The sequence below is a fragment of the Strongylocentrotus purpuratus genome, unplaced genomic scaffold, assembly GCF_000002235.5.
Source record: "Strongylocentrotus purpuratus isolate Spur 01 unplaced genomic scaffold, Spur_5.0 spur5_scaffold_11, whole genome shotgun sequence".
Taxonomy (NCBI): Eukaryota; Metazoa; Echinodermata; class Echinoidea; order Camarodonta; family Strongylocentrotidae; genus Strongylocentrotus; species Strongylocentrotus purpuratus.
This window is the reverse complement of record NW_022145596.1, coordinates 15,380,008-15,524,186: the sequence shown is the minus strand read 5'-3', so window position 1 is coordinate 15,524,186 and position 144,179 is coordinate 15,380,008. Positions and strand designations below refer to the sequence as shown.

Below are 144,179 nucleotides of genomic sequence, written 5' to 3'. Positions count from 1 at the left end.
AGCCTATGATTTTGGCCAAAATTTATGAATTTTCAAAAAGCCCCATTTTCATATCTTTTCATCTCTAGAAGGTGTCAATGATCCCTGTCTATTCAAAATATGAAATTGCAGATTATTTCATGAAATGTAGAAAAATGACACTTTTTGACAAAAATGGCAAGGGGTTAGCCTATGATTTTGGCCAAAATTCATGAATTTTCAAAAAGCCCCATTTTCATATCTTGAAGGTGTCCATGATCCCTGTCTATTCAAATTATGAAATTGCAGATTATTTCATGAAATGTAGAAAAATGACACTTTTTGACAAAAATGGCAAGGGGTTAGCCTATGATTTTGGCCAAAATTCATACATTTTCAAAAAGCCTTAATTTCATATCTTTTCATCTCTAGAAGGTGTCAATGATCCCTGTCTATTCAAAATATGAAATTGCAGATTATTTCATGAAATGTAGAAAAATGACACTTTTTGACAAAAATGGCAAGGGGTTAGCCTATGATTTTGGCCAAAATTCATGAATTTTCAAAAAGCCTTAATTTCATATCTTTTCATCTCTAGAAGGTGTCAATGATCCCTGTCTATTCAAAATATGAAATTGCAGATTATTTCATGAAATGTAGAAAAATGACACTTTTTGACAAAAATGGCAAGGGGTTAGCCTATGATTTTGGCCAAAATTCATGATTTTCAAAAAGCCTTAATTTCATATCTTTTCATCTCTAGAAGGTGTCAATGATCACTGTCTATTCAAAATATGAAATTGCAGATTATTTCATGAAATGTAGAAAAATGACACTTTTTGACAAAAATGGCAAGGGGTTAGCCTATGATTTTGGCCAAAATTTATGAATTTTCAAAAAGCCCCATTTTCATATCTTTTCATCTCTAGAAGGTGTCAATGATCTCTGTCTATTCAAAATATGAAATTGCAGATTATTTCATGAAATGTAGAAAAATGACACTTTTTGACAAAAATGGCAAGGGGTTAGCCTATGATTTTGGCCAAAATTCATGAATTTTCAAAAAGCCCATTTTCATCTCTAGAAGGTGTCCATGATCCCTGTCTATTCAAAATATGAAATTGCAGATTATTTCATGAAATGTAGAAAAATGACACTTTTTGACAAAAATGGCAAGGGGTTAGCCTATGATTTTGGCCAAAATTTATGAATTTTCAAAAAGCCTTAATTTCATATCTTTTCATCTCTAGAAGGTGTCAATGATCCCTGTCTATTCAAATTATGAAATTGCAGATTATTTCATGAAATGTAGAAAAATGACACTTTTTGACAAAAATGGCAAGGGTTAGCCTATGATTTTGGCCAAAATTTATGAATTTTCAAAAAGCCATTTTTTATCTCTAGAAGGTGTCATGATCATCCCTGTCTATTCAAAATATGAAATGTAGAAAAATGACACTTTTTGACAAAAATGGCAAGGGGTTAGCCTATGATTTTGGCCAAAATTTATGAATTTTCAAAAAGGCCATTTTCATATCTTTTCATCTCTAGAAGGTGTCAATGATCCTGTCTATTCAAAATATGAAATTGCAGATTATTTCATGAAATGTAGAAAAATGACACTTTTTGACAAAAATGGCAAGGGGTTAGCCTATGATTTTGGCCAAAATTTATGAATTTTCAAAAAGCCCCATTTTCATATCTTGAAGGTGTCCATGATCCTTGTCTATTCAAATTATGAAATTGCAGATTATTTCATGAAATGTAGAAAAATGACACTTTTTGACAAAAATGGCAAGGGGTTAGCCTATGATTTTGGCCAAAATTTATGAATTTTCAAAAAGCCCCATTTTCATATCTTTTCATCTCTAGAAGGTGTCAATGATCACTGTCTATTCAAAATATGAAATTGCAGATTATTTCATGAAATGTAGAAAAATGACACTTTTTGACAAAAATGGCAAGGGGTTAGCCTATGATTTTGGCCAAAATTCATGAATTTTCAAAAAGCCTTAATTTCATATCTTTTCATCTCTAGAAGGTGTCAATGATCACTGTCTATTCAAAATATGAAATTGCAGATTATTTCATGAAATGTAGAAAAATGACACTTTTTGACAAAAATGGCAAGGGGTTAGCCTATGATTTTGGCCAAAATTCATGAATTTTCAAAAAGCCCCATTTTCATCTCTAGAAGGTGTCCATGATCCCTGTCTATTCAAAATATGAAATTGCAGATTATTTCATGAAATGTAGAAAAATGACACTTTTTGACAAAAATGGCAAGGGGTTAGCCTATGATTTTGGCCAAAATTTATGAATTTTCAAAAAGCCCCATTTTCATATCTAGAAGGTGTCAATGATCCCTGTCTATTCAAAATATGAAATTGCAGATTATTTCATGAAATGTAGAAAAATGACACTTTTTGACAAAAATGGCAAGGGGTTAGCCTATGATTTTGGCCAAAATTCATGAATTTTCAAAAAGCCTTAATTTCATATCTTTTCATCTCTAGAAGGTGTCAATGATCCCTGTCTATTCAAAATATGAAATTGCAGATTATTTCATGAAATGTAGAAAAATGACACTTTTTGACAAAAATGGCAAGGGGTTAGCCTATGATTTTGGCCAAAATTCATGAATTTTCAAAAAGCCCCATTTTCATCTCTAGAAGGTGTCCATGATCCCTGTCTATTCAAAATATGAAATTGCAGATTATTTCATGAAATGTAGAAAAATGACACTTTTTGACAAAAATGGCAAGGGGTTAGCCTATGATTTTGGCCAAAATTTATGAATTTTCAAAAAGCCCCATTTTCATATCTTTTCATCTCTAGAAGGTGTCAATGATCCCTGTCTATTCAAAATATGAAATTGCAGATTATTTCATGAAATGTAGAAAAATGACACTTTTTGACAAAAATGGCAAGGGGTTAGCCTATGATTTTGGCCAAAATTCATGAATTTTCAAAAAGCCTTAATTTCATATCTTTTCATCTCTAGAAGGTGTCAATGATCCCTGTCTATTCAAAATATGAAATTGCAGATTATTTCATGAAATGTAGAAAAATGACACTTTTTGACAAAAATGGCAAGGGGTTAGCCTATGATTTTGGCCAAAATTCATACATTTTCAAAAAGCCTTAATTTCATATCTTTTCATCTCTAGAAGGTGTCAATGATCCCTGTCTATTCAAAATATGAAATTGCAGATTATTTCATGAAATGTAGAAAAATGACACTTTTTGACAAAAATGGCAAGGGGTTAGCCTATGATTTTGGCCAAAATTTATGAATTTTCAAAAAGCCCCATTTTCATATCTTTTCATCTCTAGAAGGTGTCAATGATCCCTGTCTATTCAAAATATGAAATTGCAGATTATTTCATGAAATGTAGAAAAATGACACTTTTTGACAAAAATGGCAAGGGGTTAGCCTATGATTTTGGCCAAAATTCATGAATTTTCAAAAAGCCCCATTTTCATATCTTGAAGGTGTCCATGATCCCTGTCTATTCAAATTATGAAATTGCAGATTATTTCATGAAATGTAGAAAAATGACACTTTTTGACAAAAATGGCAAGGGGTTAGCCTATGATTTTGGCCAAAATTCATACATTTTCAAAAAGCCTTAATTTCATATCTTTTCATCTCTAGAAGGTGTCAATGATCCCTGTCTATTCAAATATGAAATTGCAGATTATTTCATGAAATGTAGAAAAATGACACTTTTTGACAAAAATGGCAAGGGGTTAGCCTATGATTTTGGCCAAAATTCATGAATTTTCAAAAAGCCTTAATTTCATATCATTTCATCTCTAGAAGGTGTCAATGATCCCTGTCTATTCAAAATATGAAATTGCAGATTATTTCATGAAATGTAGAAAAATGACACTTTTTGACAAAAATGGCAAGGGGTTAGCCTATGATTTTGGCCAAAATTCATGAATTTTCAAAAAGCCTTAATTTCATATCTTTTCATCTCTAGAAGGTGTCAATGATCCCTGTCTATTCAAAATATGAAATTGCAGATTATTTCATGAAATGTAGAAAAATGACACTTTTTGACAAAAATGGCAAGGGGTTAGCCTATGATTTTGGCCAAAATTTATGAATTTTCAAAAAGCCCCATTTTCATATCTTTTCATCTCTAGAAGGTGTCAATGATCCCTGTCTATTCAAAATATGAAATTGCAGATTATTTCATGAAATGTAGAAAAATGACACTTTTTGACAAAAATGGCAAGGGGTTAGCCTATGATTTTGGCCAAAATTCATGAATTTTCAAAAAGCCCATTTTCATCTCTAGAAGGTGTCCATGATCCCTGTCTATTCAAAATATGAAATTGCAGATTATTTCATGAAATGTAGAAAAATGACACTTTTTGACAAAAATGGCAAGGGGTTAGCCTATGATTTTGGCCAAAATTTATGAATTTTCAAAAAGCCTTAATTTCATATCTTTTCATCTCTAGAAGGTGTCAATGATCCCTGTCTATTCAAATATGAAATTGCAGATTATTTCATGAAATGTAGAAAAATGACACTTTTTGACAAAAATGGCAAGGGTTAGCCTATGATTTTGGCCAAAATTTATGAATTTTCAAAAAGCCCATTTTTTATCTTTAGAAGGTGTCAATGATCATCCCTGTCTATTCAAAATATGAAATGTAGAAAAATGACACTTTTTGACAAAAATGGCAAGGGGTTAGCCTATGATTTTGGCCAAAATTTATGAATTTTCAAAAAGCCATTTTCATATCTTTTCATCTCTAGAAGGTGTCAATGATCCCTGTCTATTCAAAATATGAAATTGCAGATTATTTCATGAAATGTAGAAAAATGACACTTTTTGACAAAAATGGCAAGGGGTTAGCCTATGATTTTGGCCAAAATTTATGAATTTTCAAAAAGCCCCATTTTCATATCTAGAAGGTGTCCATGATCCCTGTCTATTCAAATTATGAAATTGCAGATTATTTCATGAAATGTAGAAAAATGACACTTTTTGACAAAAATGGCAAGGGGTTAGCCTATGATTTTGGCCAAAATTTATGAATTTTCAAAAAGCCCCATTTTCATATCTTTTCATCTCTAGAAGGTGTCAATGATCCCTGTCTATTCAAATATGAAATTGCAGATTATTTCATGAAATGTAGAAAAATGACACTTTTTGACAAAAATGGCAAGGGGTTAGCCTATGATTTTGGCCAAAATTCATGAATTTTCAAAAAGCCTTAATTTCATATCTTTTCATCTCTAGAAGGTGTCAATGATCACTGTCTATTCAAAATATGAAATTGCAGATTATTTCATGAAATGTAGAAAAATGACACTTTTTGACAAAAATGGCAAGGGGTTAGCCTATGATTTTGGCCAAAATTTATGAATTTTCAAAAAGCCCCATTTTCATCTCTAGAAGGTGTCCATGATCCCTGTCTATTCAAAATATGAAATTGCAGATTATTTCATGAAATGTAGAAAAATGACACTTTTTGACAAAAATGGCAAGGGGTTAGCCTATGATTTTGGCCAAAATTTATGAATTTTCAAAAAGCCCCATTTTCATATCTAGAAGGTGTCCATGATCCCTGTCTATTCAAATTATGAAATTGCAGATTATTTCATGAAATGTAGAAAAATGACACTTTTTGACAAAAATGGCAAGGGGTTAGCCTATGATTTTGGCCAAAATTCATGAATTTTCAAAAAGCCTTAATTTCATATCTTTTCATCTCTAGAAGGTGTCAATGATCCCTGTCTATTCAAAATATGAAATTGCAGATTATTTCATGAAATGTAGAAAAATGACACTTTTTGACAAAAATGGCAAGGGGTTAGCCTATGATTTTGGCCAAAATTCATGAATTTTCAAAAAGCCCCATTTTCATCTCTAGAAGGTGTCCATGATCCCTGTCTATTCAAAATATGAAATTGCAGATTATTTCATGAAATGTAGAAAAATGACACTTTTTGACAAAAATGGCAAGGGGTTAGCCTATGATTTTGGCCAAAATTTATGAATTTTCAAAAAGCCCCATTTTCATATCTTTTCATCTCTAGAAGGTGTCAATGATCCCTGTCTATTCAAAATATGAAATTGCAGATTATTTCATGAAATGTAGAAAAATGACACTTTTTGACAAAAATGGCAAGGGGTTAGCCTATGATTTTGGCCAAAATTCATGAATTTTCAAAAAGCCTTAATTTCATATCTTTTCATCTCTAGAAGGTGTCAATGATCCCTGTCTATTCAAAATATGAAATTGCAGATTATTTCATGAAATGTAGAAAAATGACACTTTTTGACAAAAATGGCAAGGGGTTAGCCTATGATTTTGGCCAAAATTCATAATTTTCAAAAAGCCTTAATTTCATATCTTTTCATCTCTAGAAGGTGTCAATGATCCCTGTCTATTCAAAATATGAAATTGCAGATTATTTCATGAAATGTAGAAAAATGACACTTTTTGACAAAAATGGCAAGGGGTTAGCCTATGATTTTGGCCAAAATTCATGAATTTTCAAAAAGCCCCATTTTCATCTCTAGAAGGTGTCCATGATCCCTGTCTATTCAAAATATGAAATTGCAGATTATTTCATGAAATGTAGAAAAATGACACTTTTTGACAAAAATGGCAAGGGGTTAGCCTATGATTTTGGCCAAAATTTATGAATTTTCAAAAAGCCCCATTTTCATATCTTTTCATCTCTAGAAGGTGTCAATGATCCCTGTCTATTCAAAATATGAAATTGCAGATTATTTCATGAAATGTAGAAAAATGACACTTTTTGACAAAAATGGCAAGGGGTTAGCCTATGATTTTGGCCAAAATTCATGAATTTTCAAAAAGCCTTAATTTCATATCTTTTCATCTCTAGAAGGTGTCAATGATCACTGTCTATTCAAAATATGAAATTGCAGATTATTTCATGAAATGTAGAAAAATGACACTTTTTGACAAAAATGGCAAGGGGTTAGCCTATGATTTTGGCCAAAATTCATGAATTTTCAAAAAGCCTTAATTTCATATCTTTTCATCTCTAGAAGGTGTCAATGATCCCTGTCTATTCAAAATATGAAATTGCAGATTATTTCATGAAATGTAGAAAAATGACACTTTTTGACAAAAATGGCAAGGGGTTAGCCTATGATTTTGGCCAAAATTTATGAATTTTCAAAAAGCCCCATTTTCATCTCTAGAAGGTGTCCATGATCTCTGTCTATTCGAAATATGAAATTGCAGATTATTTCATGAAATGTAGAAAAATGACACTTTTTGACAAAAATGGCAAGGGGTTAGCCCATCATTTTGGCCAAAATTTATGAATTTTCAAAAAGCCTTAATTTCATATCTTTTCATCTCTAGAAGGTGTCAATGATCACTGTCTATTCAAAATATGAAATTGCAGATTATTTCATGAAATGTAGAAAAATGACACTTTTTGACAAAAATGGCAAGGGGTTAGCCTATGATTTTGGCCAAAATTCATGAATTTTCAAAAAGCCTTAATTTCATATCTTTTCATCTCTAGAAGGTGTCAATGATCACTGTCTATTCAAAATATGAAATTGCAGATTATTTCATGAAATGTAGAAAAATGACACTTTTTGACAAAAATGGCAAGGGGTTAGCCTATGATTTTGGCCAAAATTCATAATTTTCAAAAAGCCTTAATTTCATATATTTTCATCTCTAGAAGGTGTCAATGATCTCTGTCTATTCGAAATATGAAATTGCAGATTATATCATGAAATGTAGAAAAATGACACTTTTTGACAAAAATGGCAAGGGGTTAGCCTATGATTTTGGCCAAAATTTATGAATTTTCAAAAAGCCCCATTTTCATCTCTAGAAGGTGTCCATGATCCCTGTCTATTCAAAATATGAAATTGCAGATTATTTCATGAAATGTAGAAAAATGACACTTTTTGACAAAAATGGCAAGGGGTTAGCCTATGATTTTGGCCAAAATTTATGAATTTTCAAAAAGCCCCATTTTCATATCTTGAAGGTGTCCATGATCCCTGTCTTTCAAATTATGAAATTGCAGATTATTTCATGAAATGTAGAAAAATGACACTTTTTGACAAAAATGGCAAGGGGTTAGCCTATGATTTTGGCCAAAATTCATAATTTTCAAAAAGCCTTAATTTCATATCTTTTCATCCCTAGAAGGTGTCAATGACCCCTGTCTATTCAAAATATGAAATTGCAGATTATTTCATGAAATGTAGAAAAATGACACTTTTTGACAAAAATGGCAAGGGGTTAGCCTATGATTTTGGCCAAAATTCATGAATTTTCAAAAAGCCCCATTTTCATCTCTAGAAGGTGTCCATGATCCCTGTCTATTCAAAATATGAAATTGCAGATTATTTCATGAAATGTAGAAAAATGACACTTTTTGACAAAAATGGCAAGGGGTTAGCCTATGATTTTGGCCAAAATTCATACATTTTCAAAAAGCCTTAATTTCGTATCTTTTCATCTCTAGAAGGTGTCAATGATCTCTGTCTATTCGAAATATGAAATTGCAGATTATATCATGAAATGTAGAAAAATGACACTTTTTGACAAAAATGGCAAGGGGTTAGCCTATGATTTTGGCCAAAATTCATACATTTTCAAAAAGCCTTAATTTCATATCTTTTCATCTCTAGAAGGTGTCAATGATCCCTGTCTATTCAAAATATGAAATTGCAATTATTTCATGAAATGTAGAAAAATGACACTTTTTGACAAAAATGGCAAGGGGTTAGCCTATGATTTTGGCCAAAATTCATGAATTTTCAAAAAGCCCCATTTTCATCTCTAGAAGGTGTCCATGATCCCTGTCTATTCAAAATATAAAATTGCAGATTATATCATTAAATGTAGAAAAATGACAATTTTTGACAAAAATGGCAATTTTTTTGAATTTTCAAAAAGCCCCATTTTCATATCTTGAAGGTGTCCATGATCCTTGTCCTTTCAAATTATGTTATTGCAGATTATTTCATGAAATGTAGAAAAATGACACTTTTTGACAAAAATGGCAAGGGGTTAGCCTATGATTGCAGATTATTTCATGAAATGTAGAAAAATGACACTTTTTGACAAAAATGGCAAGGGGTTAGCCTATGATTTTGGCCAAAATTTATTAATTTTCAAAAAGTTTTAATTTCATATCATTTCATCCCTAGAAGGTGTCAATGACCCCTGTCTATTCAAAATATGAAATTGCAAATTATTTTATGAAATGTAGAAAAATGACTTTTTTGACAAAAATGGCAAGGGGTTAGCCTATGATTTTGGCCAAAATTCATACATTTTCAAAAAGCCTTAATTTCATATCTTTTCATCTCTAGAAGGTGTCAATGATCTCTGTCTATTCGAAATATGAAATTGCAGATTATATCATTAAATGTAGAAAAATGACACTTTTTGACAAAAATGGCAAGGGGTTAGCCTATGATTTTGGCCAAAATTTATGAATTTTCAAAAAGCCTTAATTTCATATCTTTTCATCTCTAGAAGATGTCAATGATCACTGTCTATTCAAAATATGAATTGCAGATTATTTCATGAAATGTAGAAAAATGACACTTTTTGACAAAAATGGCAAGGGGTTAGCCTATGATTTTGGCCAAAATTCATGAATTTTCAAAAAGCCCCATTTTCATCTCTAGAAGGTGTCCATGATCCCTGTCTATTCAAAATATGAAATTGCAGATTATTTCATGAAATGTAGAAAAATGACACTTTTTGACAAAAATGGCAAGGGGTTAGCCTATCATTTTGGCCAAAATTTATGAATTTTCAAAAAGCCCCATTTTCATATCTTTTCATCTCTAGAAGGTGTCAATGATCCCTGTCTATTCAAAATATGAAATTGCAGATTATTTCATGAAATGTAGAAAAATGACACTTTTTGACAAAAATGGCAAGGGGTTAGCCTATGATTTTGGCCAAAATTCATGAATTTTCAAAAAGCCCCATTTTCATATCTTGAAGGTGTCCATGATCCTTGTCTATTCAAATATGAAATTGCAGATTATTTCATGAAATGTAGAAAAATGACACTTTTTGACAAAAATGGCAAGGGGTTAGCCTATGATTTTGGCCAAAATTCATACATTTTCAAAAAGCCTTAATTTCATATCTTTTCATCTCTAGAAGGTGTCAATGATCTCTGTCTATTCAAAATATGAAATTGCAGATTATTTCATGAAATGTAGAAAAATGACACTTTTTGACAAAAATGGCAAGGGGTTAGCCTATGATTTTGGCCAAAATTCATGAATTTTCAAAAAGCCTTAATTTCATATCTTTTCATCTCTAGAAGGTGTCAATGATCCCTGTCTATTCAAAATATGAAATTGCAGATTATTTCATGAAATGTAGAAAAATGACACTTTTTGACAAAAATGGCAAGGGGTTAGCCTATGATTTTGGCCAAAATTCATAATTTTCAAAAAGCCTTAATTTCATATCTTTTCATCTCTAGAAGGTGTCAATGATCACTGTCTATTCAAAATATGAAATTGCAGATTATTTCATGAAATGTAGAAAAATGACACTTTTTGACAAAAATGGCAAGGGGTTAGCCTATGATTTTGGCCAAAATTTATGAATTTTCAAAAAGCCCCATTTTCATATCTTTTCATCTCTAGAAGGTGTCAATGATCTCTGTCTATTCAAAATATGAAATTGCAGATTATTTCATGAAATGTAGAAAAATGACACTTTTTGACAAAAATGGCAAGGGGTTAGCCTATGATTTTGGCCAAAATTCATGAATTTTCAAAAAGCCCATTTTCATCTCTAGAAGGTGTCCATGATCCCTGTCTATTCAAAATATGAAATTGCAGATTATTTCATGAAATGTAGAAAAATGACACTTTTTGACAAAAATGGCAAGGGGTTAGCCTATCATTTTGGCCAAAATTTATGAATTTTCAAAAAGCCTTAATTTCATATCTTTTCATCTCTAGAAGGTGTCAATGATCCCTGTCTATTCAAATTATGAAATTGCAGATTATTTCATGAAATGTAGAAAAATGACACTTTTTGACAAAAATGGCAAGGGTTAGCCTATGATTTTGGCCAAAATTTATGAATTTTCAAAAAGCCATTTTTTATCTTTAGAAGGTGTCAGTGATCATCCCTGTCTATTCAAAATATGAAATGTAGAAAAATGACACTTTTTGACAAAAATGGCAAGGGGTTAGCCTATGATTTTGGCCAAAATTTATGAATTTTCAAAAAGGCCATTTTCATATCTTTTCATCTCTAGAAGGTGTCAATGATCACTGTCTATTCAAAATATGAAATTGCAGATTATTTCATGAAATGTAGAAAAATGACACTTTTTGACAAAAATGGCAAGGGGTTAGCCTATGATTTTGGCCAAAATTTATGAATTTTCAAAAAGCCCCATTTTCATATCTTGAAGGTGTCCATGATCCTTGTCTTTTCAAATTATGAAATTGCAGATTATTTCATGAAATGTAGAAAAATGACACTTTTTGACAAAAATGGCAAGGGGTTAGCCTATGATTTTGGCCAAAATTTATGAATTTTCAAAAAGCCCCATTTTCATATCTTTTCATCTCTAGAAGGTGTCAATGATCACTGTCTATTCAAATTATGAAATTGCAGATTATTTCATGAAATGTAGAAAAATGACACTTTTTGACAAAAATGGCAAGGGGTTAGCCTATGATTTTGGCCAAAATTCATGAATTTTCAAAAAGCCTTAATTTCATATCTTTTCATCTCTAGAAGGTGTCAATGATCACTGTCTATTCAAAATATGAAATTGCAGATTATTTCATGAAATGTAGAAAAATGACACTTTTTGACAAAAATGGCAAGGGGTTAGCCTATGATTTTGGCCAAAATTCATAATTTTCAAAAAGCCTTAATTTCATATATTTTCATCTCTAGAAGGTGTCAATGATCCCTGTCTATTCAAATATGAAATTGCAGATTATTTCATGAAATGTAGAAAAATGACACTTTTTGACAAAAATGGCAAGGGGTTAGCCCATCATTTTGGCCAAAATTTATGAATTTTCAAAAAGCCTTAATTTCATATCTTTTCATCTCTAGAAGGTGTCAATGATCACTGTCTATTCAAAATATGAAATTGCAGATTATTTCATGAAATGTAGAAAAATGACACTTTTTGACAAAAATGGCAAGGGGTTAGCCTATGATTTTGGCCAAAATTCATGAATTTTCAAAAAGCCTTAATTTCATATCTTTTCATCTCTAGAAGGTGTCAATGATCACTGTCTATTCAAAATATGAAATTGCAGATTATTTCATGAAATGTAGAAAAATGACACTTTTTGACAAAAATGGCAAGGGGTTAGCCTATGATTTTGGCCAAAATTCATAATTTTCAAAAAGCCTTAATTTCATATCTTTTCATCTCTAGAAGGTGTCAATGATCTCTGTCTATTCGAAATATGAAATTGCAGATTATATCATGAAATGTAGAAAAATGACACTTTTTGACAAAAATGGCAAGGGGTTAGCCTATGATTTTGGCCAAAATTTATGAATTTTCAAAAAGCCCCATTTTCATCTCTAGAAGGTGTCCATGATCCCTGTCTATTCAAAATATGAAATTGCAGATTATTTCATGAAATGTAGAAAAATGACACTTTTTGACAAAAATGGCAAGGGGTTAGCCTATGATTTTGGCCAAAATTTATGAATTTTCAAAAAGCCCCATTTTCATATCTTGAAGGTGTCCATGATCCCTGTCTTTCAAATTATGAAATTGCAGATTATTTCATGAAATGTAGAAAAATGACACTTTTTGACAAAAATGGCAAGGGGTTAGCCTATGATTTTGGCCAAAATTCATACATTTTCAAAAAGCCTTAATTTCATATCTTTTCATCTCTAGAAGGTGTCAATGACCCCTGTCTATTCAAAATATGAAATTGCAGATTATTTCATGAAATGTAGAAAAATGACACTTTTTGACAAAAATGGCAAGGGGTTAGCCTATGATTTTGGCCAAAATTCATGAATTTTCAAAAAGCCCCATTTTCATCTCTAGAAGGTGTCCATGATCCCTGTCTATTCAAAATATGAAATTGCAGATTATTTCATGAAATGTAGAAAAATGACACTTTTTGACAAAAATGGCAAGGGGTTAGCCTATGATTTTGGCCAAAATTCATACATTTTCAAAAAGCCTTAATTTCATATCTTTTCATCTCTAGAAGGTGTCAATGATCTCTGTCTATTCAAAATATGAAATTGCAGATTATTTCATGAAATGTAGAAAAATGACACTTTTTGACAAAAATGGCAAGGGGTTAGCCTATGATTTTGGCCAAAATTCATACATTTTCAAAAAGCCTTAATTTCATATCTTTTCATCTCTAGAAGGTGTCAATGATCCCTGTCTATTCAAAATATGAAATTGCAGATTATTTCATGAAATGTAGAAAAATGACACTTTTTGACAAAAATGGCAAGGGGTTAGCCTATGATTTTGGCCAAAATTCATGAATTTTCAAAAAGCCCCATTTTCATCTCTAGAAGGTGTCCATGATCCCTGTCTATTCAAAATATAAAATTGCAGATTATATCATTAAATGTAGAAAAATGACACTTTTTGACAAAAATGGCAATTTTTTTGAATTTTCAAAAAGCCCCATTTTCATATCTTGAAGGTGTCCATGATCCTTGTCCTTTCAAATTATGTTATTGCAGATTATTTCATGAAATGTAGAAAAATGACACTTTTTGACAAAAATGGCAAGGGGTTAGCCTATGATTGCAGATTATTTCATGAAATGTAGAAAAATGACACTTTTTGACAAAAATGGCAAGGGGTTAGCCTATGATTTTGGCCAAAATTTATTAATTTTCAAAAAGTTTTAATTTCATATCATTTCATCCCTAGAAGGTGTCAATGACCCCTGTCTATTCAAAATATGAAATTGCAAATTATTTCATGAAATGTAGAAAAATGACTTTTTTTGACAAAAATGGCAAGGGGTTAGCCTATGATTTTGGCCAAAATTCATACATTTTCAAAAAGCCTTAATTTCATATCTTTTCATCTCTAGAAGGTGTCAATGATCTCTGTCTATTCGAAATATGAAATTGCAGATTATTTCATTAAATGTAGAAAAATGACACTTTTTGACAAAAATGGCAAGGGGTTAGCCTATGATTTTGGCCAAAATTTATGAATTTTCAAAAAGCCTTAATTTCATATCTTTTCATCTCTAGAAGATGTCAATGATCACTGTCTATTCAAATTATGAATTGCAGATTATTTCATGAAATATAGAAAAATGACACTTTTTGACAAAAATGGCAAGGGGTTAGCCTATGATTTTGGCCAAAATTTATGAATTTTCAAAAAGCCCAATTTTCATCTCTAGAAGGTGTCCATGATCCCTGTCTATTCAAAATATGAAATTGCAGATTATTTCATGAAATGTAGAAAAATGACACTTTTTGACAAAAATGGCAAGGGGTTAGCCTATGATTTTGGCCAAAATTCATGAATTTTCAAAAAGCCTTAATTTCATATCTTTTCATCTCTAGAAGATGTCAATGATCACTGTCTATTCAAAATATGAAATTGCAGATTATTTCATGAAATGTAGAAAAATGACACTTTTTGACAAAAATGGCAAGGGGTTAGCCTATGATTTTGGCCAAAATTCATAATTTTCAAAAAGCCTTAATTTCATATCTTTTCATCTCTAGAAGGTGTCAATGATCCCTGTCTATTCAAAATATGAAATTGCAGATTATTTCATGAAATGTAGAAAAATGACACTTTTTGACAAAAATGGCAAGGGGTTAGCCTATGATTTTGGCCAAAATTTATGAATTTTCAAAAAGCCTTTATTTCATATCTTTTCATCTCTAGAAGGTGTCAATGATCCCTGTCTATTCAAAATATGAAATTGCAGATTATTTCATGAAATGTAGAAAAATGACACTTTTTGACAAAAATGGCAAGGGGTTAGCCTATGATTTTGGCCAAAATTCATGAATTTTCAAAAAGCCCCATTTTCATCTCTAGAAGGTGTCCATGATCCCTGTCTATTCAAAATATGAAATTGCAGATTATTTCATGAAATGTAGAAAAATGACACTTTTTGACAAAAATGGCAAGGGGTTAGCCTATGATTTTGGCCAAAATTTATGAATTTTCAAAAAGCCCCATTTTCATCTCTAGAAGGTGTCCATGATCCCTGTCTATTCAAAATATGAAATTGCAAATTATTTCATGAAATGTAGAAAAATGACACTTTTTGACAAAAATGGCAAGGGGTTAGCCTATGATTTTGGCCAAAATTTATGAATTTTCAAAAAGCCCCATTTTCATATCTTTTCATCTCTAGAAGGTGTCAATGATCCCTGTCTATTCAAAATATGAAATTGCAGATTATTTCATGAAATGTAGAAAAATGACACTTTTTGACAAAAATGGCAAGGGGTTAGCCTATGATTTTGGCCAAAATTCATACATTTTCAAAAAGCCTTAATTTCGTATCTTTTCATCTCTAGAAGGTGTCAATGATCTCTGTCTATTCAAAATATGAAATTGCAGATTATATCATGAAATGTAGAAAAATGACACTTTTTGACAAAAATGGCAAGGGGTTAGCCTATGATTTTGGCCAAAATTCATACATTTTCGAAAAGCCTTAATTTCATATCTTTTCATCCCTAGAAGGTGTCAATGACCCCTGTCTATTCAAAATATAAATTGCAGATTATATCATTAAATGTAGAAAAATGACAATTTTTGACAAAAATGGCAATTTTTTTGAATTTTCAAAAAGCCCCATTTTCATATCTTGAAGGTGTCCATGATCCTTGTCCTTTCAAATTATGTTATTGCAGATTATTTCATGAAATGTAGAAAAATGACACTTTTTGACAAAAATGGCAAGGGGTTAGCCTATGATTGCAGATTATTTCATGAAATGTAGAAAAATGACACTTTTTGACAAAAATGGCAAGGGGTTAGCCTATGATTTTGGCCAAAATTTATTAATTTTCAAAAAGTTTTAATTTCATATCATTTCATCCCTAGAAGGTGTCAATGACCCCTGTCTATTCAAAATATGAAATTGCAAATTATTTTATGAAATGTAGAAAAATGACTTTTTTTGACAAAAATGGCAAGGGGTTAGCCTATGATTTTGGCCAAAATTCATACATTTTCGAAAAGCCTTAATTTCATATCTTTTCATCTCTAGAAGGTGTCAATGATCTCTGTCTATTCGAAATATGAAATTGCAGATTATTTCATGAAATGTAGAAAAATGACACTTTTTGACAAAAATGGCAAGGGGTTAGCCTATGATTTTGGCCAAAATTTATGAATTTTCAAAAAGCCCAATTTTCATCTCTAGAAGGTGTCCATGATCCCTGTCTATTCAAAATATGAAATTGCAGATTATTTCATGAAATGTAGAAAAATGACACTTTTTGACAAAAATGGCAAGGGGTTAGCCTATGATTTTGGCCAAAATTTATGAATTTTCAAAAAGCCTTAATTTCATATCTTTTCATCTCTAGAAGGTGTCAATGATCTCTGTCTATTCGAAATATGAAATTGCAGATTATATCATGAAATGTAGAAAAATGACACTTTTTGACAAAAATGGCAAGGGGTTAGCCTATGATTTTGGCCAAAATTCATGAATTTTCAAAAAGCCTTAATTTCATATCTTTTCATCTCTAGAAGATGTCAATGATCACTGTCTATTCAAAATATGAAATTGCAGATTATTTCATGAAATGTAGAAAAATGACACTTTTTGACAAAAATGGCAAGGGGTTAGCCTATGATTTTGGCCAAAATTCATGAATTTTCAAAAAGCCCCATTTTCATCTCTAGAAGGTGTCCATGATCCCTGTCTATTCAAAATATGAAATTGCAGATTATTTCATGAAATGTAGAAAAATGACACTTTTTGACAAAAATGGCAAGGGGTTAGCCCATCATTTTGGCCAAAATTCATGAATTTTCAAAAAGCCCCATTTTCATATCTTTTCATCTCTAGAAGGTGTCAATGATCCCTGTCTATTCAAAATATGAAATTGCAGATTATTTCATGAAATGTAGAAAAATGACACTTTTTGACAAAAATGGCAAGGGGTTAGCCTATGATTTTGGCCAAAATTCATGAATTTTCAAAAAGCCCCATTTTCATCTCTAGAAGGTGTCCATGATCCCTGTCTATTCAAAATATGAAATTGCAGATTATTTCATGAAATGTAGAAAAATGACACTTTTTGACAAAAATGGCAAGGGGTTAGCCTATGATTTTGGCCAAAATTCATACATTTTCAAAAAGCCTTATTTTCATATCTTTTCATCTCTAGAAGGTGTCAATGATCTCTGTCTATTCGAAATATGAAATTGCAGATTATATCATTAAATGTAGAAAAATGACACTTTTTGACAAAAATGGCAAGGGGTTAGCCTATGATTTTGGCCAAAATTTATGAATTTTCAAAAAGCCTTTATTTCATATCATTTCATCCCTAGAAGGTGTCAATGACCCCTGTCTATTCAAAATATGAAATTGCAAATTATTTCATGAAATGTAGAAAAATGACACTTTTTGACAAAAATGGCAAGGGGTTAGCCTATGATTTTGGCCAAAATTCATGAATTTTCAAAAAGCCCCATTTTCATCTCTAGAAGGTGTCCATGATCCCTGTCTATTCAAAATATGAAATTGCAGATTATTTCATGAAATGTAGAAAAATGACACTTTTTGACAAAAATGGCAAGGGGTTAGCCTATGATTTTGGCCAAAATTTATGAATTTTCAAAAAGCCCCATTTTCATCTCTAGAAGGTGTCCATGATCCCTGTCTATTCAAAATATGAAATTGCAAATTATTTCATGAAATGTAGAAAAATGACACTTTTTGACAAAAATGGCAAGGGGTTAGCCTATGATTTTGGCCAAAATTTATGAATTTTCAAAAAGCCCCATTTTCATATCTTTTCATCTCTAGAAGGTGTCAATGATCCCTGTCTATTCAAAATATGAAATTGCAGATTATTTCATGAAATGTAGAAAAATGACACTTTTTGACAAAAATGGCAAGGGGTTAGCCTATGATTTTGGCCAAAATTCATGAATTTTCAAAAAGCCCCATTTTCATCTCTAGAAGGTGTCCATGATCCCTGTCTATTCAAAATATGAAATTGCAGATTATTTCATGAAATGTAGAAAAATGACACTTTTTGACAAAAATGGCAAGGGGTTAGCCTATGATTTTGGCCAAAATTCATACATTTTCAAAAAGCCTTAATTTCGTATCTTTTCATCTCTAGAAGGTGTCAATGATCTCTGTCTATTCGAAATATGAAATTGCAGATTATATCATTAAATGTAGAAAAATGACACTTTTTGACAAAAATGGCAAGGGGTTAGCCTATGATTTTGGCCAAAATTTATGAATTTTCAAAAAGCATTAATTTCATATCTTTTCATCTCTAGAAGATGTCAATGATCACTGTCTATTCAAAATATGAAATTGCAGATTATTTCATGAAATATAGAAAAATGACACTTTTTGACAAAAATGGCAAGGGGTTAGCCTATCATTTTGGCCAAAATTTATGACTTTTCAAAAAGCCTTAATTTTATATCTTTTCATCCCTAGAAGGTGTCAATGACCCCTGTCTATTCAAATTTTGTATTGCAGATTATTTCATGAAATGTAGAAAAATGACACTTTTTGACAAAAATGGCAAGGGGTTAGCCCATGATTTTGGCCAAAATTCATGAATTTTCAAAAAGCCTTAATTTCATATCTTTTCATCTCTAGAAGATGTCAATGATCACTGTCTATTCAAAATATGAAATTGCAGATTATTTCATGAAATATAGAAAAATGACACTTTTTGACAAAAATGGCAAGGGGTTAGCCTATGATTTTGGCCAAAATTCATGAATTTTCAAAAAGCCTTAATTTCATATCTTTTCATCTCTAGAAGATGTCAATGATCACTGTCTATTCAAAATATGAAATTGCAGATTATTTCATGAAATGTAGAAAAATGACACTTTTTGACAAAAATGGCAAGGGGTTAGCCTATGATTTTGGCCAAAATTCATACATTTTCAAAAAGCCTTAATTTCATATCTTTTCATCTCTAGAAGGTGTCAATGATCTCTGTCTATTCGAAATATGAAATTGCAGATTATATCATTAAATGTAGAAAAATGACACTTTTTGACAAAAATGGCAAGGGGTTAGCCTATGATTTTGGCCAAAATTCATGAATTTTCAAAAAGCCCCATTTTCATCTCTAGAAGGTGTCCATGATCCCTGTCTATTCAAAATATGAAATTGCAGATTATTTCATGAAATGTAGAAAAATGACACTTTTTGACAAAAATGGCAAGGGGTTAGCCTATGATTTTGGCCAAAATTCATGAATTTTCAAAAAGCCCCATTTTCATCTCTAGAAGGTGTCCATGATCCCTGTCTATTCAAAATATGAAATTGCAGATTATTTCATGAAATGTAGAAAAATGACACTTTTTGACAAAAATGGCAAGGGGTTAGCCTATGATTTTGGCCAAAATTCATACATTTTCAAAAAGCCTTAATTTCATATCTTTTCATCTCTAGAAGGTGTCAATGATCCCTGTCTATTCAAAATATGAAATTGCAGATTATTTCATGAAATGTAGAAAAATGACACTTTTTGACAAAAATGGCAAGGGGTTAGCCTATGATTTTGGCCAAAATTTATGAATTTTCAAAAAGCCTTAATTTCATATCTTTTCATCTCTAGAAGGTGTCAATGATCCCTGTCTATTCAAAATATGAAATTGCAGATTATTTCATGAAATGTAGAAAAATGACACTTTTTGACAAAAATGGCAAGGGGTTAGCCTATCATTTTGGCCAAAATTTATGAATTTTCAAAAAGCCTTAATTTTATATCTTTTCATCTCTAGAAGGTGTCAATGATCCCTGTCTATTCAAATTATGAATTGCAGATTATTTCATGAAATGTAGAAAAATGACACTTTTTGACAAAAATGGCAAGGGGTTAGCCTATGATTTTGGCCAAAATTCATGAATTTTCAAAAAGCCTTAATTTCATATCTTTTCATCTCTAGAAGGTGTCAATGATCCCTGTCTATTCAAAATATGAAATTGCAGATTATTTCATGAAATGTAGAAAAATGACACTTTTTGACAAAAATGGCAAGGGGTTAGCCTATGATTTTGGCCAAAATTCATGAATTTTCAAAAAGCCTTAATTTCATATCTTTTCATCTCTAGAAGGTGTCAATGATCCCTGTCTATTCAAAATATGAAATTGCAGATTATTTCATGAAATGTAGAAAAATGACACTTTTTGACAAAAATGGCAAGGGGTTAGCCTATGATTTTGGCCAAAATTCATAATTTTCAAAAAGCCTTAATTTCATATCTTTTCATCTCTAGAAGGTGTCAATGATCTCTGTCTATTCAAATATGAAATTGCAGATTATTTCATGAAATGTAGAAAAATGACACTTTTTGACAAAAATGGCAAGGGGTTAGCCTATGATTTTGGCCAAAATTCATGAATTTTCAAAAAGCCCCATTTTCATCTCTAGAAGGTGTCCATGATCCCTGTCTATTCAAAATATGAAATTGCAGATTATTTCATGAAATGTAGAAAAATGACACTTTTTGACAAAAATGGCAAGGGGTTAGCCTATGATTTTGGCCAAAATTTATGAATTTTCAAAAAGCCCCATTTTCATCTCTAGAAGGTGTCCATGATCCCTGTCTATTCAAAATATGAAATTGCAGATTATTTCATGAAATGTAGAAAAATGACACTTTTTGACAAAAATGGCAAGGGGTTAGCCTATGATTTTGGCCAAAATTTATGAATTTTCAAAAAGCCCCATTTTCATATCTTTTCATCTCTAGAAGGTGTCAATGATCCCTGTCTATTCAAAATATGAAATTGCAGATTATTTCATGAAATGTAGAAAAATGACACTTTTTGACAAAAATGGCAAGGGGTTAGCCTATGATTTTGGCCAAAATTCATGAATTTTCAAAAAGCCTTAATTTCATATCTTTTCATCTCTAGAAGGTGTCAATGATCTCTGTCTATTCAAAATATGAAATTGCAGATTATTTCATGAAATGTAGAAAAATGACACTTTTTGACAAAAATGGCAAGGGGTTAGCCTATGATTTTGGCCAAAATTCATAATTTTCAAAAAGCCTTAATTTCATATCTTTTCATCTCTAGAAGGTGTCAATGATCCCTGTCTATTCAAAATATGAAATTGCAGATTATATCATGAAATGTAGAAAAATGACACTTTTTGACAAAAATGGCAATTTTTTTGAATTTTCAAAAAGCCCCATTTTCATATCTTGAAGGTGTCCATGATCCTTGTCCTTTCAAATTATGTTATTGCAGATTATTTCATGAAATGTAGAAAAATGACACTTTTTGACAAAAATGGCAAGGGGTTAGCCTATGATTGCAGATTATTTCATGAAATGTAGAAAAATGACACTTTTTGACAAAAATGGCAAGGGGTTAGCCTATGATTTTGGCCAAAATTTATGAATTTTCAAAAAGTTTTAATTTCATATCATTTCATCCCTAGAAGGTGTCAATGACCCCTGTCTATTCAAAATATGAAATTGCAAATTATTTCATGAAATGTAGAAAAATGACTTTTTTGACAAAAATGGCAAGGGGTTAGCCTATGATTTTGGCCAAAATTTATGAATTTTCAAAAAGCCCCATTTTCATCTCTAGAAGGTGTCCATGATCCCTGTCTATTCAAAATATGAAATTGCAGATTATTTCATGAAATGTAGAAAAATGACACTTTTTGACAAAAATGGCAAGGGGTTAGCCTATGATTTTGGCCAAAATTTATGAATTTTCAAAAAGCCCCATTTTCATATCTTTTCATCTCTAGAAGGTGTCAATGATCCCTGTCTATTCAAAATATGAAATTGCAGATTATTTCATGAAATGTAGAAAAATGACACTTTTTGACAAAAATGGCAAGGGGTTAGCCTATGATTTTGGCCAAAATTCATGAATTTTCAAAAAGCCCCATTTTCATCTCTAGAAGGTGTCCATGATCCCTGTCTATTCAAAATATGAAATTGCAGATTATTTCATGAAATGTAGAAAAATGACACTTTTTGACAAAAATGGCAAGGGGTTAGCCTATGATTTTGGCCAAAATTCATGAATTTTCAAAAAGCCTTAATTTCATATCTTTTCATCTCTAGAAGGTGTCAATGATCCCTGTCTATTCAAAATATGAAATTGCAGATTATTTCATGAAATGTAGAAAAATGACACTTTTTGACAAAAATGGCAAGGGGTTAGCCTATGATTTTGGCCAAAATTTATGAATTTTCAAAAAGCCTTAATTTCATATCTTTTCATCTCTAGAAGGTGTCAATGATCCCTGTCTATTCAAAATATGAAATTGCAGATTATTTCATGAAATGTAGAAAAATGACACTTTTTGACAAAAATGGCAAGGGGTTAGCCTATGATTTTGGCCAAAATTTATGAATTTTCAAAAAGCCTTAATTTTATATCTTTTCATCTCTAGAAGGTGTCAATGATCCCTGTCTATTCAAATTATGAATTGCAGATTATTTCATGAAATGTAGAAAAATGACACTTTTTGACAAAAATGGCAAGGGGTTAGCCTATGATTTTGGCCAAAATTCATGAATTTTCAAAAAGCCTTAATTTCATATCTTTTCATCTCTAGAAGATGTCAATGATCACTGTCTATTCAAAATATGAAATTGCAGATTATTTCATGAAATGTAGAAAAATGACACTTTTTGACAAAAATGGCAAGGGGTTAGCCTATGATTTTGGCCAAAATTCATGAATTTTCAAAAAGCCTTAATTTCATATCTTTTCATCTCTAGAAGATGTCAATGATCACTGTCTATTCAAAATATGAAATTGCAGATTATTTCATGAAATGTAGAAAAATGACACTTTTTGACAAAAATGGCAAGGGGTTAGCCTATGATTTTGGCCAAAATTCATACATTTTCAAAAAGCCTTAATTTCATATCTTTTCATCTCTAGAAGGTGTCAATGATCTCTGTCTATTCGAAATATGAAATTGCAGATTATATCATTAAATGTAGAAAAATGACACTTTTTGACAAAAATGGCAAGGGGTTAGCCTATGATTTTGGCCAAAATTCATGAATTTTCAAAAAGCCCCATTTTCATCTCTAGAAGGTGTCCATGATCCCTGTCTATTCAAAATATGAAATTGCAGATTATTTCATGAAATGTAGAAAAATGACACTTTTTGACAAAAATGGCAAGGGGTTAGCCTATGATTTTGGCCAAAATTCATGAATTTTCAAAAAGCCCCATTTTCATCTCTAGAAGGTGTCCATGATCCCTGTCTATTCAAAATATGAAATTGCAGATTATTTCATGAAATGTAGAAAAATGACACTTTTTGACAAAAATGGCAAGGGGTTAGCCTATGATTTTGGCCAAAATTCATACATTTTCAAAAAGCCTTAATTTCATATCTTTTCATCTCTAGAAGGTGTCAATGATCTCTGTCTATTCGAAATATGAAATTGCAGATTATATCATTAAATGTAGAAAAATGACACTTTTTGACAAAAATGGCAAGGGGTTAGCCTATGATTTTGGCCAAAATTTATGAATTTTCAAAAAGCATTAATTTCATATCTTTTCATCTCTAGAAGATGTCAATGATCACTGTCTATTCAAAATATGAAATTGCAGATTATTTCATGAAATATAGAAAAATGACACTTTTTGACAAAAATGGCAAGGGGTTAGCCTATCATTTTGGCCAAAATTTATGAATTTTCAAAAAGCCTTAATTTTATATCTTTTCATCCTAGAAGGTGTCAATGACCCTGTCTATTCAAATTATGAATTGCAGATTATTTCATGAAATGTAGAAAAATGACACTTTTTGACAAAAATGGCAAGGGGTTAGCCTATCATTTTGGCCAAAATTCATGAATTTTCAAAAAGCCTTAATTTCATATCTTTTCATCTCTAGAAGATGTCAATGATCACTGTCTATTCAAAATATGAAATTGCAGATTATTTCATGAAATGTAGAAAAATGACACTTTTTGACAAAAATGGCAAGGGGTTAGCCTATGATTTTGGCCAAAATTCATGAATTTTCAAAAAGCCTTAATTTCATATCTTTTCATCTCTAGAAGGTGTCAATGATCACTGTCTATTCAAAATATGAAATTGCAGATTATTTCATGAAATGTAGAAAAATGACACTTTTTGACAAAAATGGCAAGGGGTTAGCCTATGATTTTGGCCAAAATTCATACATTTTCAAAAAGCCTTAATTTCATATCTTTTCATCTCTAGAAGGTGTCAATGATCTCTGTCTATTCGAAATATGAAATTGCAGATTATATCATTAAATGTAGAAAAATGACACTTTTTGACAAAAATGGCAAGGGGTTAGCCTATGATTTTGGCCAAAATTCATGAATTTTCAAAAAGCCCCATTTTCATCTCTAGAAGGTGTCCATGATCCCTGTCTATTCAAAATATGAAATTGCAGATTATTTCATGAAATGTAGAAAAATGACACTTTTTGACAAAAATGGCAAGGGGTTAGCCTATGATTTTGGCCAAAATTTATGAATTTTCAAAAAGCCCCATTTTCATCTCTAGAAGGTGTCCATGATCCCTGTCTATTCAAAATATGAAATTGCAGATTATTTCATGAAATGTAGAAAAATGACACTTTTTGACAAAAATGGCAAGGGGTTAGCCTATGATTTTGGCCAAAATTTATGAATTTTCAAAAAGCCCCATTTTCATATCTTTTCATCTCTAGAAGGTGTCAATGATCCCTGTCTATTCAAAATATGAAATTGCAGATTATTTCATGAAATGTAGAAAAATGACACTTTTTGACAAAAATGGCAAGGGGTTAGCCTATGATTTTGGCCAAAATTCATACATTTTCAAAAAGCCTTAATTTCGTATCTTTTCATCTCTAGAAGGTGTCAATGATCTCTGTCTATTCGAAATATGAAATTGCAGATTATATCATTAAATGTAGAAAAATGACACTTTTTGACAAAAATGGCAAGGGGTTAGCCTATGATTTTGGCCAAAATTCATACATTTTCGAAAAGCCTTAATTTCATATCTTTTCATCCCTAGAAGGTGTCAATGACCCCTGTCTATTCAAAATATAAATTGCAGATTATATCATTAAATGTAGAAAAATGACAATTTTTGACAAAAATGGCAATTTTTTTGAATTTTCAAAAAGCCCCATTTTCATATCTTGAAGGTGTCCATGATCCTTGTCCTTTCAAATTATGTTATTGCAGATTATTTCATGAAATGTAGAAAAATGACACTTTTTGACAAAAATGGCAAGGGGTTAGCCTATGATTGCAGATTATTTCATGAAATGTAGAAAAATGACACTTTTTGACAAAAATGGCAAGGGGTTAGCCTATGATTTTGGCCAAAATTTATTAATTTTCAAAAAGTTTTAATTTCATATCATTTCATCCCTAGAAGGTGTCAATGACCCTGTCTATTCAAAATATGAAATTGCAAATTATTTTATGAAATGTAGAAAAATGACTTTTTTTGACAAAAATGGCAAGGGGTTAGCCTATGATTTTGGCCAAAATTCATACATTTTCGAAAAGCCTTAATTTCATATCTTTTCATCTCTAGAAGGTGTCAATGATCTCTGTCTATTCGAAATATGAAATTGCAGATTACATCATTAAATGTAGAAAAATGACACTTTTTGACAAAAATGGCAAGGGGTTAGCCTATGATTTTGGCCAAAATTTATGAATTTTCAAAAAGCCCAATTTTCATCTCTAGAAGGTGTCCATGATCCCTGTCTATTCAAAATATGAAATTGCAGATTATTTCATGAAATGTAGAAAAATGACACTTTTTGACAAAAATGGCAAGGGGTTAGCCTATGATTTTGGCCAAAATTTATGAATTTTCAAAAAGCCTTAATTTCATATCTTTTCATCTCTAGAAGGTGTCAATGATCTCTGTCTATTCGAAATATGAAATTGCAGATTATATCATGAAATGTAGAAAAATGACACTTTTTGACAAAAATGGCAAGGGGTTAGCCTATGATTTTGGCCAAAATTCATGAATTTTCAAAAAGCCTTAATTTCATATCTTTTCATCTCTAGAAGATGTCAATGATCACTGTCTATTCAAAATATGAAATTGCAGATTATTTCATGAAATATAGAAAAATGACACTTTTTGACAAAAATGGCAAGGGGTTAGCCTATGATTTTGGCCAAAATTCATGAATTTTCAAAAAGCCCCATTTTCATCTCTAGAAGGTGTCCATGATCCCTGTCTATTCAAAATATGAAATTGCAGATTATTTCATGAAATGTAGAAAAATGACACTTTTTGACAAAAATGGCAAGGGGTTAGCCCATCATTTTGGCCAAAATTCATGAATTTTCAAAAAGCCCCATTTTCATATCTTTTCATCTCTAGAAGGTGTCAATGATCCCTGTCTATTCAAAATATGAAATTGCAGATTATTTCATGAAATGTAGAAAAATGACACTTTTTGACAAAAATGGCAAGGGGTTAGCCTATGATTTTGGCCAAAATTCATGAATTTTCAAAAAGCCCCATTTTCATCTCTAGAAGGTGTCCATGATCCCTGTCTATTCAAAATATGAAATTGCAGATTATTTCATGAAATGTAGAAAAATGACACTTTTTGACAAAAATGGCAAGGGGTTAGCCTATGATTTTGGCCAAAATTCATACATTTTCAAAAAGCCTTATTTTCATATCTTTTCATCTCTAGAAGGTGTCAATGATCTCTGTCTATTCGAAATATGAAATTGCAGATTATATCATTAAATGTAGAAAAATGACACTTTTTGACAAAAATGGCAAGGGGTTAGCCTATGATTTTGGCCAAAATTTATGAATTTTCAAAAAACCTTTATTTCATATCATTTCATCCCTAGAAGGTGTCAATGACCCCTGTCTATTCAAAATATGAAATTGCAAATTATTTCATGAAATGTAGAAAAATGACACTTTTTGACAAAAATGGCAAGGGGTTAGCCTATGATTTTGGCCAAAATTCATGAATTTTCAAAAAGCCCCATTTTCATCTCTAGAAGGTGTCCATGATCCCTGTCTATTCAAAATATGAAATTGCAGATTATTTCATGAAATGTAGAAAAATGACACTTTTTGACAAAAATGGCAAGGGGTTAGCCTATGATTTTGGCCAAAATTTATGAATTTTCAAAAAGCCCCATTTTCATCTCTAGAAGGTGTCCATGATCCCTGTCTATTCAAAATATGAAATTGCAAATTATTTCATGAAATGTAGAAAAATGACACTTTTTGACAAAAATGGCAAGGGGTTAGCCTATGATTTTGGCCAAAATTTATGAATTTTCAAAAAGCCCCATTTTCATATCTTTTCATCTCTAGAAGGTGTCAATGATCCCTGTCTATTCAAAATATGAAATTGCAGATTATTTCATGAAATGTAGAAAAATGACACTTTTTGACAAAAATGGCAAGGGGTTAGCCTATGATTTTGGCCAAAATTCATGAATTTTCAAAAAGCCCCATTTTCATCTCTAGAAGGTGTCCATGATCCCTGTCTATTCAAAATATGAAATTGCAGATTATTTCATGAAATGTAGAAAAATGACACTTTTTGACAAAAATGGCAAGGGGTTAGCCTATGATTTTGGCCAAAATTCATACATTTTCAAAAAGCCTTAATTTCGTATCTTTTCATCTCTAGAAGGTGTCAATGATCTCTGTCTATTCGAAATATGAAATTGCAGATTATATCATGAAATGTAGAAAAATGACACTTTTTGACAAAAATGGCAAGGGGTTAGCCTATGATTTTGGCCAAAATTTATGAATTTTCAAAAAGCATTAATTTCATATCTTTTCATCTCTAGAAGATGTCAATGATCACTGTCTATTCAAAATATGAAATTGCAGATTATTTCATGAAATGTAGAAAAATGACACTTTTTGACAAAAATGGCAAGGGGTTAGCCCATCATTTTGGCCAAAATTTATGACTTTTCAAAAAGCCTTAATTTTATATCTTTTCATCCCTAGAAGGTGTCAATGACCCCTGTCCATTCAAATTTTGTATTGCAGATTATTTCATGAAATGTAGAAAAATGACACTTTTTGACAAAAATGGCAAGGGGTTAGCCCATCATTTTGGCCAAAATTCATGAATTTTCAAAAAGCCTTAATTTCATATCTTTTCATCTCTAGAAGATGTCAATGATCACTGTCTATTCAAAATATGAAATTGCAGATTATTTCATGAAATATAGAAAAATGACACTTTTTGACAAAAATGGCAAGGGGTTAGCCTATGATTTTGGCCAAAATTCATGAATTTTCAAAAAGCCTTAATTTCATATCTTTTCATCTCTAGAAGATGTCAATGATCACTGTCTATTCAAAATATGAAATTGCAGATTATTTCATGAAATGTAGAAAAATGACACTTTTTGACAAAAATGGCAAGGGGTTAGCCTATGATTTTGGCCAAAATTCATACATTTTCAAAAAGCCTTAATTTCATATCTTTTCATCTCTAGAAGGTGTCAATGATCTCTGTCTATTCGAAATATGAAATTGCAGATTATATCATTAAATGTAGAAAAATGACACTTTTTGACAAAAATGGCAAGGGGTTAGCCTATGATTTTGGCCAAAATTTATGAATTTTCAAAAAGCCCCATTTTCATCTCTAGAAGGTGTCCATGATCCCTGTCTATTCAAAATATGAAATTGCAAATTATTTCATGAAATGTAGAAAAATGACACTTTTTGACAAAAATGGCAAGGGGTTAGCCTATGATTTTGGCCAAAATTTATGAATTTTCAAAAAGCCCCATTTTCATATCTTGAAGGTGTCCATGATCCCTGTCCTTTCAAATTATGTTATTGCAGATTATTTCATGAAATGTAGAAAAATGACACTTTTTGACAAAAATGGCAAGGGGTTAGCCTATGATTTTGGCCAAAATTCATACATTTTCGAAAAGCCTTAATTTCATATCTTTTCATCCCTAGAAGGTGTCAATGACCCCTGTCTATTCAAAATATGAAATTGCAAATTATTTCATGAAATGTAGAAAAATGACACTTTTTGACAAAAATGGCTAGGGGTTAGCCTATGATTTTGGCCAAAATTCATGAATTTTCAAAAAGCCCCATTTTCATCTCTAGAAGGTGTCCATGATCCCTGTCTATTCAAAATATGAAATTGCAATTATTTCATGAAATGTAGAAAAATGACACTTTTTGACAAAAATGGCAAGGGGTTAGCCCATCATTTTGGCCAAAATTTATGAATTTTCAAAAAGCCCCATTTTCATATCTTTTCATCTCTAGAAGGTGTCAATGATCCCTGTCTATTCAAAATATGAAATTGCAGATTATTTCATGAAATGTAGAAAAATGACACTTTTTGACAAAAATGGCAAGGGGTTAGCCTATGATTTTGGCCAAAATTCATGAATTTTCAAAAAAACCCATTTTCATCTCTAGAAGGTGTCCATGATCCCTGTCTATTCAAAATATGAAATTGCAGATTATTTCATGAAATGTAGAAAAATGACACTTTTTGACAAAAATGGCAAGGGGTTAGCCTATGATTTTGGCCAAAATTCATGAATTTTCAAAAAGCCCCATTTTCATCTCTAGAAGGTGTCCATGATCCCTGTCTATTCAAAATATGAAATTGCAGATTATTTCATGAAATGTAGAAAAATGACACTTTTTGACAAAAATGGCAAGGGGTTAGCCTATGATTTTGGCCAAAATTCATACATTTTCAAAAAGCCTTAATTTCATATCTTTTCATCTCTAGAAGGTGTCAATGATCTCTGTCTATTCGAAATATGAAATTGCAGATTATTTCATTAAATGTAGAAAAATGACACTTTTTGACAAAAATGGCAAGGGGTTAGCCTATGATTTTGGCCAAAATTTATGAATTTTCAAAAAGCATTAATTTCATATCTTTTCATCTCTAGAAGGTGTCAATGATCACTGTCTATTCAAAATATGAAATTGCAGATTATTTCATGAAATGTAGAAAAATGACACTTTTTGACAAAAATGGCAAGGGGTTAGCCTATGATTTTGGCCAAAATTCATGAATTTTCAAAAAGCCCCATTTTCATCTCTAGAAGGTGTCCATGATCCCTGTCTATTCAAAATATGAAATTGCAGATTATTTCATGAAATGTAGAAAAATGACACTTTTTGACAAAAATGGCAAGGGGTTAGCCTATGATTTTGGCCAAAATTCATGAATTTTCAAAAAGCCCCATTTTCATATCTTTTCATCTCTAGAAGGTGTCCATGATCCCTGTCTATTCAAAATATGAAATTGCAGATTATTTCATGAAATGTAGAAAAATGACACTTTTTGACAAAAATGGCAAGGGGTTAGCCCATCATTTTGGCCAAAATTTATGAATTTTCAAAAAGCCTTAATTTTATATCTTTTCATCCCTAGAAGGTGTCAATGACCCCTGTCTATTCAAATTTTGAATTGCAGATTATTTCATGAAATGTAGAAAAATGACACTTTTTGACAAAAATGGCAAGGGGTTAGCCTATGATTTTGGCCAAAATTCATGAATTTTCAAAAAGCCTTAATTTCATATCTTTTCATCTCTAGAAGATGTCAATGATCACTGTCTATTCAAAATATGAAATTGCAGATTATTTCATGAAATGTAGAAAAATGACACTTTTTGACAAAAATGGCAAGGGGTTAGCCTATGATTTTGGCCAAAATTCATGAATTTTCAAAAAGCCTTAATTTCATATCTTTTCATCTCTAGAAGATGTCAATGATCACTGTCTATTCAAAATATGAAATTGCAGATTATTTCATGAAATGTAGAAAAATGACACTTTTTGACAAAAATGGCAAGGGGTTAGCCTATGATTTTGGCCAAAATTCATACATTTTCAAAAAGCCTTAATTTCATATATTTTCATCTCTAGAAGGTGTCAATGATCTCTGTCTATTCGAAATATGAAATTGCAGATTATATCATGAAATGTAGAAAAATGACACTTTTTGACAAAAATGGCAAGGGGTTAGCCTATGATTTTGGCCAAAATTTATGAATTTTCAAAAAGCCCCATTTTCATCTCTAGAAGGTGTCCATGATCCCTGTCTATTCAAAATATGAAATTGCAAATTATTTCATGAAATGTAGAAAAATGACACTTTTTGACAAAAATGGCAAGGGGTTAGCCTATGATTTTGGCCAAAATTCATGAATTTTCAAAAAGCCCCATTTTCATATCTTGAAGGTGTCCATGATCCCTGTCTTTCAAATTATGTTATTGCAGATTATTTCATGAAATGTAGAAAAATGACACTTTTTGACAAAAATGGCAAGGGGTTAGCCTATGATTTTGGCCAAAATTCATACATTTTCAAAAAGCCTTAATTTCATATCTTTTCATCCCTAGAAGGTGTCAATGACCCCTGTCTATTCAAAATATGAAATTGCAAATTATTTCATGAAATGTAGAAAAATGACACTTTTTGACAAAAATGGCAAGGGGTTAGCCTATGATTTTGGCCAAAATTCATGAATTTTCAAAAAGCCCCATTTTCATCTCTAGAAGGTGTCCATGATCCCTGTCTATTCAAAATATGAAATTGCAATTTATTTCATGAAATGTAGAAAAATGACACTTTTTGACAAAAATGGCAAGGGGTTAGCCTATGATTTTGGCCAAAATTTATGAATTTTCAAAAAGCCCCATTTTCATATCTTTTCATCTCTAGAAGATGTCAATGATCACTGTCTATTCAAAATATGAAATTGCAGATTATTTCATGAAATGTAGAAAAATGACACTTTTTGACAAAAATGGCAAGGGGTTAGCCTATGATTTTGGCCAAAATTCATGAATTTTCAAAAAGCCTTAATTTCATATCTTTTCATCTCTAGAAGATGTCAATGATCACTGTCTATTCAAAATATGAAATTGCAAATTATTTCATGAAATGTAGAAAAATGACACTTTTTGACAAAAATGGCAAGGGGTTAGCCTATGATTTTGGCCAAAATTCATGAATTTTCAAAAAGCCCCATTTTCATCTCTAGAAGGTGTCCATGATCCCTGTCTATTCAAAATATGAAATTGCAATTATTTCATGAAATGTAGAAAAATGACACTTTTTGACAAAAATGGCAAGGGGTTAGCCCATCATTTTGGCCAAAATTTATGAATTTTCAAAAAGCCCCATTTTCATATCTTTTCATCTCTAGAAGATGTCAATGATCACTGTCTATTCAAAATATGAAATTGCAGATTATTTCATGAAATGTAGAAAAATGACACTTTTTGACAAAAATGGCAAGGGGTTAGCCTATGATTTTGGCCAAAATTCATGAATTTTCAAAAAGCCTTAATTTCATATCTTTTCATCTCTAGAAGATGTCAATGATCACTGTCTATTCAAAATATGAAATTGCAGATTATTTCATGAAATGTAGAAAAATGACACTTTTTGACAAAAATGGCAAGGGGTTAGCCTATGATTTTGGCCAAAATTCATACATTTTCAAAAAGCCTTAATTTCATATATTTTCATCTCTAGAAGGTGTCAATGATCTCTGTCTATTCGAAATATGAAATTGCAGATTATATCATTAAATGTAGAAAAATGACACTTTTTGACAAAAATGGCAAGGGGTTAGCCCATCATTTTGGCGAAAATTTATGAATTTTCAAAAAGCCTTAATTTCATATCTTTTCATCTATAGAAGATGTCAATGATCACTGTCTATTCAAAATATGAAATTGCAGATTATTTCATGAAATATAGAAAAATGACACTTTTTGACAAAAATGGCAAGGGGTTAGCCTATGATTTTGGCCAAAATTCATGAATTTTCAAAAAGCCTTAATTTCATATCTTTTCATCTCTAGAAGATGTCAATGATCACTGTCTATTCAAAATATGAAATTGCAGATTATTTCATGAAATGTAGAAAAATGACACTTTTTGACAAAAATGGCAAGGGGTTAGCCTATGATTTTGGCCAAAATTCATACATTTTCAAAAAGCCTTAATTTCATATATTTTCATCTCTAGAAGGTGTCAATGATCTCTGTCTATTCGAAATATGAAATTGCAGATTATATCATTAAATGTAGAAAAATGACACTTTTTGACAAAAATGGCAAGGGGTTAGCCTATGATTTTGGCCAAAATTTATGAATTTTCAAAAAGCCCCATTTTCATCTCTAGAAGGTGTCCATGATCCCTGTCTATTCAAAATATGAAATTGCAAATTATTTCATGAAATGTAGAAAAATGACACTTTTTGACAAAAATGGCAAGGGGTTAGCCTATGATTTTGGCCAAAATTTATGAATTTTCAAAAAGCCCCATTTTCATATCTTGAAGGTGTCCATGATCCCTGTCCTTTCAAATTATGTTATTGCAGATTATTTCATGAAATGTAGAAAAATGACACTTTTTGACAAAAATGGCAAGGGGTTAGCCTATGATTTTGGCCAAAATTCATACATTTTCGAAAAGCCTTAATTTCATATCTTTTCATCCCTAGAAGGTGTCAATGACCCCTGTCTATTCAAAATATGAAATTGCAAATTATTTCATGAAATGTAGAAAAATGACACTTTTTGACAAAAATGGCTAGGGGTTAACCTATGATTTTGGCCAAAATTCATGAATTTTCAAAAAGCCCCATTTTCATATCTAGAAGGTGTCTATGATCCCTGTCTATTCAAAATATGAAATTGCAGATTATTTCATGAAATGTAGAAAAATGACACTTTTTGACAAAAATGGCAAGGGGTTAGCCTATGATTTTGGCCAAAATTCATACATTTTCAAAAAGCCTTAATTTCGTATCTTTTCATCTCTAGAAGGTGTCAATGATCTCTGTCTATTCGAAATATGAAATTGCAGATTATATCATTAAATGTAGAAAAATGACAATTTTTGACAAAAATGGCAAGGGGTTAGCCTATGATTTTGGCCAAAATTCATACATTTTCGAAAAGCCTTAATTTCATATCTTTTCATCCCTAGAAGGTGTCAATGACCCCTGTCTATTCAAAATATGAAATTGCAAATTATTTTATGAAATGTAGAAAAATGACACTTTTTGACAAAAATGGCAAGGGGTTAGCCTATGATTTTGGCCAAAATTGATGAATTTTCAAAAATCCCCATTTTCATCTCTAGAAGGTGTCCATGATCCCTGTCTATTCAAAATATAAAATTGCAGATTATATCATTAAATGTAGAAAAATGACAATTTTTGACAAAAATGGCAATTTTTTTGAATTTTCAAAAAGCCCCATTTTCATATCTTGAAGGTGTCCATGATCCTTGTCCTTTCAAATTATGTTATTGCAGATTATTTCATGAAATGTAGAAAAATGACACTTTTTGACAAAAATGGCAAGGGGTTAGCCTATGATTGCAGATTATTTCATGAAATGTAGAAAAATGACACTTTTTGACAAAAATGGCAAGGGGTTAGCCTATGATTTTGGCCAAAATTTATTAATTTTCAAAAAGTTTTAATTTCATATCATTTCATCCCTAGAAGGTGTCAATGACCCCTGTCTATTCAAAATATGAAATTGCAAATTATTTTATGAAATGTAGAAAAATGACTTTTTTTGACAAAAATGGCAAGGGGTTAGCCTATGATTTTGGCCAAAATTCATACATTTTCGAAAAGCCTTAATTTCATATCTTTTCATCTCTAGAAGGTGTCAATGATCTCTGTCTATTCGAAATATGAAATTGCAGATTACATCATTAAATGTAGAAAAATGACACTTTTTGACAAAAATGGCAAGGGGTTAGCCTATGATTTTGGCCAAAATTTATGAATTTTCAAAAAGCCTTAATTTCATATCTTTTCATCTCTAGGAGATGTCAATGATCCCTGTCTATTCAAAATATGAAATTGCAGATTATTTCATGAAATGTAGAAAAATGACACTTTTTGACAAAAATGGCAAGGGGTTAGCCTATGATTTTGGCCAAAATTCATGAATTTTCAAAAAGCCCCATTTTCATATCTTGAAGGTGTCCATGATCCTTGTCCTTTCAAATTATGTTATTGCAGATTATTTCATGAAATGTAGAAAAATGACACTTTTTGACAAAAATGGCAAGGGGTTAGCCTATGATTTTGGCCAAAATTCATACATTTTCAAAAAGCCTTAATTTCATATCTTTTCATCTCTAGAAGGTGTCAATGATCTCTGTCTATTCGAAATATGAAATTGCAGATTATTTCATGAAATGTAGAAAAATGACACTTTTTGACAAAAATGGCAAGGGGTTAGCCTATGATTTTGGCCAAAATTAATGAATTTTCAAAAAGCTTTAATTTCATATCATTTCATCCCAAGAACTTGTCAATGACCCCTGTCTATTCAAAATATGAAATTGCAAATTATTTCATGAAATGTAGAAAAATGACACTTTTTGACAAAAATGGCAAGGGGTTAGCCTATGATTTTGGCCAAAATTCATACATTTTCAAAAAGCCTTAATTTCATATCTTTTCATCTCTAGAAGGTGTCAATGATCACTGTCTATTCAAAATATGAAATTGCAGATTATATCATTAAATGTAGAAAAATGACAATTTTTGACAAAAATGGCAAGGGGTTAGCCCATCATTTTGGCCAAAATTTATGAATTTTCAAAAAGCCCCATTTTCATATCTTTTCATCTCTTAAAGGTGTCAATGATCTCTGTCTATTCAAAATATGAAGTTGCAGATTATTTCATGAAATGTAGAAAAATGACACTTTTTGACAAAAATGGCAAGGGGTTAGCCTATGATTTTGGCCAAAATTCATGAATTTTCAAAAAGCCCATTTTCATCTCTAGAAGGTGTCCCTGATCCCTGTCTATTCAAAATATGAAATTGCAAATTATTTCATGAAATGTAGAAAAATGACACTTTTTGACAAAAATGGCAAGGGGTTAGCCCATCATTTTGGCCAAAATTTATGAATTTTCAAAAAGGCCATTTTTTATCTTTAGAAGGTGTCAGTGATCATCCCTGTCTATTCAAAATATGAAATGTAGAAAAATGACACTTTTTGACAAAATTGGCAAGGGCTGAGCCCATCATTTTGGCCAAAATTTATGAATTTTCAAAAAGGCCATTTTCATATCTTTTCATCTCTAGAAGGTGTCAATGATCACTGTCTATTCAAAATATGAAATTGCAGATTATTTCATGAAATGTAGAAAAATGACACTTTTTGACAAAAATGGCAAGGGGTTAGCCCATCATTTTGGCCAAAATTTATGAATTTTCAAAAAGCCCCATTTTCATATCTTGAAGGTGTCCATGATCCTTGTCCTTTCAAATTATGTTATTGCAGATTATTTTTCATGAAATGTAGAAAAATGACACTTTTTGACAAAATTGGCAAGGGTTGAGCCCATCATTTTGGCCAAAATTTATGAATTTTCAAAAAGGCCATTTTTTATCTTTAGAAGGTGTCAGTGATCATCCCTGTCTATTCAAAATATGAAATGTAGAAAAATGACACTTTTTGACAAAATTGGCAAGGGCTGAGCCCATCATTTTGGCCAAAATTTATGAATTTTCAAAAAGGCCATTTTCATATCTTTTCATCTCTAGAAGGTGTCAATGATCACTGTCTATTCAAAATATGAAATTGCAGATTATTTCATGAAATGTAGAAAAATGACACTTTTTGACAAAAATGGCAAGGGGTTAGCCCATCATTTTGGCCAAAATTTATGAATTTTCAAAAAGCCCCATTTTCATATCTTGAAGGTGTCCATGATCCTTGTCCTTTCAAATTATGTTATTGCAGATTATTTCATGAAATGTAGAAAAATGACACTTTTTGACAAAAATGGCAAGGGGTTAGCCCATCATTTTGGCCAAAATTTATCAATTTTCAAAAAGCCCCATTTTCATATCTTTTCATCTCTAGAAGGTGTCAATGATCACTGTCCATTCAAATTATGATATTGCAGATTATTTCATGAAATGTAGAAAAATGACACTTTTTGAAAAAAATGGCAAGGGGTTAGCCTATGATTTTGGCCAAAATTCATGAATTTTCAAAAAGCCTTAATTTCATATCTTTTCATCTCTAGAAGATGTCAATGATCACTGTCTATTCAAAATATGAAATTGCAGATTATTTCATGAAATGTAGAAAAATGACACTTTTTGACAAAAATGGCAAGGGGTTAGCCTATGATTTTGGCCAAAATTCATACATTTTCAAAAAGCCTTAATTTCATATATTTTCATCTCTAGAAGGTGTCAATGATCTCTGTCTATTCGAAATATGAAATTGCAGATTATATCATTAAATGTAGAAAAATGACACTTTTTGACAAAAATGGCAAGGGGTTAGCCCATCATTTTGGCGAAAATTTATGAATTTTCAAAAAGCCTTAATTTCATATCTTTTCATCTATAGAAGATGTCAATGATCACTGTCTATTCAAAATATGAAATTGCAGATTATTTCATGAAATATAGAAAAATGACACTTTTTGACAAAAATGGCAAGGGGTTAGCCTATGATTTTGGCCAAAATTCATGAATTTTCAAAAAGCCTTAATTTCATATCTTTTCATCTCTAGAAGATGTCAATGATCACTGTCTATTCAAAATATGAAATTGCAGATTATTTCATGAAATGTAGAAAAATGACACTTTTTGACAAAAATGGCAAGGGGTTAGCCTATGATTTTGGCCAAAATTCATACATTTTCAAAAAGCCTTAATTTCATATATTTTCATCTCTAGAAGGTGTCAATGATCTCTGTCTATTCGAAATATGAAATTGCAGATTATATCATTAAATGTAGAAAAATGACACTTTTTGACAAAAATGGCAAGGGGTTAGCCTATGATTTTGGCCAAAATTTATGAATTTTCAAAAAGCCCCATTTTCATCTCTAGAAGGTGTCCATGATCCCTGTCTATTCAAAATATGAAATTGCAAATTATTTCATGAAATGTAGAAAAATGACACTTTTTGACAAAAATGGCAAGGGGTTAGCCTATGATTTTGGCCAAAATTTATGAATTTTCAAAAAGCCCCATTTTCATATCTTGAAGGTGTCCATGATCCCTGTCCTTTCAAATTATGTTATTGCAGATTATTTCATGAAATGTAGAAAAATGACACTTTTTGACAAAAATGGCAAGGGGTTAGCCTATGATTTTGGCCAAAATTCATACATTTTCGAAAAGCCTTAATTTCATATCTTTTCATCCCTAGAAGGTGTCAATGACCCCTGTCTATTCAAAATATGAAATTGCAAATTATTTCATGAAATGTAGAAAAATGACACTTTTTGACAAAAATGGCTAGGGGTTAACCTATGATTTTGGCCAAAATTCATGAATTTTCAAAAAGCCCCATTTTCATCTCTAGAAGGTGTCCATGATCCCTGTCTATTCAAAATATGAAATTGCAGATTATTTCATGAAATGTAGAAAAATGACACTTTTTGACAAAAATGGCAAGGGGTTAGCCTATGATTTTGGCCAAAATTCATACATTTTCAAAAAGCCTTAATTTCGTATCTTTTCATCTCTAGAAGGTGTCAATGATCTCTGTCTATTCGAAATATGAAATTGCAGATTATATCATTAAATGTAGAAAAATGACAATTTTTGACAAAAATGGCAAGGGGTTAGCCTATGATTTTGGCCAAAATTCATACATTTTCGAAAAGCCTTAATTTCATATCTTTTCATCCCTAGAAGGTGTCAATGACCCCTGTCTATTCAAAATATGAAATTGCAAATTATTTTATGAAATGTAGAAAAATGACACTTTTTGACAAAAATGGCAAGGGGTTAGCCTATGATTTTGGCCAAAATTGATGAATTTTCAAAAATCCCCATTTTTATCTCTAGAAGGTGTCCATGATCCCTGTCTATTCAAAATATAAAATTGCAGATTATATCATTAAATGTAGAAAAATGACAATTTTTGACAAAAATGGCAATTTTTTTGAATTTTCAAAAAGCCCCATTTTCATATCTTGAAGGTGTCCATGATCCTTGTCCTTTCAAATTATGTTATTGCAGATTATTTCATGAAATGTAGAAAAATGACACTTTTTGACAAAAATGGCAAGGGGTTAGCCTATGATTGCAGATTATTTCATGAAATGTAGAAAAATGACACTTTTTGACAAAAATGGCAAGGGGTTAGCCTATGATTTTGGCCAAAATTTATTAATTTTCAAAAAGTTTTAATTTCATATCATTTCATCCCTAGAAGGTGTCAATGACCCCTGTCTATTCAAAATATGAAATTGCAAATTATTTTATGAAATGTAGAAAAATGACTTTTTTTGACAAAAATGGCAAGGGGTTAGCCTATGATTTTGGCCAAAATTCATACATTTTCGAAAAGCCTTAATTTCATATCTTTTCATCTCTAGAAGGTGTCAATGATCTCTGTCTATTCGAAATATGAAATTGCAGATTACATCATTAAATGTAGAAAAATGACACTTTTTGACAAAAATGGCAAGGGGTTAGCCTATGATTTTGGCCAAAATTTATGAATTTTCAAAAAGCCTTAATTTCATATCTTTTCATCTCTAGGAGATGTCAATGATCACTGTCTATTCAAAATATTAATTGCAGATTATTTCATGAAATATAGAAAAATGACACTTTTTGACAAAAATGGCTAGGGGTTAACCTATGATTTTGGCCAAAATTCCTGAATTTTCAAAAAGCCCCATTTTCATCTCTAGAAGGTGTCCATGATCCCTGTCTATTCAAAATATGAAATTGCAGATTATTTTATGAAATGTAGAAAAATGACACTTTTAGACAAAAATGGCAAGGGGTTAGCCTATGATTTTGGCCAAAATTCATACATTTTCAAAAAGCCTTAATTTCGTATCTTTTCATCTCTAGAAGGTGTCAATGATCTCTGTCTATTCGAAATATGAAATTGCAGATTATATCATTAAATGTAGAAAAATGACAATTTTTGACAAAAATGGCAAGGGGTTAGCCTATGATTTTGGCCAAAATTCATACATTTTCGAAAAGCCTTAATTTCATATCTTTTCATCCCTAGAAGGTGTCAATGACCCCTGTCTATTCAAAATATGAAATTGCAAATTATTTTATGAAATGTAGAAAAATGACACTTTTTGACAAAAATGGCAAGGGGTTAGCCTATGATTTTGGCCAAAATTGATGAATTTTCAAAAATCCCCATTTTTATCTCTAGAAGGTGTCCATGATCCCTGTCTATTCAAAATATAAAATTGCAGATTATATCATTAAATGTAGAAAAATGACAATTTTTGACAAAAATGGCAATTTTTTTGAATTTTCAAAAAGCCCCATTTTCATATCTTGAAGGTGTCCATGATCCTTGTCCTTTCAAATTATGTTATTGCAGATTATTTCATGAAATGTAGAAAAATGACACTTTTTGACAAAAATGGCAAGGGGTTAGCCTATGATTGCAGATTATTTCATGAAATGTAGAAAAATGACACTTTTTGACAAAAATGGCAAGGGGTTAGCCTATGATTTTGGCCAAAATTTATTAATTTTCAAAAAGTTTTAATTTCATATCATTTCATCCCTAGAAGGTGTCAATGACCCCTGTCTATTCAAAATATGAAATTGCAAATTATTTTATGAAATGTAGAAAAATGACTTTTTTTGACAAAAATGGCAAGGGGTTAGCCTATGATTTTGGCCAAAATTCATACATTTTCGAAAAGCCTTAATTTCATATCTTTTCATCTCTAGAAGGTGTCAATGATCTCTGTCTATTCGAAATATGAAATTGCAGATTACATCATTAAATGTAGAAAAATGACACTTTTTGACAAAAATGGCAAGGGGTTAGCCTATGATTTTGGCCAAAATTTATGAATTTTCAAAAAGCCTTAATTTCATATCTTTTCATCTCTAGGAGATGTCAATGATCACTGTCTATTCAAAATATTAATTGCAGATTATTTCATGAAATATAGAAAAATGACACTTTTTGACAAAAATGGCTAGGGGTTAACCTATGATTTTGGCCAAAATTCCTGAATTTTCAAAAAGCCCCATTTTCATCTCTAGAAGGTGTCCATGATCCCTGTCTATTCAAAATATGAAATTGCAAATTATTTCATGAAATGTAGAAAAATGACACTTTTTGACAAAAATGGCAAGGGGTTAGCCCATCATTTTGGCCAAAATTTATGAATTTTCAAAAAGCCCCATTTTCATATCTTTTCATCTCTAGAAGGTGTCAATGATCCCTGTCTATTCAAAATATGAAATTGCAGATTATTTTATGAAATGTAGAAAAATGACACTTTTAGACAAAAATGGCAAGGGGTTAGCCTATGATTTTGGCCAAAATTCATGAATTTTCAAAAAGCCCCATTTTCATATCTTGAAGGTGTCCATGATCCCTGTCCTTTCAAATTATGTTATTGCAGATTATTTCATGAAATGTAGAAAAATTACACTTTTTGACAAAAATGGCAAGGGGTTAGCCTATGATTTTGGCCAAAATTCATACATTTTCAAAAAGCCTTAATTTCATATCTTTTCATCTCTAGAAGGTGTCAATGATCTCTGTCTATTCGAAATATGTTATTGCAGATTATTTCATGAAATGTAGAAAAATGACACTTTTTGACAAAAATGGCAAGGGGTTAGCCTATGATTTTGGCCAAAATTAATGAATTTTCAAAAAGCTTTAATTTCATATCATTTCATCCCAAGAACTTGTCAATGACCCCTGTCTATTCAAAATATGAAATTGCAAATTATTTTATGAAATGTAGAAAAATGACTCTTTTTGACAAAAATGGCAAGGGGTTAGCCTATGAGTTTGGCCAAAATTCATACATTTTCAAAAAGCCTTAATTTCATATCTTTTCATCTCTAGAAGGTGTCAATGATCACTGTCTATTCAAAATATGAAATTGCAGATTATATCATTAAATGTAGAAAAATGACAATTTTTGACAAAAATGGCAAGGGGTTAGCCCATCATTTTGGCCAAAATTTATGAATTTTCAAAAAGCCCCATTTTCATATCTTTTCATCTCTTAAAGGTGTCAATGATCTCTGTCTATTCAAAATATGAAGTTGCAGATTATTTCATGAAATGTAGAAAAATGACACTTTTTGACAAAAATGGCAAGGGGTTAGCCTATGATTTTGGCCAAAATTCATGAATTTCCAAAAAGCCCATTTTCATCTCTAGAAGGTGTCCATGATCCCTGTCTATTCAAAATATGAAATTGCAAATTATTTCATGAAATGCAGAAAAATGACACTTTTTGACAAAAATGGCAAGGGGTTAGCCCATCATTTTGGCCAAAATTTATGAATTTTCAAAAAGTCTTAATTTCATATCTTTTCATCCCTAGAAGGTGTCAATGATCCCTGTTTTTTCAAATTATGTTATTGCAGATTATTTTTCATGAAATGTAGAAAAATGACACTTTTTGACAAAATTGGCAAGGGTTGAGCCCATCATTTTGGCCAAAATTTATGAATTTTCAAAAAGGCCATTTTTTATCTTTAGAAGGTGTCAGTGATCATCCCTGTCTATTCAAAATATGAAATGTAGAAAAATGACACTTTTTGACAAAATTGGCAAGGGCTGAGCCCATCATTTTGGCCAAAATTTATGAATTTTCAAAAAGGCCATTTTCATATCTTTTCATCTCTAGAAGGTGTCAATGATCACTGTCTATTCAAAATATGAAATTGCAGATTATTTCATGAAATGTAGAAAAATGACACTTTTTGACAAAAATGGCAAGGGGTTAGCCTATGATTTTGGCCAAAATTTATGAATTTTCAAAAAGCCCCATTTTCATCTCTAGAAGGTGTCCATGATCCCTGTCTATTCAAAATATGAAATTGCAAATTATTTCATGAAATGTAGAAAAATGACACTTTTTGACAAAAATGGCAAGGGGTTAGCCTATGATTTTGGCCAAAATTTATGAATTTTCAAAAAGCCCCATTTTCATATCTTGAAGGTGTCCATGATCCCTGTCCTTTCAAATTATGTTATTGCAGATTATTTCATGAAATGTAGAAAAATGACACTTTTTGACAAAAATGGCAAGGGGTTAGCCTATGATTTTGGCCAAAATTCATACATTTTCGAAAAGCCTTAATTTCATATCTTTTCATCCCTAGAAGGTGTCAATGACCCCTGTCTATTCAAAATATGAAATTGCAAATTATTTCATGAAATGTAGAAAAATGACACTTTTTGACAAAAATGGCTAGGGGTTAACCTATGATTTTGGCCAAAATTCATGAATTTTCAAAAAGCCCCATTTTCATCTCTAGAAGGTGTCCATGATCCCTGTCTATTCAAAATATGAAATTGCAGATTATTTCATGAAATGTAGAAAAATGACACTTTTTGACAAAAATGGCAAGGGGTTAGCCTATGATTTTGGCCAAAATTCATACATTTTCAAAAAGCCTTAATTTCGTATCTTTTCATCTCTAGAAGGTGTCAATGATCTCTGTCTATTCGAAATATGAAATTGCAGATTATATCATTAAATGTAGAAAAATGACAATTTTTGACAAAAATGGCAAGGGGTTAGCCTATGATTTTGGCCAAAATTCATACATTTTCGAAAAGCCTTAATTTCATATCTTTTCATCCCTAGAAGGTGTCAATGACCCCTGTCTATTCAAAATATGAAATTGCAAATTATTTTATGAAATGTAGAAAAATGACACTTTTTGACAAAAATGGCAAGGGGTTAGCCTATGATTTTGGCCAAAATTGATGAATTTTCAAAAATCCCCATTTTCATCTCTAGAAGGTGTCCATGATCCCTGTCTATTCAAAATATAAAATTGCAGATTATATCATTAAATGTAGAAAAATGACAATTTTTGACAAAAATGGCAATTTTTTTGAATTTTCAAAAAGCCCCATTTTCATATCTTGAAGGTGTCCATGATCCTTGTCCTTTCAAATTATGTTATTGCAGATTATTTCATGAAATGTAGAAAAATGACACTTTTTGACAAAAATGGCAAGGGGTTAGCCTATGATTGCAGATTATTTCATGAAATGTAGAAAAATGACACTTTTTGACAAAAATGGCAAGGGGTTAGCCTATGATTTTGGCCAAAATTTATTAATTTTCAAAAAGTTTTAATTTCATATCATTTCATCCCTAGAAGGTGTCAATGACCCCTGTCTATTCAAAATATGAAATTGCAAATTATTTTATGAAATGTAGAAAAATGACTTTTTTTGACAAAAATGGCAAGGGGTTAGCCTATGATTTTGGCCAAAATTCATACATTTTCGAAAAGCCTTAATTTCATATCTTTTCATCTCTAGAAGGTGTCAATGATCTCTGTCTATTCGAAATATGAAATTGCAGATTACATCATTAAATGTAGAAAAATGACACTTTTTGACAAAAATGGCAAGGGGTTAGCCTATGATTTTGGCCAAATTTTATGAATTTTCAAAAAGCCTTAATTTCATATCTTTTCATCTCTAGGAGATGTCAATGATCACTGTCTATTCAAAATATTAATTGCAGATTATTTCATGAAATATAGAAAAATGACACTTTTTGACAAAAATGGCTAGGGGTTAACCTATGATTTTGGCCAAAATTCCTGAATTTTCAAAAAGCCCCATTTTCATCTCTAGAAGGTGTCCATGATCCCTGTCTATTCAAAATATGAAATTGCAAATTATTTCATGAAATGTAGAAAAATGACACTTTTTGACAAAAATGGCAAGGGGTTAGCCCATCATTTTGGCCAAAATTTATGAATTTTCAAAAAGCCCCATTTTCATATCTTGAAGGTGTCCATGATCCCTGTCCTTTCAAATTATGTTATTGCAGATTATTTCATGAAATGTAGAAAAATTACACTTTTTGACAAAAATGGCAAGGGGTTAGCCTATGATTTTGGCCAAAATTCATACATTTTCAAAAAGCCTTAATTTCATATCTTTTCATCTCTAGAAGGTGTCAATGATCTCTGTCTATTCGAAATATGTTATTGCAGATTATTTCATGAAATGTAGAAAAATGACACTTTTTGACAAAAATGGCAAGGGGTTAGCCTATGATTTTGGCCAAAATTAATGAATTTTCAAAAAGCTTTAATTTCATATCATTTCATCCCAAGAACTTGTCAATGACCCCTGTCTATTCAAAATATGAAATTGCAAATTATTTTATGAAATGTAGAAAAATGACTCTTTTTGACAAAAATGGCAAGGGGTTAGCCTATGAGTTTGGCCAAAATTCATACATTTTCAAAAAGCCTTAATTTCATATCTTTTCATCTCTAGAAGGTGTCAATGATCACTGTCTATTCAAAATATGAAATTGCAGATTATATCATTAAATGTAGAAAAATGACAATTTTTGACAAAAATGGCAAGGGGTTAGCCCATCATTTTGGCCAAAATTTATGAATTTTCAAAAAGCCCCATTTTCATATCTTTTCATCTCTTAAAGGTGTCAATGATCTCTGTCTATTCAAAATATGAAGTTGCAGATTATTTCATGAAATGTAGAAAAATGACACTTTTTGACAAAAATGGCAAGGGGTTAGCCTATGATTTTGGCCAAAATTCATGAATTTCCAAAAAGCCCATTTTCATCTCTAGAAGGTGTCCATGATCCCTGTCTATTCAAAATATGAAATTGCAAATTATTTCATGAAATGCAGAAAAATGACACTTTTTGACAAAAATGGCAAGGGGTTAGCCCATCATTTTGGCCAAAATTTATGAATTTTCAAAAAGTCTTAATTTCATATCTTTTCATCCCTAGAAGGTGTCAATGATCCCTGTTTTTTCAAATTATGTTATTGCAGATTATTTTTCATGAAATGTAGAAAAATGACACTTTTTGACAAAATTGGCAAGGGTTGAGCCCATCATTTTGGCCAAAATTTATGAATTTTCAAAAAGGCCATTTTTTATCTTTAGAAGGTGTCAGTGATCATCCCTGTCTATTCAAAATATGAAATGTAGAAAAATGACACTTTTTGACAAAATTGGCAAGGGCTGAGCCCATCATTTTGGCCAAAATTTATGAATTTTCAAAAAGGCCATTTTCATATCTTTTCATCTCTAGAAGGTGTCAATGATCACTGTCTATTCAAAATATGAAATTGCAGATTATTTCATGAAATGTAGAAAAATGACACTTTTTGACAAAAATGGCAAGGGGTTAGCCCATCATTTTGGCCAAAATTTATGAATTTTCAAAAAGCCCCATTTTCATATCTTGAAGGTGTCCATGATCCTTGTCCTTTCAAATTATGTTATTGCAGATTATTTCATGAAATGTAGAAAAATGACACTTTTTGACAAAAATGGCAAGGGGTTAGCCCATCATTTTGGCCAAAATTTATCAATTTTCAAAAAGCCCCATTTTCATATCTTTTCATCTCTAGAAGGTGTCAATGATCACTGTCCATTCAAATTATGATATTGCAGATTATTTCATGAAATGTAGAAAAATGACACTTTTTGAAAAAAATGGCAAGGGGTTAGCCTATGATTTTGGCCAAAACTTATGAATTTTCAATAAGCCTTAATTTCATATCTTTTCATCTCTAAAAGGTGTCAATGATCACTGTCCATTCAAATTATGATATTGCAGATTATTTCATGAAATGTAGAAAAATGACACTTTTTGAAAAAAATGGCAAGGGGTTAGCCTATGATTTTGGCCAAAACTTATGAATTTTCAATAAGCCTTAATTTCATATCTTTTCATCTCTAGAAGGTGTCAATGATCACTGTCTATTCAAATTATGATATTGCAGATTATTTCATGAAATGTAGAAAAATGACACTTTTTGACAAAATTGGCCAAAATTTTTGAATTTTCAAAAAGGCCATTTTTTATCTTTAGAAGGTGTCAGTGATCATCCCTGTCTATTCAAAATATGAAATGTAGAAAAATGACACTTTTTGACAAAATTGGCAAGGGTTGAGCCCATCATTTTGGCCAAAATTTATGAATTTTCAAAAAGGCCATTTTTCATCTCCAGAAGGTGTCAATGACCCCTGTCTATTCAAATTATGTTATTTCATATCTTTTTATCTCTTCGCCAAAAAGTGGCATTGTTTGAATTTTTATTTAATTTGCCCCTATGCCCCGTTCGAAGCCAACTTGAAAGTAAAACCATGGAGAAATAAGACTAGAAAAGATAACAACAGAAACTCCACTGAATTTGTTTAAAGTTGCTTTCACGCCATGAAAGCGGTGTATATATTTTTCATCATCGGTTTTCAAATAGTTTCAACACATGGTATGAGGTTAAAAATTCTGATTGGTACACCATACACTAAGAAACTGTTCACACATCTCATCTGTTAATACTGTACATTGTGTTCTCACTACATAAACTATCATATTCAAAGGACAGACCGGAGAAATTAAAACTTGAAAATGCTTTCCATGGATCCTACGTCGTGGGTGAAAAGATGTGGGGGAGATAGCCGGTATAAAAAAAAGGGAGAAAACATCTATTTCAGTAAATGCACAATTGTACTGGTGAAAAACAAAACAGAAAAAGGTTTCCACTTTTCTTCCAATTTCGACAAATCAAAATGTACAAATAAATACGAAACATAAAATACAACGATAAAGAGTAAGTCATAATTCATCTTCGTACAACAAACTGCTGTCCACAAAAACTAGGCAAATTGCACACAACTCTTGATTTAACAAAATAAAAAAACTGAGCTAAATGAAAAGGAAAGGAAGAATTTGGTCTCCTTCAATACCAATACGATATGATTCTAGTGGTTACAAACTACAATCGCATCCCCTTTCAATTTTACATTCAAATCTTTAACTTGTGATGAGGAGACATTAAACCCCGGCATATTGCATTTTGGTGTTTCATAATGTAAACTTGGGGGAGATGTCAACACATAATTCTCTTGCACTTGATATTAATATCAGATTATGACTACTAGAGATCAATATATCAACAGAATTAATAATTATGATCTAAGCCACTCTAAAATAGCCCCTTGCATTTTCATCCCCATCCAAGTCACACACAAGGCAAAATTGCAATAAGTTATACTTTCTTACGTCAAATGGGCTAGGAATATTCAGTAATGGGTTCTCATGCATGCTCACACACAAATGTAATAAGATGCAATTAATAATTCAATATTCATGAAGTTGTAAAGGGTTGTACAGGTATATCTATCTATCTATCTATGTACTTGGTTATAAATTTCTAGTGATACAAAATTTAGCAACATATTTTTGGAATCTTAACCAGAGACAATACAAACACATGCTATGGGCGCACAAAGACAAATTTTACCTGCCCCTCCCCCCAAAAAAAAAAATCGCAAATGTAGGATGCGTAAATAAAATCTGTCGGCATATACGATGAAAAAAAATATTTTGGGCATGCATGACCTTCATATTGAATACATGTATTTCAATGTTCACCGTTCATCTGACACTTTGAAAGTTGATGAGACGGCCAAGAAAATGAAATGGGGTTAAAATCAGCTTAAGTAGGTATGACCTTAAAATTAGAATTGGTAGACTAATAATAAAATCATGCAATGAATAGTGTGCATGGACATGCCAAGGGTACTGGCCTATGAAGAGTTGCGATTGATCTGGATTAATCTCAAGCCCTCAAAGTAATCGCAAAATAACATAAAACTTCATCATTAGTAGAGAGTTGCCATTGGTATGAAGTTACGATCGATACGAATCAATCACAATCGTTTATTAAACTGAGCCCTGATCGTCAAATGTATTGAAAATCTTTGCTTGCTTCAAATTAAAACTCTAGTTGACATATCACCTTAAATAAATTTTACCTGACAAATCACCTTGTATAAGGTAGACTTGACATATCACTTTGTACAAGGTTTACCTGACATATCATCTAGCTAGGTAGGAATGAATATGACTAGGCACTCAGGGAAAAGATATATTCATCACTCTGAATACATTTGTCAGTCCTCTAAAACTATTTCAAAAATGAATATCTATGCAACTTTAAAAATACCATAGAATTGACATGCACAATCAATCCATAGTGTTGTGTGTGATATCTCTGATTGAAAATCCAAAATTAAACACCAAAGGAATTTTGAAATATAAAATTTGTAGATTGAATGCGCTCGTTATTAATCAGATGTATAACATTCAATTCAACTCATCTTCTCAAATGGGTACCGGCCTACTGGAAAGCATCAACTTAAGTTCATACACCCTTCAAAAATAAATTTCATATAGCGGTATTCCTAATGCATGTCTTTTGTTTTCTATAAAGAAGGTTGTTGTTTGTGAGATCGAACTAGCAAAATTTATGACTTTCTTTTCACTGTTAAACTGAAATATGATTGAAAATGAGGATTTTGGGGCATCCCAAGTTTCTCTTTGGTATTTCATGGTTTTCACATAATCTATATGACCATTTAATCAAGCTAGAAATACTGTTATTTATTGATGAAGAAAAATATATTACATTTCCAGAAGATACATGAGCGGAAATGACAAACTCAGAATGGAACTATGATGAAAAGGAGATTCCACACTTTGTATCTTCAATTCATACATCTCTTTAGGAAGATGGACAAACATGGCACCTTTCTTTTTCTTCAAAACCCTTGTAATAAATGAATTGTCAGTTCAACTTCATTAACAAGTACAATAATAAATTGTATTTCATTACTATTGTAGATTTACTTGATTATGATGTTTTATTACTGGGAAGAACTGAACCAGAAGTACTATCTAAACCTTCAAATTGAATCCAAAAGTCGAAAGGAACCAAATTTATTTGTATGGGAAATTCATTTTCAATCTAATTCTACATGGGAAGACTGGGAAACAGGGAGCACAGTAGAAACACATCAAGAATGGAACACTGTTAAAAATTGAATACTCTCTGCCCGATGGACCACAAGGTTCTCGTACAGTCAATGAATGCACTCATAAACACTGATTAACATAATACAATAGTACTAAAGCCCATGCATAATTTAGATAAGCAACCAAATCAACTTGTCAGAAATGTTAAAGGATTTGATGAAAAGCAAGATAGTTATAATTCCATAATGCCGCTAAGTAGCAAAAAGTAAGTAAGAAGCAACATCTCATCTCCCATCATATTCCTGCCATAACTGTTCCATTGGGATTTCTCACAAATGACTATTAGGGCTATTAGGGCTATGTTTATATTCAACACAGTATATTTCCTTATTATTGCAACTCTTTGTTTCTTTAAATGCCCAGGTTTCTTTCCAGTTCTATGTGTACCTTTTGTTAAGCATTCTTACTGGAACATATTAAATACTGACTGATGTAAGGGGGATAAATCAACACGCATTTGTGCAATCATTAATTTAATCAATCAATCAATAAAATAAATGGAAAAAATAAATATACTAGCAACAGACACCTCACACTCAGTTTTCTTTACAGTAAAATCTTGAACATGTTAAACTTTTGCCCCTAGTTGCATTTCAAATAGAATTACCGTTCTATTTAAATTTGAAGTTTAAAATATTGACGACACTAATATTTATGGAATTTTTTTACTTGGGGTCGAAAAAGATTTACATTGCAAATTTGTGGAGATTTGCGTAAAGAAAGCATAACAAAATACAAAAAGTATGGATTAAATAGTTGTATCACGATTTATCTAACACTGATATAAGAATTTTTAGGATCCTTGCATTACTTAGATAGTTTATACTAATTCTATGACACAAATATAAAACTAATAATTAGATCATCTCCTCTTCATATTTAAAATGAATAATGTTATTCAATACATAGCAAAAATTTATTAAATATAGCTTCAGAACCATCATGAAAAAATTACAGACATCACATTATTAAAGTTCATATCATTTGTCACAAAACTTATTTAATAGTACCCATAAAAGATATTCATTTGATATTTATTCTCCTCTGAAATTCTTTCCACATCTAATCATGAAAGATGCTAGCATCAATGCCATCCTGTCGAAAGTTATTTTTTGCACAGCAAACTTTGAAAAACGCAACCATTTGCATCAATGCTAGAAAAGAAGAGACATCACATCATTCTCAAATATATATATAATTTAAATATATATAAGCTTTCCATGAATAATTTCACGCTTCAAATAAGATCTACTACCTATCAGATAATACAATATAATCAGTCTGATCAATTAATATGTCAACATATCACAATTAGTCTTGAATCTTGGGTAAAGCCTGAATGTACTTTGGCAAGATTAAGTTACACTCTACGAGCAGTACTACCAACACTACATATAATCACACAAAGAGGGCGCTTTATCAAACAACCGAGTGACCGTCATCCACAGACTTCTGTTTCTCCTGGGCTGGGGTGGCTTCATCATCAATGTCGATGCTATGTTCGGGAGATCGTCCCATGGGGTTGAGTAACATGGGTGCCGATCTCCTGATCAGCTCGCTCTGGTTCATCTGGCGCTGCCCACCACCTCTCCCCGGCTTTCGCTCGCTTTCAAACGAGAGCTGCGTGTGGATCTGATGACGCTTCTTGCGCTGCTCGCCCAGCGAGAGCTTGATGAACTCGTCAAAGCTTTGGTCTAGAGTCCGCTTGTTCTCGTGGAGACCGGCTCCCGTTTCGGAGAAGCGGCTGTAGGATTCCTGACTGGTGATGGACGGTGAAGGGGCAGGAATGGCCCCCACGGATTGTGAATGTTTGATAGGGCTCCCTCCAGTGACGCGTCGCTGCTTCCCGATGGACGACACCGACGTGGAACTCGCCACATGCGACTCAGGCACACTGTCTAACTCGCGTACCGGTGGTATGAAGGTGGAATAACTAGCAAGCAACGATAAATCATGCGTTTGTTGCTCCACTTTGATGGGAGCGCGTAGGACGCGTATCCGTCCTGTTGTGGGACTTGTAATAACGGTGGACTGGCCTTCCTTGGAACGACTTGTGATTTCTGTCTGCAAGTTCTCAAACATTTTATTGACATCTCTTGTGACCTGTTCTTTAAGGGTGGGACTAATTTGATTGCGATCATCCTGTTCAACCGGTCGTGAGCCCTGCTCACTACTACTTGTCTCTTCACCTGATACTAAGCCAGACAGGTGCAGCGGACTCTCACTGCTCTCTGTCAGCATCGCTTCCATCTCATTCACACTGCCGTTCGACAATTTTTCCTTGACTTTGCTCTTTGCTTTGATGTCTATGGGCTCTTTTATTTGCAATAAAGGTGAGCTTTCCTTGTCCTCTTCCTCCTCATCCTCCTCTTCCTGTATCTGCCTCTCTATTTTATGCTTAGCTTTATCACCACCACTACTTAACAAAGATGTAGTCCTTGTCTCTAGTTTGCCATCCTCCGGTGTCAGAGTAGGTTCATCCTCTGAGATGTCTCCTCTGCTGTCTCTTCTTAGTGCTGTGATATCAGTACTACTCTCTGATGATGTACTGCTACTTGTATCTTTCTCTGCTCCTCCATCACTAGGTTTCTTTCCGTTGCTGTTTGGATGAACAGCAGCAACCGTCGTCAGCCCCGTGCTAGTCCCAACGCTAGCCGTTGATTTTGAGGTGGTCGTCACTGGGACAACCCGAGTGTTTTTAGCCGGTGTGGTTGTCACGGTGGTATTGTTCACACTAGCACCTACAATCTGCTGAGCACCATCCTGAATATTTTTATTGCTTTGTTCAATGCCACTATCCATGCTGACCAACATACCGGCGAGGCTCGTGGACGTGGAGTACTTGGGTTGCCCACTTGCGCGCTTCCTCGCTGGTGTGTTCTCACCACTGGACGTCTCTGGGTGAGAGGATTCGCTTCTTAGCGTGCCCAGGGACAGACGCGAGTTATGAATGGACGACCGTTGCGACGACATCTGCGAGTTCTTCCGCAGCTCTTCATAGCTCAGGTTGAGATAGTCGTTGGCCGGATCGACTGGCTCTTCCGGCTTCTCCTCTGGCTCCTCCTCTCCATCTACCAGAGGGTCGCTGCTGGCCTGACTGGGGCTGTGTGGGGTGGCGGCGGCGCTCATGGCCATACCCCTCATTTGCATCACCATGGACTTGAAGAGTTGCCAATCACCGAACGTCATGTCCAAGACTGTCTTGAGTTCGTCGAGCTCACACTGTAACAGGACGTGGCCATTGATGTGGTGTTCTGCTATGCGAGTCTGGTAACGGGGGATCGAATGTTTGTCGATGCCGTCCAGACTGAGTAATCTATCGCAAACGTCCTTGACAGTGAGAATCCCTGGTTGAGGGGTGGATGCAGGACTTTGGAGGATCTATGTGTCAAAAACACGTAAAGGGAATACATATTACTACCGGAAGAAAGTCACAATAAAATTATGTAAGTAAGAAGATTTTAAACCCATTCATAATTCTTGTATAAAGTACAATATAATGAACCATTGGTAAAATGATGATGACGTTCTTGATGATGAAGTTGATGATGATGACAATGCTGAAAATAATGAGCAATGAAGAGGATGCTACTAACACTAAGAGCAGGAAGGAACCAACACTGTTGCAGTATTTTTTAATGATTTGATGACAATAATGACTCACAACATTTATAAGGCACCATATTGCTGTTAAAAATATTTAAGGGCACAAGCTTCAATAACTTTTGAACTATCCTTTAAAGCCCCTCTGCAATAGTTTGGCCAGGAGGGATTAGACCTCCCACCATGGTCACTGACGGGTGGTTATCTCATAAAATCAGCTCTCAGTTAACATAAGAAAAAGGAGATCATGGGGGACCAACGGGTACCGCTTAGGCATTATTTGTTATATAGAGGGCTCAAGTAGCTATAAGTAGTGCAGTGGGGCTTTAAAACAAAGAAAAAAAATCATTAAAAAATCTCAGAAAGTCATCTTACCTTCTTCATGAAAGGGTTGGAAGCCATCATCTGGTAGTTAAGACGTGATGGGGTATCACTGATGGAGGAGTAGAGGGATGCTCTGGATGCGATGGGTTGGGCGGGGAAGCTATGGGCGAAGCTTTGTGGTCTGACCAGGCTGCTCATGTTGGGATGGCTACCTGCAGAATCCGTCGTCTCAATGGAGTCTGTCAAGCAATCAGACATGGAAACACATTTTAATGGTGGTGGTGGTGGTGGTTATTTTACCTGATTCCTAAAAAAGCATAAATGCTTGTAAGTAAGCAACCAGACGGCCGACGGCTTTAGGTCCTCTACGAGGGACCTGGTAATGAGGATTAATGCCTTACCAAAGGACACTAGCGCATCCACTTGGTTTCGAACCTGGGTCACCGGATTACGACACCACTGCTCTACCGACTGAACTATCACGCCTCCATCGTAGTGAGTGTTGGGTCAGTGATCAAGGAACCTTTTAACACTTTTCTACAAAAGAATTCTACTGTAGGCTCTTTTCAATGTGTAATTTCTCATACCACGGCTGTGTCTTATAAAGATTTGATATTTAACGCAACTTTGTACATAAGAGATAGGAGACTGTACACTTGCGATTGATTGGAGGACTTGCCATTGATTTGGATCAGTCGCAACTCTTTATAAGATGGGTATAAGCACTGGTCACAAAATCAATAGAAAATTTCATGAGTACCAGTAATGGAATTATTATTATTTTGCCTTTACGGTTATTAGCCCCTCACAAATTTGTAGACACACTTCAGCCCTTTTCCACTATATTTTTCTTCACAGTTCTCTTTCAACATTTTAAATACTTTTCCTTAAAAGCTCTCTCATTCATTATCTCTCTCCCTTCCTCTGTCCATGTACAGTATGAATTTATCATCTCTGATCTGTCTCCTAAGCTGTTTGCCCAAGTTACATGTGCAAAAGAGAAAGTTTGTCCGTCTAACTCCTCTCTAACCCCCACCACCTGGGCCCCATTTCACAAAACTTGTCATAAGCTAGTGAAATCCTTGCTCCTGATTGGATACCAGCAGAATTGTCACTGATTTTTGTAATTTGTCATTGAAAATGGCTTTGTGAAAAGAGTCCCAGTTCTTTCTTTTTAGGAGCATGACGTTTCTCACCTCTGATCTGTTTCCTAAGCTGTGGATCCAGGTTACAGGTACACGAGAGGAAGTTTCTGAGGTCACCGCAGGTAAGTTGAGGGGTATGCCTGGCAAGACAAACCATAAAGCTACGTCCATCTTGGTCCAAGTCGGCTAGGGGGTCCGACTCGTGGAGGGTCAGAAGGTCGTCGCTGATCCTACATCAAGACACAGGGTTTTTAAGAATATAATCATTGTTACATCAGTAAATTTATATACTTATTGTTTTTCATTTTGTGCAATAGTTTTTTTAAGGCAAAACTGCATGGAAACAGTAAAAAGTGGTCACTACAATCAGGCTTTGGCTTGTGCATTTTCAAGTCTGCAGGACTAATATCAGAGTTGGCGCAATGAAGGAACAAATTTCTTGGCTCCTGGCTCACAAAGAGTAGCAAGCGATTGAAATTGGTACCATCTACAACTATGTACATACAAGATTAGAAACTGTAGATATGATATGCAATTGATTCCCTGGGGCTCCTAGTGCCTGTCCTGTGACTGATACTTTAGACAAGATGGTGCGTCATTGTGATAGACACTAGTAGGGCACTAATGTCCTTTGGCAAGACATTGATCTAAATTTGCCACACTTAACCTAGGTGATGTAAATGGGTACCTGGCAGGAATTAATTCCTTGAAATGCTAAAGCCAGGGTAATAATCGGGAGCGCCAGGAGTGTCAAGTCTGACAGACATGAACTCACTATTATTATTATTACAGACAGACGAGAGACGCTTGAATGAAGACATACCTGTCAGTGACGACCTTAAGACTAACATCGTCCTCGATGTGCTCTTCGTTCTCCTGGTAGTAGACGATGAGACGAGAGATCCGGTACGGCCATCGCTCGGTCAGGTTGATCCAGTGCGCCAAGGTCTGCCACTTGAAGGAGATGTTGTTGGCACGCAGAAGACGACCTGAAGGAACCAAACGGGCGATTCATAATCAGATATCAAATGAGTTAAAATTCATGAATTGTACAGTTAAAGGTATAAACCAGTTTTGGTTGTGCGATTACATTGTGAAAGAAACGTTGTGGAATCGATCATAAAAGGTTGATCATCTAGCATATAAGTATTGGTGCATACTGCAAGGTTCTGGAATCATCAAAATGATAAGAAATTTAGCCCAGTCTTGGTAAAGTTACAAGCACTGTACACAGAAAGATGTAAATGGGACTACGCGATATCTATCCAGGCCGGACTGATATGACGATTTACCAAATATATCAATTAGTGGCAGTTTCCCAAATTTGTATCATGACGTATTAATCAAAACATATTCTTTCACATGATTGGTAATACAAGCTTCCATTTCATTTGTTGAGAGGGGGGGGGGGGCGTTTCCAAAACTGTTCTATACCTTTAACTGCTGCAAAACAATGTTAGATAATTAGAGAGTATACATGAAAAAATAGAGACGTAATGGAGGTCCTGTAAGTTTAACATTCTTGTAAATGTTTGTATTAAAAACTGGTCATCATTCATTTTATAGTCAAAATAAAACTTATGGGTCTGCGCTTGACTGTAAGCACCAGTTATTATACTCAGCCTATCAGTAAATTTCACTGGACTCTTGGTGATGCAACTATGACCACATTTGAAGAATCTTGCCTTTATTCAAGGTATGAAATAGTAAAGATGTGATTCTGAGTAGATCAAAACATATAGATAATATTGCTGGATAGTGCAAGTAATATAGGCAGAAAATGCCAAAAAGGAAATTATACCACAGTTAAGCTACTGAGCTAATATCATCCAGGTTCAGCAAGCATCTAATAGTGTATGGTGAACATAATTACACCAAGTGATGACTAGCACCTAGCACCCTAGCACCTAACCTAACACTTACACTAGGTGTTGACTTACCTGTGATTGAAACAATATTGAGCAACCTTCTCATACTACGAGGACTGAGGTCGCTGAACTGTTCATCTGAGGACAGCATCTGTGAGAGATCTTTGGTGGTAGACCGTTGCCTCTGGAGGAGCGGTGCGTTCATGGCATCAGGGCTGCCGTACCGTGGAGGGGAATCCCCTGGGATGGTCGTTACTATCGTCATCTCCGTCTGAACATGATACAGAGTAAATGAAATATAATTTGAAGTTATTGCGCTTCAATTCACCCCTCTTTGTTACACTCACGATTCTATTCTACCCTATTTGTTTATTACAGTGTCCAACTAAGACCTGACAAAACTTCAGTTCGACAATCAACGAATACACATTTTAACTGTTTAACCATTTTAGCGCTTAGAGACTTTGGTGGTAAGCACTTTATAAGCACTGTTTTTATCATTATTATTTTATAGAGTTGAACCCATTACCTATTGAATTCTCTCATTACCTTTGTCTTGATACAGGTATCTAGTTTCCATTTAAGTATTAAAAAATAGGTTTTTAAAAATCTCAGTGAGCATCCACTTTCTTATTTTTGTGGAGGCTTTTCAAATTATAAGCAAGATGCTATAAATCCTCAAACCAGGGCCGGTTGCATAAAACTTACCATTGATGGTAACTTTGCCATCAATGGCAACTACCATGGTAACAGGGCTCAACAGCCAATCAAAATCAAGGTTTCCATGGTACTTACCATTGATGGCAAAGTTACCATCAATGGTAAGTTTTGTGCAACAGGCCCAGAACAGTAAACATGCCGCAAGCATGTAGATCATCTATACATACAAAAGCCAGACTATATTAATACAAGGCCCTGAATTAAAATATCAAATGTATACATTTCCTTATATATATATATATATATATATAAACGTCAAGATAATTGTGATGTTTAAACAATTTACTTTTTAAGTAACTTTCGAAAAAACGTTGCAATTACTTTTAAATCATCACTTTTAAAAAACAACTCACATTATGTAAATAAAGTTGAACCACTGCAATCATTTAAGCACAAAACAAGTAATCAGAATAAAATTAAATCAAAAAAGTAGTAATTGACTAAAACACACCAAAGTAACTGTTTGATATTTTCTTTTAACCAACGATCCTACTTTGATAGATGATACACAACAAACAGATGAGAAAAACATAATGAGATATTCAGCCAATTAGAAATATCATCATTTTTTCTAAAATAATTCATCAATCTTAATAAAGCTACTTTTCTTCTTTAAAGAAACTTCTAGAGACCAGAAGAGAGGTAAACATGAAGACTTTCAGGACAAAATGTTATCCATCTATAAATAAATTCTCTTGTATACTTTTTATTACATCATAGCTATCATACTTTTGGTTTGAATATACATGTACTAGACATACTTCTTTATTTCAAAGTAAAAAAATATAAAGACCTATTATAAAGCTTTCCTGGATAGTGTTGCTACTAAGTTCTCTACTTAATTGTCTTCGGATAAGAAATTTAAAGATTTCTTTATCTTACTTTATCAACATTAATGTAGAAACAAATGTGACACAATTGACATGACAACATTTTTCTCAACAATTGTTAAAACTGCAAAACAAGATGCACTAGTATGGTGTACACATGTGTAAGCATGCACAAACGCATGCAGCAATCAACGTGCTTATATTAGAAAATATTAAAAAGAAAACAACTTTGATGAAATCATATGTTCGTATGTCATTTATGATGGGCTTAAAGATGTAGTGATAACTTTTGAAAGAAGATAGGCAGACAAGCCAGACATGGTGGAAGAAAAGACACAGGGTTGGTTTAGCTACAGCCAACCAGAACGCCAGCCCATAGGACAGACAATGTAGGTCTCCAGCGCTTTCAGACAACCTTTCTAATGATTCAGGAGATCGATATCTCTCTTATTTCAGGGGCAATCTAAGTAAAGATGAGGGTTTCGGCAACAGTCTTTCTATTTTATTAATTTACACAATATATGAATCATTAAGAAAGGAAATAAAGGGATGGAATTAACAGGCTAATATCAGAATGTAGATTTATTTCAAATCTATCTAATAATGAGAAAGAAACAGGCAAAGTAATCTTCTATTTCTATTTAAGGAGGAGGGTGATAAAATCAAGGAAAGAAAAGAAAATCAGAGATGTGCACAAGCTGTAAATACATGTACATGAAGATGAGAAATGGTTCTAGAGGAGGGCTTGGATATCAACCCCCTCCCCCCAAATAAAATATATACAAATTCTTGATTACAAATGAATTTAATCTAGGCACAGAAAATGAAAGCAAGATCCCCAAAGCCCCCCCCCCAACAAAAAACAAACAAAATATATATATATTTATTCTTCTAGAACTGTGCCTGATGGAGATGTACTTCTATACAGATACATACTGGATAAAAAAGAGGGAAAAATAAAAACAAATTCCTTAATGCTACATGATCTTCCAACACACTGCAAGCAATTAATATGAGACAAGAATTCTATCCCTTTTCAAAAGATACAATCAAAACAATCTCAAGTAATGTGAAAATGGTACCATTCTATTGTATTCTTTGAATTACAAGGGTCAAGAGTGCGGGGCCAAGGGGAGCACAAATCATGACCCCAAATGATGCAAATGATTGCCCATCATAATGTGGACACATCTACCAGACTACATTTCTATAAAAAAAAAATAGGACTAGATAACAAATCTATACTTCTCGAACATTCTTCTCCTTCTAGTGGTTGTAACCATTTCAAGGAAAAGGAACCATCTAATTTCCTTCCATTTGTGATGTTTGAGGTTCGCTTTACCTGACTGCTAAGAAAGCATGTATGCTTGTAAGTAAGCAACAAGGGGACTGATGGCTTTAACTCCTCTCTGAGGGACTTGTTAATGAGGATTAAAGCCAATACCAAAGGGAACGAGCGCATTGACTTGGTTTCCAACCCAGTACCACCCTGTTACAAGGCCATTGCTCAACCGCTTTGGTTTGAAAACATCACCAATTATTAAAGCATTTGTCCATTCAATTAATAGTTAAAATAGAAATGATTATTCCTATAAAGATGTAGTCATACACTGTAAGCAATAAAACTATATATAGTGCTTGAATAGCTTGTGCTCTTGAGAATATCTGTAGATAGGCTCAGAGTAGGGGGAAGATAAAATACAGATGAATATGAAGATAAAGATGATCAGATGGATGATGACATGATTAAATGTTCTGAATATAAAATCAGAATGGAAAATTAATAATTGCAAATCATGAAGACAAATCTCACTTTTATAGAATACAAGATAGATGTATGGAAGGAAAAATATTGAAAGTAAAAATATACATGATATTTCTGATCATAAAATGAGAATATATATCCATGACGGTGAAAGATATAAGGGACAGGTCGTGTTTGACAGTAAAACTGAACTTAAATATGATGTAATATCGTACGACAAGAGATTAGTGAGTAGTTAAAAAAAAACAGAACTGTGCAATGGTAAGGTATCAGTGAAAAGGGTCCATTATCATAATTACTATTATTATTATTATTTGTTTTTGTGGAGGGGGGGGGGGGGGGCTGAACCATGCCATGCTATGGATAAGTCTTGAATCTCATGCGTTTTAGAAGAGAAACGGCAGCAACGGAATCAGAAAGGGGTCATAAAAAACCCGAACTGCAAAGATATACATGATGCCAACATCATAATATTTGGGGAAGGGTGTGGTGAGGGCGGGAGTGAGGGGGCAGGGGGCAGCCGAACTGTTTAATACGATGCAATCACAAGAAAAAAGCTGCACGCCAAGAAACCAAATTGAGCAACCAAAATGCCATGATACAACTCAGCCCATTTGTAAAAATTTGAATATCGGGCATTCCAGTCATCGATGCATATAAGTTATATATTTTTTTCTCTTTTCTTCAAATCGGTTTACCCCTTTGGTTTTAAGTAGCCGTGTCTTCCGATCAGAGGGGCTTGGCGTGGAATCGTTTTCAGGCAGTTCGGGTATACTGGGGAGGGTTAACGCAGGAGCCCACCGTGTCATCTATGGTAGGCATTAACAACAAAAATCAAACCAACGTGGCAGAGATAAGATGGGGTGTGGGGGGAAAAAAGCACAGGAAAAACAGTCAGTTAAATCTTGCTTATATAGTGCAAAACAGTTTTCCACTTTTTTATATATAATTGGAGTAGGGCCAAGCATGGGATATTTAGTTGGGCACTGCTATAAATGGTTTGTAAGTATATCATAGTTACTGTAGTCCACGTATATGTGGAGAAATAACAGTACAGGAACAATTAAAGGCTATATGATAGTAAGTTTTCCCTCTTTATAGCAATATCAAATGTGTGTCTTATAAGGAACAACTGTATATTTATTTATATATATAACATATTTAATAGGTATGAAAATATGGGAAGGGGAAATCATTTTAACCATTCTCTCACTTGTGATTAACTAGACCTTTATTAATAAAAGACTTTCCACAATATTTTTTGGACAGAAGACATTCCGAGTCACAACTATCGCAAATCAAATTGAATTATCCATTATATCCAAAATATATGGTGTATGAAACCTGACAAAGTCAAAATCCTAGTGCACAAAAAAGGATATTTGCCCCTCTCTGCAGCAGCTATGGTACTCATTTTAATAAGTTGCTATTCTCTCATGCATTTGGCGACATGAAAATATAATTTTTAGGAATGTGACGAACAACACTGATTATTTCTCAGATTAGATGGAGTAGTATAGCAGAATGAGGGCGTGTTATTCTATAAATAGGGGTTCATCCAAATTCTATTTGTTGCGCTATCTATACATGGCATCCATACTGAGGGGGCACTCTGTTAGTGTGATGATATTTGCGTAAACACAGAAGGTTCTGGACAATAACGGGATTCTTTAGATAACAATGAAGGAGCAGGAGTTTTAACATCGATCGCTTTGTCATTTCTACTGCAAAAATAAAGAATTACACTCCATTTAAGCATCAGGTTTTATATATATATGCTAACTGTAATTTTATAGTTTATTATTAAAGTGACTCGGTAACATTGTTGAAGGTTGATGAAAAAAATTTGCTTAATTTTTTATAAAATGTTACTTACTATATTCCTTCTACAATACTAACCCTCTGACATGCAAAAAATCCTGAACAAATTCTCAAACCACAAACATATCTATGGTTTTCTTTGAAGGCGTCGATGTGAGGCACCATCTAACAGTGATTAACAGTAAATTCTCCCAACCATTTTTGAATTTTCCCAACCGTTTTTCCATGAGAAAAATACATAAAACAGGCTATACAAATCTGTCAACATTTAACTGTCTGGAATGGAATGTAGAGCCATTTTATTGCTTTGTGACGATTTACATTCACCTAAAATGTAATTAAATTGTCCTTGTCTGAACAGGCTATAGTTTATTATTAAAGTGACTCGGTAACATTGTTGAAGGTTGATGAAAAAAATTTGCTTAATTTTTTATAAAATGTTACTTACTATATTCCTTCTACAATACTAACCCTCTGACATGCAAAAAATCCTGAACAAATTCTCAAACCACAAACATATCTATGGTTTTCTTTGAAGGCGTCGATGTGAGGCACCATCTAACAGTGATTAACAGTAAATTCTCCCAACCATTTTTGAATTTTCCCAACCGTTTTTCCATGAGAAAAATACATAAAACAGGCTATACAAATCTGTCAACATTTAACTGTCTGGAATGGAATGTAGAGCCATTTTATTGCTTTGTGACGATTTACATTCACCTAAAATGTAATTAAATTGTCCTTGTCTGAACAGGCTTTGACAAGTAGCAGAATAGAAGTAGAATGATATAGTTGGGAGAATTAAGAAATCGATCAGATCAGTTTTTCCCAATTTGTACCATGAATAATGATCCGTTTTCACTCAAATTTTCAGATTATCTTTAATTGTACATCTAGCATTGAAGTCACTACCTTAGCACCACTATCTCTCATCTGAACAATGTTACAAAGTCCCTTTAAAAGCAGAAGGTACAGTTTATCCTATCGTTATTTTGTCAAAACAACATGAAGTACATGTTTCAACTACATGTACATGATTCCTGCTTAAGTACAATCTGCTCCGGTTTTATGGTTTTATTTCGCATGAAAAAGTTCTTGGAAAGAGTTGAAAGTCTAGCACATATATACTAAATGCTTGTAAAAGCATGCTTTTTGTCTAAATTCTATATAAAGACAAACATAAGTGACATCAATGCTTTGAAAGCAGTTGCTTGCTTGTCGAGGAATGACGTTTGTTGATGGACAGAAATGCAACTAGCACTAACAGAAAGAAAGAATATTGCTCTTTTTTTTCCTCTTCAACTTGTTAAAGCAGAATAAATGGGTGAAGCTGCACTTTTAGAAGAAGAAGAAATAGAAGACAGGCAGTAACATTGAATAACACTGAAAATGCTTTCAAGCAAGGCAGAATAAAACTATTCCTAAAACATTTTGAATTTTAAAGTTGACAGATAAACAGTTAAGGGGAATGTGTCTCTATTGATTTTGTTCTAAGGGGCAACGATAATAATAATCATAATAAATAGGGGAAAAATTCATTCTAGCTTAGAGAGTGAAATATCTGACGAGTGTTAACAATTTGCAATTGAATTAAATCTTTTTGAACAAGGTAACAAAATTTGAGTGCATCTTGAAAGTGACACAAAACACTGCCATGACATGAAACGGAACTGAACTTACAGACATGCAGGACTTACCCTTGAGGTAGAGGGAGAGACATGGTTGGCCAGTGGCATCTCCGCGCTGTCCTTGAGACGAACACCCACCTCCAGGTAGAAGGGTAGATGGACCAGGTTGCGAAGGTAGTCATGCCCCCGCACGTTGGACTCCTTGAAGACATTATGAAGGTTCTGATCGATGGCCTTGGTGATGATGTAGGGATCGACGGCTAGGATCGTGATGTAGGGGGAGTACGGGGAGGAGAACAGCGCCTTGATGGAGTCTAGGATGTTCAAGATCTGCTCCTGCTCGCAGCTGTCCAACCCGTCGACAACGACCACCATCCGCGTCTGGACACCTTGGAAGGCATCCATGCACTGGGTCATGTTGGTCAGAGTCGTCACCTCCTGCTTGAGGCTTCGCAGGAAAGCATCCGGTTTCAAATGCCCAGCCTGCCGCGCCTTCCGCTCCATCCTCATCCTAGGCGGGTATACCATCTGGTAGACAAACTGGATAAAGTTCCAGAGGTTGGCCAGAGCTGATAATGCCACAACGCTCGCCAAGACGTAGAGCGTGATCTTGTCCTTGGTGACTGCCTTGACAGGTTCTGCCCTGGTTTTATCATACACTAGAAGCACAAGTCCTGTTATGAAACATCCTATAACTATTAATGTCACTATGAATCTGGGAATGCAGCAGTACCTCTTCCAATGTGATTTACCTGAAAACAAGATGGATCAAGAAGCAATCTGGTTAAGACAAAGGAAGACAGTCTCTATCGTACACTGGATTGCATGTTGTCACTATTAATCCTGCACTCTTTTAACCTTTAAGAGCTGTCCATATCAAGTATTTTGTGATAATGAAAAGGTTCTCTTTTAAACTTGAAATTCACAATGGATTCCTTCGTTGTTAAGCTTGTTATCCTTGAACAATAACTGTACCAATGAAAAGAGGAACTGCAATCGATCATGTCTCATCATATTTGTGAGACATGGTTGTAAACTGGTTAGCAGACTACCCATAAAAGTTAAAAACAAAATGAAAGCTACATCAAAAGGACTGAATGCAGTGACAACTAAGAGACTTGGCCTATTTTTGGATAAATCTTACAAGACATCAATTCTGACACACATAAATATCCAGTTAAGAACTGGAGAAGAATTCCTGTACCATAGACTTGCACAAGAGGTACAAAGTATGAGAACAAATACAAGTGGCATATGTCATTTAGAGGGATGTGCTTCCAATATGAAGATTTAATTTTTTTTTTAAAGCTTGGGGCCAAGGGAATAATTCTACAGAAAATCAACAGGGCACCCCTCTTGCATGTAAATACTTGGCACTGCATGAAATCAATGAACGCGTTAGCCATATCCAGTTTAGTATGAAAGTAGCCCTTGAGAATTGATCTGTTAGGCCTCGTTCAGAAATGAAACAGCAACTGCCTTAAAGTGTAATACGTGTCACATTTCTGTATCTCATTATAAAACAGAGCTCAGTGAATGCACATGGGACCTTTGTTGCGTGCAATTGCGATTCAGTGACATATGGGGCGGTTTAATACCAGGTCACATCCGAGCGTGACCTTACCCTGAGGATATACTTACCATTTACCGGTCTTGATTGGACCACCCTATAGAGCCTGGAAACCAGACTCCCAAGCTCCTTCTCTAACGACACCCCTAGGCTACCAATGGTGCGTGCCAGAGGGGCGTCGCTCCCTAGATTGCTCAGGTGGAGGTGATCTCCAAATATAAACCTGGGTGGGGAGAGGCAAAAATAGAAGAAGTGGTAACTACTAATGCGTTGAGGTGAGAGTAAGAGATAGGGAAATTAAAGCAGGATAAACAATTTCAATTTATATAATACAGTAAAACGTGTCTATAGCAACTGCCCAAGGGAAACACAAAAAGTGGTATTTCTAGACAGGTTACCTTTAGTACATGTTTCAATGAGAAACCTTTGTCAAGGGAAACAAAAAAATGTGGTCTTTGTAGACAGGTGGTCACTAAAGCAGGTTTGATGGTATACTACAACAAATGTGAAAAGGGATGTGGTCAAAGGGAATAAGAAAGAGACAACGAATAAGACCGATAATCAGAGAGGGAAGGACGCTAAGCAAAAATAATGATGAGATGGATAGAGACAAGTCAAGAATGGGAATAAAACATTGATTCATAAAGAGAACAAAGGGATGAGAGATAAAAAAAAAAAAAAAAAACGGAGATGAAAAGAGGGGGAGAGAGAGAGACAGAGACAGAGACAGTCAGAGAGTGAGAACGTGAGAAAGACAAGGAGACAGAGAAAAAGAGAGGGAGAGAGAAAAAGAGAGAGAGAGAAAGAGAGAGAGAGAGAGAGACCATATACAAAATCTAGATGATGGCATCCATCTTTAATACCTAGTATATATAGTATCACATTAGATAAAATCTAGCTCAGAAAAAAAACGGTTATAATAATAATAGAGCGTGGGGAGTGGTAATGTTGTGCCGGACGCGAGCGCTATATTGTTACCAATTGTTATCACCTAATACAGCAGGATATTCATGTGATATCATCAACTGACTTTATCATTTTCATAAGAGAACGTCTTGTCTTTATTCTGACTTACCTAACTGGCAAGACTTTGGCTGTCCTGTCCGAAGAGACAGGTGGATTACAGTAGCATAGCGCCATCACGAGGCGAAAGTAGTTGGCCTGCCTTGCGAGCCATTCGCTCATTTTCCCTGATCCCCTCCATTTGTGACGATGACCAAAATACACTAGAGCTAGGATGTAAAAAAAAAGGAAAGAATTAAAAATTAAATAGATATGACAAGAATCTCTATATAATCGTTGCCCATGGTCTGAAAACACATCTCATATTTCATTTGGGGGAGGAATACGTGAGTTGCAGTCTGTATTATGATATTGTAATCCATTGTGAAGTAAACTGATTATATTGAAATCGATGCTAAGAATTTAAATGATGAAAACATTTTTTTGAATTCCTCAAATTGGCAGTATGTTGAGAGATTATTAAAAAATTGTCTTTCTTTAACAAAAATAAAAACTGGCCATTTCAAAAACATTTTGACAACAATCTTGCCCCTGTATATTGTTTTCAGAGTCATTGCATTTCAGTCTATCATTGTAGTGATAAAAGAAAAAACATTATTGTTGCCCATTTTTAACAATTTAGCCTTAAAAATAAATCCTGTCCAGGGAGGTGTTTCCCAAAGATCCTAAGTTGAACTTAGTGATTATGGAAAGCCGTTAGCATCTTTGAAAATATTTTGTAAAATTTATTTCAAAGGGCATAAAATGTTGATTAAAATCATTCATATTTTCTATCATCAAGAAGATTTCATGTTCTTGATGTGGAATTTATGAAAAGTCTAAAATGCTCTACTCTTTGCTTTTGAATACATTTTATTTTAAGGCTACAAATGGCTCTTCATAATGTTTAAATTGAACTTAAATCTAAGTTGGACTTAGGATCTTTGTGAAACACCCCCCTGGGTTTACATAAGAAAGATTGTGAGAGACCCTTACCTAAGATAATATACAATAAAAGAAAGACTCCCAGTGCGACACCACCGGCTTGACAGAGGGTACTCTTGAAGCTGAAGTCCTCCGCCATGAAGGGAATGAAGAGGACTATGGTTCCCAGGGCTAGACCTATCAGGGTGCAGAGGACAAAGACCCAGCAGGTGAAACGAAAGATGGGCTGGTAGTCCTGACGAGCAAACTGATACATCTCATCTGGATGGAGAAAATAATGGTGTAGACATCATCATCATCATGATCAGAGAAAGAAAGAGAGAGAGAAAGAGAGAAAGAGAAGAAGAGAGAGAGAGAGGGTGAGATAAGAGATACAGAGAGAGAGAGAGAGAGAGAGAGATAAAAAAAAAAAAGAGAGAAAAGAAAGAAGAGAAAGTTATACAAATTTTTAAAAAATCCCTTAATCTTGTACATGTACTTTCCATCATCGTCATCATTATCATCGTCAGAGAAAGAGAGAGAGAAAAAGAGATGACGAGAGGGAGAGAGAAAGAGAGAGAGAGAGAGAGGGAGAGAAAGAGAGAGAGAGAGAGAGAGAGAGAGGGGGAAAGAAAGAGAGAAAGAGAGATAGAGAGAGAGAGAGAGAGAAAGAGGGGTAGATAGAGAGAGGGAGAGAGAGAGAGAAAGTAACAAACAAAAAAAAGGAAAAAGAGCTCCTTTAATCTTGTACATGTACTTTAAAAAATGATGATCTCCTGACCAATCAAAGAAACAAGTCTATTGGTTCACTGATCTCAATTCATGATTACAATTAATTCATATTTATTTTCGTCCTAATTTGTTTTTGTTGAGGTTCCTTTAGATGATATGAATCCAGGAGGAAATTTACAGTTAGAAACACTTTTAAAGCCCCACTGTACTACTTGTAGCTACTTGCTCCCTCTATATAGCAAACAATGCCTAATCGGTGACCATTGATCCCCCATTATCCTCTTTTTTTAATGTTAACTGAGAGCTGATTTGATGAGATAACCACCTGTCCAGTGACCTTGCAGGGTGGTCTAATGCCTCCTGTAAACTAGTACAGATGCCCTTAAGACACTCACCTTGCAGCTTTTTGAGGATGAAAGACTTGCCGCTGCCCCAGCGTGCATACAGACCTACTGTGACGGGTGGCAGAAGGGTGGGTTCGCTGAGGATATCAGCTAAAGAACTGCTACACAGATCACTTAACTCGTTCTCAACCTCGTCACCTGGGCTGAAACTCCCTGGAGAGGGGACAAGGGAGGACAGATGGTGTTAGATTCATTGAAAAAAAAAATCATCATAATACACTGTGGAAAACCATGAGCAATAAGCCAGTTCATAGTTGCAGTCTGAGCATGAGCAGATAAAGGTCATTGCAGACCAAATTGTGAAATACACGGAGACAAATACTGGATACGTGCTCATGAAATTTATGTAATAATAATTCATTTATGCACAATCAGTGCACTCCATGATACACAGGTGGAAGTATTCTTTGAAAAAGGGGGAAACAAAGGCTATTTATGTAGCACCTCCACGACTATCGGAGTGATTACTATAAAATGTACAAAGTGGGAACTCTTCATGTTTTGAGAGATCTGTGGATATTCTGGGTCATTTGGGACATGTGCTAACCGTGAACTGGTCTATTGATTCTAGGGCTTACATTTTGTGACAGAGACCACTGCAAATTCCTATGGACAAAAGTCCCAAATGCCTTAGAGGACAGATTGGACAATCCTTCAGGGGAGAAATTGTCTAAAGAATTATTGTAGAGACCATAAGGAAACGGCTTGGGGCAAGAGTTTCTGAGTGAGGTCTGAAGATTGGAAAACTACAAATAAAGCTGGATGACTAGGGTTTAGATTATTTTAACAAAATCATGTGTGTCTCGGAACACCGGTTACATCATTTAATACGGATAACTTCGTCAATGTATGTTCAGTAAGACATCAGTTACATAAATATCATGGAGTCATTTAAAAGAAGAAAAGGAAGAATGCAGCTTAACAATAGATAGGCGAAGAAAGAGAAAAGAGAAGACATCATACTTACTAGCACCAAAGATCTGTGTTAGGATACCCTTTTGATGATTGCAATCAATATTGTAAGGGGTTTCCCCTTCCTTGTTAGGCTTGTACAGTAGCCTACCGTCTTTAGGGTTTCTTAGAAGTAGTTCAGAGATCTTCTTATCCCTGAATCGGATTGCTATATGGAGTGGGGTGTCCATTCTCTAAAAAATGAGACAACAAAAATTACATCATTTGAATGTTGGGACTCCTGGGAGTAATTTCCATCTTTGTAAAGAGATTTCTTGCTTGCACCCAGGAAATTAAGACAAAGGGCTCGATCTTGTGATTCATGGCAGACTGATGAATATTTTAAGTCAGAATAAGTCAGGAGAGCTGAGGTATTTGTTTCCAGTTCATCGTGACTGTGCCATGGACAAGTTATGTCAGGTGGTAGAGTCACTGCCTGGCAAGCAGTACATGGCAAGCAGTACATGGCCGGTTCAAATCTTGCTGGTTCCAGGATTTTGTGTGATTTCTTTTCAATTACAAAATCGAGCATGCGATCATTATTTACAGAGAGCAGAGCAACAACAACATTTCTTTACCAAAAAACACATGACTTTTTTTGATAAGCCAGGAATGATGAAAAAGCTTATAACACTATGACTAATGTAAAGAATGAAGATAAAATCAAGACCTGTGTGAAATATCCAATAATGTATACTCAATTCTTTTTCATTAGACAAGTTTTCTCCTGATCAGAAATCCCAAGCATACCATTAAAAAATCTTGATCTTTACTTCCAAAAAGCTTGCCAAATGCTTGCCCAGCATAGCAACAACTTATGCTTGGTAGTATCTATCAGAGATATATTATAAATAACTCACATACTTAATCACCAGAATGCCTGAAAGAAACATATGAATACACTTAGTAATGAAAAATACAATTAAACTTGGTTCATTAGTGAAAAATGTATCATTTGCAACAACTCCCACACAGTACGTACATGTACGCAGGTTTTACTGCTTTCTATCCTTAATTTCTTAATCAATCATAAATGCATTTGAAAGGTTACTTGACTTCGATCAATCATCAAAATGTATTGCTTACTATCTTTATTCTCGTTCCTTGATTTATTGATTGAATGATGATGAATCAGTTTGAACTTCTACCTCCTTCGATTTTAAAACGACAAAAAAACAAAACAATCAAGCAAGCTATTCATGACAATCCATTACCTTGTCGGTGGCGGATACTTTAGCTCCTTTATCAAGCAACGCTCGCACCACTTCTCGGTTTCGATTTCTCGTCGCCTTCAATAAAGGGGTTTCCCCATCCTACGAGAAAAGGCAGGATATGCATATATTACAATGACATGTAAGAACTGAGACGTCATATTATAGCCCAAACGTTAAGTGAATAAGTGAAATACAATATATTATTCTTTGAACTCCAGGGAGATTTCTTTAAAATGTTAATTCTTGTAAATAAGTAATCAATCTCTAAAGATAAATTGATACCGAGATCCTTCTGCTCACTCAAGGCGGTCAACTTAAAGGTCAGGGTGATTTTTCCAAATAAAATAAAACTCTTGAAAGGTCATAATGGAAAATGGGATGTATGTTGGTATGTATGTTACTGAAGATTCATCTAGCCCATTGACTATTGAGCTCTCCCATTCCACAAGGCTTAGTATAGCACTCATTCAGTTCCCAAAGGCAATGGCCTAAATAAAGATGCGTCTCTAAAGTTGGATATGTCGGAACGTCATGTTAAATGAAACCTCATTCATAAACTGTCTGTCTGTCTGTCTGTCTGTCTGTCTGTCTCTCTGTCTCTATCTCTCTCTCTCTCTCTCTCTCTCTCTCTGTCTGTCTGTCTCTGTGTTTCTGTCTTTCTCTCTCTCTCTCTCTGTATGTGTGTGAGCGTCTCTCTCTCTCTCTGTCTCTCCGCCTCCCTCTCTTTCTCTCTCTTTCTCCGTCTTTCTCTGATGATGATGATGCTGATGGTGATGGTGTCATAAGTTCTTGTTGAAATGATTTTTCATAACAGACTTACCTTAGCTGCTAATTCTGTGTTTGGATTGCTATCTAAGATTGCTTCTAAGATGTCTACATGTCCCTTCTCAGCTGACCAGTATAAAGCCGTCTTCTTATCCTACAAACAAATAACAAATCATAACACACAAAAAAAAAATCATTTTGAAGAACACACACTTAATTTTACTTCATGCAATCAAATTTCTTTAAAAAAACATCTTAAATCATTCAAAGTCTTATATTTGCATTTTCAAGATGCTAACTAGTGTATATGAAATATTTTCTGCTCTCCTTTATTAAAGTAACCTAACTGAAAACTTTAGGAGTATATTTTTCACAACAAAACTCTTGAAAAATAATCACTCTTTCTGATATCATAATAACTTTTGTCTAAACACATATTGACATAAGAGTGACTGGTAAAAATTCAACTACATCTGTTTTATCTGTTTTCAGCTATTCATATATTTACATCGATGTAATCACATTGATTACTGCTATGAACACCGTTTGGCTTATAAATCAAAAGACTAATTAAGGTTTTCTCTATACTCACATCACCCTGTATGTCCACATCGGCAAACTTCTTGAGAAGTAACTTGACGACCTCCGTCTGACCTCCTTTGACGGCATGTATCAGGACTGTGTCGTCGTGCTGGTAGATCAGGAAGAGAATTAGAATTCAGAATGTAAATTATTTCTTTGAAAGCACTTTTAATTACAACAAAAGAATAATGATTAAAAAATGTTGTAAAGATAAGGTGTAACTTTCCCTGACTTTCCCTGAGCCATGTAGCAATTTGTAGCAATTTTTTTTTTTTTTTTTTTTTTTTTTTTTGGGGGGGGGGGGGTGCCTGAAAAGTTGTAGGAGGGGTTATACCGGTTTCATGGTAAACACAAATACAATGGTATATTCAGGTAGGTAAGATTCCATCTCTAGCATTCTCTATACATGTTTTTATCACATACAACACTTTTCCTTCTTTTGTTCTACACATACCAAATCAAACCCTCATTCCCCCTTCCCCTCTCTCTTTGACTCTCTGTCTCTGCCTCTTCTCTCACCTACTCTGTCATTCTCTCTCTCTCTCTCTCTCTCTTTCCTTCTCTCTCTCTCCCTCACACACTCTGTCTATCTCTGCCTTTTCCTTAATTCTTCTTAGAGAAAATCCATTTCCTTATTTTAATGTTCTCCATACCATCCATCCATGTAACCATCCCACTCTAACATCATGTGAGGTATGACACCACCACCATCAGTCAGCCTAAGAGCTTTATAACCACATTCACACTTCAAAACTTAAGCCAAACCTCAGCATTAGTGAATACATGAAGAACCTGGATTAACCCAGGCTTAAGCGATGGGTGTGAAGTAGGCTGAAGTATGTTCTCCCACTATCAGAAACCAGCACCATCAGTCAGCCCAAGAGCTTAACCACATTCACACTGCAAAACCTAGGCTGAGACACAGCATTACGGAATGCATGCAGGACCTTGGATTAACCAAGGCTTAAACGGTGGGTGTGAAGTAGCCTCTCCCACCATCAGTCAGCCAGAGAGCTCAACCACATTCACACTTCAAAACTTTAGCCGAACCTCAACATTACTGAATACATGACGGACCTCAGATTAACCACTGCTTAAACGGTGGGTGTGAAGTAGCCTCTCCCACTATCAGGCCTTCATAGTCTTGTTACATTCTACATTCTATCTAATGGATGATAACATCAGCAAAACAACATGATGGGTAGAAGCTTGACTTCCAGGCCCTAATTACTCACAACTCCATTAGAAAGAACATTTTTAGCACACCAATGTCATGGTCTACAGGAGAATGCATATGAAGCTTGCGATAACATCACTTCATATACGTGTATCAATGTTGAAAAGAGAATATGTCTCCAGGCACCACAAAAATACCAAAAGGTTGCATGGCGTGAATTTCAGTTGGAGCTCAATAAAGGTGAAGTTGGCAAGGATGGTCAAATGTTACTTTTTAGTATTTCCTGAAAGAGTTTACTTTCCACTATCAACTTTCAAAATTTGAAAGCACAACATAAGTCAGAGTGCTTGACTCGAGTAAAGACCTTAAATGCCCTTTTCTCTAAATTAACATTCTTTAAGACTGGATTTTCTTCTCATTTTCAATTGGGTTAGGAACATCCAACTGTAATGAGTTCTATATCATTTCATAGCTGAGAATCTCCTCCTTTTAGAATCAGACCGAAACAGTTTTAAAAATCCTATCTGATGACTTTTTGTGGTGCCTGGTCACATATCATCTGCTGAGAGCTGAAAGGATACTCTCAAGAAATGATGTTTAAGATTGGGGGCATGCCACATGGCATAACAAACTACATGTACTTCTACATGTAGTGTGATATCTGGAAATGCTAATGTGTTTGTTTTGTTCCGCTTGTTTGAGGATCGATACAAAAAGATATTAAAGCTACAAAGATAACAAGAGGTATGGGATAAGGGAGTGAAGATATGAAAATAAAAGGGGAAGAGAAGATGAAGAAGAAGGAAGAGGAGAAGAAGAAGGAAGAAAAGGAGGAGGAGAAGAATGAAGAGGAGGAGAAGAAAAAAGAGAAAATAGGAAGAAAGAGAGAGTGGGAAGGAGAAAACTTGCAGAGAGAAATAAGAGGGAAAGTTGTTTACTGCATATTAGCAGCACCTATTCTAGATCTCATTCACTGATTAATCTTGATATATGCAAACCATGACCCCCCCCCCCCCAAAAAAAAAAAAAAAAAAAAAAAAAATGCATAGAAATCAACAATTTCTAGTTTCTAGCCATGTACATTGAAAGTACATCAGGTAACATGCTTTTCATTTAAATCTCTTTAAACACAAAATCATTATAACATAGAGTACAATAAAGAAAATGAAATGGCAAATTGGCAACTCTATGTGGACAGACCTTTAGAGAGATCGAAATTGTACCCAGTGACATCGATATATATGTATCATTAATGAGGTAACAGCAGACAGAGGATGCAATCTCAGTTTGAAACATTGTAACATGTAAAGACACTGTTATCATTAAACATGCAGGACTGTGCTCTAGATCTCTGCCAAGTATTGAAACGTAATCTAATCATGAAAAGATAGAGGAAAGAAGGTTTTACATCAAACAGAAAGTGTGAACAAGGTATTTAAATGTATAGTAAACAAAATGAAAAATCAGTCAAAACATTATCATATTACAATGAGTTTGTGAATCACAATAGAGAAAGAGCTTGTTGTCTATTTAATATCTCCCCTCTCTTTCTCTCTCTCTCTCTGTCTCTCTCTCTCTCTCTCTCTCTCTCTCTCTCTCTCTCTCTCTCTCACTGTGACTCTCTCTCGTCTCAACTTAATGCAGAACCAATGAAAGAACAAACAGAATGATGATGAGAAGGGCTATCTCGTTTAATATCCATGGGTTAGGTGCAAGTGTGAATGTGGACTGTTCCCAATCTCTTCCTTTAATCTCAACAGAATGCCATCCAGAGCAAATTGACTGGGTCTAAGAAAGACCATTAAGCTTTCAGTAAATCAGGAGCAAGTATGAACACAGCAGCTGCGTCTTCCACATCTCTCCAGCTAATTCCAATGAAAGAGCAGTGGAGAACACACTGACAGCAAATGAGAAAGACGGTATTAATGACAGAATTAAAAGTGAAGTATGAACACAAACCCTGTTTATTCCAAATCTCTTCCTTTGTGCTCAAAGGAACCCTATTCGATCAGATTGACTGGGTCTGAGAAAGACCATCATGCTACCAGTCAATAAGGAGCAAGTATGAACACAGGCCGCTTCCACATCTCTCCTGCTTATTTCAATAAAGGAGCCATGAAGAACACATAGACAGCAAATGAGAAAGACGTTATTAATGACAGAATTAAAAGCGAAGTATGAACACAGACCCTGTTTATTCCAAATCTCTTCCTTTGTGCTCAAAGGAACCCTATTCGATCAATTGCTTATGGGAATCGGGTTGTCCCTGTATTAAACCTATGGAAATGAGGCCATTCAGTAATTAATGGGTTAAACAGCACCTGCACTGGGGCTCAGAACACACTCTCACTAGTATTGGATTAAGAAAGACATAAAGTGTGAACACTAGTCCATGCCTGTTCACCGTCTTTTGCTCTGATCTCGATCAGCAGACCTTCTTGGCTAGCACTGGATTAACAACCGGTATGAACACACCACCATGTCCGTTCACCGTCTTTTGCTCTGATCTCAGCAGACCTTCTTGGCTACCAATGGATTAGCAACCAGTATTAACACACCACTATGTCTGTTCACTGTCTTTCGCTCTGATCTCGATCAGCAGACCTTCTTGGCTACCACTGGATTAACAACCAGTATGAACACACCACCATGTCTGTACACTGTCTTTGGCTCTCATCTAGATCAGCAGATGTTCTTGGCTACCACTGGATTAACAACCGGTATGAACACACCACCACCATGTCTGTTCACTGTCTTTCACTCTAATCTCAGCAGACCTTCTTGGCAACCACTGGATTAGCAACCAGTATGAACACAGCCCCTGCCCGTTCCACATCTCTTCCTCTCATCTCAAACACAGCACACCAAGGAGACAAGGAGCAGGGTGGAAGGAGTGAAGTGATGCGGGTTTCCTCCATCTCTCCTCTCTGCAGATGTCTGGCTGGCATTCAAGCGGTTGAGGTAATAGTCTGAAACGCTTTACGCAACATTTGCTTGGTGGGACTCTCTGGGAGAAGTGGCCAAGGAGGAACAATCAAACATCAAAAAGGTCAATCAATTGACACTGAGCCGAGCTTGCTATAGGCTATGACTGCGTGTATGTTACTGATGTTGTTCTCAAAAACCTCTCTGTGAAGATACATGTAATTGTGCATCAGTCTCAGTACCAAACACAATGACAAATCTAGCAGCCCATTTCAATGAATGAAATCATATTCACAATTCCATAAATCCCACTTTCAGCTACCTTACAAAACATGCATAACGTTCCTGTTTTCACGAAGTGACGGTAGTGAGGAAAATCTGCACGCAAATTGTATGCGATTTTCATTCACTAACGTCACTTCGTGAAAACAGGGACGATAATATAAAAAATGTCAAAAAAGCTCATTTTAAAAGATACATATACCGGGTATACAATTAAAAGTTTTAAGATTAATGTTTTGTTTTTTGAAAGTCTTTCCACTTTTCGATACTTTAAAATAGCAACCAACCAAAATAAAGAATGCAATGTGCATATAAGGAATCCATCCCATACTTTCACTTGACAACAATTATCGCAACTTTGTATCCTGATGATTATCTCCAACAATTCTTTTGTAGCCCTTCAGGTCATTGCCTTTCCGAAAGTGTCGGATGTTGCTCAAACCATTTCACGGATTATGTTTCTACCAAAATAATTCTGCAATTTCCATTATTCTGGGGAATAAGTACTTCAATGTTAAAAGACAGTGTTTGCTGTCTTAATTCTTGTAGATGTAACTGCATTGAATCATTGAGATTATCAAACAGATAAGAAAGGGAAGCGTCACTCGTACATAAACCAAGGGTTGGACTTCAAGCACTCTCCGTACGCAATTTATGGAACCTAATCCCGCCGTAAAACTCCATTTGAGTGGGTGATAGAGGGCGACGTTGAAACATGAAACAAATTTATAGGGTAATCACATGTCTCAAGTACGGCCATGAAATATTCAAAGGGTCTTACCGAGGGTCTGATTTCCTTGGAAAGTAAGATGTTTCTATAATTCATTTTCCGTTGAGAATCAGAAGGGGGATGACTTTAATGCTGACAAAAAGCTAAAATTGCCCTTCTGGCTTTCAGCAGAGGATAAAAATGGAATGTATTCCTGTATGCCTTTCCTTTCAAAGGTTAAGCACATATTACATGTTATGAATAATTGTATTTCAATAGTCAGAATGCGAAATGCATGTATTGATTGCTGCTCAATAAGACAAAAATTATGGCTTGTCCTGCCAAACAACATATTATGTATGCAGCTCGCATTCTGACTATTGCAATACAATTATTCGTAACGGGTGAAGGAAATGATTTGTAACGAGGTGCGTAACAAAGTTTTGTGCATAAAATTTGATGGCCTATTCTGTGCTTAGCAGTCATTTTCTCACTGCAAGGGAAGGGGAATCTCCAGTGATGAATGGTGTACCTGTGGCATGACGCTGAAAAAACATTAACATATTCAAACGTACGGATGTTTCTTTCCTGGGGACCTTGTGACAAGTTATATCCATTAACCTTTATTAATGAATGAAATACAATACTTGGAAAAGCCAACTACTTCCATTAAAAAAAAAAGAAAGACAACCCGTGAGTAATTACATTTTCTTAGAACTTGCATTTTCGAGATTGGATAGGAGGCGTATAACTCCCCTTTCCTTCATAACCAATCGACCAGTTTACTAACATATTCAAATTTATGGTTGTTTCTTTCCTGGGGACCTAGTGACGATTTTTCCATGAACCTTTATTAAGTACTGTACTTGGAATCCAGTCTGCACAGATGACTTGTTGCTATGTTGGGCTAGCCTCTGATCAAATTTGTTTAATAAATATGCATAAGATTTGAATATGTGTCTATTGAGAACATCTATACAGACATACATAATAGTGAAGGGCACTTTTTGGAGAGGTAGGAATGGAGTAATGCCAGAATAAAGATTACCTTAGCATGAAAAAACGTTAGATCACATACTACTAATTTGAACATTCTTTTAGACCCTGCAGGATAGATAAGAATAAAGATTGTTGCACAATCATGGATGGAAAAGAAGCTAGAACAAGTTAAAGCCCCATATGTCCTGTACGATATAAAGCCTGAAAAAGCCTGAAATGGGAAGTTGTCAGGACCTGAAATCAGGCAAAAGTCTGAAGACTGGCATCTCTGCACAATGCACCGGGTACATTATTACCATATTATATAGTTATATTCTTTGGTAAAAAATATAGTATACCTCCAAGAAATAGTTTGTATTAAATGCTCTAGAAGTAACAAACCAACTATATTCAGCATTCATATGAACATCCTGCAAGGCAATATGGTTCAAACTGGGTCATCGAAGTGGGCAATAAGCAAATTTTTCATAACCCGAGCACAAAAGTCGCAAATACGGCACGACCAAGCGAAATAAGACCCCTCACCCGTCTGCCCATCCTCCAAATTGTAGCCACAATTGATGCACTTGAAGTAGCACCCCCTTTCTCATCTGGATGGCCACTCTGAAGACCGGCTTGGGTTTTTTTTGGGCTTCTGAATTTGCAGAGCACTTGAGCGGGGAGAAGGCGCGTTGAAACGAGATGCTTCTCTTTAATAGCTGGCAGCATATCGGATGCCTAGTCTGTCGCCCTCGTATGCCTGTGCTGTTAGAATAGAGCATGCCCGCCGGTGTCTGATTTCTGATAGTTTATCACGCATCCGGGCAGGGCAAACACCCATGGAAGGGGCCCTCCACTATATCTCACAACTCTAGGGTATGGCAGCGGTGGGATGGGGTGTTCACATCAGGAGCTGTGGTGCGCATTGCTTTTCTGCTTGTTGTGAGAGTGCACGTGTGAACAGGGCCCTCCACTATACCTCAGAACTCTAGGGTATGGCAGCGGTGGGATGGGGTGTTCACATCAGGAGCCGTAGTGCGCATTGCTTTTCTGCTTGTTGTGAGAGAGCATGTGTGAACAGGTTCTATGGTGTAATTCATGAATGTATATATGCTTACTACATGACTACTAAAATCAAAAGGTGCTTTCTTCATAGGACTGGTTTGTATTTTCTTTGTTTGAATTGTAATGTAGGGAGAAACACGCCTGTTTTCTTTAATAGGGGCATGATAACAGGCTAATTATATTGGTAATTTACTTTATTTCTACATGTATGTATATTTCTTATCTTCAATGTACTGTCTGTCTTTCCACAATTTATAATTATTAATAATGTTCTTTAACACCCCCCCCCCCCTTCCCCCCCCCTCTCTCTCTCTCTCTCTCTCTCTCTCTCTCTATCCTTCTCTTGCGTATGTCACATATCCCATCTTTCCTTTATTTATTCAATATCAATTCGCCTATACCCCAATTTCACCCCCCCCCCCCTTTTCTCTCTCTCTCTCTCTCTCTCTCTCTCTCTCTCCCTCCCTCTTCCCCCACCCCCTCTCTCTGTATGTCTCCTCCTTTCATAATTTCATATTCGTCCAGATACCCAATCTCTTTTCTTCTCTCTCTCCCCCTCTCTCTCTCTCTCTCTCTCTCTCTTTCTCTCTTCCTCTCTCTCTCTCTCTCTCTCTCTCTCTCTCCACTCATGCTCATTCTCATTCTCCCCCTCTTCCTTCCTCACCCTCCCAGTTCACCAATCTCTGATCCAATCTCAGAGCCCATTCACTAAGCTCTACAATTACATCTGACACGTAGGGCGGCTTTGATGAAATCTGAGAAATTGCTTCATTCTCTATTCCTTCACAACATCTTCCCAATCACGCAAGCTTTAATCACATTCAGAAGTAGGGCTCCACATTCAGAGCATTTCTCCATTCCTATCTTTCTTGCCAGAGGCTTCCACCATATACTCCCGAGGAAAGGTGCATTTTTTCTCTTCATACATCAACATAGTCAACATGGAAACAAACCTCAAGTTTGTATTCATGACCACAACATTACATTTTCATTCATAAGCACAAAGTCAATATTAAATTTCAAATTTTGGGTGAGTCCAGAGTGTTCTGTCATAAAAACTTCACCAACAATAAAACAAAATTAAGTGCACCTAATGATTGTGATGAATTCAGATCCTGATTAAAGCTTGGATCAGGTGAAACATGACACGATGTGAATCATATTGAATAATCTATGCTACTTGGTAACTTATGGGACACAAAACGCTACTTTGTAACTGACCAAATACTTATGGACTTTCCCTCGTATATAAAAGGAGTTTGAACAAGGCTTGGGTAATAGGGAATACTACTTCTAATAGAGAGAAAATGATTAACTGAAACTCTGACAGCATTGGAAATGATGAAGAATAATGAGAGGAATATCATCTGTTTGGAGCCAGAAGGGCATTAACTCAGTTGAAAATGATAGGAGTAAACACCCTTTTGGCTCTAAAGTCCAAACACTCCCTGCCACAATCCTAACGTCCTTTGGCAAGACTTAAATCTACATTTGCCACACTCCCCCAGATGAGGTAAATGGTTACCTGGGTAGGATTATTCCTTAAAATGCACTGTGCGCTGATAATGGCTGCCAGAGCTAGAGCTAGGGTAATCATTTCCGAAGCTCTTTCGAAGCGCATAGGGACATTATATCATTATGTGTTATACAAGAACGGATTATTATTAAACAGATGATATTTCATAACTGGTTACTAGGCAACTAATCACCTCCCTTTCAGACGCATGCACGGACTCACCTTGTCTTGTATATTGACGTAGGCTCCTGAATTCAGCAACAGTTCAGTGACCTCTGTGTGACCTTCCATGGCAGCGCAGCACAAGCTCGTCAACCCATCCTGCAGGAAAACAAAAGATGATACGGGTATGAGGATTAGATGTAAACAAAGTAAGCAAAGGGCAAAGGAATTATGTGACCCTTTCCTCTCTTGTGTTCTCATGCTTTTCTACACCCAGGACACAATGAGATGCAACATTAAATTTTGTGTATGCACATGTGTTTCATTCTTACTGTAAGGCTCCAATTCATAAAGGAGGATTAAATTAGATTAGATTAGATTGAACCTCTACCTTGGACTAAAATAAGCATACAAACAGTTTTTGCCCTTTCATTTGAAATGAAGAAATTTGAACACAATGCTCATAGAATTTTAAAACATGCGATAAGATTTAACTCCCTTTGTTAATTTGGGCATAAGAATACATCAGCAGACAAGTGTACATATATACAAAAAACAAGATTTTGTGTGAAATTAGGGAGACAATGTAACAAAAAATGACACAAATGTGGTTGTCAGTTTCTGTGAAACCTGTACTGAGAATGATTTAAGAGAAATCCGACTTTGATAGCAAACTATTCTAGAGGAAAGCAGAAAATTCAGAGAAGAAGACAGGTGAAAAGTTTGAATGAAATCGGACCAAACAAAATGGAAGATCTGTTGTAATGACACTGTAATAACTGTAGATGTACTGCAGACTTTATGCAGTGCAATCACATAAAAGGACCCCCCTCTGAACATTGATAAACAGGAATAGCTTGAGAGCAAACAATCCCCCCTCTGCATCTCAGCATGAAAACGCAGGGAAACTACTGTCAAAACAAAAGGGATGCACTCTGCATACATCATCTCCGTTGCCATAGCGCACCATCAATCATAACAGTACTTGTCTTCTCTAAAGGTCTTTGAGATGGACTGGAGTTGGAAGGGATGGGGGTCATCCAACCTTTCCTCTACCATGGAATAGACACCGGAGTGATGACAAGTGGTAGGAATGAGCTCAATTAAGAGAACAGATTGGATTAGGGAGGTGGGAGGGAGGTAGGGAGGTAGGGAGGTAGGGAGGGAGGGAGGGAGGGAGGTGCTCGGGTTCTATGGTAAACTGGGAGGGATGAGACTGAGGGAGATGGAGTTTGGATGGGGGAAAAATAAAGTTGGGAGACTATAGGAGAGGGGGTTAGATTATGGGACCAGAGATCTGTATTCTCATGGAAAAGGAAGGAGCGATGTGTGATGCAAATGAGTTCTCCTCAAGGTTAACAAACCATGAAGGAGAAGGGAGATCTGATAAGAAGGGGGGGGGGGGACTGGAGGTACACACTTTCTATTGGGGTATACCTCCCAAGAGTCATTATCTTTCTAAAGTTTGATATATTGTCTAGCTGAATAATATGATTTGCTGAACCATTCTTGCTATTTTCTCACAAATGTTTTCATATATGTGTTAATTCAGTGAAACAAAATTCCAGAAAGCATTCCAATTGTTGAACAGATCCAAATCTGAATGGTACATGTATCTGCCCTTGGTCCATTCCACCTGAAATCCCTTCTGAAAGCTATACACCTGCTCTTGTCATCTCTATTTCTTGAAAAAGCACTCCAACAATATCCCCACCACTGAGCTTTCCAAAGTCAAGGAAGCCCGCGCTATGCAGAAAGAAACACACTTCAAAGTTCGTTCACGCACAATCTCCCTGCCACCATCTCGCCAAGGTTAGCCCGCGCGCCCCTGAAACTGGCGGGCTTAATTCAGTATTTGTTTACATACTCAGCCAGCCAAAGGCATCGCTGAAGATACCGACCGACCAGTGTGAGTTGCATGAACAAACAAGAGCTGACTTGACATTCGAATGAACCTTCACATGTATAGGAGGTATGCTAGTGTCCAGTGAGATGAGATGTATTGCATGCAGTCGCTTAATTCAGTTCTTGACTGTGCATAAAAGGGTGCTGGGGGCATGACTGAAGTTGTCAACTGCTTATCTGGGGTTTCATTTGAAAGACAAATTTGAGATGTGTCAAGAAGGACGAGATAGAGAGAGAGCCAGTTTGATTGCTATCTTCTAAACAAGAATAGGAAGAGGGCATGTGACCTGTTTCTTGTTACAACCTATTATAGGAAACCGATCTATTCAAAATCAAACAAAAGTCCGGAAGAACATGTCTGGTAAAATACTGTCACCATTAGCAACAACAAACTTAATGCGCTGGAATGAAAAAGAAGAAAGAGCTCACAGGATATCTTTTCATCCTTGCTAGAAAAAAGCCCTTGTGATGAGTGCACATGAATTACAAATAAAAAGGAGAAACATCTGCACATACATCGATCCCAATCTATTTCTTCAGGGCCTGCTAACGGAAAAGTTAATACTTGATATTACAGTGATTCATGAAAGTGTTGATACAATTAAAAATTTCCATATGAACATAATAGCTCATGATTTCGGAGTGGTATATGGCCTTGTATTGATAACAATGTAATCAGTTTTCCAAGGTTCCACCTAAAGTTTTCTAATACAATATCTACATGTAGACTGACAATTGACAGAAATTGTATGGTACATATTACATATGAAATAATTCTAATTCATTCATGGTGATTGTAATCATCATACCGAACACCCTGAGAATCAATAAAGACTCCACGTTTTGGACAGGTTAACTGTCCTTTTGAGGACTAACCACAGAGTTGTATGGCAAATCTCAAATGTAAGTTATATTTTTGCCATGCAAACCTCAGGGATGTTTTACAAAGCCTAATATTGACTTTAAGTTGGCCTTATCTATGGCGAGCCGTTCATGCCACTGTTTACTCTCACCATTTACTGGCATTGGTATCTCAAGGGACGTACAAATCATGGTAAAAAATCAACAGAATGCACATATTGCAATAATTCATTATTGAAGGAAATAATATCATCTAAAGATCATAATGGTGAGAGAAAACAGTGGCATCAATGGCCTGCCATAGTTAAATCCAATTTAAAGTTGATATTAGTCTTTGTGAAACACTCCCCTGTACTTTCAAACAACATTAGATACTGACCTTATCCACAGCGTTGATGTTAGGGTGTCTTTCTAACAGCATTCGGACCACATCCATGTACCCTCCTCTTGCTGACACCAACAGGGCTGTCCAGGAATTCTGAAAATAAACAAGATTATATAATAATAACAATAATTGAAATGATTATAATAATAATAATAATAATAATTATATTTTGTTTCTTAAAAATCCACTAATTTTGTTTCTTAAAAATCCACTAATTTTGTTTATCTATAGTAGATGTGTAAGTAGAGACATGTTGAAAAAAAAAATTCTCAGGTCAAAAAGGCCAACATTTCTTACTTTTGTTATTACAGTGAAACCTGTCTATAAAGACCACACAAGGGAGACAAGAAAAGTGGTCATTATAGGCAGGTGGTCTTTATGTACAGGTTCCTTTAGTACATGTGTCAATGACAAACCATTTTTAAGGGAAACAAAAAATGTGGTCATTGTAGAGAGGTGGTCTTTGTAGAGAGGTGGTCACTAAAGCAGGTTTGAATTGTACTATTACACCAATATATATTTTTGAGGGGATCGTGTACACTGCAGGATTTGTTGACGAGCTGAAGCGTGTTGTCTAGCGATGATGAGTAAGAGATGGAAATATCTTAGCCATGATGTGAATATGATGGAGACACATCCATCATACCATGACATCAATAGTTCTGACTAGGTACTGACCCCCCTTTAAAACGGGGGTTCATCCTGAAGTGTGTGCGACTGATATGTATCTTAGGAGTGTTCCCATGGATAATACATTCACCAACTACTGTAATCATACATACGAACAGTACCTTCATAACATGTGTAACAATACTGTATGCTAATGGTATACATGTAAACCCACTTGATAATGCATGCTCATGTATTCTCTGCCTAAAATAGGAATGATGCTACTTGGATATGGGTAAAGTATTAAGAGGCAATGGGAACAGCGCCTCAGTTTGTATAAAAAGAAACAAAATCATTTCAAGTGGGTGATTGTATGTAAATGTATGACATCTCATACCCCACACCGCCACATACACCCTGTATTGAATTATGCAGAAGCAGAGAAGAGACACAGCTACTAAGTTAATAAGCATACATCAGTGCGGCTAAACAGGCATTAAGTGATAATTTAGAGGACCGCTAATGCATCGTTGTGTGCCACCAGCATATGGGCCCGGCCTCGGCCAGATCCAGCACGGTAAACTCAACACCGCTCTCCGAATCCAAATTAAGTTTCCAAGCCTCTGACCCTTTCACATCGAGAGATGCTTTGTGGGTAGCGACGGGAAGTATCGCTGGTTTCGGTTTCCCCGCGACCATCAAAAGATAAGTGTCCCTTTTAAAATGCCTATCGATGTCTTTTCACCTTGGTCCTTGCAAGGGTTTTTATCTTGTTAACCTAGTTTTGAATATCTCCACTCTCTCGATTTAAATGCTCAAAAGCGGTAATTATAACTAGACAACAGACAGAAAGCAAAGAAACAGATACTGTACATGTATCCAACTCCCCCTGATTCATGCTACCATTTTCATTTTAAATATATGTTTCTCTTCTCTGCAAACAGCTCATAGATATTTTTGAAAACATGTGAGTAAATATATTTAAGAGATTTTGTTCATACATCCAGATTGAGATGAGAGTGAATTTAATGTCCCCTTTTACCTTTATTATTATGGGCAACAGTATCAAAAATGGAAGAAAATACAAGAACTGAAAAGTTTGTAGTGCAGTACAACCATTGTTGTCTTAATGATAGCTAAATGAATTTAGAAAACTAAGAAAATCAAAGGGGAAAATTTCATTTCTACAAGCTGGAATGATAAATGTTTTTTTGTCAACTGTCACAATTTTTTTTCCTTTTGTTACATTTTCAAACTTTATTCACCAAACGAAATGTCTCGTTCACTCAGATGTTTTCAAAAATATCAGAGACCTTTTTGAAGTTCAATGAAAGGACCTCTCTGTTTAATACATTGCCATAGATACGTGACATTGTATGAATGTGATGACGCCGTCAAACCAGTTCAGACCACATCTTTCCCTAATTCGGCGAGATTCACTTAGAATTCCTCATCACGCCGGAAAAAGCATAAATTCCGACGGTGTCTTGGGAGGAAATAGAGCCCGACAGGAAGATGCGAGAATTCCCGGACAATCGGCGACGCTATCATCGCTTGATCCCCACAAACGAAGGAGGGTCAGAGACGTACGTAGGTAGGTAGGTAGGTGGTAGAAACATGATACACCTTGCCCTAGGACCCCCCCTCTCTCTCTCTCTCTCTCTCTCTCTCTCCTTCTCTCTCTCTCCCTCTCTCTCTCTCCCTCCCTCCCTCCCTCTCTCTCGTGAAAAATCGAAATCTACATTCTCTTTGTGTTCTACGAAAGAATTAGCAGACAATCTGAGGACAATCGACTCCACTATCATCGATTGATCCTCACAAATCGAGCGGGTAAGAGAGCTACATGTATCGTATGTAATAGATATTTGATACATCATACAAGACTTTTTGAATTTTGCATTCAATTATCTATGTTACTCTTTAACTTTGAAATTAGTTATCCATTGATATAACAATTTGAGAATGATCCTATTTATTTGGATTGTTATCAATAACATATTTTGTATTTGAACTTGAATGTACAAGATGACCCCCCCCCCCCCCTATCTCTCCCAATTCAGTCCCACTAGCATGGACAAATTTAAATCGAAAATTTACTTTCATTTTATTTTCTATCATCTACACACTATGATCATTTTCAAATGGTGGCAAGTTGGGCATCTCGGTAGTGGCATTCTGATAAACCGAGTGAGTTGCCCAACTAAACATCGGGTATGGTGCCCCCACCCCTTCCCACTATCATGAGGAAAATGGAAATCTATTTTCTCTTTCTAACTCTTAATAAATGATGGCTAATCAGTTTGCTATCATCACACTTGATGCTCTGAACAACGGCGGGTCAGAGATCTGTGTGGTACAAATCGGATATATATCGCAAATGATGACCTCATCCCCCCCCCTCCTCACGTTTTCTTTGTAATACAGGCAAGAATAAGTGGACAATTCGTCGCTGTTTTCACGAAGTGACGGTAGTGAAAAAAAATTGCATTCACTTTCCGTTACGATTTTCCTCACTACCGTCACTTCGTGAAAACAAGGACGAATTGCTGTCACCATTATTGCTTAATCCTCATAAATAACTGCCTATAGCTCTTGATATCAGAAACCATATATACCAAGGGAGATGTCTTCACACTCCACCCCTCCCCCCCCCTTCATTCCCTCCTACGATCATGACTAATGGAACTCGACTTTCATTTCATGCTCTATGTGTTGCCTACATGGGTATCTTGTTGAGCACAGGAGGTGCACTGGGTGTGACTGTTACAAATGGAATGAGATCAAGGATGAATCTTTTTCAATACTTTCAAATGGAGGGTAGGTGTTTTCACAATAGGTATGTCCTCATCAGCTCGAGATTGCCAAATAGCCCGCTAATTCTGATTTGGGAAATAATCCAAAGTTACAAATCGCGTCCTCATCAGCTCGAGACTCGAAAACTCGAGCTCGAGAAATTAGCTAGAGTGCAAGTCTTATGGCTGGTGAAGACGCAACGGACAATAGGCGGGATATTTTGCCAAATGATGAAGACGCAAATTAACTGGATAATATGCGATAGTTAAAATGGCGTAGCTTCCATTTCTAGAAATGTGCATGAGACATGTTCTGACAAACTTTGTTTTGGGTGTTGGTATATAATGAAAGAATCAATGGCAGGGCCTTTAGCAAGGTTCATGCATGAACCAGATTGAAAGGATGGTGCCCCCCCCCCCTCCCTTAAAAAAAAAATGGAAATAAGAAACTAAATGAATAGTAGAAGGGCACATTAATGCTATACAGGGTGTACCATCAAAAATGGGGAGGGGTGGATTGAACATTTCCAAATGCAATCAATATTTATCATTAAGAAAGTTGAAGTCAATGTTGATTTTTCAGTTTTCTACATAGAGAATTTTGAGTGCCATGGATTGAATGACTTCAGAATTATCAGAACTAGGTCAGAAATATAAGAGGAATTGTATGCGATTGTCACCGCTCATGTAACAATTGTTCCTATCTCCCACCAGACAGTATTTTCAACATGTCTTTAAAAAAAAGCTAAAGTCACCTCCGATGCCCCCACCATCATTCTAAGAACCCAGCCATGAAGATCAAAGTGTGCCTGTCTGAGGGTGTAATTAAGAAAAACAATTCACGGACAGCTCTCTTGTCTGCCTCGCTACATACATCACATGGCCGACAAATTACTTCTTTGTCTCTTTCGATTATTCAACATGCAACGCAAACTAACTCATGACCTTGAAGAGATCCATGAAGAGTTATCACCGTGTCAATTGCTATCAGGGACGGGGGTTCTTTGTCATGTACCATGTCTCGCGTTATGGTCCGTTAACATTACTATAAGCCGTGGGTTTATATCATCCATGTCTCATGTAATGCTCTGTTCATACTATACTATCGGCAGTGGCTTTATGATTGTTAAATTTTATGTTAAAATGTAATTATTTTTTATGTATTTATTTATTTATTTACATGTATGCACCTTCAAATGTCTGAAAACGAATTTAATGTATTCTTTACATGATAATAAATTATCTTGAATCTTGAAATATCATCATTGTCCCATATAATGCTCTGTTCACATTAAAATATTAGCAGTGGCTTTATATCATCCATGTCTCATGTTATGCTCCGTTCATACTATACTATCAGCAGTGGCTTTATATCATCCATGTCTCATGTTATGCTCTGTTCATACTACACTATCAGCAGCGGCTTTATATCATCCATGACTTATGTAATGCTCTGTTCATACTATACTATCAGCAGTTGCTTTATATCATCCATGTCTCGTGTTATGCTCTGTTCATACTGAACTACCTCTATCAGCAGTGCCTTTATATCATCCATGTCTCATGTAATGCTCTCTTCATACTATACTATCAGCAGTGGCTTTATATCATCTATGTCTCATGTAATGCTCTGTTTATACTATACTATACTATCGGAAGTGGCTTTATGATCGTTAAATGTTATGTTCAAAGGTCTGGGGAAAAAAAGAAGTATTTTTTACATGACAATAAATTATCTTGAATCTTGAAATATCATGCTCTGTTCATACTATAATATGAGCAGTGGCTTTATATCATCCATGTCTCATGTTATGCTCTGTTCATACTATAACTATGAGCAGTGGCTTTATTTCATCCATGTCACATATAATGCTCTGTTCATACTATACTACATTTTGCTAAATTACCTAACCGAGGTAACGATTGTGTTAACATCAGATTTTAGACAGTAGACCAAACACCACACATCCAATGGTGTGAACAGCCCCACCAATTCACACTCTAGCCACAGTACAGACACCCATCCTCATTCAGACCGCACACTGAGTCCGGTTAGGGAGTAATTTGCTGGTAATTATAACCCGTGATTGATTTGGGAGTTTGGTGAGTCCAGGGGGGCGTTTCACAAAACTTGTCATCAGTGACAAATGTTACAAGCTACTGAAATCCTTGCTCCTGATTGATTATCAGCAGATTTGTCACTTATTTTTTGTCATTTGTCATTGAAAAAAGGCTTTGTGAAACACCCCCCAGGACAGCAAGACGAGGTGGAGTCGATCCACTCATTATTCAACTTCTGGCCGCAAGTCGCCGGGTAATGGAGTAACAAGCGCCGCAGTGAATTATTCAGAGCCATTTATCCTGATGAAGTCCCATGCAACTAATGAACCAAGCAAGATGCTTGAAGGTTTGGAGATCACGTTCAAGAAACAATCAAGAATCTATCCCTACTGGTCCATTTAAAAACATTTTTGTTGATGAAAGTTATTCACTCTATATCTTATCTTAGATATGGTGCTGCCCTTAGCTCTATCTTGGCTAAATGATTTTGCCTTAAGACCCTGAAATAATCATGTTTAACAGTACCTTCAAAGAAAAATGTCTGATAAACAAGAATTATATTCTTCTGTCTCTCTATCACATCTTCATGTTACTGTATGGCATTTCATGCTAGCCCATTCTATGATGTTTAGATAGCTTAACAAAAGGCTGTTGTTTTAAGTAGCCTAGCAAAACCTATTGGGTTCAAACAAATGCAGCCAGAATGGATGCGGGTAATCATAAGTGATTTGACATTTTGGTCTCACTTTTTTAATGCTTGCAACAAATTATCTACAAAATAGTAGTCTAAAATTTAAATGGGTACTATATGAATGGCATGAATATGACTCCATGTATGTATATTGCACAAAATAAAAACATTTCTGAAAGTGGTTTTTATTTTAAAAAGTAGGTTTTACTCAGTCCTATATGCAACAATTTAAGTGTTGTATCTACAAAAAACTTTATACTGCCCCTTCATTATCTTTGATTTAATTCAAATTCACTTACCATGCCTGCCATATCAACATTAGCACCATGCTCTAAGAGAAGTCTAGCACAATCCGTGTGGCCTTTCCTGGCCGCCCATACCAAACCAGATGTACCATACTGTCAAAGAAAAACAAAGAAAGTTATAGTGAGTGGTTAAGTTAAGAAAATGTAGCTCACATTCATATACATTTAAAACATAGGATAAATAAATGCTAATAAGGAAAGGATTGGAGGGAGTTGTGGAAGACAAGGGGGAGGAAGGGGGAGGAAGAGGGAAGGAAGGAAGGAGGAAGGAAGAGAAAAATGGGGAAGAGGTGATGGAGACCGAGAGGGGAGAATAGAGTGAGATGAATGGGGGGGGGGGGGGAGGAGGGATGGAAAGAAGAGAGGAAGAAAATGAGATGAGGTAAGGAGGGGGATAAGGCAGAGAGAGAGAGGAGGGGAGGTATAAAGGAAATGAGAGAATGGAGACATGAGGAAGAGAAAGAGGGAGGAAGAGAGGGAAGGGCAGTGAAAAAAATACACGGGGGCTCGGGCGAATTAGCCCCTGAAATGCCCAAAAGAGCCCCCACAAGTCATAAAAGAGCCCAAAAAAATTTGCATAGAGTTCAATGCAATACAAATTAAAGAGCGTTATTTTCATGCAAGCAAGCTTGAAAAGTAGCCCCTGAAATTGTTAAAGTATTTTTTTCCCTGGGGAAGGGAAGAAGAGAAAATGGGGAAGAGAAAGAATGAAAAGAGGAGAGAAGGAAGAAGCTAGATGAAAGAAAGGAAAGAGAATACGCACAGTGAATAAAAGGATTTAAGCACATGAAAATAAGGAGTTGATGGATGAGCTAAACGAGATGAGAGGATATGAGGAAGATGGAGGTACTCACCTTGTCAGCAGAATTGACCTTTGCCCCCGAAGTAAGAAGAGCCGCTACCACTCCACTGTGACCACGTCCTGCTGCCCAAATGATCGGAGTTACACCATGCTGTATGCAAGAAACAATGGAACGAATGAAGACAAGTTTTGAAAAATCATCTTGAAAACTCATTAAGACAGTATTCAGGACATACATTTATGAATATGCATATTCTTCAAAAAAATAATTTGTCTATATTTCTTGTTCTTTCATTTGCTACCTGCTTAAAGTAAGAGCTGTGGGATTGAATCAGTAGAACAAAGGAGGGTATTGAAAAATTATTTGCTTTCATAGACCAGTTACTGTACACTGTATGGAATTGAATTTTCTGGGGGCCAATATACCAAGTCTGATGAGTTGAATTGCACTTGTGGGATTGAAACCATCTTACTGCATATCAAATATTGATGTAACCCAAATAAAACATTTTACAATATGTATAAACATAAACACAAATATTTTTGACTCGTGTCCAAATGCTAAATGATTCATGTATGTGCCATGGAAATGACATTGGGATGGTAAGTCTATTTCTACATTGAATAGCCCATGTGTGAATAATGAAACCATCTCAAAGCAAATCAATCAATTATTGACACGACACAGATATATCCAAACGGACATGAACAACCGAGGGACACATGTTCAATCATAACCACATTTGCCCTACATAATCTTCCGATCTAATGGGCCAAGAACGAAAAGATGAAATGCAATCATGGTGCATTCCATTATCAAACGCAGGTGTGGCATGGAAGTGGGTTGGATCGATGATTGACACCTCCTATTTTCATGTCGGTGATCACCAAATCCACCTCTTGTCATCGATAATCCAAGCCATGTTAACACGACATCACATCACTGTGTACACAATCTGGCCTGATGTCACTGATAGCCATGTAAGCCGCAACATGAATGTTATCCTTTTCATGTGACGATGACATGGACCACTTTGCCACCCGCTGCTTGTCATCGTCAGGAGCAGACAGTAATATAAATAATGAAGCCATGTGTCGATTGTCTACAGAGAGTCCCTGTGATGTATGTCACATCTGTCTATTACCTTGCGAGAACCTCTCATGAAGGGATTTGTCAGAAGTGCATTTGTACTAAGAATCCCAGGAGTCAGAAATAGTCTGAAATGAACTAAATTATGGTTGCCACTGAGTGATCAAATTAAAATTGACCACAGCAGATGTTTACCAATGGCTATTTGAAATCATGTGTGGAGATGGTGTGGTCTCTCGGATAAGTCACCGGACTGTAAACCACAGGGTTTATATATGGGTACCTGGAAGGAATTAATTCCTTCAAATGCTACAGCGCCATAAATCCATAATGGCAGCCATGCTATAAAGCAGAGGTAATAATTGTCGAGCACCAGGAGTGTCAAGTTTTATAGACATGAGCGCTATACATTTAATAGCGAAGAAGTGGAATAGTAGCCTAATGATTATACCATCTGCCTAGCTATGAATACCACTTTAGTATCTGTTTTGAACTTGGATAATGTTGATTTCACTCTGTGAGCCTGAAACAAAAAGACCTAGACAAATTGGAGCCCCATCTAATCTGCAGTACAAGAAGTCTACATTAGCCTAGATATGAGTAATGAAGCCACAGACAATCGTCTGAAAACTAACATCCCTGAAAATCTAACCTCCAGACAATCTGAGCAGTTTTTATTTCCATTTTTAAAAATTATTCCATAGAGCACGTCTTTTGATTAACAAAACCTTTGCGACTAGGTTTAAGTAACTCATGAAATCTCATGAAGATGTAAACATTGCAGCCAAAAGATGAAAAAAATTAAATCAATTAGTTTGCAGTCTGATAATTCAACAAAAGCCTGATGCAGTATGAATCAATTAGTGTCCCAAAATGAGAGGAATTGGAAGAAAAACAAATAAAATGTGTTACACTGATTAAAATTGCATGAGATGGTATCAGTCGTAAAATGGCTGAATTAACATGCTGGCTGCGACCAATGAATAACATCATACAAATTCCGAGCTACTGGACTACGGCCTCATTACACAGGCTGCTAGAAAAAAATAGAGGATGAATTGCACGGTCCAACGACTTCATTAACATCAATTACTTCCTCCTGTGGTTTGTCAAATCAGAGCTGTTTAATCCGAGACAGATCCAGGAGATTACAGAGCGACAAGGCAACTAGTAGTATGATCATGCATGGATGGCTATGTGAGTGGAAGGAGAAGGGTGTGGAGATAGATAGACAGTGAAGAAGTGAAGGCGGAAAGGAGGGATAGATAAGTAGGGAGGTAGATAGATAGATAGGTATATAGATAGATAGATAGGTATATCAAGGAAGAACTCATCGGGTATATAGATAAGTAGGGAGGTATATATATGTATATAGATACATAGACAGATAGAAAAGTAGATAGAGATGAAAGAAAGGGGTGAGAAGAGGAGAGAATAAATGTGTGTGTGTGTGTGTGTGTGTGTGAGAGAGAGAGAGAGAGAGAGAGAGAGAGAGAGAGAGAGGAGGGGGAAGGGGAGAGAAAGAGATTTGATGAGAGAGAGAGGGGGAAGGGGGAGAAAGAGAAGAGAGAAAGAGAGGGAGAGAAAGAGAGGGAGAGAAAGAGAGAGAGAGTGAAAAAGAATGAGATGGGAAAAGCAAAGGAGACCAGAGTGATCAAGAAAAAAGTATGCTGATAATGAAATATCATTTGGAGATATATGGGCATTTCCACGGTAATAGGGTACTTCTGTGTGTGAAAGAATAAAGCGCTCACAGAAAAATTAAAGAAATATCCTGTGGCTTTCTGTGTTTTTATTTTCATTGTTGATGGTATAAAGAAATAAAAAAGACAATTCCATGCACTAATAATGTCATTTGGTTGTGTTGTCCTCTTTTCTTTAATGATTATTATTAAAAATTCCAAAGTACAATCAGTAATTGTTGAGTGGTGTGATTTTGAGGGTGATGCAAATAAAAATTCTAAAAAGAAATTGATGTTTCATGTTTTGAAAAGAGATTTTGATGCGGGTGGATTACGGCATTGATCATAGTTACGGCGATTGAGCTTTAAAGAGAGAGAGTGAGAGAGTTGAAAATTACATTGGCTGAATGAGAGATTCTGTCCACCTGTGTTACGTACGTTCAGAGTGAATTTTCCCACAATTATTAGTTGTGTCACCCAACAGTTTTATGTGCTTTGCAACTCTTTTGATGAAGGTTGAAATGTAGACCAAGAAAAAAATCGTCAAAATAAACGCAAATAGAGATCAAATCTATTCAAAATTTGGAGTGCAATATTCGGTCCAACTCACGAACGTACGTAACAACTAAAAAAACGGACCGTGGCGTCCGCGAATATGACGCATGGATAATCCACGTATCAGTCAAGTGAACCAAGGCACTGCAACGTTTGATTGTACTTGCAATCCATGCGCTGACTTCTACAATCGCGGGGCCGTGTAGCTCTATATAACTTCTGTCCAGTTTGTGCGTACGTTCACGGTTGCTGGTAGTTAGAACGACACGTACGCACGATGGACAGAAATGCTATTCGGTCTTATTTACGTACGTTTTTTCGCGGGGTTTCGTGAGCAGCAGACGACATCCGATCGTAATCATTGGAGTATCAACTCAACATTAGATTAGATCTAGGCTTTGAAAATCGTGGAATGGTACGTATTTGTTATTCAAAATCTTTTTGAAATACAGTAAAAGATCATGTTTCCGAAAATGAGTCATGTGTAACTTTAGTGGTGTACGATTATATTTTCCTCTTCTTGTCTAGCTAGTGGTCTGCTAGTGCTAAATTTTAACGTGTAGTGATATTATTACATTACAGTCCCATATGTAGCTTTTCATGTATGCAACACTGGTAACTCTCGCCGATCTCGCATTTTCAATAGGTGCAACCGCAACCCAATTTAGCTGCAGATGATACCCAGAATGATGTGATGACCACCAGACCAACTGGAGATGATACCCAGAATGATGTGGAGATCACCGCCGACAGACCAGTGGCAGATGTTCACCAAGCAGCCGATGAGTACCAATGTGGAGACTTTGTATTGATCAATATAGATCTATCAGTCGGCAAACGTGGAAAAATTCTGGAATACGTTGGAGAAGTAAGTTTGTATGGTTTCATTTACTTGCAAATTATTTTTATGCTTAGCTGTGAAATAAATGTAATACGAAAATCATTACAAATTTCTTGTTAAGAGGATTGTTGAGGAATTTATTTAACATTGGAATAACCTGCACAATAGTCAATAAATTATTTTACTTTTCAATGGATGACATTTTATACACAAGAATTAGACCTATTTCATTATTGAGCCTACACTAAATTATACAAAATATTGCATCTACATTACCTGAGTCATATCATTGCATTGATACTTTACAATCCTTCTGTTAATCATTTAATGCCTTCATGTTTCAAAACCAGGAAATATCTATCTGTTTGGAGTGAAAATGTGCATGATTACTATTAACGTGAGAAAATCTGAACAAGTCAAAAAAGAAAAAAAATACAAATACATTTAAATTTGAATTAGCACAATGGATTTTAAACTCACGATTTTTTTCATCTTTAATTCTTTTGATTTCAGGTGAAAGATGTTGTGGGAGAAGATCTTGTCATCAAGTACATGGCCAAGTCGGAGTCTCATCCGGGGCTATTTATATGGCCAGCACGTGAGGATGTGTCTCAGGAATGTAGAAAACAGATAGTGAAGAAAATGCCTAACCCTGTCCTTCGGGAAGACATCAGCAGCACTAGATTACAATTTTTCACCTTTGCAGAACTCTCCCCAGAATCATGACTTGCTCCATACAATTTATGAATGTCTTATTACTCATAGATTGGTTAATAATGAATCGAGTCATTCCAACTTCTTCAGAGAACTTGTGTAAAGTCCAGCACACCCGATATCGTCCCAAACCATCGGTTTTAAAATCCTTACAATATTCTCTGACTCTCGTGTAAGAGGAAAACCTAGAACTGCGTGTATTGATGTTAAAAAGGAGACATGATTAAATGGCTGGATCGTGCTAATTTATTGTTCTCACGTTGTACTTCAGTAAGGTTTTAATCACCTCAATAGTCTTGTGTGTTATGAAAACAAATAAAATTCATGGAAAATTGGCACAAAGACACAATTATTTACTGAAAATATTTAATGAATGCTCAATTGAATTGATGCATTATAATATGCAAAATAACCCATTGAGTATGCAGTGTCAAATCTTTTTTGAATTTCAGATCTGAATTACATCAAAATGATTGTTATAAATACATGTATTTGATTTGAACTTACTTGAAATGAATGATCATAATTTTGAGCAAAAATAGAATTAAATAGAGCATTTATGAAAAATGAAGAAATATAAAAGGTAAATATCATACACATTGTAGTTAGCAGATAAAAGAACTCTAGAATAAAAGCATACAAATCCTGTATAGACAATTTGTAATTAACGACATGATGTTTGTGAAATATCAATGAATAGTGTTTGCCTTTTATTCTATATTGTGTCAACTACTTTCCCAGTCTTGATGGGAATTGATTACAAGCTAATGCTTACATGTAGTGAAATGCATGCTCAATTGTTTAACAGTCTGTTATTATTGGGCTCTGTGTCCGAGACACATTTTGGCTACTGACTATTAAAGACCTAGACTACTTTTAAATTTGTATATAAGGTTTTGTGAAATTTCAATTTCAATGAAATGATTAGTGTTTGCCTTTTATTCTATATTGTGCCAACTTCTTTCCATGTGACTATAGTTACTATCTTATCATTTTTTAAATTTGAATTTGCAATTCAGGTGTTCATAATTGTATAAATTTATATAAATGGTTCATCCATGGACAATTTAAGTTGTACACTGAAGTTTGTTGCTTGCTTTTGCAGTTGGTCAAAAGATTAATGAGAGGTGAGATAAGATTTCAAAACTATCAATTAATCTATTTTACAGATTTACAAACCGTATATCAGTTGGCAAATTCATTGATTTCATTATACTTAATAATTAAAGACCATTCACATTTCACTTATTCTCCACAATTTAAAATGATCAATACAATGAAACATTTTAACCTATGCAACGCTTATGAATATATTGATTATGAAATATGTGTCCCAAAACAGAATTCAAACAAACGTTTAGATGCCTGTTCTGTCCAACCGTTACATACGTTCCCTATTCTTATTAATTGGTTCCAACATGCATCAACAATTATAACTTCTAGATTTTATTTTATCCTGGAATATATGAACATAGCATCAACATCCAGTACACAGTGACACCAAATTAATAGAGTACGCACCATTAAAACATGTGTGAAAGATTTATTCATTCAATAATACATGATACATTGCAAACATTCCTTAAATATTTGTTTTTCTGATTCACAAAAAAAGCTATAAATTTTTTTTTAAAAAGAAGCAAATTCTGAGATGATTGTTAAATTGATGTTTTATTGATACTTAACTCACATGAATGAACATTGCATTTATATATTGAGCAAATAATAAATCAGAGGTAATTTAAGTTACAAATTTCTGTCCAATGTTACATACGTTCCCCCCAATACATGTCCTACTTTACGACCTCTGCAAAGTTAACATGAAATCACACTTATCTTTTCCCTCATAAATATATAGAATATAGATATTGGACAAGCAAAGGGAGAAATTTGATTGCTCTAGGGGTGAAAACAATTTTGACCATATTTACATCACAGAAGTACCCACTTAACATGGAAATGCCCACATGCAAAACGAGAGAATGAAAGAGAGAATGAGAGAGAGAGAGAGAATTATGGGAGAAGATGACTTGAAGATCGAAGGAAGAAGGACGGTTCTACAGCTTGGTAATTTCCTCTCATTTACATGGGGGATAACGCTCGGGTCCTTTCTAGGAACTAATTTGCAAATGCGTAGTCGGTTGCGATCTTTCACTTAGCGCAATGAGCGTGGCTGGAAGCACGGCTTCTTCTCTCGGGTGGTTTTCAATAATGCGTTAGAAGCAAACGGGTTCTATTCCGTCCCGTTTGACGTTGATTCTCCCCTCGACTTGTGATGCAGCGTCGAGCAAGCCTGAGATGTCAATTATTTGATTGCCTTACTAAGAGAGGACTTAGAAGAAGGCAGAGGTGGTAGCTCACGTCTTCTAATAATATACCAGGGGCAAAAATAGAATGGAAAGATTGGATAGGATAATGAGCATCGTGATGAGATGTATGACAAATCTTCAATAGATTAGGATTAGTTGTTAATTCCATTATTGGCTGGGGGGGGGGGGGATGAGAAGAGAAATTCATTATCATATTGTAACCCAAGATAATGGCAATGATGACGTGCAATCTCTCCATTCATTTTAGGTTGAAGATGAATTATACACTACTTGTGATTGCAGGGAAACACCAGTGGCAGGGTTAGAACATCCTCTGTGCACTGTCCCTCATATGCACAGTATGCAAATGGGTTGTATGTACACCACTTGTTAACACCAACACAAAGCCGTGTGCGTAACAATGGCAGTGGGAGGCAATGGCCACTTTACTCATCTTTGACAATGTTAGATGATGGTGCACCATGGATACACAAAGGGGTTGTACATTACTTGTAAGTACCACCATGGTACATTACATGTAAATACCACCATGGTACATTACAATGTAAATACCACCATGGTACATTACAATGTAAATACCACTATGGAACAGTACAGTGGCAGTGTGAAGCAACCTTCCATGTACAGTCCTCATTATGTGTCATCCAGTTACATAAGTGGTGCATCATACACATAGGGGTTGTACACCACCTGTGAACACCACTATGGAACAGTACTAGCGGTAGTGTGAAACCACCTTCCATTTACATTCACTGTTGTGTGTGACCCAGTTAGATATGTGGTGCATCGTAATCTAGCCTTGATTCTTGCTCACAAAATGTCACAGCTGAATATAATGATGAGCTGGTAATAACTTGTGAATACCATCATCAAGAGGCATACAGGGAGAAATAGATGCAAATCTCTATCAATCCTCGATCATTCGGCTACAAGAAGCTAAAAAGTTCATTAAAACAAGATACGTTCATTTCTTCCTATTTATCTAAACTGGATTCTTCTTAATATCAACTAAGTCAGAAAGCAATTTCATGTCATTTGAACAGACCAATTTATTGACACATTAAAGTTCATCGATGGATTGGTAATATGTTGACAAGGGAAGATGATGAACCTGTAAAAAGAGTGTGGGATCTGAGAGTGGATGGCATATTAAAGAGGGAAAGGAAAACCAAAGATTTCATGGAAAGATATGATGAAGAAAGAAACCGATAAGTTTGGTTTAAATGAAGAGGATGCTCGAGACACGAAGTGGAGGGAGGGAGTGTCATCATGGCGCAAAAGTCAGTAACCCCTCGTAAGAGGGAAAATGCTGGCTTTAATAAATGATAATGATGATGATGAGATACACACCCCTGCTATACTATGAATTAAACATTTCATTCAGGAGTTCTGAACTAATTTTCTATGAGTAATTGACAACAAGCTTGAATCACGTGTTGCTCAGTCAAATTACTGTCGTCAAACAAGCCTTCATACTTCACAGTCTTCAAAGAATATCACGAAAACTTTTTCCTTGACAACTTATCACCAACAGGGTAATTACACATACATTTTTAACACCTCATTATTTCCTTCTGCAATCCATACATGTCCAGCATTGTCTATACAATATTTCCTTGGTCCATTTCTATCAAAAATCACCCTGAATCTCTTTTCTACAAGCTGTTTTTTTATTTTAGGAGGAAAAGATCGATGACCTCTTATACTAGAGTACACTTTCATTGGGCTTCGTCTACATGTTGCTCTACTGGACAATCTATTCTCGAATTTTTCTAAAATAATTATACTTTTACATTATTTTGTTACCTTTATGGTATTCCTTAATCATGACCATATATCTCTCCTGTTAATATGATAGTCATTTTTAACATTCTCATATTTAATCAGGGGATAATAACTATCTCCTTCTTTCTCCAACCTTTTCCCGTACTGTCTGTCTACCTCCCTCAATCTCTGCCCAGAAAAACACAGACGTGCCGGAAAACCTGACTTGACTTCTGATGTCCCGCCACACGAAAAAATAAACCAGCATTGGTATTCATGCGCCCCTCTCGCATGATGTACAGGGGTGTTGAATGCACTCCATGGCGGTCCCCAGCCACCAAAGCTCCCAATGATAATTCAGATTTTTACAACGTCATTCATCACCATCTTGGCTTCTTTCTCAAACAATGCAAAAAAGAGGATGCGGCAGGGCGAGGGGGGAGAAGTGCTTGATAACATTCTACGACGGCGGTCCGTGAATTATTGAGGGGTTGATTATTTTTCATGTCATCTCTCATCAGTAATGTTAGACTCCCAGTCATTACAAATTCATGTATCTTTCAATTTGCAGCTCGTATCCGAGGTTAGGTGTCGCTGGCATTTGTAGGATTGGATGTTCTTGGAAATTAGGATTGCTGCATCAGTTCCATCTTAATTTCATTTTGTAAATCTAGTTTAAAATTCATAAGCACAATTTGAGCAAAGGACATTAAGTTGCTACATTGCTCAATCAATCCTATATCAAGCTTTGACAGTTTTAATTAAAGAATGAAAAACATCCCTTGGTACTAGCTCAAGTTATGAAATATAAATGAGAGTGCAAGTAATTTTAATGAGAATACATTTTGAGAGTTCTTAACAAGAAATTACAATATTAACATTATTTGGGCAGGAGAAATGATATTGTACTGCTTTTTATTCTTCTTTAAAACCCAAATGATGTATCTCCCACTGTTTAAATCACATTTGTTGTTCAGGTCGCATGCCTCAAAATGTTCCTATGGACTAACTACAAGTATTGTATGGACAGCCGAGTAATACAAAAATAGAATACAGGATTTATAGACGAACCACATTAGCCTATACAGCCCATTAGCTTTCAAAACAAAACAGACAAACTTTTCACATACAAAGTTGTTTTCTCACTTCTTCCGGTCCGGAATACAGAAGTTCATCGGAGTTACAGGACACACAGATGACCTTCCAATGTAGATATACTATAGCTTCCATATAGAAGTATACAGCAACGATATATCAACCACAAACTATGACGGATGGAACGACCCAATCAACCTCGTCATTTTACGGAATTCCCACCGCACGTATGCTTCATTGTCATCGCCATCAAGATATGAACAGTCAAATAAGACTATCCAATGTGTGTCTGCCATAAATATCAGGACACTCGCAGCTAAAGTAGAGACCCTCGCACCAATGCTTAGTGCAAGTGCTTTCAATATCTTCAGAGGCTATACGTAGCTAACCGTTGTCGGCTTTAGATACACTTGTACCGGTTTGCCACCCCGGACGCTGATTTACAGGAATGAACATTTGGCAGTGGCTCTCTAAATCAATAAGATTAAGGTAAACCTCACTGCAAGTCTGTAAATGGCAATTTTATCTGGCGGTCAATTACTCTATGTGTGCAATGCTACTTTTGCATACTGCATATCTCTCTATGGTTATATTTGCAATACCGGTAGTCAACAGTCAACAGAGAACTAAACAATAATTCTGTGAACCAGCAACTTCATGAATGAATATGTTTCAGAGAGTTATCACACAGCTCTAAATGCAATTTTATTGGTTGTCATGAGCAAATTCTTTGTCCTGCAAGACAAGATTCTATTTTTTTCATTCCGGAAGCATTCAAGAAAACCATATCATATACATGTTTATCTATTCTGTTTCATTTCACAGTGCTTAAAAATGTCTTCTTACAATTTTTTAAAAAGTAGATTAAAAACCTGTAAATTCATCCCATCCTTTGATAATAATATATTCCAAGGAGTGGTATTTACATATTTTTCTGCCTGGAATCCTTCCTTGCAATACACTTATAAAATATTATATGTCTGGTCAATCAGCAGTTTCTTAGGGTATCTCACAGAAATCAGAATGGGAAAAGGACTGCATACAGAACCCCATTTCACAAAACTTGTCATCAGTGACAAATGACTGTTTTTGTTTTAAGCTACTGAAATCCTTGCTTCTGATTGGTTATGAGCAGATTTGTCACTGATTTTTGTGATTTGTTGCTGCGACAAGTGTTTTGTGAAACAGGCCCCTGGTCTCAAACTTACATGGGCTTGCACGTTGGGGTTGCCCTTGCGTTCTAAGAGTTCCACGCAGACATCCGTATGACCTTTATAACTGGCCCACATCAGAGGCGTCCATCCATTCTGAGGCAAAGAAAGAAAGAGAAACAGGTAGAAGGATATGAAGAACATATTTAGAAAAACTTGAATGAATTTAAAAGAAGAGGCTATTGTCTTTAAAGAAGAGGTTGGTTTGTTTATGCCAGAAAGGTTAAAAGAAGAGAGTATCAGATTTTGTAACTTACATAGTAATACATACACAATCTTGGGAATGATAAATGTGCTTTAATGGTTTTTTTTACTCACCCAGTTACAGTAGGTCCCTCATTTAAAGGAGTAACCAATTTTGTGTCTTGTCATTTTTATAAGAAGTTTACAAGAATTACCACATCAGCCCGTATACTACTAGTTCATTTAAACATGACTCTAATTCTAAGATCATGTTTAACAAAGGATAGCTTAGACATCAGACTAACTACCATTGTTATTCCCCATTTTGAATAAAAGCTAAAACGTGATGGCTAAGTGGTAGAGCAGTGGAGGTCCCAGGTTCTAAACCAATTCAATGCACTAGTAAGGCCCTTAGGTAAGGCATTGATCCTCATTACCAGTTCCCTCAGAGAGGACTTAGAGCTGTTGGTCCCCTGGTTGCTTACTAACAAACAAAACCCAGCATCAAGTTTAAATTTTAGTAGGATTTGGGCCACTGAGTTTCTCATATGCCGAGAGTCAAAAGGGCAATGACCCCTACGATGTCACAGGGAGTAAATGATGTTCTGGCTCTAAACAGACAATGCAATCGTGAAAAAAATGTACAAAATTTGACAACAAAGTTAGTAGAAATTTGCGCAACAGATCTTTATATTACTAATGTACATGTAATTGAAATTTTAAGCTAAAAATATATTGTCATAATGTCACTATCTATATTTATCTTTATGCAAATAGTATGACCACAGTTTTCGTTCAGATATGACGGTACGCTTCTTTTATGATGACATAAAGCACAGAGGTCAATGAATACATGCAGGACCCTTGATGCGCGCAGTGGCCATTCATTTACATGTTTTTTTTAAACGAGCCCCGGGCCCCCCCCCCCCACTCAGTGTTATTTAGGGTACGCATATGCGTGTTCCAAGCGACCCCCCCCCCCCCCCTCTTTTCAGCAAAAGTCCGGTGTGTAAAGTCAATACGGGTCGACCTTTTACTTTTGTTACCAAAAGGACATTTTGGTAACACACATGAGGTCCGTCCTTTCTCGGAGTGGGGGGGGGGGGGGCCAGGAAACGAGCCTAACTTTTAAAATTCTGTTCCAATTGAAGAGTTCTGTCTTACCACATCTGCATGGTCCACTTCAGCCCCTTTGTCCAGGAGAGCCTTGGCAATGTCCAGGTGACCCTCCCTGGCCGCAAAGATCAGCGGTGTCCACTTGTCCTGTTATGAGAATAAAATGACCATAAGTAAAATGCAGGAATGGAAGATGAAGCGATTGGGACTCATGCGATGATACAGTCGAGGTAAACCTACTTTAGCAACCATCTGGAAAGACAAACCATGTTTCTATGAAGACTACACTTCTGTTTTGTCCTGAGCTATTTGTTTCCCCTAATAAACAGGTATTACAGGAACCTGTCAATAAAGACCACCTACCTTTAAAGGCCACTTTTCTTGCCTTCCATGCTAGTGCACTTTCCAAGAAGGAGTGCATATATCAACTTCATGATTATGCCCAGCATATAATGTACATGTATCAGGTTCTTTCTCAAGTTTCTCAAGATTAACAAAAATGCCCCCAAATTCACAGAACCTCGTATGAACAGTTGACAGACAAAACATGGTGGCTATTTCTAACCCCTCCTCTCATCTTTCCCTCTCCGCTCCAATTCTCCCTCTCTTCCATCTCCGATCTATCACTTTCAGACTCGTATCCTGGGCGGGTTTATATGCGCCTCCCACCTTAAGTAGATGGAATGTTTAACTAGGATCGAGCGGATCGGGGTTTTCTTTCGCGGGACCTCCGTGTCACACGAGAAGTCTGCTGAATTTTCATGTAGGCCTGGAGCAAGGTGATCAAACAGACCATGCTTGGATTCATTCACAATCAAGGCTTAAACCAATCACTCTGCGTTCAAAACGTCCAGGTAACTATGGACGGCGTAAAGTGACAAAACTCCATACCCTTAAATTTTGGTAAATTAATGCCAACGCTAATTAATTTGAATGGTTTCGTATTGCGTAAGTGGTGGCAGAAGATTGGACTTCTGTCTCTCACCCTGAGATACAGGACGGTATTACAAGATATAAAGAATTTAACAGGTCTTTTGCAGCAAGTCTGCCTGCCATAGTTATGATTGTATCACTCAACAACCTTGCCTACATATAAACACATCCTTGGTTTTCAAACAGCATTTTATATGAAGATCGGGCTATGCATCTAGCTTGGAGCTACCAATTTGTATAGCATTTGCCGTATAATGTCTGAAAATATATATCTTAGACAAAGTCTGGATTGCAGACCCATATATCTTTCCTACCACAATAATACAGTTGAGCATTTCTAAATCACCTTTTCTTAATATAGATACAAAGCACCTATACTATATATATCAACAGGTAAGGAGTTACCAAATTATAGCTTTAGAAAGAAAGAGGTATGTCAAAGTCTGCAATCAATTCTCTTAATTCTTGTTTCTACTAACACACAAACCACAAGAATAATACAATGCTTCACGTGGCATGAAACCACATATCAGTGTACACGATTCTATTTCTATTTTGAGACGGTAATAAGATTCACTTGAATAAATCTAAACACTGATACACGTAGCGAATCTGACGAAGAGATCTAGAGTAGATTGTAACACATTCTGTTTTGTGGTTAACCCTTTCTCTGCTGTAGGCGACAAATCCTGCCAGAGAATGCTAATGTTCTACTTTAAATTTGGATGAAATCTACATATATCTTGATATGAAGAGTAAACATTCATATGATGGTTCATATTGAAGGTTTTTATGCAAGATTGCAAAATATTGATTTTAGGCCCATAATTAACTCTTAAAAAGTTTCTATAGGACAAATATTGGCAATCATCGTTACACACAAGGTTATATTTATACCAAACATACAGATTCATTAATTGTTCTGAGGAAGACCACATCAAAAATATAATAGTGAAAAAAGGGAAAGAAAGAGATTAGAATAGAGAGAGAGATAGAGAGAGAGATAGAGAGAGATGGGGAAAGCAAAGGAGAGCAGAGTGAATGAAAAAAGTATGCTGATAACAAAATATCATTGGATATATTAAACATGAATGAAAGATTGAAAAGAGAGAATGCAACAAAAAAAAAGAGAACTGAACAGAGAGAATTGAAAAGAGAGAATTAGGGGCGAAGAAGACATGAAAAAGAGAAAATTGAGAGAAGTGAGATATTGTTAGAAATAAGATGCTCCATCCATGCATACCTCATCCATGGCCTTGACGTCAGCACCCTTGAGTAGGAGTTCTTGTACCAGTTCTAGATTTCCCACTTGGGCTGCACACATGAGGGCAGTCTGGCCACCCTATACACAAAGAGAACAAACAATGAAAACAAAGAAACATTAGGACCTGTTTACACTAGAGGAAATTCATACAGAAAGTTGTGTAAAGAAACACTGTATAAGCGTATCATAGTAGAACCAACGAGTCATACACACATGAAAAATGAGTAACGTAGTAAAGAAGCTTTGATTAAAGAAACTAGTTAACATGACAGCTAGCTAATCATCAGTGCAGACTTGTAATAAGCCAGGGGGTGTTTCATAAAGCCTTTTATCAATGACACATGACGAAAATCAGTGACAAATCTGCTAATGACCAATCAGAAGCAAGGATTTCAGTAGCTTATAACAAAAGCTGTCATTTGTCACTGATGACAAGTTTTGTGAAACACCCCCAGGCCTGACTAGTTTTTAAGTGATACAACGTTCTAATGAGAATGGAACCCTGATTCTTTAGCAAGATTTTATTCGAAACGATGCTCAAACATTTATACCTTTAGTATTTGCCGTTCAGACTAGAAAATTAGTTGCGTATCGCACAACTACAGTTTTCATATACCATTCATTTTGTAGTCTGAATGGAGGGGTTAGTCAGAGTGTAGCTGTAAGACGAGAAGTTTGTTTTGTGGAGAGGATTCCTCACCGTGCATAAGGTAATAAACAGAGGACACTGTGGGATTGATTGATCAAGGAGGGAGGTAGACACTGCCACATATGAAAATGAAAGGAAATCATTTTTTCGGGGGGGGGGGGGACGGCACTGCTTGTTATAGGGAGTGTAAAATGGGAGTGGGAATTATGCACACAGTGTTTGCTGAGAGCCAGGATGACATTGACTCATATTCCTTGTACAGTGAACAACTGAATTATTCAAACTTTTTTTTAATTTGTTGTTTTTAATCTTTCGATGGCGTAACTCAAGAATGAAAGGTGGACTGGTTGAATAAGGGCCTTTATTGAATACTTTAGATGTAAGCTTTAATATGTCTCTTTCTCAAGAAACATAAATCGGGATAATTCAATTTCTCACATACTTGAAAAACTACAAAACTTGGTAATATGTGTGTTTATTCAAAATATATATCAACTTGTAAAGGAGTTATGGGGGTGAAATGCAATATATCATGATCAAATTCTTATCAATCAAAATATGTCCTTCAAACTTGTAGAGTAAAAACATCATTAAAAGAATGGGACTGGGTTTACTTTTTCTTCACACAGTTTTCAAATTAATATGAATTAATTTACAACATAAATTTCTTATTTAACAAATTCTGAACAAGATCAGCCAAGGTACAGAGTGATAAATTGAGTAGATGGCTATAACATTCTTTGTGTCATGCTAAACAACAAGTAAAGATGGTTATTCAATAGTCTACAATAAATGATTAAAAATACAGCAATACCCAATAGGAGACATTATGAATAAGAGTACATGAAAGTAATATTCATAAACTTATCACAACATCAGCATCAATATCTTCACATTTACATCATCACACAAAAGCTCACAGTGAAATCTGCTAGGTGCTTATACATACATGTATACTGAAAACTCACTCCGCAATATATATCTAATCCAAATGAATATTCCACACTGGAGCAATCGACAACCAAAACCGCTCATATCTCTTGACATTAGCTGCACACTCCATCCTCCGTGCACTCAACGCCGTCTCTGCTACGCCAATTTCCATCCAATATCGCAAATACAAGATGCAAACTAAAGAGCTGCTGTACGAATAATGAAACAATATCCTGTGTTCTTAGCGAAGGACTCGAACGGACGACGTGACTCCAGCCTCCAGGAACCCACATTAACAACCTCACTAGGCATCTATACCATCATGCATCTATGCAAATTAGGGCGATAGAGACCCAGCCACCGAGATGCATAAATCCATGAGGAGTGAATGAATTGAATCGGTGGTGGCCCGCTAAACCCGGCACGATCTATAAAAGGTAGTTATTTCGGGAGACGGACGGTGTGTTTCGCAGCTGCCAGGCCCGGTATGATGCATTGGCTTTAGAAATGTGGAGATTATTCCAAATTAGACAGACAAGCATCAAGGTTTTTATGCGAAAAAATACTTGTTGATATGCATTGTTGATATGCAATTCTTGTAGATTCATTCAAACTCCATGAGCTTGTCATAACTCTTTGATGTGCTTCCTAGTAATTCAAGAAATTACACATTTCTGTCTTTTCCTGGTAAAATCTTTCAAATGAGCTAAAAAAATCAGGATAACATGATGAGATTAGTCAGATCCAGAATGAAGAAAGTGAATGAAGAAAGTGAATGGAGAATCGCATTATGCTTACTCTCAATGGGTATAGCTATCTTCTGAAGATAGCCGACGATTACAGCATGACTGTATGCGCATTATGAGTCACATGGGTGCTCTGCAACCGGGGAACGGCTTGAATCAGTCATGTCTGTAAACCTTAAACGTGGTGAATTTAGCATCCATAATATTCTGAAACTGCAAGAGTAGCTGCCATGAGATTAAGGAGATGAAGATTTCCTCAATACAAGAATGATTTTAAGGTCCTCCATGGAGTTGGTTCAGAGTATATGCAGCCATGTTAATGAAGATGCAGTATGGTCTCCATGGCAACATAAATGTCAATCACTGACCTCCTCTCCTCCTCCTCCTTCAGAATATCACAACCATCCAAGGAGCATAAGTGTTTACTTGCAAAGATGGATTGAAAAATGTTCCATTTTAGAGAAGATTAACATCGTGAGAAAAAATATAGTGATAGATAAAGAGATATGCAGAAAAAGGGGGTACAGTCAGTCATACACAAGGAGAGACAGACAGAATTACAGAGAGAGAGAGAAGAAAAGAGAGACAGACAGACAAACAGACAGATAGAGATGTTTTGAAGTAGAACAAAAAGTAGTACTTATTGCCTGGGGCTAAAAAGGCCCATGCATCCTGCCTTGAGTAGCGGCCATCTGCGGTATGAGTAAAGAGCCGGGCTAAAGCAGCCACCAGCATCTAATCATAACTGGAATTCTCTCATTCGCTGACAGCACAAGTGCATCGTGGAGAGAGAGAGATGGAGAGACAGAGAGAGAGAGATGACGAGACAGAGAGAGAAAGAGAGAAGGAGCAATATGTTCTCTCCTCATCTCTGAGCATAGCACCATTCAAATCATACACAAACCGCCATGTGCATGCCACACAGCCATGACGAAGGAATGGCATCGCTCTGTGTACTCTGCGATGAGCTATCTCTTGACGAAGACGGCAGAGACATCGAGGAGGAATGAGAGAGAGAAAGAGAGAGAGAGAGAGAGAGGGAGACAGAGAGATGAGAGAGAGGGAGAGATCGAGAAAGTGAGGGAGAGGGTGAGAAAAGGGTGGAGAAAATAGGGAGAGGGAAGGAGGGAGAGGGAGGGAGAGGGAAGGAGAGAAAAGGGTGAAGAGATGAAGAGAAAGAGAGAGGGAGAGAGAAAAGGGGAGAGAGAGAGGGAGAGAGAAAAGGGGAGAGAGAGAGAGAGAGAGACTTCAGAGAGACATGGACAGTGACGGATCTGGGATATAGGTGATCTGCTTTCGATCGGCCATCAGACCACACATTTTTCAGTGAGATATTGATGTGATATGACAAGATGTAAGCTGTCATGCCCCCGGTTCATCACACACGCCGAGTAGGACCAGGCATACAATTACATATACATGTACCGGTACCTCCATGATTTATAGTATGCTAGTTGTCCCTACAGTATGCCTCTCCTAAGTGATTTCCCTCTTTATATCCATGAAAATGTAAATTTGTGAAATATTTCTACAATAGATATAACATGAATATAAAAGAGGTATAATATAATTTCATTTCATTTGTTCTTTTTTTTGTTTGTTATAATAAAGCACGATTGGAAATGGTGGAAAATAACTATTAGGTAGAGCCACTCCAGTGCAGAAGGAAATCATTTCATATTCTTCATACATCGAGGAGCATACTAGCGGTTGAATACTAGAGTCAATAGAAAGTTTGTGATGTACAAAAATTGAAGTAAATTCCAGCAGGTCAATACTAGATAAGATATTATGGACAAACCATAAGATGCTTATAGAAATCACAAAATTGCTTCAGATGAATTATAAAAATATATGGATACTATTATGCAATTAAAAATACCAGGTAAAGTTTCTTCTTATAGTATTATTCATACTAGACCTTTTGGAGATCTATATTAAGCCGCTCTCTCACACACGCACGCACACACATGTTAATCAACAGACGAAGTGGCAGACCATACAGAAAGCCTGGCGTCCATGCAGAAAAACACACTGCATGCTCTATACCAAGTGGTGATCTCAAGTTCCGCCAGACTTTCTCTTTCACTCCTGCCAATTTCTTAGCTCCGGCCCCCTGGGCGCCAAAGCCCGCACTGCACCCCCTCCCCAAAGACTGTCTCCCTCGTTGTCGACCAGCAGCATGGATAGAAGCATTGATTCCCGCCAAGAAATGAATGGAAAGAGCGACTCTGGTGGTTTTATGTTTAGCGTTTTAATGCACTCGCGTGGAGAGGTAAAGTGCCTTCGTGGTTATATATCGCTGCAAAGGGAGATGTGCATACGTGTAGCGGAATGCAAACCTGCATGGGACGGCAACCATCCCAGCCGCGGCGCAACTCCCTTTTGTTTTAGCAGGTCTTTATTGGATTAACTGTCTACTGTGTGATGATGCATGGATCTTTGTTTGTACTGTATATGGTGTCAGCACATCATTCTGGCGGGCCATCTCTGAGATATCAATTACCATCACATGCTGACTGCTGGTTTGTAAATATTTACCGCGCTGAAATCATCTACAAAACAAGTTCAGTTTTAGGCAAAACACGATTGACTACGGCTCTCCGTTGAGACAGTAAGAAAAAAGAAACAAACATAACTAAAAATATGACATACAAATACATTAAAACAGCTCCAAGAATTAAGGAATATGTTCCATATAAAGAGTTAAGTCAAATTTGCAACCTCATAATAAATTGTCAGTCATAATTTTCATTTAATGACAGAAATAGCAATTCCCTTCATGATCTCGCAGGACACTAAAAAAAATGGAATACAAGCAAGTTCTCTTGTGAGGATATAACTATTCAAACAACAGCATTGTGGAATAATCAAATACAGTCCTCATTATCTACTGTTTTTATAACATATAAAAGAAATAATCTCATCCCACATTCAAACTCCTACACAATAGCATGGAGGTGATAACCTCCTGCCCAGAATGATTGACAAGTGAATCTAGCTAAAGCACTGGTTGAGGTGTGCTATGACAGGCGCAGCAGAACACACACACACCTGCACCCTGGGGATTAGGTTGTTGATACCTCACTCAATACCAACCACACACCAAGGGACGCTCTACAGCTCTATACGAGTTCATGCAGAAGGTAAAATGTTGCCGCTGCAGCTGGGGTGTGATGAAGGGATTGCTTCGATAATGTAATTCATGTTTATCGATGAGTATAAGGAAAAAGGAATAATGAAATATATATAACAAATTAATATTGCTGGTGAGCATTTGTGAAATTAAATCACCAATGGTTTCAAAATGCCACATTAAATATAAACACACCAAGAAATAACGAACCATCCCATCTGTCATTGAATCAAGAGAGATTGTACATTGAGCTCTTTTGGTTAAATAGTTGACATTCATGTGTTGACATTGATTTATTGACAGGTTTAAGACATGTATAGCATTATCAGAAACGTTGATAACATCGGACAAGAAATCATCACATCTCTATCATTTCCAATGTCTATTTCTTTGATCTACTTCATCTTTTTATTTTCTCCCAGTTGAAAATGAATCATTCCCAATCTAATGTAGGACAAATAAAGAAGTTCATTTTGAGTTCTTCAGGGATTAACAGGATCAGAGTGTGACATGCAGTGTCACCGAAAAAATTAGATTATTATATTTTCTTTTCCCTAGCTTCTTAGCCCAAGCATCATACATCAAGTACTGTTGTCCAGCAAAGAGGGTTTAAATCAAGTACGATTTACCGACCCGGTCTTCACGTTGACATTTCGGATTAGAAACTCTCAATTCCAATTAGATGCTGTATTATGAACTCCTAAAATCAATCATAGCGAGCTTCATCCAAAGCGCGCAGAATAAGACAAGGACATTAAATGACCTTCAATGTTGTATGTCTCTTTATGCAGATGACATCCCCCTAAAGATGCGCTCGCTAATCCGGGCATCATTGGAAGTTGGTCTGCGCTGGCTTTTCAATAAGACTGCTTGATGATGTTTTAGGTATATATGTAAGCCAAGCGCAAGAGCAACCTTTCATCAACATTGCAGTACAGAGGGCAATATATGTATATTGTGGAAAAAGACACTGGTCCTTTCATCGATGAAGTATTGAGAGAGAGTTTATCAGTTTGCGGATATGCTGAAGTGTCCCAACTTGAATTTTTACAAAGAACAAATGTAAATTGAATATACTATTTTTATCCAGCAATTCTGTCAACAGACACTTTCTATCAAAATACAATAATATTTATTAAAAAATGAAATGAGAACTAAAAGACCTTTTTCAGTATTTCTGACTGTCTCTAATAACCTTCAATCTCTGTGTTAAATGTTAAATATTGCAAGTAAATATATTGCTGTTCTAACCCAGAAGGGCTTTACATGTACTTGTGTACATCGTATCATTTAAAAAAGAGTTTCCTTCCGGCTTTCAACAGAAGACACACTGTGTATCTTTTTCCTGCTGATTCACGACTACACATTAAAGCATATATTCTAGACCTATACTTTCCTCAATGCTCGCTGTGTTCTCATCGGGGTACCAATTGCCCTTCTCCAGGAGGTACTCAAACTGAGCCACTGTATACTCTTCCATCAGACACTCCTCGTCGTCGTAGCGGGCTGGTTCGGCCTCCATCTCCAGTAAACCCTTGTCACAAAATGCATCAAACTCGGCCATCCTTGACAGGTATTACCAAAGTGTCACCTACGACAGCTTGCTCACGCTCCAGGATGACAACAACTTCAGTAAACTAATAAATATTCCACACCTTGAAATTGTTCCATAGCTGTTGACAGTGATAAAGTTTATATTCCAACTAATTGAACTGCATCAGAAAAGGTAATCCAACTAAACCAATAAAATGTTGACTGTGATACAAGTTTATTCCAACTGATTAAAATGAAGAGAAAAAGTAATCCAATAAAACCAATCAAATGTTGTTGGATGAGACATTCAAATATGACTCTTCCGCTCTGGTTAATTCTTTGAAGATGATCAAAAAGGAAAACTTGAAGATTACACCTATCTTCCTTAGATGTGGACACAGCCCTTAGATTTCACAGTGTTATTCGTCCAGTAGAAATACAGGCAGCACATATTGTGGTCAAGACACCAATAAGAACTAGATGTACTTCAATCCACATGGGGGCTCTGATAATCGAAGGACATCTTAATGTCCATGCACGCACCCTTCCTGGGTCACATTCTAGAAGACAAGTTCTTCCACAGATCTTGCTAATATTACGGATGACACAAGAAGTTGCAACATCTCCGAACAAATGCAGGAATTGTGTGTGAGGACAAGGGGTGCCGGCGGTCCAGGCTTCCTGCCCAGTTACTCAAAATGAAGAAAGGCATGAAGATGGTATCTTACACACGCTGAGCGTACGACATATGTATCGCAATGGTCCCATGCACCTGCAAATAGCGTCTGTTAAGATGAGCGCTAACCGATTACGCATACCAAAGCTAACGAACATGATGACTAGACCAAGCGCTTAGCTCTTAGCCCCAAAGTGTACCTTCGCCAATATCTGTGAAAGAGATTATCTGTCTAAACCCATGTTCATCACTGTATAACACTTGCCAAGAAGAAAAAAAGGAAGGGAGAATCAGAAATGCCAATGTGCCTATCCGCAAACATCGCGCTAACCCGTTCCGCGAACATTTGGATAGAGGCGCCATTCTTTAATTGATTATTAACGAGTGGGAAGGTTGCATGAAGGTCCTCTGCAATCAGGGCAAAATCAAATCTGGAGCGTCTTGAACAGAGCAGCATGACTTAGATAAAGGAACCATCGGTATGTTCAATTAGCGTCAAGAGTTAAGTAATATCTTAAAGGGAATGCCAGCTTCAATCTGTCAATACTTACAGGGAGCGCATATACCCTGCTAATTATACATAACAGGAAGTGTACATGTACGCCTATGATAGTGGCACTTTGTCTAGATTTATATTTCTAAGTGATGAAAAATGAATAGTATATGATTTTTTGTTGGTGCGTGTGTGGACACTTCTCCTTAATTTCCCTGCCAATTCTCGTTAAACAGTGAAACTAGTGGATATTCAACATACCGTAACAATGAATGTAATAAATATCATTAACCCACCTTTGTGTATATCGCAAACGAAATTAAAATAATGGAAGATAAACAAAACCAAACAGTCATAAAAAGTGATAAGAATAGCTTGTATTGCTGGATTATCTTTTTAAGGCTGAAACAACACAATAATCCTCATGGGGATTACATTAATATGTATTCAGAAACGTACATTTTCAGCTATGAACCACAATTTTTTTTCTCCATTTTTCCTCCTCCCTCCCACTCAAGCCACCCACTCACTAATCACTATGATTGCAATTATTGCTTGGAGCTTTTGTTTAAAAAACTGAAAATAGCATCAACATTAATTTTAAAGGCATTTATGTTGGCCCACACAATATTTTATGATAACATAAAAGTAAAGAGGATGCATAAAAGCTCATTGGTTTTGGAATTGACATGAATTGTTTGACCGCCCCTCCCCCATCATACTTTTAATCTTGCCAATCTGTTCATAGATTGTCTCTTGTTGTTTCGTACTCTCCTAATCCTTTTCTCTCTCTCTCTCTCTCTCTCCATTATTTATTTTCCATTCAAATAAAGTCCTTATCGTTTTCTCTCAATGTCTATCAGAATATTATTCCCTCTCTCTCTCTCTCCCCCTTTCTCATAGACCTTCCTTTCTCTATTTCTCTCTCTCTCTCTCTATCTCTCTCTCATCTCTGAAGTGCTCTTTTGTCACTGTCAGTCATATGCAATATTCCCTTACATATCTTATTATTTCTCTTTCTCTCTCTCTCTCTCTCTCTATCTCTCTCTGCCTCTGCCCCATCAACTGTACTGTCTATACCCAACGGAGCAGACAGATTAATAATGTCCTAATCCCCTTATAGATAAAATTACAACCAGATAAAATGCCTGAGAGCCTCTGGAGAGGGTGGCTACAGGAGGAATCCCAATCATTTCCTGATTTTCCTTTCACAGCTCCTCCATCCACCCACCTCTCTCTCTCTCTCTCTCTCACGTTATTCCTTCCATCGACCATCACTCGTACCCAGGAAATCCCAGAGATGTAATATGTGAAGATTTTTTTTTTTTTTTTTTTGGAGGGAGGGAGGAAGGAGTGAAGATGTGTGGATGGACGGGGGAAGCTGCTGTATACGTGAAGCAATTACAGCTTAGATTGAAGAGACAAGCATGATTAAACACAAAGCTGCAAGTTACAGAAATCACTGAGGAGCTGGTTCTAATTTGGGGTTTTCAATGAGAATGGTTCGAGTTCCATTTCCAGCCTGGGATATGGGAATGAATGCCTTAAATATCTTGATTAAACTTTTCAGGTGGGCTGTATAACGTACAGACCACCTTATAATTTCGTTAGAATTGCCTTTATTTATTATTATATATTTTTCTTATTTCTAACCACTTTTTTGTGAACAAGATAACTTGGAAATGGCTCAATCAAATGCCTAGAAATTTGGCACACATATGTATAGACATATGTACAAAGCACAATAACGTTTTCAACATTGACCTTCACTGATGACGTCATCTAGGCGCCATTTTGTAAAATTTTACGAAAATCAACTCATGATCATATCTTCATAACCAAAAGGTATTTCTCGTTCATATTTATCATGATCAAGGTCAATATCCGTCCGGTCAATAAAAGGTCAAATAACGCGCGCCAGCGCGTACGTCCGCGCGTCAATGCGCGCGCAAAATTTTGAAATGCTCAAAATCGTCTGAAAATCATTTTGCATACGTTTTAGGCCATTCTAAGCATTTTATAAAAAATCGCGCGTACGAGCATGCGCGCGCGTTTTCGCGCGTAAAACTTTTGCACAACATTGAATTGCTTTTTTTTTTCTTTCATAATATACCACATATATTTACAAACAAATTGATACCACGTTTGTCTCTTTATGACTATTAATAACGGATTGATCGACCGTTTAACAAAAATTTCCGTGCGCGCGAGCTCTTGTAATACATAGCAAATATGGGCAAAAACATGCCTATACAAAATCCATTGTAGCTCTTTAGGATGCAAGGTGACCCCAATTTGTTTTCATATTTTAATAGAGTATGATTCGGAGATATTGTTTCATGTCTCATTCGACCCTCAATTAACTCATGACGTCATCACAATGGCCTCCGAACTCAAAATTCCAATTTGCATATTATGACGTCAGCATATTTATGGAAAATTGATTGTATCTCTGTAAATATTGATTGATTTTCTTCCAAATTTTGATATGTTCTAGCTGAGACAATTCTCTACAAAGGCAATTGCTATTATTTTTCATTTTGACAAAGGCATGGCGTATTTTTGCGATTAAAGGAGGCATGTAAATTTTTTACATTTTGCGTGTATTCTCTATGGTATATGACTTTTTCTCAAAACTCTATTCTACATTCCCGTCTTTCGCGAGCAATATCTACGTCGTTTTAGCTTCGTTTACGCTGAACTTCGAGTATGTTGTAGATGAGACAAAAAGCTATCTCAAATGTACCCTTTATTTTGTCTCAATTTTTTGTTGGATCAGCCCACCTATACTTGTTCCAAACAAGTATTACAAATCTAGTTTCTTCTTCATACTACACTCAGGCAATGTACAGAATAACATACAAATCGACAACCCCTTTTAATTCAAACTCTATTAATAACACTCAATAACTATGTACAATTAAATAATTTCCAATGAATATACTGTATGTGCATTTAAAAAAAAAGGAATTTTCATATAGCTAGGTCTGACCATCTAAATGCATTTCCCTTTAAGCCCCCCCCCCCCCCCCAAAAAAAAAAATCACTCCTCACCCCTAATTATATAAATAAAATAATAAGTTGGGGTCTGGTTCAGTCATACCCCTCATATACCCTCTCTGGAGGCATATCTTCACTATCTCGAGATTGCCAAATATCCAGCTATTTGAACTATCCCGATCGAAACTATCCAGCTAATTTGCGTCTTCATTAGACCGAAGTAGCAAATTAGCTGGATAGTTGGTCGGGATAATTTCCCAAGATATCTCGGTCTAGTTTGCAAAATATCCCACTATTTCCGAACTAGCGGGAGAGTTTGCGACCGTCTTCATTAGACTGAAGTACGGAGTCAAATATCCCGATCCCATCATGCACAGCGATTTCCAGTTTTCCGTGTTTACTAGTTGTACTAGCGCGCACATGCGATATATACCGCTCAGCGCGCTAGTACAACTAGTAAACACGGAAAACCAGAAATCGTTGTGCATGATGGGATCGGGATATTTGACTCCGTACTTCGGTCTAATGAAAACGATCACAAACTATCTCGCTAGTTCGGAAATAGTGGGATATTTTGCAAACTAGACCGAGATATCTTGGGATATTATCCCGACCAACTATCCAGCTAATTTGCTACTTCGGTCTAATGAAGACGCAAATTAGCTGGATAGTTTCGATCGGGATAGTTCAAATAGCTGGATATTTGGCAATCTCGAGAAAGTGAAGACGGGCCTTGGGTGAAAAGAAGAAGTAGTATAGAGCCCTGATATTATTATAAGTTACATTGTCTTGTCAAACCCCTCCAAAGAAATACGCAACACAATAATTTTCATTTTTCACGAAGTGGTGAGCTGAATGCTTACCTTTAAAGCTTATTATAATAGCTTTGTTCAAGCAAACATGATGAAATGCAAAGATACATCGATGAGGATGTATATGAATGTATCAAGTGAAGTCGTCCGACGGTTCTTATCTTCGCAAGCCATCATCCCTTCCGTACAGCCTCCCATGCGAGACATTCATGACTGGTGATTTGGTTACAGGCCATTGACTTAAAGAGGGGCTACTCACTCAAAACTAAACAGTTTGTATCATCGCAAAAAGGCAAGACAAGCAAGTGAGAGAGTCATTGTGGAGGAAAACAAACAGAACGTGACTCTCAGAGCATTACACGGTAGATATTGGGAGCCAGAAAAGTATTTCCTATTTTTGTTTAAATGATCAAATTAATGCCCTTCTGTTTCTCAGAAGATGAGACATTAATTTTGTCATACATTCAACCTATACGTGTATACATGTCAACATAAAACAAGGAAACTGATTAAATACTGCTCGTGAACATTCCAAATAAAAAGCTTAATAGTTTCCTAATACATAAGCTGACATACATTCTCGCTCCCTTCCCTTTCCCCTCCCCATATTTTACTCTCTCTCTCTCTCTCTCTCTCGCTCTATTTCTCTCACTCTCAGTGAAATGACATTGGTCAAAATTAATCACGACTTTGTAATTATTCTCATATACTCTCCAAACCAAAAAATAACATTCAATTTCAACTGCATCCCATATGTCAACCTAATTGCAAAGACTTTTCAATGAACAATATCAGCGAGAGCTGGGTCGTACAGTACAGATTAGCATGCATAGACAACAGATCTACAGATAACTACATCGGCGGAATACAAATGCTCTGCTCGGACCCATTAATGACATTCATTCACTCAGTGCGTTGTATCAAGTGACAAAAACACCATTATCTTTCGCTAACATCTCTGGGCTAAAGCTAAGATTTCCTAAATTTATCCACTCAAAGAGTCATTGTATAGTACCGAGCTACATGCAAATGCGCAAAAGATGTTCTCCCCGTTTGCAAGATTTTGATCACCTCCAGTGAGTTCAAAATGAAGTGTTGTAAAGACCTTCCCTTCCTATGTGCCATCTGATTCAAAGCAAAGACCTTCCCTTCCTATGTGCCATCTGATTCAAAGCAAGAATAGATGCTTATTGATATATCTTGATATTCAAAGTCCTAAATCTAAAGAAAATACTTACATATTCATTCATTAGGCAGGACATCATTGAAATTAAATGTTGATACAGCAAAGAAAATCACAGAAAACGATCAACCAAGTTATAACATGAAGTTCTTCACTAACGAATGTTGTTTCACCAATCCAGATTTCGATAAATATAAGGCACTGCACTGTGCCTGTCGAGCTATCGTGGCACAACACTTGGTCTAGACCCCTAATTCCCTCACGCACCAAATAGTGACTGTACTCATCTTGTTCTTGATTGAGCTCTTTGTGCAGCATGCACGCTGAAAGATAACTCAACAAGAAAATACATTTACAAAACATTCACACAACATGAATAAATACATGGGAGAACAGAAGGCGCGGCCTTTTCAATCGCATGACAGGTGTAATTGAAAAGCTCATCCAAGGTAATTAGCACCACTGGGCCCTCCTCCCGTAGCTGTGGACCAGACGGAAATTAGTTCATGGCTGCGCTCTCGGGATGATGAGATTGGTTGCTGATAAGTTTCTACTTCTTTAAATGTCTTTACTTAACACCGAGATGTATCATGATAATCAATAAGATTAGGAAACGCCATGAGTGGCATCCAAAGTTGTTTTCGTTGATCGTTGCATGTACTTAGTTGTAAAGCTATAAAACAACGCTCGAGAGTATAATTGTTTAATTGGTTATGCGTTTCAGAAAGGATGGAGCCTATCTTTAAAATTCTAGGGTTTTTTTCATATACCTTTCCATCCTAACAATTAATGTCTTTATATATATATATATAGACCCCTACACTTGGGATGATGAATGTTTTTAGGACTGTCTAGGTATAGTTATAAGCACTTTAATAAAGACCAGCTAAAAAAGAAAGAAAATTAAGCATAGTTGGCTTTTGGCTAACAAACGATACAATCTTTAAAGATGTTTTTCAGATTTCAGGACATGATTAAGTGACAACAAAATAAGAACATCTAGGTGGCGTTATAAATGGTTTAGGACTAGGCAGGCAATATAATTCAGAATATGTAGATATAACATGATTGAATTTCAACTTTGTCTATCTTGAACCAACTCTGAAATGGATTCCTTTCCAAGAACTAATTCATCATTTTAGTTTTAGAATTACAGAAATAAATTCTCTTGAACTAGTTTCATTGAACATACATCATGTTTCAGATCAGCTCATGAAGCATTACCATTGAAAGGAAACTTGTGTGAAGAGTTTATCAATGTCTTGCACATTGCAATGTAATATCACAGAAACGAATCCCTGATGGACATTCTCTAATCCAACTTTAATTACGGCATTTCAAAAGAGCCTGTTGTAGACAGATTTCTGTCTGTTGGAACACATCCTGAGCCTTAACAGCCATGGCCTAGTTATTACTGAGATCTCGGAATGATCGAGAGTGAGACTCTGTTTACATTGATTGCTGTTACATCGACCTAAACTGGTCTGGTCCAATAAATGATGGCACAGCTCCCGACATCAGTTGTATGAAACACGCTCTGCATAGAGACTACTGCATCAAAGTCATTACCCTACGATAACCAATTGAAATTTCTAACATCAACCATAGACCAAACACTGTGCCTTTAATACTCAAACTCTGAACCTAATCTCAAACCCAATTGCAATTATAACCCTAACCCTAAATCTTTGATGAAATGAAACGTGGAGCACTCTGGAACAAATGTTAGCGTCTAATGAAGGAGACACAGGGAAACTCTCATTTCCATAACCACTCATGCCGTTAGGTCGATCTAGACCGATCTGGTCCCTAGGCTAACAGCAGTGCTCATAGCAAAGTTTGCCACGTGATCCAACGAACGAACGCTGTGTTTACATGATCGATTCCTTCATGAAAAGAATTTACATAGCAGACATGCCCATAAGGAGGTTCCTTTTTCCACGAATATTGACTGTTTGCCAAATGAAAAACTCATACTCCATCTTGCATCGAGAGATATTACATTAAGATGCACAACTGTAATGCAATTAAAACATATTTATGATAGCCAAGTTAACAGGGACAACGATTTGACACGTTTTCACAGAATTAATGCGGGCCCTTATCACCTTTGCAACTCGATTATGACTGAGAGATGTGAAAAAGAACAATGCAAGCTATTCTCATCTTTCAAACTTTGTTTTGAATAACATGAAAAGGGTCTACATCACTCCTGGGGGGGGGGGGGGGGGAGGGGGGGGGGGAATAATGCAAACAAAACTTCATCTAGCTCATGATTACTGGTTTTGATCCGTGACTTTCTGAGCTCTTCCAATTTTGGCTCATCTAGAGGAGTTTAAATATAAACTAGGCCTGTCCTCATCAGACCAAAGATGCAAAATGACCTGCTATTTTACCTAGCCCGATCTCAAATAAGCCAGTTAATTTGCATCTTCATCAGCCTGCAGTTGCAATTGGGGGGTTATTTGGTCGAGAAAATATCCAGAGAAATCTTGGTCTTGTTTCCAAAATAGCAGGCTAATTTGCGCCCGTCTTCATCTAGCTTGTGATGGACATATCGGTCTGGTGAAAACGCAATTTTGGGCTTCGGGAATTAGTGGGTTATTTTACAACTTTGGTCTGATGAGGACAGGCCTAGTGAGGTAGTGCATCTTGAAGGGAAGCCCAGCGATATTGTGACATGTGAATTACTAAGTAACCTTGGACACTCCAAATGAGTATGAGGATTCCCCCTGGACCCTACTACTAATCAATATGAATTCCATTGGAGTTCATGCTGTATCACCTACATCTTTCAATCTGTCTACCGGTAGCTATCCACCTACCTATCTATCTATCTATCTATCTATCTATCTATCTACCTATCTATCTACCCATCTATCTATCTATCTATCTACCTATCTATTTATCCATCTATCTACATGTATCTCTCTCTTTCTATCTTTCTATATATCTATCTATCTATCTATCTATCTATCTACCTATCTATCTATCCATCTATCTACATGTATCTCTCTCGTTCTCTCTATCTATCTATCTATCTATCTATCTATCTATCTATCTACCTATCTATCTATCCATCTATCTACATGTATCTCTCTCGTTCTCTCTATCTATCTATCTATCTATCTATCTATCTATCTACCTATCTATCTATCCATCTATCTACATGTATCTCTCTCGTTCTCTCTATCTATCTATATATCTGTCCATCTATCTATCTATCTATATGTTGATCTGTCTGTCTGTCTGTCTATCTATATATCTATTTGTCTGTATGTCTTTCTGTCTGTGTGTCTATGTATCTTTCTATCTATCCCTCTATCTATCTATCTACCTACCTATCTGTCTGACTATCCTGTTCCATATATATCTATCTATCTGTTTATCTATCTATCTATATATCCATCTTTATATCCATCTATCCATATATCTGTCTGTCTGTCTGTCTGTCTGTCTGTCTATCTATCTATCTGCATCTAACCATCCACCCATGATCTATATATCTATAGACTATCTCGATCTCTCCCACATGGTGCACCCGCAAGCCTACTGTATATATCTATATATCTTTATATTTATCTACCTACCTACCTACCTTGCCAATCTGAAGATTGTGAACAACAGACAATGAAATGAAATAACTTATATTGTAAAGGGTGGACAATAGCAGGAACAAAAACCTATTAATATTAGAATATAATACAGTATACCTTAAAGCACTTATTCATCATTCAGCTCGTGCGGACAAGGACCTTTCAGGTATTGTTTGCAAACAATCGTGAATCGTTACTCCTTGAACTACTTCCTGAAACTTTCCTTACACTTTAACCTGCTCTAGCACCTGAGGCAAGGATATCCAGGGCCATAGGTGGTTATATAGGTTGCATTATTTTCTAGGATTTCCTATTTTATTTGGGATTTAAGATATCTCAGTTATTTATTACAGAAGCTGTCTGAAACCAAGAATATGGCAGGCAATTTGCTGTTTCTTCCAACAAGCAAAGAACAAAACAATGAACAACCATTGTCGGAAGGAGCTGGATAAATATTCATACCATCAAGTGACTCAGTTTATACAATTCCTAGATAAGTCATGCCAGTGTATGAATACATGTTTGTCCCCGATTCCATCCACATGTCCAATAGTAAAGTAATAAGATGAGATGATTCCTGAAGGTAATGCGAGGAGGGGGGGGGGGGGGGGGGGGGGGGATACCGTTAATCTATTTTGATACAAAGTATTCTACAACATTTAAAGTGATTAATATTATTCATACATGAACATTTAAATTTTAAATATACAGTTATTAATGAGATCATGTGATCATATAGTTAAAATATAAAAGTATGATTATTGTTTTTAAATTTAGTGTTGATTCTATAAAGGTTATGCTTAAATTATTAATATGACCTACTAGGTGATTAATAAGCAATGTGTAATTCAAAATTTGTTCAATTGACCTGTGTTTTATGTACTGTATATACATGGTAACCATGTGAAAAAAAAATTCCATTTAATGTGGACAATAAAACAAATCAAATCAAATGTATCTAGAAACAGATTCAAAGTTGATATATAATTTGTATTCAGAAGACAGAGGGTGCATTGAGAGCCAAAAAGGCATTAACTCATATAATTGTATACAGTGTTAATGTCTTTCTGGCCACCAGCAGATGATATCAAATCAATATTACAGGTTAACCTGTTGTCTATGGGAACCGGTTGGTCGCTGTGTTAAGCCTATGGAAATGAGAAAATTCAGTATTCAACGACTTAACATCCATCAAGTCTTCCTCCAAGGGTTCCACGAACCCTTATGGCCATTTCTTCTATTGAAAATAGTCCTCTAATGTCAACTAATTCATCTTGAGATGAAAAAGAAGAGAAGGAGAGAAAGGGCAAAGGGGAGTGTTAGGAAAGAGAGAGAAATCATTAAAACAGTTCTTACTGGTGAAGAACGGGGTAGTAACACGGGCTCAGCATCACTTCGCTCGACGCTAATCGCATTAAGAAAGAAAACAAGCGGACTCACGGTATGTTAACCACACACGATTGTCTCATTTATCTCGTTAATTACACCACGGTTGGATTCTTCTATGCTCCCCTCAACACGCGTTCGACACGGCTTATCCCTAAGGGGATCAAGACTGACGTCATAATTACCGCGCTTGCTCCTGTTGCCCCACACATGTACTTTGGAGTAGGGGGTGTTATTGTGTTTGCGGGGAGGATAAGAAATCAGTTTTACTGTCATGATTCAATGACGAAATGTCACTGCTCTGTTGTGAAATGGGAAAGTGTTTTAAGTAAATACATGGATATGGGGGTTAGGGCAATAACAAGTAATGGTAGTGAATGAAAATCGCATACAATTTGCGTGCGGATTTTCCTCACTACCGTCACTTCGTGAAAATAGGAACGAAGTGACAAAACTTTCAATGTGTTACAATGTGTGAAATAACATATCCCCAAAATCAACCTATGTGGATTAAAATTAGCATTTACTACATATAAACATTCCAAAGAAAAAATATAATGAGTAAATGACAGACTTGTTTATATTGGGGGGGGGGGGGGAGGGGAGGGGTGAATCAATCTAGCCCATACATATTTCAGTCCATTTAACCCATTAAACATCTTTGATTTTGGTATTACACACTTTCTAAAGACCCCAACCACAGATATATCTGGCATGGTATTCTACAGGTTAAAATATTAATCTTTCTACAATCCAGAAAAATTAAATAAATTGATGTTTTTATCATAAAAACATATAATACAAATTGGAAACTATTCTTGTTTTTCTTTGGTGGCTTTTTCAATCTTACAAATCATATGCTTTCTATCTGACCATTCCATTCATAAAGTGAAACAGGAATACAAAGTAGGTCAGGTTTCCTCCAATTAAACAATGACAGAGGGTCAAATTCTCTGAAATAAAATCCCATTCCCATCAAAACTAATCATACCATTCAAATTAAGAGCATCAATTATCAACAAGAAAAGATCAATGAAAGTTTGCATATGACCTAAAAAGCATTAGATTTTAAGAACCAGCAATTCAAAACTTGCACAAATGGCACAATATACTACCAAAATGAAAGAAAACAATCGTTCACAATTGTTCAATCGTGACAGGTGCCATGTAATTCCAAATTTTAAATAGGCAGAAGACTGTCATTTTTCTCTTCCAATTAAATACCCTCATCTGTACTCTAAATCCATCAGTCAAACATTAACGGGGAGATGGCCTTTTGAACTTTGAAACATCAGTTGTTGAAGGACAATGGCGAGCTGAAATTGAAGTTGATTTAGTCTGTTTGCCATTGCCAAAAAAGGAAATAAAACTGAAAGAGTTCCAAAGTTTCTCAAAAACGTAACAGTCTGACTTTGACTTTGTTTGTCAGTCAAATTGGCTTTGAAGTGTCTAATATAATGTCAGACAGATGTCAATCGTAAAGCGTTGGACTTCACACCTTAAAAGGCTGTATTGAGTGACGAGACTAAAATTGTTGTGTGGCTGGCAGGGGTGTTATCATGTTGTGTCGGACGTGCATTATTGCATTAAGCATAAGTTTATTAGCATTAAATGCTCGTAACTTAAAAAACATGGCTTATTTGATTTTTAAAAAAACTACTAAAATTAGTTAGTTACAATCCATGTTCTCTGTTTTATGAGTTGATAAAGAGAGAAATCCCTGACTTGCTTTTTTTTAATGGTATGATATGTATACAGCAGTAAAAACCTTGCGGAACGTGCAAAACAACCTAGGGTTTAATAAACCTTCCATATTATTCATTATTTCATAAAAAATTAACAGAAATTGGTCAAACAATTTAGGATTACTACAAGCTTGCCAGAGTCATTTTGGACTTCCAAGATGCCAGGCTGGATAAGACAAAAAAAAAAGTTTGAAAAGTTTTAAAAGTTTTATCATTATGTCTTCTATTTTCATTCTGATACTTTAGAGCATTATTTTCTTTAAAACTGAGACAAATTTATGTAGATCTAAAACTTTTTTTTGGTAAAACAGAATTGTTTGACAACAAAAAAACACCTATTTTCAGGATTCTCTTTACATTTCAGAAACAGAAAGAAAAATCTTTTCATAAATAAGAGGTCATGTGCATAACTCAGTTTGACATTTGCATTGACAGAGGTAGAGGTTCCAAACTTTGGAATTGCTTGATTCAGCTGTTCATTTGAATTGATAACAAGACTTTTATCAATGAAGTAGAAAACTTGAGAAATTGAAACGCATGCCTAGGCAAGGTGGTGACTGTGTCAAGTCCTAAAGGCTGATTACTATTAAGTAACAGCCAGCACTCCATGATGAATAAGCCAAGAAGTCAAAAGCAAAGTTTTTTTTTTTAAAGTATTGGAGAACCATCTCAATAGAAACAGTTAACTCTAGTTACGTACTCTACAAGATAATCTCAAAGTAAGCTTACAGACCTTTGTGTGAACCTAACTAATGATACAGGCAATATATCACATTCTGATGTTCATATTCATAACAAACCAATGAAACCATCCATCATTACAGACTATCTCACCCTTTAAATATGGAGTACCATCAACAAGAGACACTACTTGGAGCCGACCAAGGCATAATCTACACCCAAAAAAGAACAACAACAACTGGACGCTCAAAACTCCAAGTCATAAATCACAGAAAGCATTTCATGATAAATAATGACATTTGAGTATTAACCATAAGGTGAAATACACAATCTCGTCATGATATATTATGTTTTAATAGCGACTTTGTCGCGTGATTTCATACATTAATATTCATGTTTAGAAGCCAAATTCGATGTAAAGAATGATGTGTAATAAAAAATATGTTGGAAAAGGTTTAGAAATGAAAACAAGTGAATCAAACAAATTTAAGATTGATTAATATCAGTTCCTAACAATGGTCATTAAATAAAGCAATTAAAAAAAATTGAGAACTCACAAAGATGACTGATATCAGAGTTTCTGTTTGGTCCTAAACAATTTAAACTATTAAAATAAAAATATTACTTCAACAATTAAAAAAAAAAATTTTTAAATATTCTTTCAGCAAATTAGCAAAAAATTCAATTGTATCAATTTTTAAATATTTTTTTTTAAGAGTACCATTTATGGTCAATTATGAATTTATGCGTGAAGAACAAGCAATTACCTCAACGTTGTTGGGTTCTGCCTCAGGTTGGCCAAAGAATTTACACCAGGGTTTCTTGTAGATGAAAGAGAGAGCCAGCATTCGAGACTCTCGTCCAATGTTACCCATCGGTGACCTGGGTCGTGAGGTAGGCATGGTGGCATGTCACAGGATCTATGACTGATGTGCAGGTTTAGGGTTCCGATTGGATGGGTTTGGTGTCGGCAATTTATCACCAAAATGTCAAACTTTTGTTGCAAAATGCAACTAGAGTGTAGACACTTCCAAGATACTATGAACAAGTTGGTATATACTTGAATCTAGTACTAAGCATCCAAATAGACCTCAATGACTTTGAACCTCAGCTCCAGTAGAGAGATGTTGTTTGATGAAAAGCATCGAAAGGTAAAATTCCAAGGTTTGGGTATAGCAATATTGCAGATGATTTAGTTATGGTATACACAGCTGCATCAATAAAGTAAAGATGGCAAAGCAAATTAATTTGGCAATTCCGAAGAGAAAAATGAATCACAGATCATCAGATTCAACTCCACCAGTTGGGTAAACTGAAGTGGACTGGAGGAAAGAGTTGATCCGCAGATGAGAGAAGACACTTGGACACTCCTACCAAGAGGATGAAGTGATACTCACGTATTTCCACCGGTGAAGCTCTATATATACTGAGACAATGACCGGTGTTACTCTATCAATGTACAGTTAAAGTAACACAGGATGTTCCCCTTTATGGGTGGTAGGAAGATGACATAACCTTAGCTCAAAGGGTCATCATGGAAACACTCCCCGGAAGGTTGCTTTAAGGTCAAGAAGCAACAACCACTGGTCTGGAGATGAGGTTGTCTGAGCAGCAACACAGACGGAGATTTTGGACGTAGAGCAAGTGGCAGCCACGCCTACCACACCCACCTGCTCTGGTTGTAAGAGTGGTAGAACTAGACCCCATCACAGGTTGTCGTCAGGCAGGCTAGAGCGCGAGAGAGAGACGCAGGAATTAGATTGCTGGTTCCTAGCTGCTGCCGCTGCCTCTGGCGCTAACGTATGTCTCGATGCGGCATGTTTTGGTAAACAGTACACTCAACCCTTGCCCTGTGCCATGATACCCACCCCCTCTCTCTCTCTTGCTCTCCCTAGTCAGACTTTACAACCAAACAGCTGATTAGGGACATGTGCTCAAATGATGCAATTCACATGATCAGCTGGTTGAGACCTACAACTTCCACAAGCCCATTGTTAAGCCCATATAGGAAAAGGCCCGACCCCTCATGTTGTAAAAAGGCTTCATCGAGTCACTCAACTCTATCTATCCTATTGTATGCATAATTCCTTTCAAGAAACACAACAGTGTTCCACCATGCTTGTGTTTGTAACACAAGAAAGAATCGACTTTCCACTGACTTCCTACTTTTGTGATCTCTATCTAGGTTCAAAGCCAGCTGATTGAAGAGACTTCTATAGGCCTGTCCTCATCAGCTCGAGATTGCCAAATATAGCCCCCTATTTCTGATTTGGGAAATAATCCTGAAGTTACAAATTGCGTCTTCATCAGCTCGAGACTTGACCTCGAAACTTGAAACTCAAGCTCAAGAAATTAGCTAGAGATATTAATGCTCAGTGTTCGCGCATAGTGCGAGTCTTCGGGCTGGTGAGGACGCACCGGACAAATAGCAGGATATATTTTGCAAACTAGCCCAAGATATCTTGGGATGATTATCTCGGCCAAATATCCCGCTAATTGCAACTTTGGGCTGATGAAGACGCAAAATAACTGGATAATTTGCAATCGTTGTTACTTGATATGCCTCAATAATCATCCCAAACATAGATCTACAAGTGGCAATTAAGTGCTTCATTTGAATACAGTGGTCAATAAAGCTCGCAAAGACTTACAGTAATCACAAGGCGTTACAGGTGAGGGGAGCTGAAGTGAAAGTTCCTATAGGAGTCGGTAAATGGAGTCTAATATTAGATATTTTATCACTGGCATTGTCAGGAGCCTCGTTCAGCAGCAGTTCATGACCACTCATTTAACTTTCTCAAGTCATCTTTGATATGTTCGTCAAAATGAACTTTCACCTTTTTTTCTTTTCTTAAAAAAGGGTATATGCCTATAGACTGTAGTCTTGATTTTCTTTGATTTTTATGAAGCATTGCTTGCCAAGATCTTTAATATGTCCTATGATTGTGAAGTTTGAAAGCCAAGTAGAGTTAGGCCTGCTATCTCTGCATCTCATCCACGCATTCGGTGCATTTTCCCAAATCTAACTTTGCCTTATGTTGTATTCATTTGGCAATGCTCCCAACCATGAACTCTAAATAAATCTGAAGATACACGTGACTTTACATCATTGTCGGAAGGAAAATAAAGCTACAAAGTAAAGAGAGAGGAGAGGCAACTTTCACACATTCCTAGAATCTTAATACATCATAAAACCATGTAATCCTTTGACAGTCAAAATTAAACAAAACAGTAGCTTGAAATAGCGATTAAAAAAAGAAAGAAGAGAAAACCTTCAAAGTTATCTCAATGACAAAGGATCTTAATGACATCAGACTGAGGATTTAAATCCAAGGTGTCCTACTTCTTGAGTATTGGAGCGTAAACAAAGCTTAATGTTACAAAATGGATACGCAACCAACGTCTTCATCGATTCAGTAAAAATTATGATTAATAATTTCTTTTTATATCTCAGAAAAATTCCTTAGGTATGATTGCTTCTCTCCAGCCTGGGTTCTACTGTAAATTTCAATTGTTTCCTATTCTTTCTTCTTCTTTTCCCTAAGTTTAAAAAAAAAATCAAACGAGAAAGTATATCATTCCTTTTCTTCTCTTTGCTCTTTATTTCACATTTTTTCTTCCCTGACGAACTCTACTTCTCAACCTCTGTGTTTACTATATAGTCTCTGTCCTTTGTTTATATGTCTCTATTCTGTATCTCTCTTTCTCTCTCTCTCCCTCTCTCTCTCTATCTCCCTCTCTTTCTCTCTGTGACATTCAGCACTTGTGTAAAACATCCATTTAAAAAAGGAACCATACAAGGGCCGGAACTGATCAAGCCATTCAATTCCAGGAAGTATTCATCGGCTTGTCATTTTAACAATGGTATTCAGTGCGTTAAAAATTACCATGAAGCATTTCCTATAGATGATTAGAGACAAAAAGTGTAACTGCATAGTAATAGTTCATAATTGGGTCATGATAAAAAAAGAAAGGAACCATAAAAAGTAGGCCGTATTAATTTCTCTTAGATCCTTTTAGATTCTTTGAGAATCCTTAAAAAATTACCTGTATAAATAGTAAATATTAAATTCATGAAATCATTGGGGGAGAGAGAGGAGAGGGGGAGGAGAGGGGGAGGAGAGGGGGAGGAGAGGGGGAGAGAGGAGAGGGGGAGAGAGGAGAGGGGGAGAGAGGAGCGGGAGAGAGAGGAGAGGGGGAGAGAGGAGAGGGGAGAGGGGAGAGGAAGAGAGAGGGGGGAACATCCAAAAAGATAAAGACGGGCAGAGGGAGGGACAGAGAAGGACAGAAAGAGAGAGAGAGAGAGAGAGAGAGAGCGAGAGATGGGCAGACACGGACATAGATAGACATTATCACAGGCAAAATACAGAGAATTAATCATAGCGCTGAGGGGGGAAAGAAAAATATTACTTTCTCATGATAAAAGTGTTCCTAGAATTTTGAGCATCGATCCATGCAACATTTTGTGTGACCAAGAGACAAAAGTTCATGAGATGTTATTTTCAAATTAGACTTGGATTAAATTCAATATGTGTTTAATTATGGACAAAGATAATGAACCTATACCGCAAAAGTACATGGGAGAGATACACAGGAACATTTCATGAATTGAATTGCAAAAGCAACTTTGTTTTGAATTTTCTGTAAGCTGATAAAAGATAATAATCAAATTATAGTGATAAGAGAATCACTTTTTCAGCTTGATTTCTATTCATGGAAAAATATCAAAAAATTGTTAGGTTTTAGGTGAGAAATCTCCTTGCATTCAACAATGACTCATAACATGCCATGATGACGTGAAACGCCTACGAATGTACTTGGAAATGATATCAAATTAGTATTTCTTTATGAATGGGGGATCCCTGAAATATCAAGTAATTATGTCTTCTTCTAAAATGTTACCACGGTTTAATCGTTTCATGCAAGATAATTGAATTTAGTCCCATATCAGTTTACAAATAGATTAATACAGGGGGCTATTATGTTTATGAATCACCATGCCATCCTGTATACAAATAATGTTCACATTGTCAAAAAATGTGCCACATTTTATGTTAATCGTGCTGTGCAGAGCGCAACCCCTCATTATATTATGTGTATGGAAACGCCAGGCAGATCATTCTGTATGGGATTGTACACATGGGGATGTATATGGCCCATTTACATATGCCATTGACTTAAGTGATTTACCATTGCATTTTCTTTTTTTAAGGCATACCAAACTGTACAATTCTATTTTATCTTAAAACACACAGATTCATGAGTATGTTTGGATTGTGTGGGAACACTGTTGTGCACAGCTCTTTAAAAAAATATCCTCACCAGCCATTCATTTAGTATACACACAAAAAAACGTACTTGACACAAAGCCTATGTGAACGATCCCCTTTTCTAATATATTTCTGAATTGATGGTTAGGGAAATACATGTAGCAGGGTGGACAGACCAAAAACAGCTGCCCCAAAACAACATGGCTGACATTCATGTCAACAAATTGGCAACTCAATAGGACAGGTCATTATACTATTGCACTTGTATAACCATTAATTGTATTTAAAAACAAATAATAATAATTAAATAGGATGTAGGATGACAAGGTTTATGATTCCTTAATTACCATGGAAACCACAACATTCTTAAATTAGAGCCTAACTTGACTGATTTTTCTTGAGGTCTTTTAGTTGATTTCTTTATTTCTCCTTCTTGTGGACATGTGCGTTATGAATACGTATTTTACCCGATGTGGTGAAAATTTTGAAGAACCAATTACTTTCTTTCAAAGTAAACTGCATTTCTATCTTATGAGGATTAGAAAATTTGTGCATGAATACAAAGCCTACATGTAGCCTACATTACAATTGTTGTTCTCTATTTGATATCTGTCTATCCCGTTCCTTCCCATCCAAAGTTCACATTTTAAATGATACTTCCAATTAAAAATGCTCGGTATTACCAACGTCTGGAAAAAGTACAGGTGAACAAAAACAACAACAACGACAACGACATAAAGGAATATGCAAATATACTTCGCTTGCCTTGTTGTACTTTGACCACATCTTTGTGTACAAAGCATGAACCTATGTGACCGACCGATAAGTTACGATCATCATGCAAATGATATCCCACGGTCCCCTGTCTGTGCCTATAATAGATGATTATCTCAGAGATATCTGTGGTTATGTTTCGTTGTAGCCTTGTATTTGTGAAGATGATTTTGAGGAGAATGCAAGTCAGGTAGTCAGCTAGTCAGCTAGTGAACAAGCATTCGAAACGCAGAGACAGACCGTGGAAAGAATTCAGTCAAGGGTAGATGCAGACAGGACTTATAATAGAAAATGATGGCCTATATTTTTTTTGGATACAGAAATAATTTCGGAATGTTAGTATTGTTTCAGTGCGGGAGACTAATTTCCATGTCAACCGTGGCAGATCCAGCGTGGGGTGGGTGCAGAGTATATGGACTACTCATAAAACCAAAAAAGGGAAGGGAAATCCATATTATTTTAAAGGGCATGTCACAAACTTATAACCAAATTGGCAATTTGGGTAGTGAGTTTTTAAGTTCCATAGTTTTTCATACTTTTAGAAAAATTCATAACTTCCTTATAAGTTATCTGATTTTTCTCAATTTGTTTTGCTCTGTTTCTCTTGTTTTTCTGCATCTACTAAAAGCAAATTATTTTTGGAGTGGACTTAGCCTTTAAGGATATCCTGGGCTTCTCGTAAAAAAAAGACTGTAAGAACTTTGTATTGTGGACGACAATTACGGCCTTCTTGCAGAAAGCCGAAGATATGCTCACACTTTAAATAATACTAGCCTCATTAGAGAGAGTGGCTTCATTTGCAACCCCCATGGATATGCCGGAGTCGGCCCGGATCTACATGTAAATAGGTCTCATGATAAAAAGGCATTACTGACCAAGAGACAGACAACAACAGAAGAAATCAAAACACTTTCTCTGCATGCTTTGCTATCAATAACAATAATAAACAGTCATTATATGCCAGTCTATAAAACTGCCAACTCAGTCACCTTGCTGTCAAAAACAAATTAGGCTGAAATTCAAAAGAGTGTGAAAACATTGGTTACTGAGGACAAAGAGACGGACAATAACAGCATAAATGATGCTTACTTTGCTAATAAAAACAATAATAAATAGTCTATGTTTAATTTTCTACCAGTTTATAAATAAAGGACATATTTATGTTATATCTTAACCTGAAAAAGGTTTATAAAACTGCCAACTCAGTCACCTTGCTGTCAAAAACAAATTAGGCTGAAATTCAAAAGAGTGTGAAAATATTGCTTACCGAGGACAAAGTGACAGACAATAACGGAAAAAATCATGCTTGCTTTGCAATCAAAAACAATAATAAATAGTCTAGGTTTCATTTTCTCCCAGTTTATAAATAAAGAACAAGTTTATGTTATACCCGAGGGGAGGGGGTTAGAAAACTGTCAAGTAAAAAACAAATCAGGCTGGAATTCACAAGAATGAGAATTAATATTGCTTGCTGAGATCCAGAAAGGAGTTAACTCATTTCCACTAAACATAAAGTTAATGTCCTTATGGTTCTCAACAAAAAAATACATTTCCCAGTATTTGTCCTTTTTCACAACCCCCCCCCCCCCCCCCCCAAAGTACTAGAGTTCTGATGTAAATATAACCCCTGCAGTAAGAGCTTTTGGCCAGGGTTTTGCCTTTCTAGTCTTTTTGTTTAAGGAAGAAGGGAGGGAAGGAACAGAGGAACTACATGGAAATATCCATCTGTTTCATCACATGTCGACTGAACTCAACTTACATTTGACCTAAGCACCCTGGAACAGATGGGACTTACCCAGCCATTCATAATTTTGTTGCATATTTCCCATGAGAAGATAGCAACCTTTGGAAGTGACCCAAAAAGTGAACAGATGATGTAATTTCTTTTTCCTTCTTCTTTTTGTATTTGCTGAAGAAACAGCTGCATGTTTCAACAGAAGAGGAGTGGTGTTCGAGCAGGTACAATCAGACAGATGTTGTGCCAAGTTACTGTGTGTGGCCTGCAGAAGTGTTAGTCGATCTACAGCTATTTTATAATAACCTGCTATCAAGACTTACAAGCCAGGCCTACAAATTATATCTGTAAAACCCAGAAACTTTTGCAATTTGTAACGAGAGCAACTTTCACAGAAAGTGATTTTGGGGGAATTGCACAATTTATTCTGTGTCGTGTCTTTCGAGGTCCATTCATTTCGCACCATGAATCCTTCGCAAATCCGAACCACTCGTGAAATTTGGAGATGTTTCATGGGGGCAAAAGTTTCCAGTTCTACAGGAGTCTGTAAGCAGTTTCTTTCTAACTGCCCTTTTTTTATGATCAAGCTAATATCAGAAGACAAAAATTCCAATTGGTGTCACTAACATAACCCTTCCACAAAGACCAATTGCTAATGACTGATTTTATCTTTACGATAATGCCATGCCTGACAATTTTTTTAATAAATGTATTACCATTTAATTAGCTCACTAGCCATACAAATGGGAGAAATTAGTGAATTCCCAGCTGCCCTATTCCAAATCACTTGCAAACAGCATTCATAAATATTTGAGTAGTTGAACATGACTCTGTCACTAATGACTTGTCATGAGCCACAAACATAACAGCTAGGTCTAATAGAAATGATAAGAACTAGATGTCTTGTGTATAGGCCAATTTACAAAGCCTAAATGTAATTTTTTGACTGCCATTTTCACTATTAATCATTAATAATCATTGTTAATCTTAGTTATATCTCTAAACAAGAAATATATGATATTTGCATCCTTCAAAGAAGGTCTAAACACTTTAAAATTTCTGCTAAGGGAGCTGAACAATACAACTGGAAATGTGAGAAGGGCATTTATGTTGCAAAATTTACTTCCAAAAATTAAAGATACTGGTAGCTTTAAGATAAAAATAAAATTACAAAAATTAAATGTCTCATGTAATAGATCAAATAATTTATATTCTACTATATACATACTGTATTTTGACTGTAGTATAATATGGACATAGGGCCCTTAACATATAGAGAACAAAATATATAAAAATTAAGATAGTTATAAAAATCAACCAAAATTCACCAATAACAAATGTCTCATTTAATTAGATCAAATTATTTATTCTTTATAACATAAAATATTGTATTTTGACGATAGTGTAGGGAAATGGAGCAACCAACATAATTATAGAAAACAAAATTTTTGTCTGTGATTGGTACACTTAATAAAGAAGTAACAAAACTCTCTCTATCTATCCAATTTTTTGCATGCAACATGACTGCATAATGCATTGTGGTTGGAACACATTCCATGGGTATGTCGATCAGGGACTACCAAATTGGAAATTAAAGTCTGAATTATTGATGCGAACCGGACCCACATGTCATTCCTGCGGTATTAGCCCAGGCAGAGTGACACATTGGCGTAATCAATTACCGTTAGATAAATCATACTATTAATCGCGGTCGGCTGCTTGCTTTCCTGACGACGATAGCTACATTCTGTCACATTATTAATCCCCTTGACGATCGACGCATGAGATGATTTGGATTCATGCTTATAATTGGAGATGAAAGTGAAACATTTCTGATAGGTTAATTACATTTTTTCGTGACATGAAAATCTTTATCTGTTTCTTATTCTAAATAATTCATCTTTCAGTCATAACTGGATATTAGCAGTATAGAATTTACAAGTTAAACAATAAAATGCAATGTCTACCTCTGAATATACCCTGGTCATTTTTCAAATGTGAGGAAAATATATTTGGGGGCTATATTTCCTCTATATTTTTACAGTATTTCCTAGAAACCTTGGCAATTTTGTTTCTTCAATTCCTTAGGCTAAGGATTTTGAACAAAGATAGAAGCAAACATATATTCAGAGTTGAAAATAGTATATATTTTTTTAATGTATATTTTCTGTGCCTTTTTCCACCATTTTTTAAAAATAGACTATTTCATTTTGACTAGGATAGAAATGTGAATAATTTCTCAAGTTGGAAGTGTCACTGACTTCATAAATGATGCATAATGGGCTCTTCAGCTCAAATAGAATACAGCACTCAGCACTTTTATGAGCCAATGCTATTTCATGCAAGCATTGCGATTTTCATAATACCGGTAACTAATATGATGAGTCATGATGGTTACCATACATAAATTGTTTGCTTAAATTTGAGCCATATTTTGCCAGGGGGGGGGGGGGGGGTTGGGGAGGGCGAAGGGGTTGAATCAGCAATGATGTTTGAATTCTACATTTCATCCAACCTATACACTTGTTGTAAACTTAACATTCTCTGATCTTAGAATGTATATTTCCATGAGGAAAAAAAGTAATAACTTTCTTAATTTTCATCAGATTTTACTCAAACTTTCACTGATCTGTTACTCTCATTTTTCTGCTTTTATTAAAACCAACTTAATATAAGGTTGGATTTCCCCTTTAAGCGTGAATTATTCTGGCTTGGGTCTATGAAGAACTCCAATTATACACAAAAAAACCACATGGTATCCAACAGGTTAACAAGAACAAAAATGACTTTGTTCCACAGGTCAGGAAGAACAGATTAGCTTCACTTACACTGCAAGCAAATACCGTCAGACAAAAAGACAAAATAAAAAAACCCACCTCTTGACTGTGTTTTCTTTTTTAAATGCCAGCCGAAACTCGTCCAGGGGGGTGTTTCACAAAGATCCTAAGTTGAACTTATCTCTAAGTTGGACTTAACAATCATGAAACGCCATTATAGTATCCTAGTAAATATTTTGTAGAATTTATTTTAAAAGGCATAAAATGTTGTTTCAAATCATTCATATTTTCTATTATCATGGGAGATTTCATGTTCTTGATGTGGAATTTATGAAAAGTCTAAAATACTTGAATTTTTGCTTTTGAATATATTTCAATGTAAGGCTTCAAATGGCTCTCCATGATATTTAAGTCCAAATAAGAGTTAAGTTCGACTTAGAATCTTTGTGAAACACCACCCAGGTTTTTGTAGGGTAAACAAAACACTGGTAAACTTTTTTGGTCATGGGACTCTCCTCACTACCTAACAGATGCAGAACACTGACAAGTGGCTCATGCGCACAACTCACACACAACAAAAAAACGAACGGAATGATCAAACGCCAACGCTCTTTAATGGATTATCCAGTCGCATAAATGGTAGTTAAAAAACTGATGGTTTTTCAAATATTTTTTCTACAATGTAAATGGACCTATATTGATTCCTTCTTAGATAGCTTTAGGGGAAACAAACAATATTTACATAAAGGCAGTAGCTTTATGCACAGTCACTCATGAACTTGAACAGGTCAGTCAGTCGGTCAAATCTAGAGTCCATGCATCTATTAAGCTTTAAGTATTATGCACTTTTTTCAGGTCACTGTCTCTGTCCTCCACTGAAACGGTCAACGGTGAAAAATGGAAAAAATTACCATTTTTGGTATTGAACTCGATGAATAAAATTTAAATCAGGTATAACACACATAAATCCAGCCGAGTTATCTTGGGCGTAGTCTTAAACGGATACCAGTATGAACAACGAAATCCCTCAAATTTGTATTTGTTTTAGACGATAAGTGGTCATTTACAAACAATTTTATGTTTCATTATTATTTGAGTAACACTCTTTCGCTCATGTGATGCATGAAAGATCAAAACTTCACAGCAATGATATAAATACAAGAACATATTGTAGATGTAGAATATGGATAAATTTCAAATTTCACAGTGAACCATCCCTTTAAAAGAAGAGTAGAATCCTATCTTAGCTGAGAATAGGGCAGCCCCCCCCCCCCATACAGGCATTTAGTCAGTGGAATTAATGAAGCATCGTAAAATCAATACCAATATTTGAGAGACAGGGTCAGTGTATTTGATTAGCAAATGGAGTAACATTGAAAGAGGGCTCAAAGGGAAGGGAACTAGGGATGAAGACAGGGTATGAGATGGAGAGGGATGGAGAGAGGTGGAGAGAGGTGGAGAGAGATGAGGGGGGATGGAGAGAGTTGGGGAGAGGTGGGGAGAGGTGGAGAGAGATAGAGAGAAAATAGAGATGCATGTACATGGGGAGAGACATACAGTGGAAGAGTGGGAGTGATAGAAAGATGGTGAGAGAGAGAAAGAGAGAGAGAGAGAGGAGAGGGAACGAGAGAGAGAGAGAGGGAGAAGGAGGGAGAGATGGAGAGGGAGAAAGGGTGAGAGACATAAACAAGAAACAGTTTTAGGTTTTAGAGGAAAAGGGCAGGAATGAGATTGAGGTATTTAAGGAATAAATTGAAACAAAATTGGTAAGAGTACAGAGACCCCTTCCCAAAAATGAGAGAAAAAATATAGAAAGAACAAAAAAGTATAATGAGATGGAGATGAAAAATTAGCAGGAGATGTAAAGAGAGAGAGAGAGAGGGTAAGAGAGAGAGAGAGAGAGAGAGAGAATGTGCAAGCCTACATGTACATCATTTTACATGTGTGTTCGAGAGAGGAAATACACGAGAGAGAGAGAGAGATACAGAAAAGGGGAACAGAAAGCATTCAGTCATGAATCTACACCTGCTAGAATGGCAGGCACTGAGATAGTGACAACCACTAGCTACAGGTTCTAATAAGATGCCAATGATGATGATTATAAATCAAAATGACTTTCTGTCAACGAATGTGACAAGAAGAATATAATACTCAATCAATCATGTTGATAATCATAGAATTACAACAGGCATGCATTATTAATGCGTCTCTATTTTGTGGTCGTCCATAGACACAAGGTGTATTCAATCATAACCGCATACATACAACTCCATTGCATTGTCAATTCTCTAGGTTCAATGTGCACCCACTTACTGTAGCTATCATACTCGAGGCAGTATACAAGAACATATGAAAGATAGATATATATTATATTTACATTTGTAGTATGATGTAGCAACCACCAGAGAAAAATAAACACACACAAACAAATCACTACCACATCATGTATGCATGTGTATGAATGTTTGCTACACACCCAGCACGATTAGACAGAGCAACATGTTCCAATCAATCACGCACACACATGAATGTCCGAGAAAGAAAGACATGTTGATGACGATACAGAGCACAGTAGAACATCTAGTGGAGCCTTAATTGAAGTTGATCAACCTTCGTTGTCAGCAATCTGAGCCTGCTCATTATACATGCATCTAGCTTGTCTCCCCTTACCTCAGAATTGCTCCTCTCTCGAGATCCCTTCGCCTCAACACGAGATGATGCGGTTTAGAAAATAATGGAGATATAGGTGGATGGCCGCCGTCTACCGCCGCCCGCTCATGTGCAAGAAAGCCGAGCAGTGGGTTTAAGGAATCGTTGATTGAAAAGAGGTGAATGCGTTATCTCCCGCTCTCCCCATAGCAAACGTAAATAGATGGATATATATATATATCTATCAATATCGCTATGTGCACGCATTGATCTGGGCGAAGTGCACGAGGCCCCGGGACGACGGTACGCATGTTATCATCATTATCAGAGATATGTTAATATGTCAACATGGAGTGCTGTTTGCCTGGCTTGCTGGCCGGTCGGTCGGTCCGTCCATTGGTAGGGCAGTGTCTACCGGTATACTAAGGTTTAGGGAAGCATTGCTTCATTATGTCATCACTCAGGGCCAGGTTGCTCCTAGAGTTACACATCGGACACCCAATCTGTCAAAGACCCGTCTTAATCTATACTCCTTCAATATTCAACACTGCCCCACATCTATGAACTCCATTCTATTAAATTAAACAGAACAAATGAACTCCCCCTTTTCCTTTTTTTATAGTCCTCCCTCTAATTAAACAGATAAAGTATGATAATGAAGATGACATTTATGCCGGGGTACATGGGTCACCGTATCAAGTTTGATTGCTATAGAATATCAGGTTTCACAACCAGTTACGTCTTCCGGAGGACCGACTGATGCCAGAAGCACCTAGTCATTACTCGTTCCTTGATATATTATTAGTATTTATATCAAACTACACCAATTTATATGATTTTTTTTAAACTTGTTTTTATATCACTGGTAATACAATCATAAACCTACTGAATGTAAATGTACAATACATGTTAATGAACATTGTATTCCTACCTTGATAAATCAATCACCTTTCATTCCTTTGCCAAGTGCTATGTCAAGGGAAAAGTACCATTGAAAAAAAATGTTTCATTTAAAATTGTTTTCCTAATCCCCTTCTGAACAAAATTTACAATTACATATCTCCTGTCATACCTACTCATTTTTTCTTTTCATGTTTTTCTTTCTCTGTTATTGAAAATAGATACAGATACAACAGCTGTGAACTGGATTAAATTAGGAAAACTATGGACTCCACATCAACCTTCATGCATTTTTCAAAATACAATTTAACTACCAGGGCCCGGTCTAACGAATGTTGACATAATCCATTCTAAAATCTGTACTTTGTATCGCCTGACTCACAGAATAAACTTATCAATCATTCGATTATAATACCTTCACAAACATGAGGCTAATTGTAATGAATTAACTTACTCCAAAGTGCGAATGATTCTACGATTGTACATATACTTACATTTATGTGAATAAATGTCACAGAAAATCCCTATACTGCCATGCATTTGAAATGTGTGCAGTAGGGCATATATTGCCATTTTGTCAATTTCCTTAAGCACATCAAGAGAAAAAAGCCATTTAAATGTAAATAATGGCTGCCTGATTTATTCATGGTACTTTAGGTGAGATGCAAATGTGCCTGTTTTGCCAATATTGACAAATCCAAAAATCCTGAGTAGGATTTTTTAGTTCAATCCCATTTTGGTTGCCCTACTGTATGTATCATTCTGTAATCTGTATTTACAGATATGTGTGTTTATCCCTGCATATCAATTATTCATCAACTTTATTACGAATCTGTCATGTATAACACTATATTCAAACGTCAACAAAATAAAACCCCTTGAGTTAAAAAATCAAAAATCAATATTAAGAATAATAATAAAACGGTAATCTCTTCTTATTTCTAATTATCAAATACCGGGTAGGTATTCTTTAGTAATCAATTTATTATCATATTTTGGAAAGAACTATCTTAATTGTCTCTTTAGTTTAGTCTAGACAATGCTCGAGATGATATTGCACAAACAGTGAAAATGCCCTGAGCACAATCAAGGAAAATGAGAGAATGAAATAAAATGTGTTATTTCATCTAAAGGCAATAAATGTAAAGTCAAGTTAAGACAATATTGTATTGACCATTCCCATCTCATTTCTCTCTCTCTTTCTTTCTCTCTCTCTCTCTCTCTCTCTTTTTATCTCTCTCTCTTTCTCTCCCAATCAATCTATTTATCTATCTATTTATCTATCTATCTATCTATCTATCTATCTATCTATCTCCATCTCTCTCTCTCAAAATGGGTGACCCGGCCAGGCATGCATAATAACCAATGTCTTTGTATGCATTGTTGAACTAATAGTGCCCTCATAATTGGTTTATGCAGACAGTTACGTCAATAACTTATTCCAGTGCTTGGTGACATGCGGGATATTAAAGAAGGTAATTCTTGGATATTATGTTGATATTACTTGATCTCTAATGGAGTCATCTCCCATGGTCTGGAATGGGACAAACAGCTAGACCTTTCACACAGGAGGAATTTAATGTAACATTTGCATTGAGAAACGTATAAAGAATCACTGTATAGGTGCATAAACATACGAGAAGCACATCATAGACAGGAATCTGTTGTCTAAAGGAACTAGTTTTTGGAGAGCTAGCTAATAACTTGGGTTTAGTTTAAGCTTTAAGGTATGCCTAAATGCTCCAGCATACATAATTAGAAAATATTAGCAACCTCACCCAGTTATACGATTTTTCATTTGACAAAAAGTTCACAAGGTAGATGGACCCTGATTTGTTATCATGCTCTCATAAGAAAAAAACGCTAAAACATCCACTGTTCTACGATATTCATACAAGGAAAATTGCAACTTGTCATTTAGTTTTTGTTTGGCTGAATGGGGGGCTGGATGAGAGCTCGAAGGCTGCTAGAGTCAACAGTCTTAGCTTGGAAATTAGTGTCTTTTAGCACTTGATTCTGTCATAAAAAAGCTTCACAAGAGAGAAAGGAGTACTGGTTCCAGTGGAACACCATTATAAGGACTTGACAGGTCAATTTAGAAAGGAATTCTTAATTGTCTTTGATGAAACAAAGTATTTCATACAGATTCAGCCCATGCAGAGATGTGGAGTTGACTTCCGAGACTATAAATGAGTAATTAGTAATTACAATATTATCTAAAATGCTATTGATTTCTAAATTACATATCTAACTCTAGTATAGACATGATCAATAATGCCAAATGATTGACATGACTGGCTGACATTGAAGCTTATCATCCATATGAAATCCATCTGTTCTTACTTTCCAGTTTCCTTCCAACATCTTTTCTAATCTGAAATATATATATATTTGTTTTTTCTCTGTAGACTAGTCTCATTGAAGACGTACATGTGAGAAACAGATTGCTTATTGGTGACTAAACATTTGATGTGTTTGTGGTTGACTTGTTCTTACAAATCCATTGACTACAAAATGCATTCCCTTAGGCTTATTACTCTCTTAATACACTGGAGTGTAAATCCACTCTTTCAGGAGTGACATTATAGATCTCTTTGTTTTAATACCTTGAATCCAGTCATATTTCTCAAAGCTTTCTTAATACACAGGAGTGCACATCCACTCTTTTAGGAGTCGCATTAATAGATCGCATGAATAGATTTAATCATTTAGGAGTTGAATCCACTCCTAATCATGATAGAATCCACTCTGAACACTACTATTCTGAGAGTGGATTCCACTACTTTAGCATAGATTTTCAATTGAAAATCAAGCCATCCCTAAATATATCACTCTAAAAAGACGAGTGTATTTCCAGTCCTATGCATTTAGAGGTTAATACAGGGACAATCTAACTTTCTGTAGGCCGTATGAAAGCTGACACATTTGTGATAGTTGACCTATTGCTTTAAATTCGCTGTGGTTGAAACCACAGCTCATCCCAGATATCTCTTGCACCCGTTTCTAGACGTATCAGTGTTATGACAATCACTTAGGTAATGGCAGATACTTGTGTGTCCATGTCATTTTTCTTTGTATGATAAATTGGTACTGACAATGACAATAATTACCATAATAATAATAATATAATAATGATAAAACAATAACTAATAATGCAGCCAAGAATAAGAGTGGAATCTCCTCCAAAGTAATGTTTTAATCATACTTTTGGGAGTGGATTCCATCTTCTTGAGCATGGAATCAACTCCAAATGGAGTGACTTTCCACTCCTGTAGATATCGTCGGCTGGGTGGCAGAAGGGCGTAAGCGACTCGAAAACAATTTTTTTGAATTATTCGCATTTAAAGATTTATTTTATATTTAAACTGCTTTCCGTCTGGAAAATTGGTTTAAAACTTAAAAGACTAATAGAAATGGAAAAGTAGAACACGGCCACAATTTTTTTCTCGAAAATAAGTCAGTTTCATAAAATTTTGAGGCGATTTAGTGCTAATGCCCTTCTGCTTAATGTTTCATTTATGACCTGAAATTTGAGCTAACGCCCTTTTGCCACCCAGGCGACGATATATGCTACATGTATGCTAAATATGAC

General features: G+C 35.6%; 2 protein-coding genes across 2 annotated transcripts; one reads left to right on the top strand and one right to left on the bottom strand.

Moving 5' to 3' along the window:
* Positions 1-47,374: 47,374 nt before the first annotated feature.
* On the bottom strand, positions 47,375-127,395 carry LOC100894000 (kinase D-interacting substrate of 220 kDa B). The gene is made up of 22 exons (XM_030980763.1): positions 127,250-127,395; positions 105,893-105,991; positions 103,765-103,863; positions 102,415-102,513; positions 91,188-91,286; positions 90,328-90,426; positions 83,870-83,968; positions 80,785-80,883; positions 71,921-72,019; positions 71,384-71,482; positions 70,564-70,662; positions 69,366-69,543; positions 68,390-68,551; positions 67,335-67,544; positions 66,412-66,568; positions 65,408-65,559; positions 63,836-64,518; positions 57,075-57,273; positions 55,958-56,123; positions 55,186-55,364; positions 54,041-54,228; positions 47,375-53,443 (listed from the first exon to the last, which is right to left on the bottom strand). Exons 1-22 carry the CDS (start codon positions 127,382-127,384, stop codon positions 51,482-51,484), a joined length of 5,361 nt encoding a protein of 1,786 aa, XP_030836623.1. The 5' UTR covers positions 127,385-127,395; the 3' UTR covers positions 47,375-51,481.
* LOC115922250 lies at positions 93,978-96,305 on the top strand. The gene is made up of 3 exons (XM_030980765.1): positions 93,978-94,877; positions 95,109-95,330; positions 95,817-96,305. Exons 1-3 carry the CDS (start codon positions 94,875-94,877, stop codon positions 96,027-96,029), a joined length of 438 nt encoding a protein of 145 aa, XP_030836625.1. The 5' UTR covers positions 93,978-94,874; the 3' UTR covers positions 96,030-96,305.
* Positions 127,396-144,179: the final 16,784 nt, after the last annotated feature.

Bases quoted from the DNA above. Each gene is read 5' to 3' on its own strand.
- LOC100894000 (XM_030980763.1), bottom strand. From the start codon at position 127,384: ATGCCTACCTCACGACCCAGGTCACCGATGGGTAACATTGGACGAGAG. The intron at 83,969-90,327 runs GTAAGTGAATTT...GTTTATTTTCAG, and splicing joins ATGTTGATATGGCAGGCATG to AATTCCTGGACAGCCCTGTT. The intron at 69,544-70,563 runs GTAATGGATTGT...CTCATTTTTTAG, and splicing joins AAGTATCCGCCACCGACAAG to AGAATGGACACCCCACTCCA.
- LOC115922250 (XM_030980765.1), top strand. The intron at 95,331-95,816 runs GTAAGTTTGTAT...TTTTGATTTCAG, and splicing joins TTCTGGAATACGTTGGAGAA to GTGAAAGATGTTGTGGGAGA.